The sequence below is a fragment of the Ovis aries genome, chromosome 3 (assembly GCF_016772045.2).
Source record: "Ovis aries strain OAR_USU_Benz2616 breed Rambouillet chromosome 3, ARS-UI_Ramb_v3.0, whole genome shotgun sequence".
Taxonomy (NCBI): Eukaryota; Metazoa; Chordata; class Mammalia; order Artiodactyla; family Bovidae; genus Ovis; species Ovis aries.
In genome coordinates, this window is record NC_056056.1 from 188152577 (window position 1) to 188296755 (window position 144179).

General features: G+C 39.6%; 1 protein-coding gene across 6 annotated transcripts; it reads right to left on the reverse strand.

Annotated features, from left to right (window-relative positions):
• Positions 1-3030: 3030 nt before the first annotated feature.
• On the reverse strand, positions 3031-84439 carry STK38L (serine/threonine kinase 38 like). 6 transcript variants are annotated; one of them, XM_060413294.1, is made up of 16 exons: positions 84404-84439; positions 78841-78916; positions 72159-72222; positions 29755-29899; positions 25512-25563; positions 20121-20243; positions 19804-19887; positions 15072-15195; positions 13361-13515; positions 12900-13002; positions 12652-12713; positions 10176-10293; positions 9620-9743; positions 8137-8232; positions 5954-6045; positions 3031-5849 (listed from the first exon to the last, which is right to left on the reverse strand). In XM_060413294.1, exons 2-16 carry the CDS (start codon positions 78895-78897, stop codon positions 5722-5724), a joined length of 1527 nt encoding a protein of 508 aa, XP_060269277.1. In that variant the 5' UTR covers positions 78898-78916; positions 84404-84439; the 3' UTR covers positions 3031-5721. The 6 variants fall into 6 exon arrangements, with proteins under 6 accessions (XP_060269277.1, XP_042103302.1, XP_042103301.1 ...); XM_042247368.2 differs by lacking the exons at positions 72159-72222; positions 84404-84439 and adding exons at positions 49041-49136; positions 76399-76509 and having other exon boundaries at positions 78841-78919; XM_042247367.2 differs by lacking the exons at positions 72159-72222; positions 84404-84439 and adding an exon at positions 49041-49136 and having other exon boundaries at positions 78841-78919.
• Between the last annotated feature and the right edge of the window lie 59740 nt (positions 84440-144179).

Consider the following 144179-nt stretch of genomic DNA (forward strand, 5'->3'; position numbering starts at 1 on the left):
ATACGGAGCTACTGCTTCTTTTTTCCTTAGAGATTATGTATTTGTATATGTAAGTGTCAAAAGCTGAAGTAATTTTTACTTTTGGAGGTTTTGGACAGTCTTATATCTATGGTACCCTAGACCCTCCTCAGTTCTCTACTATATAGAACCATACTAGAGGAGTTTTCAAGTTCTGTCCATGATTAACTTACCTAAGAGGACAGGAAAGGCAAAGGACAATCTCCCTTTCCTGTTATGTATTTCTCCATTTGGCAGAGACTTATAAGTCATCTCAGCATTTAAGGATTTGCTAAGGAATGCTTTAGAATGAACAGTAATAACTTTGTAATGGTTTTTAGTACAACCTCCTGAGAAATGTTTTGATTTCTACTAACCAAAGCCTATCTTCTCAAGTTAGACAAAGCAGTTGAGGCACTAGTGATGAGGCCAGTCATCAGGCCCACTGTTGCCTGGATCTTGAGAGGAAGTAAGTAGATGAGGATCCCTGTGACTGGTATAACAACTTTGTGGGAGATGGACCCGTGAGACGAAAGGCAGCTGGAAGCCTTGGCAGTAGCACTAAAAAGACCAAGCCCTGGTCACTGGACCAAACATCCACTGTTTGTATGATGTCCAGAGACCCACCCCTACTCCTGCTTCTCTGAAGGACAAGCAACCTAGGCTCCCAGTAGCTGAGCTATGGTCTGGCACAGTGGTCCTCAGTACTCCTATTTCACATGGGTCAGAAAAGGTGTTAATGGACCAGCCCTTCAGTTCATATGTAGGCAATGGCAGAATCAGTAACAAAACGCAAGTGCAGTGGCTTCAGTAAGAACCATTGGTATAAACCAGTGTGGCACCCTTCTGATTATCTTGGGGGTTAACTCCAATTTGGTTCTGGTGTCAGGTGGCCATGTGCTTTAGGGGAGCCTCACTCTGTACCAAGGATGTGAAGCCTGCTTAGTTTTAATCAATCAACAGACCAGGTACTATTGTAGGAATGGATGGATGGCATAATCAAGGCCAACAAAGTGGGGTTGGGGGGCAGGGTTCCTTGCTTAGAATGCTTCTGGAAAAGATTTTCCTCTTAAAAAGAGGATGAACAATCTTTTTAAAAACTTTTATGACAATTTGATGCTTAGAGTCCCTGTAGCCATCCAGCCCTCTGAGAAAACAAGGCTAAGGACATCCAACACTCGGTTGACGACAATGTAGAAAACTAGAAAGAATCTCTGTTCTTAAAGACATTTTTGAGAGGCTAAATTTACTCTGGAAGGTCCCTATCTTGTGTCTTAGTTTTACACAAGATACTCATTTTCCTTATTTTTGCATTTTTACTTGCATCTTATACTTGCAGTCAAAAGCACCCAAAATACCAACTTGTTCACTGGCTTCCCATGTGTTTTTCTGAGGTCTAGAAGCATATCAGATAATTTGTCAAGGAAGTGTGCTCTGTGATCTGGGGAGTGGAAGGAGCCCCAGACTTGGTTCAAGAGCAATCTATTACCTGAGTTTGGGTAATTCACACTCAGATTCATGTTCATCATCTGTCAAATATTAGTAATTATGCTTATTTCACAGAGTAGTAGTAAAAACCAAAATGAGTAAGCTAAGTGAAAGCCTTTTGTAAAGCAATGTAAGTTCTTTTAACAACATGCTTTTGAAAGATCAATGTAGAATATCAAAGTTTGCTCTGAATTCCAAATTTTGATAGTCAGTGCTTTCACCATTTTGTCTTAACAACAGCATTACTAAAATTATGTCAGTCAGGGAACAGTTGGAAGCACAGCTAGGATGAACAGGATTCTGACTGGCTCTCTCTGAGACTGGCAGAAACAGTCTCGTGATCAATGATCGGTGTCTCCAATGGGACAGATGAAGCAGTACCTGGGTACCCAGGGCACTTATATCCCTAGTTTCCATTGCTATTTTGAGGCATATTTTCATTTCTACCTGCTAATTGATTAGTGGAGTAGCTGCATATAAACCTATACAACTATCTTGAGTGTTTAAACATAAGACAATTGAAACTTAAAATATTTATCCAATATGTTGTTCTTGATGTGATCTCTAAGGGTAAAAGTTGGATCCATTTACAAAGCAGGTTCTTGAGATCTGGGTAACATCTATGTCAAAATTCAAAAATATAACCAAAAAACCTCACCAACAAAAATATTGTAAACATAATCTTTATTCTTTTCTTACCTTCAGTGAAAAGTGCATGATGCCACCAAAACATTTCTTTGAAACTCAGTAACTGAACACAGAACTCAGTAGCCTGGTGATTATTTTTCAGACAACTGCTGAATAATTTATATTGCTTTAAAAATAACTAACATCTATTTTTATTACTTCAATCTATTTTAAAGTAGCAATATTACTCTCATTTTTTCATAAAAATTTAAAATATCTCTAATAGTCCTAAGTGTATTGTATTTATATTTGTTCCAAGTGTTTGTTTCATTAAAATGTTCCAGAGATAAGTGCACTTCTACAGAGAAAACAAAATTTAAATAAAGACAAGGGGAAATATTCATGGTTGTAGCTAAATAGTTATTTTGAATGTTCTGACTCTTAGCAATTCAAAGAGAGAATAGAATGTGTTTTGTAGGCAGGGACCTCTCTATTGATTAAAATTTCAATCCATTTCTTTGTAGATCATTGATAGATGGATAGCTGTTTCTCCTACCAGTAGATACTGCTGGGTTGATTGTCTAAAGGTTTTCTACAATAAAACACCAACAATAAATGTACTTAAAAATATTGTAAGATTTACAGATCTACACAAAGATAACAGGTGTTTTAAAAACAGAAAAGTATATTATCACAGAAATAAATGAAACCCTATCTTAACCCTAAGCAACCAGTTTTGAATATTCCATACTTGTTATTTTCCATTCAACTAATAGCTTATTAAATCAGATATATATTCCATTCAGTAAAGGCTGATAAGAAATTTCCTATTCTCAGATAGCATTATGCTTCAATAAATTTAAACATTTAAAGCCATGTTAATATGAAAAGCATAAAAGAAAAAAAAACATAACTTGCTTTAATACAAAGGTTTTTTAATTAAAAAAGTCAAAGTCTACATTAAATCAGGAAATCAACAAATCTGAATTATACAAGCTTTCTATATACTTAGAAAAACCAAAAACACACAGTTTATAACAAAACTCTTTAATTCAAAATAGTCTAATTTAAAGAAAATGTCATTATGCTCTGTTGATTAGATAGGGTTTTGTCATTTAAATTAAATGGTTCACCTGAAATATGGGAAGTATATAATAGAGAAAATTCAAGCTCAAGGGTACTTTGCAAGTTATCTAATTTGCTTTATGAATCAAATTCTTAGCTTCCAAAGGGCAGACACAGTCTTTAATTGCTTTTAGATAGGCACTTAAGAAATGCTTTTGATGAGGAGGAAACCCCAAAGATTATGAATCACTCAACTCCAGGGAAAAATGAGTATCTTAACAAGGTAAACTTTTCATAACTGCCCTTCTGCTGCCAAGAAACCATAACTATCCCCAAGTTCTTCCTATTAATAAGAATGAAAGAAATGGAACCTAAAATGCTCTATTCCTATTCAGTTAAAAGGTAAACTTAGTAATTCAGCTGCTTTGTATCAATCTCTCTCTCTCCCTTGAATTAATGAAATTTTTCAATACTAGAATAGTTACCATAGTAGAACCAGAGTATGTTGCAATTCCCTTGTATCTTACCCATTCACACTAGCAAAACATCCTTTTTGAAAAAAACAGTGGGGAAGGGGGGAATGAGAAAAATCTCGTAAAACTAAATGTAAGTTAGAGAGCTTTTAAAATTAGAGGCAGTTGTAATTAGAAAAACCAGAGCTAAGCAAAAGGAGATAACCCCAAAATTTTAATAGTTCTCTCTCCTAAATACTTGGTCACATGTTCCAGATAAGAAAAATGGAGATGAACTATTAGGTGAACGCATAATAAGTATCAAATAAATACTAGGAGGGAAAGGGGAGGAAGGAAGGAAGGAAGGTGGGGGGAGGGAAAGGAAGGAAAGGGAAGAAAGGGAAGGGGAGAACAGGGCAGGAAGAAAAAAAGCACAGAATGGCCTTACTGAAACACCATGGAGCTCCCTAGCAAGCAGGAACATTTATAAAAGCTTTTGTAGTTCTGCAAAATGGTCCTATGCAATTCTTCCCCACTAGAAGAACATCTATACAAATAAATTATCGTTTTAGATTCTGATCACAGATCATTCGTAACAGTAATAACTGTTATCTAAAAAAGAAATTCCACTAGTTAACAGTTAAGACAAACATTAGGCCATTCTTTGATAAATTAATACTCCTCCACTATTACTGATGAAGCCAAAACCTCAGAGAGTCATTTTTAAAAGAAAATGTTGAGCTGGAAAAGACTATCACATTCTTGGGGGAATATCCAAAGAATTTGCTGCTGACATCACCTCCCCCATCCTCTAATCACAAGACCCCTGGCCTGCATTTATTTCCTTAATTTCATTTACAGTAACCACAGTGATGGAGCTAAACATGAACAGTAGTGCCCTTGAATGAGCTAGCCTCCATCAAAGATCTGAAGACAGCATTCCCGCAGGACAGTAAAATCCCCCATAGTTGTGAACATCCACTCTGTTCAGGATCTTTGGTACATTTGGAGTATAAGAAAATAATGGCACAATAATACAAGTACTATCAAAGGAAAATTTTTCATCAAAACAAATAAAAGTTAACCAGCCATGATATGTAACAACTTTCTAGAAAACCAAAGTAAATAGCTCTTTGTTCTCTACAAGTTCATTTACATGATCAGAAGTTTGACGTTTAAAAAAATAGTTTAATAAAAATACACTAGTAGTTCTACAAGCAGCCTTCAAGGTCATTTCTTCAATTCAACTCACTATAATCAAATTAAAATAATGCCATGTCCTCTTATTAAAAAAGAAGTCCTCTTGTCACAAGAAAAGCAACTTTACATTTTATATGATACAGTACATCTCCCTATGAGTATACAGAATACATGTATAAAGGTCATCAGTATTTCTGAATGCAAAGTAAATATATTAGTGGAGTGCTTGAGTGAAGCTGTTCAACTTCCTCCTTATTCAAAACTTGTTACTCCCTACTGTGGAGTTTGTGTAATAACATGATGGTAAACTTTATTTTTTAAATAACCCAGTGTATTTCCTTTTTAAAATGCCTTAAAACCATTCCAGAAATTGTCTTCATATATATTCTATAGATGTCCAAACCAATAGGGCAAGTGTTCTAATACCAGCTATGGAAGATGGCTTTTATTGATTATCTAGACCCATAAGGTGTGCAGTAAAACAGCCAATACTGCAGTGTTACCTACAGGTTAGCCTATGTTGCTTTAAATGATATGTGTTTCTCCTGAATTGATTAGAGGTGTTACAGTACAAAGCCACGGCACACACAGGCGGAATGGACCTTAATATGCGTGTAGGCAGTGCAGTTAGAAAGGGATGTACATTTCTTTTATTCCAGTACCTTCATATAATAAAGTTACCAAAAATAATATTAAAAAAAGAAAAAAGCCAGCTGGCACTGCCAACCAATTCCTGTAGTAGTCTTCGAAATCCTAATCCTGTAGAATTTCCTCTTGTAGTCAGAAGCACCACCGTCGTCAGGAGTATTACAGTGTATTGTTACCTACGCCAAGCAAGCCTGGTGATGCGGCTACCTGAGTTCTCTTGGTTGTGAGTCAACGTGATCTTCGTTCATAATTTCCCAGCCTTCATGTAGGTGGGGATAGAGCCACGCTGAGTCAACCCTTCAAACCTTTTATAGGTATAATTGAGAAAAACCCAGTCTTTGGATTTGTAGTCCGGTTCCGTGGTGTTTGGCACTGGAAAGATAGAAAAATTAACCAAGACCAAAGGAATTTCATTAATGAAATATGTTATCACTTTCATAGACTTTTAAATGTGGTTAACTGTGAGACTGTCTTACCTGGTTGTAAAATATCAGATTCAGGAAAGTCATCGAAATTTGATGTATCGTCAATGCTTTTGATTTCTATAGGGATTGCTGCTGGCCTTTCCCTGTAAAATAGTATTGAGTAACCATGGTTAAGTTTTCTTGAATTCAGTTTTCCAAAGCTTAATTCTACTTGCAAATTCTACATGCTGTTCTATAGATATTAGAAGAGCCAAGGAAATTTATTATGGATCTGAAATTTCTGAAGTTAAGTGGATTTCATAGCTGAGTAGAATTTTCTTATTAAAACATTATCATTTACTTGGAATTTTTATTTCTTTATACCAAGACTTTTTCATGCTGTTTCTTTTTTTAAAGAGGAAAAACAATAGTTAATGAAAGGGAAAGGAGAACAGAGAATTTTATTTAAAAAATTTAATCATTCTATAAAGTACCCTAAACATTGTTGGGATCAGAATCCAACCTAATTAATTTAGGAATAGAATTCTTCTAGTAGAAGATCTACCACTTCATAAGTCAAGTCATTTGGGAAAATAAGAGGCTCAAACGGTGAAGGGACTACATGTTTGTGATGAAATCTGAACCCAAAAACTTCTCAGTCATATAAATTTTAAGGGAACTGGGGGCATTAGGTTAAAAAAATAATAAGTCACGAAAATGTTTTTTTTATCATGCTAAAACTAGTTTAGGAAATTCATCAATTTTTATTGCTTCTATTTTTTCAGCAAGTACTTATTGATCTATTAGGTGATAAGTGTACAAAATTGTGTAAAAACACATTTATATTTCCCCCAGAATTATTCTAACCTATTTACACTTAATGTACTAACTTAATAAATTTATATTAGTTTAGTGTAAAAAAAATATAAACTCTGGTGCCCTAATGACCTTAGACATTGTGACTCTTCCTGCATATAAAACCAGGAGACTGGACTGGTAGTCTGTAAGCGTTCTTTCAGCTGTGACAAGGGGGAATCATGTGACAGTTCTGCTCAATGAGATGGCACATGGACAGTAAAATGCAGCGCAGCAGTTTACAGTCAGGACTCTGGAATCACACCGCCTGGGTTCAGTTCCAGCCAGATCACTTACTAGGTGAGGCACTAGTAAGGCAAATTACTTCTCTGTGACTTAGTTTTCTCATCTGTAAAATGGGGATAATAATAATACCAATTGTACAAGGCTTATTATGAGGATAAGATGAGCAGTGTACATAGGGGCTCCCGTGAGGGGACACTTAGTTGTCTTAAGTGGAAAGGGGGGCTGGCGAGCCTAGGCGAGGCAGGACTGAGGGCAGGGAGGCCAGAGAGGTGAAGAGCATTTTCATCAGAATGAAGAGCAAATGACAATGCCCTAGGGTGGGAGGAATGGGGCAGGAACCACACAAGATGCAGCTTCTTTCTACAGATGATGCAAGAATCATATCCCAAGATCCTGAAAAGCAGGGAAGGACCCTTAGAATCACTCTCTAAGTACAAACAGAAGAAGGAAGTGGCACAATCAGATTTTTTTCTGAACTGTTGCTGTGTGGGGGAGAGACCAGAACTGCTGAAGACAGTATGGCCACAAAACGAATAAAGGCCAATGCTCACAACAAACAACCCTAAGCCAGTTCTTAGAAGTTACCTGCATTATTTAACTTCTCTCACAATGCGGGAGACCTGGGTTCGATCCCTGGGTTGGGAAGATATCCTGGAGAAGGGAAAGGTTACCCACTCCAGTATTCTGGCCTGGAGAATTCCATAGACTGTATAGTACATGGGTTTGCAAAGAGTTGGACACGACTGAGTGACTTTCACTTTCACAGTGTTTATAAGAGGGACTGTATATTCTTCAAAACTAATAAAGGAGACACAGTATAGAATACGAGAGGACAAAAACAGTTATACAGTGTCAAATGTAATTACATCTTTGTTGTGCTAACAGCCTTCATCATGTAACTTTGCATATCAAAATCTCAACAGGGGCACAGTATGTGTTTGTTTCTTAAAGTGGATGTTACATAAAATGAGTCATTTATCTATAGCCACTACAGTCTCACTCATTTATATAATCCAGAAAATACTAACTTATCACATGACCACAATGTTACCTCTTGTATTTAATCTATCAGAATCAGAGATAAATTAATCACCAAATCTAGTAGAAAGTTTTCACTCACACGGCCTTATCCCACTCTAAGCCTGTAAACATACCTGATGTGCCCCCAGTCGACACCTTCAAAAAAAGGATGACTTTTTATTTCTTCTACTCCACTATTCCCAATTCTATTTTCAGAATCAATACAAAACCTAGAAAATGGAAACAGAGAAATTATAATATGCAGACTACATCTCAAGTACTCTGCGTTATTTCAAACACTTCATCTTTTTTTCTGTTTACTGAAGTTAACTCTATTGTGAGAAATGTGAGGAAAAATAGAAATCATCTGTAACTTCACTATTCAGATATAACTATTGTAAACAGTTTGAGGCCACATTCTTCCAGTCTTTTACTATAATTTCAAAAATATGGTGTTGATAAGGAGTTTCCATTATTATTTTTTTTCACTTAATATACTGAGAACATTTCCCAAAGTCATTTAAGTATTTTTCTATACATTTTTTTCCTAAAGTTTACACATGGAAACACTACAATTTATTTAGCTAGTCCACCATTGCCAGACATTTAGATGATTTTTAATTTTTCATTACTAAAAACACTATCTAGATAACATAATATACCCTAAATCTTTATACACATCTGATTATCTGCATATGCAAAATTCCTAGAAGTAGAATTGCTGGGTCAAAGGTCAAAGACAGTTTGAACATTTTTTTTTAATAGGATGCTACCAACTGGCTGTTCCCACAGACTGTCCCAATTCATATTCCTTCTAGGAATCCACAATAGAACCGAAACACTTCATCTTAGTTGAGAAAAAGAATGGAATCTTTTGCTTAGAAAAGGTTTCATACATAGACTTCTTTTTTAATTGGGGGCTAATTACTTTACAGTATTGTGGTGGCTTTTGCCATACATTCACATGAATTAGCCACGGGTGTACATGTGTTCCCTATCCTGAACCCCCCTCCCACCTCCCTCTACATCCCATCCCTCAGGGTCATCCCAGTGCACCAGCCCTGAGCACCCTGTCTCATGCATCGAACCTGGACTGGTGATCTGTTTCACATATGATAATATACGTGTTTCAATGCTATTCTCTCAAATCATCCCACCCTCACCTTCTCCCACTGAGTCCAAAAGTCTGTTCTTTACATCTGTGTTCTTTTATCTGTGTCTCGCATATAGGGTCATCATTACTATCTTTCTAAATTTCATATATATGCATTAATATACTGTTGGTGTTTTTCTTACACAGATTTTGTGATATGAACTGCTACTGAGAACTTATTTTCCCTTTCTCTTTAGGGGATAAAGTCATTGTAATCCAACAGGAATGACCTCTGAAATAAGACTTCTTCCCTCTTCTTAACTCTTTTTTTTTTCCCCTGAATATTACCTTTTAAGAATCTGCATTAAAAAAAACCAAAATGCCTTTTCTTTACCGAGTCCTTTGACTGTATAGATCAGTGATAGTCTTTTTCCTCCCACAAAACTGAAATAGGCAATTTAATCTTTTAGGTCCCTGTGAGGCCTTAAGATACCATAACCTCTTTAAGAGATTTACCTACTAACCTAAGAATTAAGTCCTTGGCTTTCTCAGATATAGGCACCTCTGGAGGAAATACCAGAGTTTCTTTCCAGTTCATCACTTTCCTGTATGTTTCTTGAGGTGTTTCAGAGCAGAAAGGTGGATATCCTAAGTATCACAGGAAATAAGGTTTCATTAGCCTTTACGGTCAAATTTGCTGCACCTACTACCTACATGTCACAAAAAAACAAAATAGCACTGAGCACTCTACTTAACAATAAAAAAACACCACCATTCATCCATTTACAATAAAATGACTTATAAAGTCAACAAAATAAAGGATTTAAAGCATTGCCCCTCTTTCACCTAAAAGGTCACGCAGATACAATTTAGATACCTGGGAATTCTGGTTAAATGCCTCCTTCCGGACACAGGATCCCTAGAGAGCTCACTGATATTTATCATTGTGTATTTAACATTGGGGGATGTCAGAAATCAGCTTAAAGAGTTCAGATATTTTAGCCCATAATATCTACAGTATGTTCAATCAGTGGTGCTCTGATTTACATGGAATGTACATAAATGAATAATAAAACATACCTATTAGCATTTCATACATAATTACTCCCAAAGACCACCAGTCACACAATTTGTTGTAACCAGTCTGCATGAATACTTCTGGAGCAATGTAATCTGGTGTCCCAACTGTTGAATATGCCTGCAAAGGAACAGCTTGTCAAACCAGTGTCCTCAATATATATATATATATTTTTTTTTTTTGAAAGATCTGAGTATGGCTCACTACTAGAAAAACTAAACTATACAGAAGCTAATTTTGAATCTAGTATGTGTTTTGCATGTTTATCATGTATAAGGCTTAGTGAAAGGCATGGAGTCAGATAACATGTTAAGACATGATTTCTGTTCTTAAAGAGCTCAACTAAGTTATTTATGTATTCAGTCCTAAATCCATTCCAAAAAAGAATAAAAAGGGTGTGTTCAGTCGGCCTGGCTTCTCCACTCTATACTTGCTCTCAGGCAAGTTATTCAGCCTTTTTGAGCTTCAACTTCTGCTTACATAAAACTGGACTAATAATTCCTGCCCTCACAGAGTAGGTATGAGGATGAAACAAGCAAAGGAATGTGTCTGTAAACCACAGCGTCCCATCTAAAGATCAGTTATTTTCGTTATAAACTCATTTCCAGGGTACTGCTTATCTATTAGAAAGCAATGCAGTTTTTCATTCTTAATTCATATAAAATCTTACAAAAAACTTTCTTTAAGGCAGCAATTTTCTATTACAGGTAGTACTCTAGGGGCCATTTGAAAATGTGTAGCAGCAGATTTTGACATTTCTATATCTGGGGAAGGACATGATTGGCATTTAGTGGCAGGGGATATAGTCTCTAAAGGAATTTCCTGCCCCAAACACCAAGGTCCAGTCTGTTTCATCACTGGAAAATACTGATGTGAGTCATGATGATAGTCACAAGAATAGTAAAACCTGCACATGAGTAATGATTGTGAATACTCTGTAATTAGGGGGTACAAAATCTCCACCATAGTTTTAGGCGGTATTCATATTTCCCTTTAAAAGCAGGAAATACTGCAATTTTTTCCTCAATCATAAAATCTGATCTAAAAGTAACACACTTAAAAGCAGAAATAATATTCTGTCATTAATGCATAGCTCAAAACATTTAAAAAATATTTTTGAAAACTTTAAAACACCAAAGTGAAAGTGTTTTACAGGCAGAAACAGTTTACTTGGACTAATGAGAGAATGAGCTCAATGATGCAAAGGTCATTTTATCTGCTTTGAGAGGGTACCAGACTCTTGCCTTTCAGTCTGTTTACCTTCCTGAAGGACTGCTGAGTGAGTTTCCCTTCATCACTTGGCAGAATTTAACAAATATTTATAGATATCTGTCGATATGTACCAGGCATTGTATAAGAAGTTAGGAAATTAAAGTCAAAAGGCACATTCATAACCTTGACAATGTTCACAGGATAAAAGGAAAGAGGAAAAGGGACAAATGATTCTAATATTTGCCAAGTAATGGAAGAGAAAGCTTGTAGGGTTAAAAACCGACAGTGCTGTTGGGCATTAAAGGAGTCATTACGTTTATTTGCGGTAAAGTCTGCTTTTCAACTCTATTTTATTGCAACACTGTTAACACGACAACAAACTTTATGTTTACTTTGTCTATAAAGTTCTTAGAAACACAATAACCTTACTTATGCTGACTGATATTTGTTGTATCAGGACAGGTAGGGAAAATGGAAACATGAATATCACTCAGCATTTACCTCAATTTACACTCATCTCTCAGGCGGTGCTAGAAATAAAGAAACCCGCCTGCCAATGCAAGTAGACAGAAAAGACACAGGTTCGACCCCTGGGTTGGGAAGATCCCCTGGAGGAGGGTATGGCAACCCACTCCAGTACTGGAGAGTCCCATGGACAGAGCAGCCTGGCAGGCTACATACAGTCTACATGGTCGCACAGAGCCAGACAAGACTGAAGTGACTTAGCACGCTCACACAACTCATCTCGGTGAGTTTCATAGAAAGTGCTAGTTCTGGTAAACAGACAAATACATAATCAGAGATATGCTTGATAAAATACTCTGAAGTGAAATCATAAAATATAAAAGTGGCATTTTCCGTTATAGTAATGGAAATGTTACAGAAAAATTAAGAAAACTATACGATCTCAGAGGGCTTTCCTGGTGGCTCAGAGGTTAAAGCGTCTGCCTGGAATGCGGGAGACCCGGGTTCGATCCCTGGGTTGGGAAGATCCCCTGGAGAAGGAAATGGCAACCCACTCCAGTACTCTTGCCTGAAAAATCCCATGGAGGGAGGAGCCTGGTGGGCTACAGTCCATGGGGTCGCAAAGAGTCGGACACGACTGAGCGACTTAACTTACTTACTTACTATACGATCTCAGAACAAGCTCTATCACTGCTAGGAAGTAAGAACTAATTATTGTGAAGCTCTAAATAATAAAACAAATACCAAATGAGATTTTAGAGCCAGGGCCCAAAATTCTTTCTTCCAAATGTGGCTACTTACCAGTTGTCTCCTATTCTTCTTCCACGTTTCTGCTTTCCTCTTTGAGTTCATGTTCTGGAATGCTAATTTCAATGAGACAGAATTGTAATTATGAGGGAGAAACTCTTACCAAAAAACAAATTCACATACATGCATTGAAAACACACCAGTTTAAGGGTTGAGGAGAAGGAGAGAAGCTTCAGTTCTCAACAGTCCTGGATTAAACCAGCTGGACTACTTTAACTCGAAAAAAAAAAAATCCAACTTACAGAAGTCACTTGGTGGATTGTGGGTAAGATTTCTATAGAATTCAGTCCTATGAGCCTTCTTTAATCCCGTGCACAAACCAAAATCAGATAATTTTACATGACCCTAAGGAAAAAAAGGAAAAACCTCATAAAATCATTAGAGACAAAAGGCTTACTTAAAACTCTTCTTCTAAATGCAATCATAAAAATTCTTAGCTTAGAACTCCTACAGGTGAAATGCAAAATTATCAATATTTGATGTTGATTATTTTAAGAAGGAGAAAATGGAAGATGATAAAAAGACAGCCAATTTTCCCTTGATGTCATTTCACTTCAAGGGCTCTCTCCTACTGTACCAGTTTATGAAATAATGTAGGTTAGCAGTCATATAAATTGCAGTTACCCATTTCCAATCACAAAATCACCTCTGTTACAGCATAAAACAATCAGTGACCTAGTAATTCACCAGTTTATTCACATGCCTTGGCATCTAACAAAAGGTTGTCTGGTTTAATATCCCGATGGATGAAACCCAACTGGTGGATCGCATCTATTGCCAGAACAGTCTCTGAAATGTAGAACTGTGTTTCTTCTTCTGTCAAAGTATCCTTCTTCATTAGCAATGTCATCATGTCACCTAAGTAAAGGAGAGTAAGTACCCTGTATTAGTAACATCTCAAAAGGGGGAATGTTTTGTAAAAGATGTCTTTGTAATATACAACATAAGCCTCATTTCTGCATTTTATGATCCACCCAGAGTACTTCTAACCATCTCTAGGGCCAAATAAAAAAAAGTCTCATTAAGGAGAAGTTTCATGACATGTAATGGTTTTAAGGTAGAAAATATGTGAAATCAAATCACAGCAGAACTGATCATGATATAGTATCTACCATTCAACATCCAGAAATAAGTTGCTGAGGAAAAGATATCAAACCGGGAAAATGAATGCATGTAAGCAGATCTGGAAATGGGATATATCCTTTCAAAGTCGAGTTTCAAAAGCACTCAGCACTCTTTGGGCCAACAAAGATAGGTCATTATTCCACCAAGAGGGTCACTTCTAGACATTCTTGTTCCCAGGAAATTTTGCTCTTTTACAAGGGACAAAGAAGAAACACTGGTAAATTTACAACTCAAAATTGACAACTGTTAATATTTTTCATGGTGCTTCAAGTCTTTAAAAAAAAAATACCATGCAAATTCTTCATCTTCTGTTTCCATTCCATTCCCCTTCCCCTTTTTGTTGAGTTGCCATTATCATGGATTTGCTTTGGTGTGTATTCTTCCAGCTTATTTTTGAAATGTTTTCAGATGCATATATATTAATCTATGAATTTAGAGTCTTTTTATGGTTTTTAAAATTATATGTGATATCAACTGTACATATAATTCCACAGCTTGCTTAATCTCTCTTAATTTCTGAGATCTTACTGTTGAAACAAATACAGCTCCTGACTTTTAACTACTGTAAAATATTTAATGACATAATTATGCCATGTTTTACTTATCCATTCTTCTACTGATGGACAGTTACCTTGCATCTAGGGTTTCACTCTTATGACACTGCTGCTATGAGGCCTCTTGTGCACACGTGGGGAAGAATCCCTGACTGTAGCACACATGCCTTTTTAACTTTCCTGGCATCTCTGAACTGCTCTCCCCAAGAGTCAGAGATTCCTCTGCACAGATGAGAGGCCAGGTTTCCCCCATGGCCTCATCAGACTATTAATGTTTCTACCAATCAGATGGTTGAGTGTGAAATGGAATCTCATTCTTGTTTTAACTTGCATTTCCCTGAATATGAGTAAAGCTGAACATTTTCTTACTTTTTGTAGACCAACTAGAGTTCTATTCCTTACACTGCCTATCATTTGCCCACTGGGTTGTCTGTCTTCTTCTTTGATGACTTGTTCTGAACTCTAGACTTGCAAAGATCTAAAAAATTATATATAGTAAACAGAATAATAATATTTAAAATGTGCCAACTTTATCATTTCTTCAAAACAATCTGATTTGCGGTTCAAATTAGTATTATCGTGGGAGGAATGATTAGAAAATTATGACTGTGTAAAACCTCAGAGCCAGAGGTATAAAATATCCCTAGCTTACTTATTTATATAATCAATAAAATCATAGTTAGATATAAAGATGTGCTTGTGTTGGCCTGTCATTGCTATTACGTTTGCTTTTACCTCCAGGGAGAAATTCCATGATTAGATAAAGGTTCCTCTTGTCTTGAAAACTGTAAAACATCTTCACCACCCAGGCACCATCTGCTTCTACCAAAATATCTCTTTCTGCTCGGATATGGGCCACCTGGATGAACGTATTTTGAAAAAATAATTGTAACACGTTACACATTTTTCAAGCTTACTTCTTAACAATTACCATATTCTCATTAAATATGAAGAAGTTCAGGAAACAGTTTATTTTAGCTGATATCTTTAGGTCTGAAGAGGTGGGGTCACAAAGGGAAGCTGAGAGTTTTCAGATAGAAAAATGATTAGTCTAAGGATTTTCTAACCAGAACCTTCACCTAACCAAGGATCTTGGCTTCGTCAAATAAATTTAGGGTCCTGGTCTGACTTTTATTAAAAGTTAAATAGTTAGCAATGCCCTATGATTGGTATAACAAAGTCAGGGTGCTCAACAAACTATTTTTAATTGTTACCAGTCCAACAAAGGGCCTAACTTGGCCTTTAACTACTAGGTTGTTTTAAGAAGTTGAAACATTTATAATAATTTTATATTATTTTATTATAATAAACCTTTGTAATATCCAAAAACATGATCTACAGCAAATTCTTATATAACTTTTTGGGATTTTGCTACTGACTTTTGTCAGACACATAATTACTACAGTCACTATTAAATGAATATTTTGGAGACTGAAAAACTTTATGAACTGAGTGATTTATGGGGTTGGTACAGTTAATTTTCAGATGTTTTCCCACTGATACATCTACACATTCTTTCTTCAAATTTGATTAACAACAGAATATTTGATTTTATGCTTTTGCTACTTTCATTGTGCGCCATTATGGACTCTGGCCTAAAGCACATGAGGATACAGATTTTGTAAACCTTTTCTTGATAACAAAATATGATCTGCTTAAAATAACTGAGATTACTGTATCACGGTCTGACACAGTAAATGCTCTAAGATCAAAATCAACGCACAAGAATAAACATTAAAAACCTGTTTTCTGGCATCAAAAAGCTTAAAATTTCTTTTAAACCTGTTTCATAAAGTGAAAAATTATACTGAAATTCCTACCTACCACCTTTTACAAAAAGCATTTTGAGATGGTAAAGGGAAAACAAACTCTGGTGCTGCCTCTGGTGTTGTCAAGATAACGACATCATTAACTTGGCTTGATTAATCATTTTTAAGTACCTTAAAGCCAGATTACAGGCACGTTTTCAAAATGGACCTAGGTTTCTATAGTAGAGGAAGTGTCATGCACAGCAATCTGGAACCACAACAGTGGGGAGATATGTTAGTCACTTCAGTCGTGTCCAACTCTTTGCAACCCCAAGGATGGTAGCCTGCCAGGCTCTTCTGTTCATGGAATTCTCCAGGCAAGAATACTGGAGTGGGCTGGCATTTCCTTCTCCAGGGGAGGGATCTTCCCAAGCCAGGGACTGAACCTGGGTTTCACACATTGCGGGCTGATGCTTTACTCTCTGAGCCACCAGGGAAGTGGGGAGATAAGTTGCTATTTAATCTTGCAGAGTCATTAGCATTCAAGTAAATGTGATAAAAACTTAAAATAATAATATATTAGAATTAAGTGGGAAAAACATTTTCTAAAATGAAATTCAATGATGACAAAAGCAGATTAATTTATATAGGGGAAAAAAACAACCCCAAAGTGCAAAACAGACTTGATGTTGGACTACAGTGAAGATTCTTCTGCAAAAATTCTAGACCAGGGCTGCCCAACAGAAATAAATGCAAACCATGCGTGTCACTTTAAGTTTTCTAGTAGCCACACAAAAGATAAAAAGAAATGGGTGGAATTATTTTTAACAATACAGTTTTTGTAACCCCTATATATCCAAATGTTATCATTTCAGCATGTTATCAACAGAAAAATTATTGAACTACTTATTTATACTCTTTTTTTGAGGGAGGGGGGACACCAAGCCTTCAAAAATTTGGTAGGGCATTTTCCTTTGCACAGCATATCTCGGTTCAGACTAACTACACTCAAGTGCCAGCAGCCACACGTGGCCAGTTACGTAAAGACTATGGGCTGGAACTCACTTCTGCCTTTAGTCTCTCCTCTAAAACTCAATCCAGGACTAATCCCATATGGCTTAGTTAGAAGTTTCCCGTTTATCTCCTAATCTCGGAGGCTCTACATCTTGACCCAGATGTTAATTCCCATCATTATCTGTAATTCTCGAACACATCTCAATATCTGACCTCCCTTGCCTTCTAACCTTTTCCTTGTAGATCAGCCTGTGTTCAACAAAACCCCTGCCACCGCATCTCTGGACGTTCCTGTCACTTTCTCATCCTAAAAGCAGGCTGTCTGCAGAGAGTCCTGTCTTCCTGGAGAGTGAGTGGTCAGGAATGACCTGCTTTCCCCATCTTTTCTACACTAGAAAATGACACCATCAAGCATCCCATTCCCAGGTACAACTCTAGAAATTATCCTTGATTCTTCCCTCTTTTCTCACGATCCTTGCCCCTCCTCTCCCTCCCAATATAGAGTACGGCTCAGAAAATCCTGCTGGCTCTTCCATGAGATCATACACTTCATCTGCGACTTTTCTTCCACTTTACTGTTGTAACCCTGTCCTATTGTACAGGGCTTTCCAGGTGCTGCTAGGGGTAAAGAACCTGCCTGCCAGTGCAGTAGTCATAAGAGACTCAGGTTCCGTCCCTGGATTGGGAAGATCACTTGGAGGGAATGCAACCCACTCCCATATTCTTGCCTGGAGAATCCCATGGACAGAGGAACCTGGTGGGCCACAGTCGATAGGGTTACAGAGTCAGACACAACTGAAGCAACTGAGCGTGCACGCACTGTTGTGTAAGTCACAGTCACATCCTGGCTGCCACTGCTACACAGTCTCCCAAGTGTTCTCCCTGCGCCAACTCTTGTTTGTCCTGCCTGCAAGCCATCTTTGTCAAGCATCCAACAGACACATCAATTCTCATTTAAGCAAAACAGTGTCTTCCCACTTCATCTGGAGTGGGACCCACACACCATTTCTCGACCATCAAAGCTCTGTGTGATCTGCTCCCTGCCTCCCTCTCCCACTTCATCTCCCACCACTCCTCCCCTCCTTGAATTCTAGCCGCAGTGGCTTCTTTCCATCTCTAAACAGACCAAGATTCTTTTTGTTGCAGAGCCTCTGGATCTTCGTTCTACCTGATTATAGGTCTCACTCTTTCTCATCAATATTCTCTTTGCAGAGAACCTTCCCTCATCTAATTCTTTCTCCTAAAGCCAGGTCATCTGCATCACTTTATCCTTTTGTAAAATTTGTCTTGATAGTACTCGGCAGACCTGACTATTTCAAACAGCTGTCTGCTCATTTCCCCTACAACTGTCAGTGAATAAGATTTAGGTTTCGCCTGTTAATCACTGTATTCCCAGAACCTAGAATAGTATCTGACACATCGTAGGCACCTAATAAATACTTGTTGAATGAATGGAACAGAAATAAAGTGAAATAATGCAGTGAAAATTCAATTGGGCCGTATTTAAATGAAAAATCAGGATCATACTGTTATGATAACAAAGTTAGTTTAGGTGGGACTAACAGTGCAGTTCAGCTTTAGGTCCAGGGAGGCACCATCTCCCTCTGCATCCTCACACTGTTGAGTCTTTCACTAGCACATATACTCACTCAGGGTTCTAACAATGTCTACTCAGGTGGATGCATAAATTAATGGAACAACAACAATCGATGTCTTCAGATTCTTGGTCACCCCAAAATTCCACCAAGTCACAGGAAAGAGGGAGAGAGCTCAGGAGTACAATTGGAGGGGTTACAGATTTTGAGTGTTAGAGTGTTAGTCGTTCAGTCGTCTCTGACTCTGTAAACCATGGATTGTAGCCCGCCAGGCTCCTCTGTCCATGGAATTCTCCAGGCATGAATACAGGACTGGGTAGCCATTCCCTTCTCCAGGGGATCTTCCTAACTCAGGGATCAAACCTGGGTCTCCTGCACTGCAGGCACATCTTTTACCATCCAAGCCACAAGAGGGGCCCTTTACAGATTTTGAAATATGTGTAATAAAATCAGCAAATTCTTAGGAGACTGGTTTGCTTATTTGATAGATAACAGGGACTGAGGGTGCTGAGAACTGTCCTTTACTTTTACTGAAGTCAGAGAAGAAGGTATTTTGCTGTGAAATGAAGGTTCGTGTCCTCTCTGAAAATTCCTATGGTGATGCACTTAACCCCACTATGACTGGATTTGGAGACGGGGTCCTCTAAGGAGGTAGGTTTAGTGACGTCATAAGCAGGAGGGGTTAGTGTTCTTATAAGAAGAGACTCCAGGGAGTCACTCTCTGCCCTCTGCACACACCAAGGAAAGGCTATGTAGGCACTTGGTGAGAAGGCTGCTGTGTGCAAGCCAGGAACAGAGGTCTCACCAGAAATGAAACCCTGCCTTGCTCCTGGACTTTCAGCCTCCAGAGCTATGAGAAAAGAAATTTCTGTTGTTTAAGTCACCCAGTCTGTGGTATTTTGTCATGACAGCTTGAACACACAAGCTAGATTATGAATTTGGAAGAAATTTTCACCAGAGAGAAACAATGAAACAGGCTACCAAAAAATCTATAATCAATCAAGTAGTAAGATGGGTAGCTTTCTCTTTCTTAAAATCCCAGTTTTAACACTTACTCTAACACCTCGCCAGTGGATGTTCCTTTGGTTACATGTGCTAAAGAACTCTTACCTGCTCTTTTTCAAGCATATCAGCTTTTCTCAATATCTTCATTGCATAGATATGGCCTGTATCTTTCTTCTGGACCAGCCGCACCTTGAATGTAAAAATTATAGCACAAATTTCTGTCACTGCTATTTATTTAGGGGTGAAAGGTAGGCTCCTTTAAAGAAAGCAGTGCTGTAGTTTGCTGTTGCTGGTTATTTTAGAAATTCTATTAAAATTACACTACTTTAATACACATTTTAACCCATTACACTACTTACATATGAAGCTAATATCTTAAGATACATATTTTCAATAACAGCGACTTTAAAAAAGAAGCACACCTCTCCGAACGCTCCTCTTCCTATAACTTTCAGAGACTCAAAGTCATCCAGGCCAAGTCTGGTCCGCTTGAGCCGTAAGAACTCTGTCTCCTTGCGAGCATGCTGTGATCGGCGTAACTTTTTCTATTAAAAAAGAACATTTTAGGAAGACGATTTTTAAAATCAGATTGTTTCAAAGGAAGCCTATAGTGTTAAAAGAAGTGACATATTAAAATGAAGGTAACATATCTTAAATATTATATACTCGTGCTACAATTTATTTACCAAAGTTGAACATTCATTGAGCATGTAAAAAATAAAATAATTTTTTAAATCATTTAAAAATTTTTAACAATTGATAAATCTTTATTCTTGAGACAGACTCTGTTAAATATTTCATCTTAACAAGTCCACATATTCTTTCATCTATATATTAACTTAATTCAAAAACAAAAATTAAACTTTAGGAAATGCTAATAGCATTCTTTATTTTTCTTTTGGCCGCATCGTGCAGCATGCGGGATCTTAATTCCACAAACCAGGAATCAAACCCGTGCCCCCTGCATTGGAGAGCAGATTCTTAACTGGTGGACCACAGGGCAAGTCCCATAATTTCTGATATTCATTTTTTACTGTTAACAAATCTACTAGGGAATTGTGTCAACTCCCTAATTTCCAAGGCTGCTCTCTCACAGCAGCTGAGACTTCAGACACTGAAATAACACAGCAGCAGTATTTCCATACAGACTTATTTATGGTAGAATTTATTCTTGGGCAGATTTTTTACATAAAGTGCTTGAGACTTGGCATATAACTTCTTAAAAATATGAAACTGCAACAACAACAAAATAATTACACAAAGAATCCTTTAAAATATCCAAGTCAAGAATTTCACAATTCATTATACAAAGATTACAAAAAATACTATTAAAGAAAAATTATGAACTACCTGAAGCTTACACCAGGAATGGGCATTTATTTAATTGTTCTAAACCTTGCTTTTCCTTCCCCTCATGAAACAAAATTCTGCTTTTTGACATAGAATTATGTCAAATTAGCTCAACCTAGTAGAGGTCACATAAGACTCTTGAGAGTCCCTTGGACAGCAAGGAGATCAAACTAATCAATCCTAAAGGACATCAACCCTGAATGTTCATTGGAAGGACAAATGCTGAAGCTGAAGCTCCAATACTTTGGCCACTTGATATGAAGAGCTGACTCACTGGTAAAGACCCTGATGCTGGGAAAGATTAACGGGAGGAGGAAAAGGGGACGGCACAGGATGAGATGGCTGGATGGCATCACCGACTCGGACATGAACCTGAGCAAACTCCAGGAGATGGTGAAGGACAGGGAAGACCTGGCGTGCTGTAGTCCATGGGGTTGCAAAGAGTTGGACACAACTTAGCAACAGAACAACAACATAGTAGAGGTCACACAGAATGGGTAACAAACAAAATCAGTGAAAAAATCAAGCTCCAGTTCATCTTCAACTGAACCCTATCAAACATGCAGAGAAAGAAACAAGTCAAAATGACTGAAACAGTTCAGAAGCACTGTTCCTAAATGTAGTTCAAGATATAACCACTGAATAAACCCTTCCTACCCCTGTGTGCAACTGTTTCCAAATTGGTAAAGTGAATTATTAATTAGAAATATGCAAGGATGCATCATCAACACAATGGAATTTTGATACTTCTAACAAAGTCTACAAAGATGAAATCAGGAAATTATGTCTTCAATCTAAACACCTTTAAAACAGCTAAATGAAGTCACACCAGTGGTGAAAATAGTGAAGACTTTCTTTGTTTAAAAATGCCTTTTGAATCAATAATGTTGAAAAATGAATTATTAGTAAAACAAAAGGATAGCTCAGAAGTAACTTGTTATAAATTCTGACTCTAATTTAAAAAGGCCACACGGTGGCACTATAACACCATTTTTCAAAGACGCAAAAGCCCCTTTTAAAAATTACATGCATGATTAAATATAAGAATTCTGAAAGGCAGGCTGGATTTCTGGTTTTATGGGTTTAACAATGTACAATTGGATGAAGATTCAGAAATTTGTCTAAGCTGAATGGAAAAGACCACATCACAATTTCATAAATTATGCTCAAAGTCGACAGACAAGAGAGGCAGTCAAAGAACGTAATGCTTATCACTATTTGACAGGTTGTGTAGTGTAGTAAGTAAACAACATTTATGTAGTCAGGAGACGGCTTTTAAATGGTGAAAGGCAGATCATAATGTATGGACTGTACAATCCTATGAAGAAGGGAAATCACCTATGACACTGTCATAGTACTTGAAAAACAAAAAACCTATCAAATATCAAATATCAAAGTCCACGTTGTAGTCCAAAGAGAGTTGAAACAAGTTCACATTTCTTAAAAAACTGATGAAAAAAGCATGCTGATATATCTGCTCACAACCTGTGTAAATCAAGTCATCTTGGAAAGCAAGTAACGTTGTAATCATATTTTTGGTATTCATATTCTTTCCTCTCGAAGACAACAGAAATCTACGGGCAGGCTTAACATTTCAAGGCTCTCTTGCAGCTTGAACTTGTGCAGTTTGGTTTTCCCTTACAGTAAAGAGTATTCCATGTTAGACAGGATTTAAAAGGAGATGAAACTAGAAATACACCATTTTCTTTTTTTTTCTCCATTCCTCTTCAAATGGGCGTTCCTCAAACGCTCATTTTGCAGGGTGCTCAATTTTTGTAGAAGACAGTGTACACAGAAGTTTTAAGCTATGGAATACTTCAGGTAACAACTTCATCTCTTATAAATGCTTCTCATGGCCACATTATATACGGTTTAGTTTTCACAACTAACTTTTATAAACTATTTCACAAGTTAGTTTCTATTACAGAATGCATTAAGGATGAATTTATTTTTATAAAACAATTTTACTTTGAAAAGATCCACCCCACATAAAGATAGTTTCAGCACACTACATTCTTTCAGAGATCATGTCTATTTGTGACCGACTAGGGCTTAGAAAGGGGCCCAAGAAGGAGCATTTGTGGAATTCTAATATCTTCACTGAAAATTTTGGATGTTTTATACATGGTTATTTTAGGCCACTGAGAACTTTTAGGGGTAAAATCATCTCACATTTTCTGTGAGTTATTTAAAGAGAATTAAAGAGAACAGTTCTAGACGTACTTAGCACCTCCTGGTGTGGATGAGAGGCTATACTCAATGCTTACATGCATCTAATTTGGCCCCTAAGTTGTTTTTAAATCATTCTAATAACTTGCCAATATTTTAAAAAGGCAAATGATTTCATAGAAGTCCAGATTTCCAGCTTCTCTTGAAAAGTAGAACTTGGTTTCACTGGGCCAACAGGATCGCCCTGAAACCAGGCCACCTCCATCCACCCCAGTGCCAGTCATGGGAAACTGGTATAATCAGGCTGGTGGTCTTGTTTTCTTTCAGCAAAGTGAAAAGTGGTATTTATTAAAAGATAAACTGTGAGGCGAAAATCTTTAGAACAAGGCAAAAAAAAAAAAAAAATCTATTTCTTCGTGGAAATTAAAAAAAGGTGAATTAAATATGCAAAATATATTAGATCAAAAGACTAAATGTCCCCAGGAGACCAATGTGACCAGCTTCTCTTGTTATGCTTGGCCTTTGGACATCTGCTTTCATATAGTTCATTTTTAAAGTGCAATATTCTGCACATATTCATTACTTTGAATGCACCTCTTAACAATCATGTAAATTCTACCTATTTCTTTAAGACTCAAATCAACTGTTGATTCTTCCGTGAAACGTTTTCTGATCCCCTGAACTAGGAAAAAAACCCTCCATATTTTCAAAGTTTGCCACATTCTATCATGTATACCTATTCGTACACGTACACACAGGTACTCTCTCCTTCTAATCTATAAACTCTTTAGGGAGAGATCCACTGTCCATCTGTTCATTTATTTACCAAATATTTATCCCAGCCCTCTGCCAGCCCGGATCATGTAATGCTGAATAGACGTCACGGAGTTTCTACCCTGGGAAGATGGTTTTAAGGCTGCCTCAGGGACAAGAATAGTGTACTATCCCAGTGGACGTGTTGCCTAGAAAGAGACAGAAACATCTTGAAGAATAGTGGAACTCAGGCAGGCAGAAGGAAGAGTCCCAAGCAGCAGAGGTGCACAGAAGAAAGCCTACAGGCAGGAGTAAGGAAACGAACATAATTCAACCCCATCGGGCAGCCTGGTGATGGGGTGACAGGAGATAAGGTGAGAGAAAGGGAAGCAAAAGCCAAATTATAAAGGGACTTGTATATCCACTCACACTGAAGAGTTGGCCTTATCCTGAGAGAACATGGGAGCCAGTGAAGGGTATTAAACAGGAGTGACTTGGTCAGATCTGGTTTTTGACAGGTAACCCTGGCTGCAGTGTATAGGAAAACTGGGGTTGGGAACACGGCTGAGAACGCAAGACAGACTAGCTGGGGGCAGTGAGTCTTCAGGTGAAACACATGGTCATTTACACGACTGGGTTCCTGGCATCAGACTAGTGAACCAGGAGGTTTTAAGAAACATGCAGGAAAATTTTAAAGAAGATTTGGCAATTAACTGATTCTTCTTGGAGCCCTCTTTTCTTATTCCTCAGACCTAGAATACTGTAGATACTATTCTCTGAATATATGTTATTAGAATTAAAAAAAAAAAAAAGCTTCCCCCTTTCAAAGATTTCCATCATAGCAACACAGTAAGAAGACCACATTCAAATATTAAACCCACACTATCTAAATTATAAGATCATGTGTGCATTCTAAGTCACTTCAGTCATGTCCAGCTCTTTGTGACCCCATAGACTGTAACCCATCAGGTTCCTCTGTCCATGGGCTTCTCCAGGCAAGAATACTGGAGTGGGTTGCCATTCCCTTCTCCAGGGGATCTTCCTGATCCAGGTATCGAGCCCGTGTTCTCTTATGTCTCCTGCACTGGCAGGAGGAATCTTTATCACTAGCGCTAATACTTGAAAAAGCCACTGGGGTAGCTTTTGTACAGTTATTATAGTTTTCCCCTTTTTATTGAGAGATAATTGACATATAATATTGTGTAAGTTTAAGGTATACAATGTGGTAATTTTTTTCCCCCCACCTTTTGGCCATGCCATGTGATCCACAGGATCTTAGTTCCTCAAAGAGGGATCAAACCCAGATACCCAAGCAGTGGAAGCATGGGGTCCTAATCACCAGGGAATTTCCACAATGTGATGACTTGATACAAGTGAATATATATTGTGAAATGTGGACCACAATAAAGTCAGTTAACACATCCATCATGTCACATAACTAAATGCTTTTTTTTTTTTTTTTGTAGTGAGAACATTTACGATTTAGCGACTTTCAGGTATATAACAGAGGTGTTAGTCACAGTAATTACAGCTTACATTACCTCTTCATCTGCTAATCCTTCTTCTTCCATAGCCACTTCTAATTTCTTCTGCCTTTTTAGAAGAAAAAATAATTTAAATTTAAATGTGTTCCTAAGTATTTCCATTTAAGAAATGTACATTTATTTTTTCAAGTTTATACTTCAGATTGCTATGCTAAAAAACAAATCTTTCAAGTTGAATCAAAATAATCACTAAAAAGAGTGATTATGTGTGTGTATATATATACACACATATAAATATTTCTTTTTCAAAATATAAGCCCAGTCCAGATTTAGCTGTCTTATACTAGCCAAATGAGTAATTTACTTCTAAAGCTGCCTAAATGAATTGTTAGCAAAGGTGACTCATGTTCTAACGCGGAAAACTCTGTTGTCTAATGTTCAAACCTCCAAAATCATTAACATTTATCAGTGCTTATACTAGATGTATAAAAAGGTAACTATAGTGACTAAAAGTAAAAATTTTTAAGGTGGATATCTCTAGGCTTCCCTGTGCTTGAACTTTGGTTTTAACACTTATTAGCTAAAGCTTGTCTACATCCTTTACTTAACCTCTAAACTTGATTTTCCTAATTAATCAAGGAAAGATGTTCAGTGCAATTAAGTATATTTGATTCTACTATAATTCTTGGGAAATTGGAAAGTGATATATGTACATTAAAATAATAACCCATTAACTACTAGAATATTTGCATTGCTAGGTATAGCCAAGTTCAGTTCTTCAATATTTTTAAATGTACCCTTGAAGTTACTTAAGCTACAGAGGGAGTGGGGGGTGGGGTGAGGGGATGTGTGGTATTGATCAGTACAGATCAAATAACTGGTAACCAGACAGAAAGCTGGAGTATCCACTTTGCAACTCATTTCCAAGTGACTATTAGTATTTCATTTCTATTGTATTGCTTTTTTTTTCCGCCTAATGATAAACCTTGGAGAGCTTTTCCTAATTAGTTTCGCAGCATACTAGAAAAAGACTAACTTTCAAAGATTTATCCATAAGGGTTGAGGATTGAAACCATGATGTTTATGACAATATACCCCAAGGGAAGCTCTTTCCTAAACCACTGTTAAGATCCTTTTTATTTCTTATGGAAAATTCATAACAAAACTATCTGAAGCCTGTTCATAAGTCACCTGTTCATAAGAATATTCTCCACTTACTTCCTCAATTCTAGTAATAAGCACCTACCTTGGTGCTAATCACACTGATTTTTATCTTTTGTTTACACATGATTGCCCAAGGCCAACCCTTTGAATGGACTAAGTTCCTGATACTGGACTCTGTGTCTGCCATCATGCCCCTCTAGACACCAGAGCTGCTTGGTGAATGATCTGAGTTTTCTTCTCTGCAAGAAGAATCCAGAGAGTCAGAGGACCATTATCACAGGAGGGACTATCAATATACAAACAACTTTATTCTTCTGTCAAATCTCTATACTCGCCTTCTAAAGCCAACAACTCAGTAACTTATCCTTCCTTCTGGGAAGAGATGCAAAAACTTTCATCTGTTTCCATACCTAAATGAGAAGACCCACAGGTTTCTCTTGTCCCTTCTTAAAACACAGTTTCCTTCTGAAATGATCTTAAGCTTTGTACTGATTGGTACTTTATTTGGCTTATGCATTTATCCACTTAATTAAGCCTAAAAAATCCATCGCATGTTCCTTAAAGTACAAGCTTTTAGAAAACATAAGCTATTTAATTTGACTTCCATGGCACTTACCATGTTTTTTAAAAAACTAATTTTTATATCTATTTTCTTTTGTTTAAAACTTCCCTGGTGGCTCAGATGGTAAAGCGTCTGCCTACAAAGTGGAGGACCCGGGTTCAGTCCCTAGGTCAGGAAGATCTGGAGAAGGAACTGGCAACCCACTCCAGTATTCTTGTTTGGAAAATCCCATGGACGGAGGAGCCTGTGGGCTACAGTCCATGGGGTCACAAAGAGTCAGACACGACTGAGCGACTTCACTTTCTTTCACTTTCTTCTTTTGTTTGGGAACAGAAGGCAAAACTGAGTTACTTTAAGGTTTCAGCAATAAAAGACAATAATGAACCTTTAAAATTCTCGTGAATTTTAAGCCAGCATTGACTTCTTTCTCTCACATACCTTATCTGGGTAGCTGCCATGTTTTTCCCATCTTTCTTACCGAAAAAGATGGTAACTTAAGCGACCAGTGAAAAAATATAGGACTTTCCTTCCTTGGTTCTCTTTTACTTCATTCAGTCTCCCTTGATGATCTGATCACTTTCAGACTTTCATTATATTTACAATTACAGTAATTTCTTGTATGTTTTATTTCTAACTTATGGTGTGGTTTCTACTTGTACTTACTTTTAGGTATTTCAGTTTTTCTTTTTCCCTTGCTTTCTTCTGAACTTATTTTTCCCCTAGCTCTTTTTTTCCTTCTATTAATTTGAAAGTTACAAACTAATTTTATTCTTTTAGTGGCCACCCTAGAAATTATAATAAGCATTCTTAATTTGTCAAAGCTTGAAATTAATCAATCTTTACTCCTCTCTATGTTGTATCCCTATCCTTAGGACACACTGATCTCTAAGAACAATTTAATTCCACTTCCCTCCACTTCCACTTCTACTGTAGAAAAATACTTTAGTTCTATTCTTTAAAATATCTAAGATAGTATCATTATTGTTGAAGTTTTCTTATACAGTCCATTTTGGCTGAGATTTATCTACATATTTACATTTAGATCCTCTGAGTGTGCTCACCTGCCTTCTACCTAAGTTGAATCTTTTGGAATTTCTGCTGATGGTGAACTCAGTTTAACTCACCTCTGTTCCATTCCCTTTCCTCTTTTCCTCTAGGAATTTTGATCAAAGACACATTTACTCTCCTCACTAGTCTCGACCTTTCTTAGCTCTCTTTTATACTTCCTTCCTCTAAGCTGACTTCTGAATAGTCACTTGAGTTTCACTTTCCAGTTCTGTGCTCTCCCCAGCCATGTCTAATCTGTAGTTGCTGCTGCTGCTAAGTCACTTCAGTCGTGTCCGACCCTGTGCGACCCCATAGATGGCAGCCCACCAGGTTCCCCCATCCCTGGGATTCTCCAGGCAAGAACACTGGAGTGGGTTGCCATTTCCTTCTCCAATGCATGAAAGTGAAAAGTGAAAGTGAAGTCTCTCAGTTGTAGACCCACCCAAAATTACATCCAAAACCAGATTCTTCCCCTGGAGTTCTATTTCACTAAGTTACACCACTCTCTGCCCAGGTGTGAAATTCCAGAGCCAGCATTGACTTCTTTCTCTCATATTCCTTACCTGGGTAGCTGCCATGTTTCTCCCATCTTTATCACTGCGTTCTTCCTTACTATTGCTGTCATAACCCTAAGGCTAGCCTACTTTCCACTGGCTGGGACTACATCCTTTCCTGTTTCCAATTTCTCCTCCCATAATCCATTCTGTACAACACAACTAAAGTGGTCTTCCAGAGAAGCACCTGTGATCATTTAGATCTTCAGTTCAAAATTTTTCAAGGCTCTTTACTACCATGAGACTAGCTTTGATCTGAAGTGTCCAAGGCTCGCAGGAAATGGTAAAAATCTAGCTGGAGCTAACTTGGACAATGCCTGACCTGGTAAGGTGCTTTCGTCTGTCTCCAGTATCCTCCCTCCAGCTGTTAGCCTCTCCCTTCTCCCTTTCATGCATAATGAACAGTACTCTTCCTTAGGAGCTCTGTTCAAATGCCACCAGCCTTGATGAAGCCTTCCCAGCTGCCTTTGTCAAAAACAACCTCTCCTTCCCTCACCCTTCTCAAGGGGCACACTTTTCACCCTTTCATATAATATTCATGTGCATTATCTTCCTTACTGTAAGTTTTCTGAAGGTAAAATAACGTCATTAAAAAAAAAAATTCTCTCATTCCCCCTGATATACACACAACACTACAAATGTTTCTGGATTAAAAGCAGTCATTCATTAATTAGCTCTCTAAAAGAAAGTTTTTTAAAAAAGAAAATATAAAGATATACCATAATCTCACGTTCAGAAACATTTTGTTTAAAACATCAATTAACAAGAGATATAAATATATTGGTGCCAGGACAAGACACTATTCTGTGAAGGTAAAACAAATAACCAAGTACAATGTCATTATGGGAAACTTAACAGCAGCATTCAAGGATCCACAATATTTATATTATTAACGGACAACATGTTTCCATCCCACTTGCAACATAATAGCTTATTTAACTACACAGAAACTTTTGACCAGCCTTTACTATACCTGGTTTCTCTCTCTTCATGCTGTAAAATCAGGTTGCTGTAAAAATTCTCCAATGTGAGCTTGGCGACAGTCACTCTTTCCCGGGTGTGGTTGCTCATAGGAAAGGTGGTTGTAGACCCTGCCGTCATTGCCATAGTAACAGAAACTAGAAAGACACAGAGACACAAATTATTTCATAGGAAAAGAAAACTTTCTATCTCTTTTAACAAACTCTAGAAATGGCCTGATTTCTACTAGGCAACAACACTGTACCCTAACAGTTAAGACACTGGAGTCTTTCACATTATAAGTAAAATAATATAATAAAGAAATACAGTATTTAGTAAATATAGCAAAGAAAGATAAAGATACACCATTCCCAAAGCAACAGAAATGAAGTCTGTGCTGGCAGATGTAAACCACACTAAAGAAGCACCAGTAGCAGTCCACACACACCATGAACACATTCACATACATGCTCATCCGTCACTCAAAACAAGAAAGGGTCCATCAATTCTGTGGTTGTCTCACTGATTATTAAACAAAATTCACAAGATTTTGCTAATACTTATGACCCAATAAGCACACATCTCCAAAAGAGTTAACAAAGTTTAGTTAAACAGAGAGAAGTAGTTTCTGCCATATAAATTGTATGAATCAAGTAGTGTTATATCAAATATGCACACGAACATCTGTCAGAGCAATTCTTATGGGTATTATGTTTTAGGGAAAAACTACTTTTAGAAGCAAACCCCTTTGGCCACGTTGCACAGCATGTGGGATCTTAATCCCCTGACTTGTGCCCCCTGCACTGGAAGTGCAGGCTTAACCAAGGATGCCCCAGAAAGAAGCCCCTCTGAATGGAGTCCATGGATGCCCTATTTCATCCCGAATCCTAAGTCATTCCAAATAGTGTTAGGACAGTCTAGTACACTACTCTAGACTGGTAGGTCCATTTCATTTTCAGATGAAACTCAAATGCCTGTAGGAACCAGGCAGGAAACAAAAACATATGAATCAAGTCAGGTGACAACAGGGAAGGTCTGTGGTCTTTCCTGGACAATGTTTGCTTACTTTAAAGTCATTCAGGTGCCAACTTTTAAAAACCATTGAGCCAGCCAAGCAAAGTACTGGTTTAAAGAAGATGATGTGACGACTTCCCCGGAGTTCCAGTGGTTAAGACTCAATGCTTCCACTGCAAGGGGCACAGATTTGGTCCCTGATTGGGGAACTAAGATCCCACATGCTGTGTGGCGTGGCCAAAAACCAAACAACAACAACAACAAACCAAGAAGAAGAAGATAAGGTAGACAATTAGACAAGATAAGGAATGTTAAGACTGAACTCTGGTGGCTGCTATAGGTGGGCACTGACCCTAGAGACTTGCTCACCATAGTCCACATCTAGACCCCACAGCCCCCCAAAAAAAACCCAAAACAAAAAACCTAGAATGGCTCCATACATTAAAGAAGCTTTTGCTAATCTAGATGGGAGATCATTATAGACCATACGAGAGAAGATCCAGATTGCCAGGGTAACTATCCAATGTTGCATTAATAGCTAAAAGTATTCTCCCAAATCTGACACCTACCCCCAACACCAACCTCTCGTTAACTAACTACATCAAGACACAGAGCCCTAGATATAGACCTGAACTGAACTGCACTCCAAGGATCTCATTCTTCACGTGAAACAAGCCATACATGGGTTGAAAGTAAACAATTATGGCAAACTCCCAGTTCCGCTGTTGTCTTAGTGAGCTTATACCTCAATCTACTGCTTGAACCTCATTATGTCTGAAATTGCACTTATTATTCTAACATCATAAACTTGTTTCTCTGCTGGCTGCTCTAAATCTTTTTATAACAAGAAGCTGATCACATTACTTGTTTAAAATTGTTCATGGCATGTACAGCAAGTCAAATGAGCTCAGCAAGATAAATAAGGACAACTCATACACAGACTGCTGATATCTATCAGAAACTTTATGAGAGTTTATTCATAAATTCCCCCTTTTTCCCTGAGGCTTTAAGACCATGGCACTCCCAAGCATTTCTTCCTCACAACAGCCCAGTAAAGAAAGGAACTGAAACTTGGAAAAGTCAGCTGGTGAGCTTCGGAGTCCCACCCCACCTATCTCCAATCTGCCTTTCTGGGCTTATCTGCTGCCCTTCCGCACCACTCACTTGGCCTTTTCATGCCTCCAAGCCCCGGCATGACCTATTCCTGAACCAGTTCTGTCCTACGCTCTATCTGCAGGGCTCCTGCTGATCCGTCACAGCCCAGTGTGACAGAAGCCTTATTGTGGTGACTTCTCTAAGGTTCCCTGCCAGGAGAGACATCAATGTACCAGAAGACACCAAATGGCATTATTTCAAGTGTGCTCTCTGCCGCGTGTAACAAATCCCCCAGGTACAGGCACTGATCACGTCATCTGCCTATCCCACTAAACTCGGAGCACTTCTGGGCAAGAACTTGCCCTGATTCGTTCTTGAGCGTTCACCTTGATAGCACTGTATTGGACTCAGAGTAGGTATTACTCAATGAAATGAGTCCACTTATCAAATGGGGGATGGGGTGAAAGGAGAGTTGAAAAAATTAGCAAAACTTGCCTATAAAGGGTGGCAACTGTGGAAAAAGAAACTTACTGAACCTTGGAGTCAGATATTTAGAGATCTAATCCAGGTTCTGCTGCTAAACAGTCACATGAAAGTGAAAGTGAAGTTGCTCAGTTGTGTCCAACTCTTTGAGACCCCGTGGACTGCAGCCCATCAGGCTCCTCTGTCCATGGGATTCTCCAGGCAAGGATACTGGAGTGGGGTGCCATTTCCTTCTCCAGGGGATCTTCCCGAGCCAGGGATTGAACCCAGGTCTCCTGCATTGCAGGCAGATGCTTTACCATCTGAGCCACCAGGGTCCTATTCAAATCACCACAATGCTCTGAACTCAGGTCACTTTCCCCTCAGATCCAGGAATTACAGTACTTGCTCGGCTAGCTCACAGACCTAGTTTAAGGCCATCTGAGATAAGACAACATAGAAATTATACAAATGTAAGATATTATTTTAGGCACTTAGTTTACTTTAAATGTGCTTTAATAATAGTGAGCATTATTTTTGAAACAATAATAAAATGAGCTCAAGAATTATCCTGGCCAAATGATTTCTGAGCACTAGGCTTGGAATGGTTTCCCAGGTGCCTCAGTGATAAATAATCCACTTTCCATGGAGGACAAGTAGATTCGATCCCTGGGTAGGAGAGATCCTCTGGAGGAGGAAATGGCAACCCACTCCAGTATTCCTGCCTGGAAAATTCTATGGACAGACCAGTCTGGCAGGCTGCAGTCCACAGGGTTGAAGAGTCGGACACGACTGAACACGATGACGAAGCCTGGAATGCTACCTAAGGCAATGCTGCCCCGTTATCTTTGGAGATCTCAGAAAACTGGGTTCATGGTCTATGTTTCAGGATCAGATGCAGAAAGGTCAAAGAAAGGAAAAGAGGAGATGGGATAGTACAGAGCAAACATCCCCAGTCATGTTTGCTAATTGGCACTTGGGGACTGGTAAGGAAGAGGGGAGCTGGGAGGTTGGCTGGAAGTGGAAGAAGTCAAATAAATTTAGGAAGTCTAGATTATACAGTTTTTTACTGTATGACTTACCATTACACTGTATCGTTAATGGAATAATATGTATCCTAAATCCTCAAAAAGGCGATAGGTTGACATTTGCGGCAGTATTCGAGGAAACCCCCTTTAGGCATATAAATTTTAAGTTTATAGACAGTTATTTTCAAACACTGGTTTAAAAAAGTGCCTGTTACTTTTTTTAATATTTGCTGGGGGGCAGGGGGAGGGGGACTTAGAAACTTCAACAAAAAAAAATATCTAGAAATTTTAAAAGTGCTTTCTGATTTGTCCAGAATACCTGTAGCTGACAAGAGAATTTTCAAATTGGTTTGCCTGTTGGCAGGAGGAAAAAAGGTCAAGACTCAACTATAGTTATCCAGGGTTTATACTTTCCTTTCAAAGAGTGAATGGTGAAAAAAACTAAAAAATAAAACCTTTTATAATGACCCTTGAAAAAGCACAAAGAAACAACACCTCAGTAATGCTCCCAGGTGGCTCGGAGGTAAAAAGTCTGCTTGTCAGTGCAGGAGATACGGCAGATGTGGGTTTGATCCCTGGGTTGGGAAGATTTCCTGGAGGAGGAAATGGCAACCCACTACAGTGTTCTTGCCTGGGATATCTCATGGACAGAAGAGGCTGGTGGAGCTACAGTCCATGGGGTCACAAAGAGGTGGACACGACTTAGTGACTAAACAACACAAATGCTTCTAGAATTCAGAAAGAAGGATATATGATGAACTCAGGGTGTGGCAGCTGACAGGCTGCCAAAGGGCCTCGCAAAACAGGCTGCTCTGCTCTGTCTGCCAAGGAGCAGGGTCTGGCCTTTAGCTGCCAGTGTTCCAGGGCAATCAGATTATGGAAGCTACTTAATCCTCACAAAGTTCAAAAGAGACTGATAAACAAGACATAATGGCAGTTTACGGATTTACACAGTAAGAAACTGAGAACAAGAAACAGATAACTTGCATGTTTTGGCAAACGCACTCTGTTTCTGTAGGCAAGTTAGATGTAAAGACTTAAGAAGGCTGGTGAGCACGGCATCAAAACAGAGAATTGTTTATTCAATTCGACTGTTTAATGGCACAAGGAGAAAGTGGAATCTTCAAAAAAAAAAAAAAGGTTGACCACTACCTTGCCCAGGACACCTCTGCCCATTCAAAGCGGCAGGAGGAGATGGCCAATATTAACCCCTATTGCTGACAGGGCTTTCCCAGATGATGCAAAATTAGGGGGCTAGGAGTGAGCAGAAATATTACTGAGCAAAATTTGGGGGGGAAATTTCTGTGAAACATAAAGAAGTTGGGGTACTAAAAACAACTCCAAACCACAGAAAGTGTTTGCATTAGCAGTGCAGAAAAAATGTGAGCTAGTTTGAGATAAAGATTTATGAACCTGAAGTCTTTATGAAAGAGGGGGTAAACAAAAAGAAGAGAAGGATTCTTCCATAGAAAGATGAAATGAACTTATAACTCCAAAATCCAGAAGGGATATAAAGCGATGAAAAGAGACTTCCAAACACTATATAATTTAACCATGATCACCATGGTTTTTCCATTCAAATTATACATACATGCAAGTGTATGCCTTGTTTAAAAACCTAATCAGAGGAAAACCTATGTCTGTTCCTCTCTGTAACAAAATTACAGCACCTGGCAAAGTGCTGAGCACACAGTCTGCATTCTATAAATGATGGTGAGTAACCAAACTCAAAATTAATGGATTTTAAATTATATATGTCTCATATCTAACAATTTCCTTTGGATTAAAAACTACAGTAGCATTTGGTGTTATATTAACCTTCAGAGAGACAAATACTACTTGAGAGAGTCAACTACAGAAAAACCCCAAACTCTCTCCCTTAGTCTGGATTAAATAATCTCTTTTAGAGATCGGCTTAAAAGACAAAATAAAACAAAAATTATTACACTCTAACCAGAAACAAATAGTGAGTGAATAAGTGAAGTCGCTCAGTCTGTCCATGGGATTTTCCAGGCAATAGTACTGGAGTGGATTGCCATTTCCTTCTCCAGGAGATCTTCCCGACCCAGGGATCGAACCCGGGTCTCCTGCATTGTAGACAGACGCTTTACCATCTGAGCCACCAGGGAAGTCCGAAACAAATAGACTTTATAATACTAAAATTAAGCAAAACTAAGAACAGAAGGGACCAAATTATTACAAAGAATGATCTGGATAACTGGCACTTGTTATACTGCAAATATATTCCTCTAATGGGTTTCACACTGCTCTTTGTCTTTTATTTACTAAAGCCCTTTCTTCAGCCAGAGAAAGAACAGGATGTAATTTGCAAGTCTAGAATTCCTGCACTGATAAAAACAACAGTAGGTGTCCTTGAATTTCCTGTTCATATGTTTTGTCCAGACTCTCCTATTCATTAATGGAGAAGCTACCAATGGCAGTTCAGCATTCTTTCGTTTATCAAGCCTGAGGAAAGGAGATAACAAATCTGGCACTGGGGCCATCTATAAATAGATGTAGTGTCTCCAAGCATTTACCATCACACTTCTAGAATAGAAAAACAGAGCTGCTTTACCTGACCAGTACGATTTAACCAATGACTTCACCTTAACTTTCCCCAACTACATTTCAGAGGACAGAGCATCATTAATGCCTTAGAGAATAAACATTTTCCTAGATTCATCATTAGCTGCAACCTAGAAGCCCAACAGGTCCTCAGGCTGGACACTGCCCTCTGGGTCCCCAACAGAGCAGCCACAGCTTCTTTCCTCTCTGAGGTACCATCTGAAGAACAAGATATTCACTGTCAGGTGAGAGTTCAAGTGCCAATACTAACTTTTATAGTCATATTATTCCCAACCAACATTTTCTGCAGATACACACAATGTGCCAGCACTGCCAAAGCACTGAGAATACGAAGACTGATAAAACACAGTCCCTGCTCTTATGGAGTTCATAGTCCTAGGGTGACACAAGGAAAACTCAAGGAAAAGTATAGACTGAGGTTTAAGAGAGGAGGAGATGCCTCAACTGACTCTCGTTGGTGATGATCAAAGAGTCCACAAGTCAGATGGCCAGGGCAGAAGGGGAAGAGGCTGAAAGGGCTTGAAATCAACTGACACACTCAAGTGTAGAGAATGGCTTGGGTACATTTGGTGAAACAGCCAAAGATGAAGGTGCAAAGTCAGTCAGGAATCATAAAATACTTTTCTGGCCATGTTAAAAAATAATCCTGAGTATAAACGGGAGTTGCCTAAGGCCTTTAATTAAGTGAAAAGCAATAAAGAACAGTGCTTGAGCACTTACCCAAGTACCAAGAACTCTTCCAAAAATGTTAAATGTTTTAATGTTTGTGATCCTGCTAACCTCCCCTACAATTCTATCTGATTGGGACTTCAGATAGATTATGCTAGCATAGGGAGGATGTAAGAAGGCTGAGTAGACTAGACTGGAGGAGTGTAAATCAGCCTGGAGGACTCAATAAAATGTCAGGGGTGGCAAAACTGAGGGCCTACAAACATATTTTGTGTAACTTGTACTATGGTTCAGAAATCAGAAGACTTCACATAAAAATCCAGATTTCTGGCTCCTCTCGAAAAAATCCAATCTGTCAAGTTCGAGCCCACAGTCCTGCCTGCAAATGGACGGCAAGGACAGAAGCAGTGGGTCCCTGAAAACCCCACTTCCTGCCAGAGTTCACCAACTTCCTTCCTCAGGCCCAGCCTCCTTCACAACTTGTACTACCTACCTGCCTGCTTCCAGTAAGCATCTGAGATTACAATCCTTGGTTTAGGGCAGAATAATAAGGGCCCAATTTAATACAGTAGCAGAAGAGATTAAAAGAAGGGCTCAGATACTCAGCTGAAAATAATGAAATCTGTCATTCAATTTCCGATTTGGATGACTGGGTAAATCTTGATATCATTAATAAGAACAGGAAGTACATAAGAAATGCTAACTTGGTGGGGAAAGAAAATAAGCTCAAGGCTGATCCTGAGTTATTCCACCAGACACAGGATCCACGGCTGTAAAATGGATAGACACCAGGCCCGCCTTATAGAATCGATGTGAGGCTCCAATGATGGCAAAGCCCAGTGATGAAGGCCCACATTGCTAGGTCTGAATTTCGGCCCAGACACTTACTAGGTACATCACTTCAGGCAAATTACTTAAACTTTCTGTGCTTCAGTTTACTGTTGACTAAAATAAAGATTATGGTGGCCAACTTATATAGTACATGCTTATCATGTCAATGTAGGACTTACAAGAATCACAAAAGTTAATATTTGTAAAGGACTTAGAACAGTGCCTACTAAAGAGAAACGTCATGTAAGTGTTTGACACCTCCATAATAAATGAGAAAATCTTTTAAACACATGTGGCTCATATTAAATACCCAAAACAAAAATGATCAATTTTCTTCCCTTCTTTACCCAGTCCTCCTGCTCATTCCTCCTGTTTTGAGTAACTGTCCTGGTAAGTTAATTTGTAAATTTATTCTCTAGTGGATATTCTCTGTGTCTTCTAGTCTTAAAACCTACTTGATTTGAAAGTTTAGAGTGCTTTTAGTGGTGAGAGAAAGGTATCAAAAAGTACTTATCAGTTTTCTAAACAGAAAGACTTGAAGGAAAAAAAAAGACAATTTTTGGTAGAAGTCTCGCTAGATGTTAGTGAAGATCTGGGAATGTGGCTATGACAGGAGGAAGGGTCCCAGAGAACTTCTCATTCCTCTCACAAGATGGAGTCATTCCCATGAGGCAAGAGACATTCAGTCTACCTGAAATCAGTTACTCTCAGTGTCAAGAGCTTTTGCTTTTAATTAGTTAATGTGATGCTCTCCATCTGTGGAGAGAGAACTGGCTCTGTATACTAGTCCAGCAGATCGAATTTATACACAGTTGTCCTTGCTTTCTGTGTGTCAGAAGCCTGGTGGTAATGGCGCAGCGGTGCTAAAGTCAACATTATCATTTTTATTTTTAAAACTGTTTATAAAAAGGCACCTTCTCCTGGTGACCAAAATACAGTTCAAAGGTTGAGCTCCCCAAAGCTTATTTGGCTATAGTAATACTGTTAACAGCAGACTACTTATGAATGTTAATCCAAACTCCCTCTGTACATAGTCTTTTTTTTTCTTCTTTTAACTTGAAATGAGAAGGGAAAGTGTTGTTTGAAACAAATGTAATCCAAGAAGCTGAATTAAATAAACTAAGTTAAATTTGCCAAAGTAGTGGTAATTGTGTCTAAAACCTGGCCTGTTTACAGTTCTTATGGTTTAGGTAATGTAGTAACCCATTTTTCTCTAAAGTATTCAGAAAGAAGTCAACCACTCTTAAATATAGTTACATAATTCAATTATTCTATTGCTATAGCTCTGTCTGGTAATCCATCAGATCTTGCCTGCAAAGGATAGATGCTTACCTGAATCTACCAAGGTACAGTTAACTTAAAAAAATAAACTTCCTCATCTGAAATGCCAGACAACTCCAAATACTGATAATTTAGCACCACAATGGAGAAGAAAACAAGCTTAGAGAGTAGAGGTTGCCCTAAATTTTTTTTTAAATCAAGTTCTATTAATTGGTATAAGAACATTCTCTAAGCCTGTTTGTTTTGTAAACAGACTGTTTTGTAAAAAAAAAAAAAAAGTTCATTTATATCATTTTTTAAAAAAGATCCCACATATAAGCAATTTCATATGGTATTTGTCTTTCTCTGGCGGACTTCACTTACAGACTTCACGTTTCAAGATGAATAAGTACTAGGGATATAATGCACAGCATGGAGACTAAGTTAACAATATTGTACTGCTATTTGAAAGTTGAAAGTATCTGAAAGTACTGTATATTTGAAAGCTGCTAAGGGTAGACTTTGGGAGAAGGCGATGGCACCCCACTCCAGTACTCTTGCCTGGAAAATCCCATGGACGGAGGAGCCTGGTGGGCTGCAGTCCATGGGGTCGCTAAGAGTCGGGCACGACTGAGTGACTTCACTTTCACTTTTCACTTTCCTGCATTGGAGAAGGAAATGGCAACCCACTCCAGTGTTCTTGCCTGGAGAATCCCAGGGACGGGGGAGCCTGGTGGGCTGCCGTCTATGGGGTCACAGAGAGTCGGACATGACTGAAGCAATTTAGCAGCGAGATTAGACTTTAAAAGTTCTCACTAGACCCACAAAAAATTTTAACTATATGAAGTGATGGATGTTAACTATTATGATAATCACTTCAGAATGTGATACATATATCAAATCATTACACTACACATCTTAAAGTTACACAAGAGAAGTTCTTGGATAGTGAGAGAGAGAGTGAGGCATGACAGTGATCTGGAGATTTGGGGCTCCCAGATTTAAGCTGTGGCCCTGAATTGAGACATGGAGGAGTAACATGAACGAAGACAATGAATGCATTCAAAGAACTAGCCCTCCTTTGGCCTTGTCAGTCATGCTTCTGTATACTTCTAATATCCAGCAACATGAATTTTCTACGTTTTTTGCTTCTGTTATAAAGAGTATGGGTCAGTGAAAAGAAGACAAATTATTTTCTAAATAAAGAGTTTAACTTAAGGTTTAAAATTTACTCCTTAAGGGGTTAATTTTAAAGATAGACATTTAGAAACGGAAAAATAATCCTGTTTACAAAAGTAGCAAAGAGGAGGAGGAGAACAACATTCATAAAATACCTAGAATAACCTTGATCCAAAAAAAAAGTGTTGGCTTTTTGATGAGGAAATCTCATCACAGATTGTGGAAAGAAGGGAAGAATTAGTCAATTAATGTGTTGGGACAATTGGCTATCTATTTGTGGAAAAAAAACAAGTCAGATGTTCATTTCATTCCAAAGGGCAAACTAAATTTCAAATGGTACAAAAGGGTGAACATAAAGCTAAAGAGAAAAAAAGGAAAGGAAGGAAAAAGAAAGGGAAGGGAAAGAAAAACATGAGGAGGAACAGGAAATAAAAGGAAAAGGAAAAATTAAACTTCAAAAAAATTACAAGAAAATTAGATGACTACCTGATCATTTAAAGGAAAAGGACTGTCATAACAGGAAATCATCACAAGGAAAATAGTCCTAGGTACAATTACAGAAAAAATTTGAATATCCATATATGTATCAAACAAGATTAAAAGATAGTACTTTTAAGGAAAACTGCAAAATAGCAGTATATATTAAACTTTTATGTTAAAAATACCTTATGCCTATGTCAAAATAAATTAACTTCTTAAAATATATACAAAGTTCATAACACAAGTTTTATAACATTAAAGGTATAAAGAGACAATAAAGGCCCTAATAATAGATAGTACTGACTGACAAATACATAAGTAAAAGTAGCTAACAAACATGAAAAACATTCAATGTTAGCAATAAATCAAAGACATGGAAACTTTAAAACTTTAAAATAATGCAATATATTCCCTGCGTAAAAGTAGCCACAACCTGGGGGAAAATTTTCTTGTTTGGGCCCAGTCTATCATCAGATACCTTTCTACACATCATCTGTATCCACGTGGATGTTTTTATAGCTATATTGAGATAGAATGGATATGTAAGATTGTGTAACTTAACGTTCATGCATGTTGTCACAAATTTCCTTTTTTTTCCCCTGGGTGAATAACATTCTAGTAGGCTGTGTGTGTGTGTACACCACTTTCTTCATCATTTATCAGTGGACAGTTGGACTGCTTCCATGTCTTGGCTACTGTAACGTGAGGGTGCAGCAATCTCTTTGATAGTAACTGCATTTCCTTTCTATACTGCTGGACCATATGGTAGTTGTATTCTTAATTTTTTGAGGAACCTCTATATGTTTTCCATAGTAGCTGTACCAATTTACATTCCCACTAATAGTTTACAAGAGTTCCCATTTGTTCACAATCTCAGTAACACTTGTTCTCTCTTGCCTTTTTGATAATACCCTCTCCAACCAGTATAGAGTAATATCTCATTGCTGTTTTGATTTGCATTTCCCTAACGACTTGTAATGTTGAGCACCTTTTCATACACCTCTTAGCCATTTGAATATCTTCTCTTAAAAAATGTTTATTCAAATCCTTTGTCCATTTTTAAACTGGACTGTGAATTTGAGTTGTACAAGTTCCTTGTGTATTTTGGATATTAACCCCCTGGTCCTTGGCTTTTCTTTGTTGGGAGATTTTTGATCACTGATTCAGTCTCCTTGCTCATTATTGTTGGGCACAGATTTTCTATTTCTTCAGGATTCATTCTTGATAGGTTGTATATTTATAGGAATTTATTTCTTCTAGCTTGTCTAACTTCAGACGTGTAATTGTTCACAGCAGTCTCTTATGATCCTTTGTATTTCTGTGGATGAGAGGCAGTACCTCCCCTTTCATTTATAATTTTATTTCAGCTCTCTCTTTTTTTCTTGATTAGTTTAGCTAACGGTTTCTCTATTTTGTTTTTTCAAAGAATTAATTTTTAATTTTATCAATCTTTTCTATTGTTTTCCTATTCTCTAATTTATTCATTTCTATTCTGATCTTTATTATCTGCTTCCTTCTCTAACTTTGTGTTAGCTTGTTCTTTTTCTAGCTTCATGAGGTGGAAAGTTCCGTTGTTAATTTGAGAGCTTCCCTTGTTCTTAATCTATGTTTTACATTTATCACTATCAACTTCCCTCTTAGATCCTTTTGCTGTATCCTGCAAGTTTTGGCATGCGTGTTTTCATTTTTTATTGTTTCATGTTTTTGAAATATCTTTATTTCTTTGACCCACTAGTTGTTCATGACTGTGTTATTTAAATTCACATATTTGCAAGAGTTCCAGCTTTTGTCCTGTTATTTCCAGTTTCACACTGTTGTGGTCAGAAAAGATACTTGATAATTCTTACCTTCTTGAATTTGTTGAGACTTGTCTTTGGCCTAACACATGATCTCTCCCAGAAAATGTTCTGTGTGCACTTAAGAAGAATGTGCAGTCTGCTGCAACTGGATGGAATGTTAGATCTGTTTGGTTTAATTCAAATGTGCTGTTTCCTTATTGATTCTGTCTGATTGATCTATCCATTATTGAGAGGGGTATTAAAGTCCTCACTATTACTGTATGGATGTTCACTTCCCCTTTTCCTTGTTAGTATTTGCTTTATATATTTCAATGCTCTGATGTTGGGGATATAATTAGTTACAATTGTTCTTCCTGATGAAATGACCCCTTTATCATTATATAATAACCTTCTGGTCTCTTCTGATATTTTAAGCTTAGTCTATTTTGTCTGTTATAACTATAGCTCCCCTGCTTTCTTTTGGTTACTATATGCTTGAAATAAGTTTTTTCATCCCTTCACTCTTAGTCTGTGAATGTCCTTAAAGCTAAAATGTCTCCTATTCATCATATTATTGGATCTTGTTTTTTAATCCATTCAGCAATAAATCTTTTGATTGAAGAATTTAATCCAATTATGCTAAAAGTAATTACTGATGGGTAAAGACTTACCACTGCCATTGTACTGTTTTCTGTTCTGTAGATCCTTTGTTCTTTCCTTCCCCTCTTGCTATCTTGTTTTGCGAACAATGACTTTTTACAGCAGTGTGCTTCCACTCCTTTACCAGTCTTTTCTGTACCTACTACAGAAAGTTTTCCCTTTGTGATTACCATAAGGCTCACATAAAATATTCTATTTTAAACTGATGACAACTTAAGTTCAATAGCACATAGAGACTTTAGACATTTAATCCTCTGCCCCTCACGTTTCAGATTACTGGTGTTACAATTTACGTATTTTTAATATTGTGTATCCAATTTTCATACATTTGTCTTTTAACTTTTAAACTAGAGTTATGAATTATATACTACTACTACAATTTCAAAGAACCAGACTTTTGACTATACATTTACCATCACCAGTAAGCTTTATAAACATATTCATATGTTTTTATGATGTTGGTTAGTATCTTTTAAATTCTGTTTGAATTGTAAGTTAGATCAAGGGGTGATAAAATCCCTCAGCTTTTGTTTTTCAGGATATCTTATTCTCTCCTTGATTTGTGAGAAACAGCATTACTAGGTATACTATTCTTGGTTGACAGATTTTTCTTTCAGTATTTTGAATATCATCCTCTCACTCTCCTGAACTGTGAAGTTTCTATTAAGAAATCAATTTACAGTCTTGTAAGGCCTCCCTTGTATGTAACAAGTCACTTTTCTCCACTGCTTTCATAATTTTCTCCTTTTCTTTGACTTTTGATAATGTAGTTATGTCTCTCAGTAGAACCCTTTTGATTTCAGTCTATTTGGGATCCTTCAATCTGAATGTCCTTTTCTTTCCCTAAGCAATTACTGCTTTCCTTTCTCCTTCTGGGATTCCAAGTATTTGTATGTCTTAATAGTGTTCTATAAGTCTTTACTCTTTTTCCTTCTTTCTGCAGCTTTGACTAAATAAGTTCAATGACCTATATTCTAATTCACTCACTCACTTTTTTTTTTTCTTTTGTGGGGGCCAAGGGGTGGTACTTGGTCAAGTCTGTTGTTGAATCTTTCAATAGAATTCTCCAGTTCAGTCATTGTATTTTTCAGTTTTAAGATTTCTGTCTGGGTTGCTTGTTTGATTGTTGATAGTATCTATTTCTTTGCTGAAATTTCCACTTTGTTCTTGCATTGTTTTCCTAGTATCATCTAGCTGCCTCTGTGTTCTTATAGGTCACTGAACTTCTTTAAGATAATTATTAGAAATTCTCTGTTAGATGGTTCACAGAGCTCCACTACTTCAGGATCAGTTACAGGAGGTTTATTAGCTTCTTTTGATGGTGTCAAGTTTACCTGACTCTTCCTATTCCTTGACTCCTTGTATTGGTATCTGCATATTAAGGCAAATGGTCTCTTCCTTCAGTATTTATGATTTCACTAGTCAGCTCAGCTTGGAATATTGGACAGGCCTGCTGGTAGTGTCTGTTAGCAGGCAGGGCTTGCTATGGGGTTCTCTTGTTAGATAAGGCTACTGCCCATATTCTGAGGTATGGGGGTGGGTGCTGTTTGCTGGGTTCTGTGGTTGGGTGCAACTGCTGGCTGAACTCCACATTCTAGCAGAGTGCTAGGAGGGCCTCCTAATCAGGTGGGGCTGCTAGCTGTATCCATGGTCAGGTGAGGCCACTAGCTGGAGTCTGCACTCACTTCTAGTGGGGTGAGGTGGCAGGTTATGTTCCCTGGCAACATGGTGCTTGGGTTGGACTCATGAATGGGCAGGGCTATGGCTTGGGCTCTGCAATTGTTTCTGGTTGGGCGGGTCTTAGGTTGTTAGGAACCAGATGGTGTTCCTGGCTCATGTCAGGAACATCATCCTAACCAGATGGTATTCCTGGCTTGACTCCCTGTTGAGGTGGAGCCCTAGGCTGGGCTTTGCACTTAGGCAGGCCATTGACTGTGCTCAATTGTTGGACAAGGTCACTGGCAGGATCACTGGTTGCAAGAACTATATTCTGCAGTTGGATGAGTTAGAGGCTGTGCTTTTCAGATGATCAGAGTCACTATCCAGGTTCCCTTAACGGGTGGGATTGCAGGTTATGCTCTGCAATTGGGCAGGATCGATAGCTGGGCTCCATGCGTGGGCAAGGCCACAAGCTGTGTTTAACAATTAGACAGGGCCCTCGGCTGGGCTCTACTGCAGACTAGAGCAGTAGGGTGAATCCACAGATGGGCAGCACCATAGTCTGGGTTCCAAGGCTGCCTAGAGTCACTGTTTAGGCTCCTCAAACAGTTTGCTGGCTTGGCTCCCTGACTAAGCAGGGCTGTAGGATAGGCTCTGTGGCTATACAGGGTCTCTGACCAGAACCTGGTCAAATAGGACCAGAGGCTACACTCAGCAGTTAGGCAGCACTGTGAGTGTGCTTCTTTGCCTGGGTAGGACTGTAGAATGGGCTCCATGGTCAGCCTGCTCATTGGCTAAAGACCCAAATCAGGCAAGCTACAAGCTTCCATGCCAGACAGGACTACCGAACTTGCCTCTGCAAATGGACAGAACCACTGGCTGCAGTCTCTGCTCAGGTACCACTGTAAGCAGGAATGTGGTCCCCCAAGATCTGAGCACTGGTTGCTGTGAAACCATCCCCTTCTCTGTCTCTAGTGTCTCCTAGTGGTTGACTTCTACAGATTTCCCCAGTGATCCCTGTGAGGTGAGACCCGAGTGGGCTTCCCAGGAAGTGTCCCACAACACTGGAGGAGCTGGATGTTTAACTTGGGCTCTTTTTCCCACTGGAAAAAACAGACTCAGGGAGACCCTCTTGGTATGGCACTGTGCTGGCCTAGGTTCCTTCTCAGTCTCTGCAGATCCAAGGGATATGTCAGCTTGACCCCAGGGTTCTGGGATATTTTACAATGGTGTCTAGCCCATAGATAATTGATCCTGTTAGGGGGGCAGGACTGAAATTAGTAATGACCTATGTCACCATCTTGATGACTACATTCCCTCTGCTTATGTTCCCTGATAGGGATTAATTCTTTCTGGTAGGGAATGTAGAAATTTATATCAAGAATCTTAAAGGGTTTGTTTCGGGGTTTTTTTTGTTTTTGTTTTTGTTTTTTTAATCAAAAAATTTTAAATTTGACATAAATAATTTCACCTTCAGGAATTTATGCTAAGAAAACAATCAAAACTGCAGCAAAGATTCAAAAACATTTTTTAAAATCAGAGCATTATTTAAAATAGCAAATAAAGTAAATGTTTAAAAGTAAATGGAATGACTGATGGAATGATGATAGCATGAAATATCAGACGTAAAACTGAAGAAAAATTTCCCCCCAAAACCTAACAATGTGAAAAATAAGATTAAGTAAATGGGATATGATGCTTTATATTCAGGTAAAATATGAACTCAACTATATGGTGGGAGGAAGAGGGTAAATTAGAGTGAAATATGATGTGAAATATGGATGATTTCAATTTTTTTCATTTTTTCAAATTTTCTAATTTTCCCATAAGAGGAAAACAATCCATCTTATGATAAGAAAAAAGTATTTAAGAGTATGTGAGGGGAAGGTAGGAACAGTAAAAGGAAATCAACTTGTATTTTTCAGCCCCCAGAGGTAGTTTTCCTGGTACCACTGTATGTGAATTTTTTCCCTAAGTACCAAATTCTTTTTTTGCCTCTTCATATTGTTCATGGGGTTCCTGTGGCAAGAATACTGGAATGGGTTGTCATTTCCTCTCCAGCAGGTCAAGAAACAACAGTTAGATCTGGACATGGAACAACAGAGTGGTTCAAAATTGGGAAAGGAGTATGTCAAGGCTGTATATTGCTACCCAACCTATTTAACTTCTATGTAGAGTACATCATGTGAAATGCCAGGCTGGATGAAGCATAAGTTAGACTCAAGATTGCCGGAAGAAATAACAACAACCTTAGATATGCAGATGACACCACTGGATGTGTGTTAGTCACTCAGTTGTGTCCAACTCTTTGGAACCCCATGGACTGTAGCCTACCGGGCTTCTCTGCCCACAGAATTCTCCAGGCATATTTGGAGTGGGTTGCCATTTCCTACTCCAGGGGATCTTCCCATCCCAGGGATTGAACTGGAGTCTCCTGCATTGTGGGCAGATTCTTTATCATCTGAGCCACTGTGGAAGATGCTGATACCACTTAATAGCAGAAAATGAAGAGAAACTAAGGAGCCTCTTGATGAGGTCGTGAAAGAGGAGAGTGAAAACTGGTTTGAAATTCAACATTCAAAAAACTAAGATCATGGTGCCCAGTCCCATCACTTAAAGGGCAAATAGAAGGTGAAAAAGAGGAAGCAGTGAAAGACTATTTTCTTGGGCTCCAAAATCACTGCAGATGGTGACTACAGCCATGAAATTTAAAGACATTTGCTCCCTGGAAGGAAAGCTGACAATTCTAGACAGCATATTCAAAAGCAGAGGCATCACTTTACTGACAAAGGTCAGCAAAGCTACGTTTTTTTCAGTAGTCATGTGCAGATGTGAGAGATGGACCATAATGAAGGCTGAGCACCAAAAAATTGATGCTTTTGAATTGTGCTGGAGGAGATTCTTGAGAGTCCCTTGGAATGCAAGGAGATCCAACCAGTTAATCCTAAAAAAATCAACCCCAAATATTCATTGGAAAGACTGATGCTGAAGCTGAAGCTCCAATACTTTAGCCACCTGATACAAAGAGCCAACTCACTGGAAAAGACTCTGAGGTAGGAAAGACTGAGGGCAGGAAGAGAAGGGGATGACAGAGGATGAGATGATTGAATGGCGTCACTGACTCAATGGACTTTGAGTTTGAGCAAACTCTGGAAGACAGTGAAGGCAGAGGAGCCTGGCATGCTGCAGTCTGTATGGTTGCAAAGAGCTGGACACGAGTAAACAACAATAGTAACAACCAGATTCTTAGTTTGGGTTTAGCAGAGGATTGCAAAGAACAGCAAAGACTCTGAGGTCACAGAATAAAACTAAAGGCAAACCAGAAGACTCATGGGAATTCCACAGTTTTTCAGTCATACTTCACACATCTTTGTAGGGAAATATTTTGGGGGTGGGGACTTATACTTGTGCATATTTACAAGGGCTAAAACTGCCCCTCACTTCTCAAATAGCTTTTCCACCTGTGATTGAAAAGGCCTGTACCAAAATCAAAAGCAAGGCAGCACAAATCTCAGCTCAATTAACTTCAAGCCTCATTTCACGTAAGGAAGCTAGCTACTCCTCCAAAAGCGTAAGAGAAGAAATGAGCACTCTAGCTTTAAAGAAGAGCCTCACTCCTGTTTACTCCTTCTTTGCCTGCTTTAAAGGAGATAATAATGCCTGATTCATAACACCAGTACAACCAAAACTGTTTTGTGCTACAAGGTGAAGGTTTGGTGTGACAGAGAACAACCAATGAGTGGGCAAGGCAGGAAAATGATGAGTGGTGAGAGGTGGTGTGACATGCTGGTAAAGGAAAGAGGAGGAGCTCTGGAAGTAGTCTAAGCATACAAATCCCTCAGCAGCCCAGTTATAAAAAGCCTGGTCATCTCTGCACTCTCTTGCCTTTCACTTTCCTGAAAGTAAGCTGCTAAGAGAGAAGAAAAAACAGATCAACATTCCCACACACAATAAAACCTGAAAACAGGAGAGTTTTAAGTGAGGCTGTAAAATATAAATTTCCTAAATAATGACTTTAATTAAAAATATAAATGATTTTACTTTTCCCATTCATTCAGAATATTTAAAGCTTCTGTATCACTAAAAAGCTTCAGGGGAGACTTATGTAGATTCCTCCATTGTATCAGTTTCTTTTATATGTTTTAATTTTAAAATTACTGTGTTGCTTTTTCTTTGTTCTTCTTAAATGAAAAGCACTCACTCAAAGATTAATTTAACAACATAAGGGCCAGAGCAGAAGTCATTTTTGAGGGCAAAGATTAGACTAAAATTAAAACATGGTATCACCAAGCTTATGATTTTAAGATTTAAGTAGCTTTGAGCTACTGTTAGTTATTTTGGGCAATTTAAACTCTTCCAAGATACTTTTTCACCATTACAAGGGACCAGTGGAAACTGCTCCCACCTAGAAACAGACATACCATGTGACACATCAGACTCAGATATTCTGCTGAACAGAGATTACCTCACTTCTGCAATCATGAGAAAAAACAGGAGGTACCCACCTCGTTAAGACACCATAGAACAGAAAACTTTAAGACAGAAAAAAATGTTTTTGGTACTAGTAACCTTTATAATTTAATACCTGAAAAACTTACTATCTATCAAACAGGGCCAGACCACCGTGCTGAGCTGTGATCTTCAGGACACAATTCTGGTTTATTTGGAAAACAAATACAGGAGGAAGACTGTGTCTAAAACAGAATAAAAGCGAATAACACAGTTTCTGTCACTGGGGATATCCTGTAATTCAAGTTAGTACACTGGCAAACCCTTCCATAAATCAGCCTATGAGTTCATTTCTGTTCAGCACTTTTCTTGATGCCATTAAAGGTCTCAGGTCACAATTTTAGTTCACCACTCAGGCAAGACTGTCAGAATCATAGAACTTGAAGACAGAAACTCCGTTATCTAGTTCATCTCCCGCATTTTGCAGACATGAGGCCCACAGTCACATCTGGGGGAGACGTATGGACTAGGTTATCAACTTTCAGGGGAGCTCCCAGTCCATCTGGAGAGTCCACAGTGTGGTGGCTGCTCTATGCAGCCTCTATGTAGCTCTGTGTAACCCCCCAGTGGAGCTGCCCTTCAGAATACTGAACGCCAGGGCAGCCCCGGACCACAATGGCCCCTACCAGCTCTGTCCCTGGAGTCCATGTCTGACACTAAGTCACTGCTTTCTATCCTAGGATTACGGATCTGTGGATCAAATAACTGCCTGCTTTTCAGATGACCAAAGAATGACATTTTAACCCCAAACTTTCTGGAAACCAAAGTATTGTGACTAACGGCTTCTTGAAGGCTATTAGTACCTCATTACAGAAGTTAGTCAACCACTAAGCAATACAGGGCTTCCCAGGTGGTGTGAGTCACAAAGAACCCACTGGCCAATGCGAGAGACATAAAGAGACGAGGGTTTGATCCCCAGGCTGGGAAGATTCCCTGGGGAGGGGCATGGCAACCCACTCCAGTATTCTTTCCTGGAGGATCCCCCCATGGACAGAGGAGCCTGATGGGTTACAGCCTATGGAGTCTCAGTCTGGACACACACACACAAGCGATATAGATTTAGTTTGGGGCTCTACCTCTATCTGTAATTATTCCCTTATAAAATTATGCTCCAAAGTGAGTTTCTCAAAACCATATATACTGTAATGGGGTCTTGTATGCTCCTTGTCCAAGATAATTTAGCATGATGGCAAACCTAAGTGCACAAATATTCAGGTCTCTGGAATTTGCATAGGTATCCTATAACAGATGAAATGACGTTTCTAAAATATAAAAATGAACTTTTTTTAAAGATAGAAATATCTTGTTTTCTATTTATGAAAGAAATATCTGTCATGTGAAAAATGTGAAAATATCCCAAAGTATATAGTGTCAATCAAAAGTGACCTCATCACTCTAAAATCCAGTTTTCACTGTAGGGTAACAGACTGAAGTCAGACTGCCTGCCTTAAATTCTGGTTCTGCTGCTGAAGAACTGGAAGACCTCTCAGGGTGTTGGTATCCTTATCTATAAACAGAGACCATGAAAGCATGTGAGAATTATAACGTGTTGATTAAGTACTTTACAAAGTATAGGAATTATTCCAAGTACTTAAAACATGTTAACCAATTTTAATAAAGTAGTTGATTGATATAAGTTAAAGCACTTAGAATACTGCCTGAGATCTAGTCAAGGGCTCATTAAATGCTAACTGTTGTTATGGCCTTCCAAAACTTTAATGCCCATATAAACACACACACACAAACACACACACAGTTCCAACAAAATGCATTTATATAAAGTGTTCTGTAACTTGCTTTTTCCCTAACTTGCAGACATCCTTCAGTGTTAATTCCAACCGATCCACTTTATCCTTTTTAAGCAACAAATAGTAATAATATTTACTAACATATAACACATTATACTAACATGTAATGAATTGTTTTGTACTAGACACCGTGCTTTGTGTATCATCTCACTTAATCCTCTGCTGCTGCTTAGTCGCTCAGTCCTGTCAGACTCTTTGGGACTGCATGGACTGTAGCCCACCAGGCTCCTCTGTCCGTGGGATTTCCCAGGCAAGAATACTAGAGTGGGTTGTCCTTTCCTTCTCTAGGGGATCTTCCCAACTTAGGGATCAAACCTGCATCTCCTGCTTGGCAGATGGATTCTTTACCACTGAGCCACCTGTGAAGCCCCTACTTAATCCTCACAAGACCCCTAAAATGAATGTGCCTTTATTAGAGAAGAGGACGGTGAGACGTCGCTGGATTAAGTAACGTGCCCAAGAACATGGTGGAACCAGGATTTGAACTTGGTTCCTCTGTGACTGAGGGTCCAAGCACACTTCATTCTCTATAGTGCCATACTTTTTAACCAGTGTCCACTAAACCAATGTTCAAATGGTCTCTATTGATGGATGAGGAGGGGATTTTTCACAATGCTACAATGAATATATTAGATCATAGATTGTGCATGCTTTCTCCTATTTCCTTATTATGTTCTTCCAGACATGCAACTGCTGTCAAATCATGCACATTTGAAATTCTGATACATACAGCAAGGTTGCTTTCCAGAAATATAAAACCAATGGATCAACCACAGTTACATGAGAGAGCCAAAACTAGTCACTGTCCATCTTTTTAATCTTGGCCAGCCCAATAGGACATCTTAGTTTTGCTTATGCATTTCTTTGACTACAGTGAGCTCCCAGGTAGCTCAGTGGTAAAGAATCTGCCGACAATTCAGGAGACGCAAGTTCAATCTCTGGATTGGAAAGATCCCCTGGAGAAGGAACTGGCAACCTACTCCAGTATTCTTGCCTGGAAAATCCCATGGACAGAGGAGCCTAGCTGTCTACAGTCCATGGGGTCACAGAGTCAGACATGACTGAGTTACACACATACAATGAGTTAACCAATTTTCATGTATTTTAAATAATTATTTCTTCTTTTGTAAGCTGCCTGATTTACATTCTTTGCCCAGCTTAAATCATATCATAATGCCCATATTGAAACAATTTCCATTTACACAATTTAAGAAAATTTAGTCCATGCAGGAACTGCAGTTATTACAACAGCAGCAAGGCACTTTCCTATAAATCAACAGTATCAAATCAAAAGTGTCACAAAGCTCAAAAGCTGAAAATATATACAGAAATATAACTTTCCAAACTAAGTAAAACTTTCTGTGATTCAGATGTGACATTAAGACCCTGTTGTGTAGACCCTATTTATTTGGACCAGCATATATAAATTTTTAATAATGCCAAATTATTCTTCAGCAGAAACTTCCCAACTTAGATAACAATTCTCTAGAAGGCAACTAATCATGTCCTTCTCATTATCATGATCATCACTGTCAGCATCACAGCCAACCTGATATGCCAGATAGTACTGTGTGCCTCCTCTCAGGTAACCTCACAACAACCAGGGACAGGAGATACTATTTCTGCATTTTCCTGAGAAACTGAGGCTCAGAGAGATGAAGCCATTTGCCAGAGGCCTCTTAACTAGCAAGTAGCAGGGTTGGGGTTTCAACCCTGTCTGACTCCAGAGCTATTATTCTATTGTTCCAACATCATGTCTACCTTTTATGACCAGACTCAAGTGATTAAACGAAGCTAAAACCAAAAATAAATCTGTAACTTCCAAAAGGCAACTCCAGAGAAGGGCTGGCCTTTTCTTACATGATCACCTTACTTACTCTTGACAAATCTTAAGTTGCTGTATAATCCCTAGTTTTAAAGAAACTTCAAAGAATTGACTCTCTCATCCTTCTGTCAGGAACAAGGCTGTGCTAACTTTCCTCCACTGTGCTAACCTGACCTCTGGTCCACACAGCTATAGAAGCTGTTTAAAAAGTTTCATAATCTTGCTGGGAATTTTTGGTGTCCTCATTTACTTGTCTAAATAGGGAAAAAGTATCAGAATGTTTTGCTATATGAGCAGGAGGATTAACCAACATTGAGAGGCTTCCAGAATCCTGGCAACGATACCATCATGTGGGTGGAAGTCCGTCCAGGTTTAACCTGTGTCTAGATGGGGTCACAGCAGCCCTGAAATAACCTGAGAATAGAAAGGTCTCCTGGTGGTGACAAAGGAGCCCTTCTTATCTGCTTGGCAGTCTCATAATCAGAGGATTCTTACATCCAACCTAAATCTTTCCCACTGAAATTCAAGCCTATTTCCTTTTCTCATATTTGCCATAAAAAGAAAGAAATTCGCTGTAGCAATTAACTCGCTCAAATTCTCACAGCAAATTTTTAAAAAATAGCTGGAACCAGTACTGATTTTCTTTGATTCTCTTCATTGCATAATCAAAAGTTTTCAGTCCTTTTTTGCTAAGGGAAGAATTGCTTCTCGCAAGAAAACTGTGAAACTGGTTTGAAAATAAAGTTGCTTTATTTATAACTCTTCATGACTGGTATTTAACTGAGACAAAAGCCCTTCAGCAGTGCTTTTAAAGGTCTTTATCAACAAAAATAAAACCATAGGTAACTTTCTCAAACCATTCTGTGTCAGGTACAGTACTAAACATTTAACATTTTTTCATCTTCACAACAATTTTATGAAGTAGATGCTTCTCACATTTGCAACTAAGGAAACTGAGGCTTAGTTAAGTCTCCATCCCAAAGCCACAGAGCTAGTAAATGGAACTGATTCTGCCTTATAACTGAGCCTAAGCTTATAACCCACTCTACTACACTGTCTCCCATCTGACCTTTATTTTTAACTGGGTAAATAAGCCTCTGTTTATAGAGCACTTTGTTTCTAAGAGCTCCAAGTTCTTTATAATAAATTTTATGCTCCTCATCTCTTTCCAACACAAAATTTGTGCAAATACGACAACCACAAGGTTTCACGGAACTAAAGAGAATCAACTTAAAAATGCAGCAAACACCTTAAAAATCTAAGGAAAATAAATTATGTGCACCAAGATTTAGAGTCTGAGTTTGAGCAACTACAGAACTTCTGCACGAGACAACCATCTGGTAACAATCCGTTTTGAAACTCTACTCTGTTCCATCAATCTACTTATTTATTTATTCTCATAACTAAACCAAGCTATTTTCAGAGCTTGTAAAATATATTTTGACATCTTGTTGGAAAGACTCTCCTCTTTCTTTTGTTTTCCTCTCAAATTTTTATACACTCTTTTATCTGAATTTTAAATTCTGTTCTTAAAGTTCAATTAAAAACACTGTTGGGATTTTGACTAGGTATCAGTTTTTTGAAAAGGGGGAGGAAAGGGCATGGTGGTTTAAGCACATCCAGCCTCAGCCACTGGTGGCTCAGCTGGTAAAGAATCCACCTGCAATGTAGGAGACCTAGGTTCGATCCCTGGTGTTGGGAAGATCCCCTGGAGACGGGAACGGATGCCCACTCCAGTATTCTGGCCTGGAAAATTCCATGGACTGTATAGTCCATGGGGTCACAAAGAGTCGGACATGACTGAGTGACTTTCACTTTCAACCTCAGCCTCAGGATTAAAATTACCAATTTGATTTTGGTTCCTTTGCCAAGGTATTTCTATCACCTGGGAAACAAATATCCAAACTGAAGGTTAAGGTTTTTAAAATTCTTTTAAATATATATATACATATATTTGACTGTACTGGGTTTTAATTGCAGCATGTGGGATCTAGTTCCTCGACCAGGGATTGAACCCGGACTCCCTGAACTGGGAGTTCTGAGTTTTAGTCACTGGACCACTAGAGAAGTCCCTAAAGATCCCCTTTTAAAAGTGGCATCCAAACTTAAGAGTGTCTCTAATTGATTACAGGGGAAAAATCAATATTCAGTAAACCTACCAGGTGGTGGCTGAAAGGCTGGCTTTCAGGAAGACCAAAGGCAGAGAGATAGAAGACACCAGCTAACAGTTCCACTGGTTTAGGTAACTGATCATTACTTGGCCAATTATGATCAAATAATTGGCATCATAAGCACCCCTTATACACCTGACACTCTGCTAGTAAGAAGAGACCTAAATAGTAAGAGAGGTGACCTGAGCACTTAAAATCTGGTGATCTGTTGAAAAAAGCAATACAAAACCACAAAAACCATCAGTGCATGTGACAAATATGCCCAGGTGAGCCTATGTGATGTAAGCAGGGCTTCAAACAGGGGAAGATCAGTGTGGGCTGCAGCACCCAATAAAAACTAGTAAGTTGGCTAAACTCAGCTCCAGCTTACCTGAATGCGGTAATCAAAATTTAATGACAGCTTTTTAGGAGCCCAGGTTAAGAAAAACAGTGATGAGCTCACCTTGGTTTATAAATCACGACTCAGCCAAACTCCCAGCATCCTGATAAAAGGGCAGAGAGCCCATAAGCACGCCATCTCTCACTGTTCCCGAAGCAGCTACTCCAGATGACACATAGAAACTGTGGTGGGCACAGGATTAACCCAGTGGGAAATCCCCAAACACTCTGCAGCGTGAGGGCTATTCAATACCAGAACCTGATCCTACTCCCCTACACTCAACCTGAAAAGTCCCTGTTCCAGAGGACTCACATCCACAGAAACTCCACCCAGTTTCCTCACATCATGGAAAGTCACTAGTTTACTCAGAAGACCTAGTACGAGGGCTCCTTGACTTGTGGAAAGAGGTAGTTCTTTCCAAAAGCACTGAGTCAAAAATTTTTACCAGCACTAGATTTGTTCAAAGTAAAAAGAAAGGAATAAAAGAATATTTTTTTTAGTGAATAAACAGGATGAGCACTGTATCTCCTCCCAAGGAACAAGAAAACAATGCTAAACATAGCTGGGAAAACTGGTTGGGGGCAATGGGGGTGGAACGCTTAAAAAAATTTTAATCTTATGCAAACTCTACAGATATTAATTTTAAAATATCATTAGATAATGCAAAGCAAGACATCTCAGTGAATTTTTTAACCAACCTGATATGTCAACAAGCATTACTTATGGTATTTTCTTTGAAAGTGCATAGAAAACTTACTTGTGAGTTAGTTTTAAGACCTGTGCATGGATGCTAAGTCATTTCAGTTGTGTCCGACTCTTTGCAACTCTATGGACTGTAGCCTGCCAGGCTCCTTTGTCCATTGGATCCTCCAGGCAAGAATACTGGAGTGGGTAGCCATTCCCTTCTCCAAGGGATCTTCCCAACTCTTACATCTCCTACAACGGCAGCCACCTAGCCATCACCTAGCCATTACCTAGCCATTACCACTAGCGCCACCTAGGAGGCCCTGGGAAGTTTTAAGGCAGCTTCACTAAAATGAGGAAGTTAAGACCATTTATTCATCTAAGTTCCTTCTCAATTTCATGACAGTTTATACTTTTTAAACATAAGTTTTAGTACTTTAAGCATATGAAGAGTATTCATACAAAAGCCTCAGAACTCCATTTCTAATGAGATACACTGTAAATCATAAAACATTGCCTCATACCCTGTAGCTTTTAAGTGAAACTTGGATAATTCAGTGGGTTGTATATTTTTAGAAGTGATATAAACACTCTGTATAGTTCCCTACATACTTCAGGAGTTGTGAAGATCTAGTGGGAGAGATAACATTGCTTTCTAAAGGGCAAAACACTATTCACTGTGCGGTTATACATACACTAGACAATAAAACTTCTACATCCGGGATGAGTATGTCTGGGGAGAGAAGGAAGGGAAGGATCACAAAGGCATTTCAGACTCTATCTGTAATGTTTTGTTATCTCAATAAAAACTCAGGCAAACAGAGCAGAAAGTTAAGATTTGTGCATCAGGTACATGAATGTTCTTTCCATTTTTCTCTCTAACTTTGTAATAATCCATAATTAAAAGGAAGCTTCTAATATAATCTTGAGAAAATAAAAATAACAAAGATTCCAAGAACTTTTAAAGGTTTCCTGTGGATAAACTTTTTTAAAGCTATTTAACCTTATACATAGAGTATCTTCCTTTCTCTAACAACTATTTTCCTTACTAATATGGTCACCGATTCTTTTCTCCCTTACACCTCCATCTAACTGAATCTAAATAAAACAGCACAACTTTCTCCAGGGCATACAGAAAAACGAAGCTCAGGGATATGGGCTCAGCGGACTTGATGGTCTTGGAACAGCTGGGAGGGGGATGAAGACTACCCCCCCAGTGGGAGAGGCTGCCAGTTTTCTGGAGCCAAGCCTTCAGTAAGGCGTCATTATTTTATCTGAAGTATAATGACTTCCCAGAATAGCAAAAGATCTATATTCAAAAGATTAAAAACATATCCCATATATACTGAAATATTCCCAGATGAAATACTGTAACATTATCAAGAATTGTCTGTAAAATAATACAAAAAGAATGAGTATGGTTACAGATGAAATAAGACGCCATGATTTGGTAAAATCTGGTGATGGTACATGGGAATATATTATACTCTCCTCTGTATTTCTGTATATATTAAAATTTTCTCATAATTAAGCTTTCAAAAAATATACCCAAACTAAGTTGTTTACTTATTATCACATTAGGGCTTCCCATATGGTTCAATCATAAAGAATCCACTTGCCAATGCAGAAGAAATGGGCTCAATCCCCAGGTCAGGAAGATCCCCTGGAGAAGGAAATGGCAAACCACTCTACTATTCTTGCCTGGGAAATCCCGTGGACAGAGGAACCTGGTGGGCTACAGTCCATGAGGTCACAAAAGAGTCGGACAGGATTTAGCCACTGAAATAACAATTATCACATTAAAAGCCTTTCCCATTTTCATCTGCTAGGCCTGTCCATGCCAGGGTTAATCCTCATGCCATCACTCCTCAGCGTGCGCCATGGCCTTAGTTACTCAGTCTCTTTGGTTCTGAGTTCATCTGTCTGAAAAAGTGAAAGGACTGGATGAGATGGTTCTTAACTTCCCTATTGGCTATACCATGATTACTGGATTTATAAACTGACTTAGTTATTGAATAATACAGTTAAGAACTGCACGTTATTAGTAATACACTATGGTCACATAGGAGCATCCTTAATCCCTAATTTATTTATTTATTTGACAAACATTTAGGGTATGTGCACTATGTGCCTGGCAGTATTATATGTGGGTAGAATACAAAATTAAACAATGCAAAATCTTTGCCTTCAAGATCCAGTCTCACAGTGGACTGGATGACAACATTACAATGTATGATGACATCGCAGTGATGGAGGTGAAAATACTAGAAGGCTGGGGCTTCCTTGGTGGCCCAGTGGTTAAGTATCCACCTTGCAATGCAAGGGACACAGGTTCAATTCCTGGTCTGGGAAGAAGATCCCGCATGCCTCAGAGCAATTAAGCCCATGTACCACAACTACTGAGCCTGTGTGCCACAACTAACGAAGCCCAGTACCTAGAGCTGAGCTCTGCAACAAAGAGAAGCCAGTGCAATGAGAAGCCCAAGCACCATAACTAGAGGTAGTCCCTACTCGTCGCAACTAGAGAGAGCCTATGTGCAGCAATGGAGACCCAGCACAGCCAAAAATAAATAGTCTTTAAAAAAAAAATACTATAAGGCCTTCACGATGTGAGAAAGCATGGAATTATAAATAAATTCATATGCAAAGGGAGAGGGAAAGTAAGGTGCAGTAGATGAGATTGGAAAGAAAGCAGGGACCAGATTGAGAAGAACCCTGTAAGCCACACCAAGGAATTTGGAGAGTTTCTTGAAAAGCGATAAGAAAAGCATTTTAAAGATTTCTAAACCAGAAATGTTGTGGTCCAATTTACATTTTAGATGATCTGCTGGAACAGGAGTACAGATTTGGTGGTAGCTGGTGGTGTTTATAGAACAGAGGAGGGTAAAAAGGATGGAAATTAAATCTAGTATTTAAGAGAAAACTAAAATGATCCAGTCCATGGGGTCACAGTCAGACATCACTGCATGACTGAACTGAACTGAAAATGGTCGAGCAGGAGATGCATGAGGCCTTGAATTGAGGTAGATGGAGATTCCTGAGATTCTGCTCTAGTGGCACCCTGAGGTTCAGAACAGGGAACAGAAAGCATACTCAGTTACATGAGAAAGTAGTTGTTGATGTACAGTAAAGGCAATCGGTTCCTTCTCCAAAATATAAATGAAGCAAAGATCTTAGAAATGCAGGTTTTAGGTACTCTGCTATAAGTCTGCTTCTTTCTTCCAAGATAATACAGAAATTATAGCATGAGACATTATCTATTCACCATTATTGAGGGGCCAGGTTCAAGCACAGTGCCACACATGTTGTTGTCATTGTTTAATTGCTAAGTCATTCTGACTCTTTTGTGACCCATGGACTATAGCTGCCAGGCTCCTCTGTCCACGGGATTTCCCAGGCAAGAATACTGGAGTGGGTTGCCATTTCCTTCTCCAGGGGATCTTTCTGACCCAGGAATTGAACCCATGTCTCCTGTACTAGCAGGTGGATTCTTTACCACTGAGCCACCAGGGAAGCCCCACATACAGCAGGTGCTTAACAAATGTGGGTTATGTGTTGGATATGATGAGTTTTCATAAGCTAATGAAACAGTGCCATGTGGTACAGGTGATTAACTCCCTGCTCACTGGCCATATTAGCAATGTCTTGATCAAGAGCACCAGTAAGGAGAGATGAAAATTATTGTCCTGGTAATTTTATGCCCCTCTGAGACCCTCCCCATAACCCCTTATCCCCTTCAGATTTTTAGACCATATCAGCAATAATCCCCACACAAGGGAATGAGTGGATAGTTCAGTTATTATTTGAGTCAGACTACACCCAACATGTAGACTATTACAGAAGATACTTTTTTCCTTATAAATTACATTGTATCTTTTATCTGAGCTCCCAAGGGGGCACTTCTGAGAGTAGAATTAGGAGCGTTCAGTCAGTCCTAGGTGCTGCAAACCACATGGAATTCTGTTTCAATTTTTATAAAACAAAAGCAATATTTTTCCCTCAGAAACCATTATCTTTATTTGAATAAAGATGATAAAAAATAAAGCACAGGAAGGGAGGTCATCTAAACAACATCTTGCTATTAATGACTATTGTCTGAAATTAGAAAATTCTGCCCATCTGTTAAGTATTTACTTTCTTATACTTTTTAAGATTTTCTCAGCAGTAAGCCTATGCTACTAAACATCAAAACTTCAAAATCTGATCATCCAATTCCAAACTCACAACTTTATAAAATGTTAATATCACTTCAGACATTACTGACAATAACAACAATATATAATTAATAGTAACGAACTGAGCATCAATCATGAGTCAGGTAACAAGCTTAACACTTTATATACAATGTCTCATTTGATTTTGATCCTCACATTAACCCTAAGGAGTAGTACATAAAGTTACTACCACTTTGCAGTAGGGAAAAATGGGGTTCAGAGACCTGTACCTTATCTGATATGATATATCCAAAACAAGCCTGCTAGACTAACTAGCCCAGAACTCTTCACCACTCTGCAGTACTCTCTCCCAAACCCATTTAAGGATTAAAAAAAAAAAAAAAAAACCTGGAGGCTCACAAAGTTGACAAGACTTGTTGAAGGGCACATATTTAGAAATGCAGCCAGCATTAGGCTCATGGTTCAGGGCCTCTACCACTCTACCTCTTAATACTGGATCTGTTCCATGAAACAAATCATAATCACCCCACAGGAATCAACAAAGTATAAAACCCCCACCCTGTTTAAAAAAAAAAATCAAACAAAACAGGCTTTGTCAACATAGCATAAAGGTCATGACGTTCTTTAAAAACAATTTAAAAAAAGGCTAGTAGGGTTTCTTTTTGACACATCAACGGCATTTTAAACTCAAATCATAAAAGGAGCTAATTTAGAAAATAATGCTTCTCAGATGTCTAATTGTGCCTTTATTTTTGCTTTCCCAATATTTATTTACATGTTTCTTTTACAGTTCATATTTAATTGTCAAAGTTTTCAGTACTTCTCAGGGACTTGGGAAAAGGTTAATGAGCAACTTTCTGTTCCCAACCCACAAAGAAAACAATGTATACAATTAATCCTCATAGATTCTATTGCCAAGTAGCAAGCAAGTGCAATATCTCTCTGATGTATGGGGTGGGGGTGGGGGGACAGAACGGGTGAAAGAGGGCAGAGAGAAACATTAAAAAAAAAAACCCACACTTCAGGGGCTCATTTCTTCCAAGTGACTTATACCTCATAGTTGACAAGATGATCCCACCCTTGAATACAAGGAAGTTGCACCCAGTCTCACAAAGCACAGATTCAATCACCCCAAACAGAAGTCTGGACTTCCCTCCAAGACAAATATGGAATTCAATCTGTGTGATGCTTTGAATGCAGCTAATTAACTTGCAATCCTTCATTATGACCAAATAAGGGAGGGAAAAGAGCTACCTTCCTGGTCCTTCCTTGAGGGGGAAGCAAAAGGAAAAGGCATAATATTTAAATCCCACAGCAAAGTTTGAAAACTTTTCCACTAAGATACACACCCTAGCTGAGTCATCATCATAACACCCTACAGTGGCTCACCTCAGGACTAATTACCTTTGTTATAGATGGTCATTCCAACTCTGCTAATTCACTCAAAATAGAATGGATAAGAAGCTACAATTTGTTTCACTCTTTTCACTTATTTAACTCTATAATTTTTAGAGCAAATGTACTGGCCTTAATTTATGTAAGTACTTAATCTATAGCTGAATGAATCAAGAAGCCACAGCTGAGTGAAAATTATATCTGAAAATAGCCACTAACCAAAGCAGTAAGGGACCCTGATGCTGGGAAAGATTGAAGGCAGGAGAAGGGGACAACAGGGGACAGGATGGTTGGATGGCATCACCGATTCAATAGACATGAGTTTGAGCAAATTCCAAGAGTTGGTGAAGGACGGGGAAGCCTGGCATGCTGCAATCCCTGGGGTTGCAAAGAGTCGGATATGACTGAGGGACGGAGCAACAACAAAGCAGCAATAGCAACAAAGAAGACCACTTCATGAGCCAAGGAGAATGTTTCAGATTCCAAATAAAGATTATGGGGGGCGAAATTTCCCTAACCTAGTGAGTGGACACTTTTCAAATATGTTTCCCTATTTTCCCGAATAGTTGTATAAGATTCCCCTACTAAATCTTTTAGGAGGACTCCAACCAAGCTCTAAACAGTGAGAGCTCTCTGTGGTATTTCTTAAGCCCTTCCCCCATTTTTCCCTTTCCAAATAGTTGACAATGGCATATGGGGGGGTGGGGGTGGCGCGGTGAATTAAAGGCTATGGAGCTCTTGAAATCTTTCACAGGCCACAGTCCACTCACAAAGATCCAAAGTGTTTTGATGTGAGCCTGACACACCAGACAACTCCAGTTCCAAGCTCTCCTCCTATTTTGATTCCATCCATCATGCTGAAAATGTGCTTTCCATTCTTTCACCACTACATTAAAAAACAATACAGAGTTTTAGGTAAATTCTTTTAAAACTAAATGAGGTAACACTTCAGACACCAAGTCAGTAACTACCTTAGGAATCTACTTCTGAGACTGGAACTAGACTCACTGAGTTTGAATCTGATCCTACTCTTGCTGGCTTTGGGACCTTAGAGAAGTTAATTCACCTGTCTGAGTCTTTAGTTTTCTCACTGATTAAAGAAATTTTTGTCAGTTACTACATGTGATGCCTTTAGGATAGTACCCGACACTTAAGTGGTCAATCTGGAGAAACTGTTATTATCATTATCATTGCTGTCCATCATCACTGTTGTTAACTTGATATTCTGTTAACATACCCCTTTTACCATCCTTCTAGTATGTGGAAGAATCTAACAGGAGATAATCAGATTTCTGAACTACTGTTAAGCTGAAGAAAATAATTCACTAACAGCCTGGTCGGCAAGTTACGTATTTCAAAGAACTTAAATCTGTGATTTAACATCATAAGGACTCAACCACTCAACTATAATAATGGTTTAGGATTCATTTAAATCTCTTATGGGCAACTGTTACAGATTTCATGCAGGCCCTAAGTTATGAGTGTTTAATTTTGAAATAATGAAGCCAAAGATATTTTGTCTTCAAAATCATTACAATACATCTGGAGAGATAGCTGCATCTTTAACTAGGCTACAACATAGAGAATTAAACTACAGTAATTTGAACAGGAAACAAAATAGGTTAATTTTTCCTGGGGATAGGAAAAAAGAGCAGCAGCAACAAAAACGATACTCAAGATTGAAAAGTTATAGGTTATGAAATGTAACATTTGCCCCATGAATTTGCCATGGTGATCTTATATAAAACTTAATTTATACATATTAAAATACTAGGTTAAAAAACATATAGCATCACAGAATGAAAAGCTACAAACTAGCATAAGACATTTGAAACATAAAAATGAAGAACTAAATACAATGGTAATATAATAGTAATAGTTATTCTTATGCAGTTCTTACTAAGTATCAGGCACTATTCTAAACTATATACACGTATCTTAAATACATAAAGAATTACTATGAATCAATAAGAAAAACACAAACAACAAAATTTTTAAAAGAGCAAAAATCCCAAATAGGAATTTCATAGAAAACAAAAATGGCCCATACACATAAAAGATGCTCAACTACAATTCTAATCAAGGAAATGAATATTAAAGGCCTGATGAGGTATCAGTTCACACACTAGATTCACAAACACTAAAAAGGCTGTCAGCATCTAGTTCTACTGAGGAAGCAGAACAATGAGAATTCTTATCCACTGCTGGTAAAGGTCTAAACTGGTGTAACTGCTGTGGAGAGCAGTTGGATATTACTAAGCAAAAATGAATAGCCAATGACTAAGCAATCCTACTCCTAGGTATAAATGGAAAAGATACCCCTGCACAAGGGCAATACCTAACAACATTCAGTGGACACTGTTACTACAGATTAAAAAAAAGTATGAAACAAATAGAAGATTCTATTACATGGTCTAATATATTCTATTATATTCTATAGACCATATATTCTATTATACGGTCTAATATAAGATCATCAATAGAAGTGGAATAAAAAAAAATTCTGGTACATTCATCTAACTGAAAACTACACCACAGTGAAAATGAACAAGGTACCACCACCTGGGTGAATCTCAGAAACATAAACTGGAAAAAAAGGAAATGAGTAAAAGAAGATTATGCACTGTATGTTTCCATTTATATAAAGTTCAAAAAAACAAGCAAACCTAAAAAATAATACTGACTCAATGGGATCTATTCCGAGGTGATGAAACTGTAAGTAAAAGCCAGGAAGTGCTAGCTGTTCAGTCACTAAATCGTGTCTGACTCCTCTGTTTACCATAAAATTAAAGACAGCTCGGAGGAGGAAGGGCATTCGGGAAGCTTCTGAAATACTGGTAAAGTTTTAGTTTTTAAACTCCCTGGAAGATACTTTGTAATCAGTTTCATTATTTTTCCTTATTTTGTACAGATATATTTTATATTCTAACATGTAACACACTTCAAAATCTTAAAGAAACAAATTAACATGTATTCCTTTTAGATGAGTCCTAGGCAAGTCTACATAATGAATCCATCATTGAAACAACGTATACATGGCAGACTAGAAAAGTAACAATTTTAAAATAAAGAAAACTTTAAAATCTGCAGCAGAAACAAAAAGCCTAAACTTTAAAATGGAACCAAACTGAATTCACAATCAGAAAAACAACACAGTAATAACTCAAAGCATCAGTTATTCAAGTGTGTTCTATAAACCATTTTTTCCTTAGATGTCTAAGGGAAAATGGGTACCAGGAGTGAAATAAATTTGAGGATTAATGGGTTAAACAGATAAATCTCCTAAGAAAGAAATAGAATTTCCTTAACTTGACTCTAGAATCTTTTAACATGGTGAATTACATAGTGATCTTTCAGGATTCATATTTCCTATAACGCAAACTGGGAAACATTTTATGACACAGAGGTCATACCAGAGAGCATATCCCCAAGCCAGGTGAGAGCAGACAATACTCTGGTGAAAGGTATTCAGATACCTAAGTCTTCAGTGGCTGATCTGTCCAACCCAAACCATGGGCAGCTGGGATCAAAACCCATAACCAAATACAACCCTTCAATAACTAAGGGAACAGTCATTTCAAGTGTTACATGAACATGGTGACAGCTTTATGTGATTCCCTTGGGGGTAAAACAACATAAGCATAAGGTGCAACAGAAAAGATCTGGATGGAATATAAAAAGTAAATCTATTTCTACAGCTTTTAGCAGGTCTTATTTGGTTTAGGTAGAGTTCAATGGAAGCCTCCAGTAGAAAAATATGTTTCAAATCATACCTCTTAGTTAAAAGGTTTTTACACTAGCCTTCCCCTAATACAATTAGAAAGTTTCTAGTTTTCTACTAAAGTTTTCCCTAAGTAAAACAAATTTGTGAACTGGGTCAGCCAGTTCTTCAAAATGTGGTTTTATTACCATAGGAAAATAAGGTGATAATGCTCTTCAAAAGAAAACACATCCAGAGCAGGGGGCACAATCTCTGTCGGGGAACTAAGATCCCACATGCTGTGCTGTGTACCCCCTCAAAAATGATGAAGATTGACAAATATAACAGTGACAGAAGGAAGAACACCTGTCGTGTGGACATCCGTGGCCAGTCATTTCATTACAACCAGATTCCTACTGACGGCCAAATCACAGTAAGAAGACTCCAAAGTACACACGGAATCAGAATTAAGGAAGTAAGAGGAATTGAGAATTTAATGGTCTTCTTTCATCCTGGCAATAACTGTTTTTTCTTTAATTAAGCAATTCCTATGTCTAGGCATTCTTCCAAGTCCTAGGGATACGGAGGTCTTTGCTTTCAGAGAGCTCATATTTAAGTAACAGCTGAAGAATATATATTTCATCAAAGTTTACTATAATATTGTTAACAGAGTAAAAAATTTCAAAGCAATCTAAGTGTTCAACAATAAAGCTGTTTATTAAATAATTATAACTCTAAATGATGGGGAAAATATACTTTTTAAAGAATAGTGCTTTTAAGCAGTAATTCAAGACATGGAAAAATGATTATGGTGCAACATTAAATGAAAAAAGGCTGTGAAAGTGTAAGTAGTGTATGATCACACATACATATGTGTATCACATGTATACTTACATATATGTATACATTTCCTACCCTTCTAGATGCATAAGAGAAAGCCAGAAAGTCACCAGTAATTATCTATTTTTCCTCTGCTATCTTTTCAAAGGTAACTGAAAACTTGATACCTTTTCAAACTTTCTAATTTCCTGAAATATCACTACATGTCTTTTATCACCAAGGCAGGGATTACTTTCAAAGTGATTTCAATCGACATAAATACCAGAATCTCTTCAGATTTATCTTTAAGAAGCCATCCATGAATGCCAGTTCTTGGCTCTGTCTCTGAACTTTCAGGGAGAGAAGTCACCCTTCCTTATGCCTGTAAGCCATACTCCACAAGGACGAGTAACACACCTTCTTATTTCTTCATTCCTACTTCCTGCTTCTTCCTTTCAACTTAAACATCTTACAAAAAAGTTACATTTAATTACCTTGGAAGTAAATGTATAACTCTTCCCCCACAGCCAGTCTGCTAACAACCCCATTTCTAGCCATGGCACTAACCTTTCTCCCAATCAGAATCTTGGAAAGCAGCCTTCATTCACCTCTCCCTTTCCCATTTCAGGTTCATTAATAAAATCTGCTGAAATCTCTCCCCATCGCATCTTACTCCTCACCCATACTTCTGCCACTGGGTAGTCCAGGCCCTGACCGCACATGACGGTGCGTGTGTGCATGCTGGTCGCTCCGACCCCATAGACTGTAGCCCACCAGGCTCCTCTGTCCAAGGGATTCTCCGGGCAAGAATACTAGAGTGCGTTGCCGTGCCCTCCTCCAGGGGATCTTCCCGATCCAGAGATCAAACCCGTGTCTCTTCCATCTCCTGCACTGGCAAGTGGGTCCTCTGCCACTAGCGCCACCTGGGAAGCCCTACGTGACGGTACCAGCGTTCAAGCGGGTCTTCCTGAGGCCATCTCACCCTTCTCTAAATCACGGCTCTATATACAGAATTTAGATGATGTCACTTGGAGGCTCAAAAACTTCGACGCTGTCTCCTTTTTTCCATTCCAATCTTAACTTCTTTGCCTGGCTTTTATTAAACCCCATAATTTGGCTTCACCCTAACTACTTAACTCTATTTTCCATTATTTGCCGGTCTCACCCCTCATCAACTAAGAGACATGCCATAATCAATCTTACCACCAAGCTCTGGAAAATCTAAACATAAAAAAGGCCCTTCCTTTCGTCTGTACTTTTATTTTGAAAGCCTAATGGATTTCCCCTCTTCTACAAAGCTTTTCTTGATTTCTCCAACCTCATTTATGTCTCACTTTTCTGAACCTGTCTCAAGTGTGTATGTGTGTGTGCGCAAGAGCTTCATCTATTCATTCACTGATGGACACTAAGGTCATTTCCATATCTTGGCTAGTGTAAATAATGCTGCTATGAACATGGAGGCACAGATATCTTTCCCGGTTAGTGTTTTTGTTTCCTCTGAACATATTGTCAGAAGTTACTATGTAATTTTGACTTACTGATCAAGTGAACCTTAAGCTTAAAGTGGAAAAAGAGACAGAAAAAGTTCAGATATTACTGCAACAATGAAAGCACCTGGTCAGGCTCTCCTTAAAAAATGACAATAGTAAGAATGGTCTAGCAAGTTATTTATTGCAGAAGAAGAAATGGGAAAGGTGTGAGCAACAATGCAGCCTTAGATCCCTGCAAACTTATGTCTGGAATATGGGATTAAATAAAGAAAGAAAATTGGCATTATAAAAATAAGCTAAAAATAAGTTATAATACCACTAAAGCATCAGTGAGACTTGAAGGGATGGGACTTAGAAACATAAAGAACTGCTGGTCTGGATTATGTGAGAGGTTGAAGCTGACACAGAAAGAAACCAAGCTGTAATGGGGACTTCAACATTTGGGATATTTGCTAGAGCTCTCCTACAGCTAAAACTCAAGGAACCTGATAATGCCTTGCTTAATCTCCATCTCTCACATAGGGAAAGAAACATTCTGGATAAAATACAACTACTGGGAAGAAATCAGCTGACTGAAGAGCAATGGTTAACTGGAAAACCTGAGAGAGACTCTCAAGTTGGCTACAATTGCTGGGGACAGGAATGTGGGACGTGCTTAGGGAACAGAAATTACAAAAACTTCAGAGGAAAGAAAAGGAAACCCTGTTGAGACTCTAAAAGGGAAGATGCATCATATGTTTTTAGGAAGTTCTCAAGAACAGAATTCTAGCTAAACAATACTTGATTAATTAATCCCCCAAGTATTTACTGAGCATCTACTATGGGCAAGGTAATGGGACTTCCCCAGTAGCAAAGTGATAAAGAATCTGCCTGCAATGCAGAAGCTGCAGGAGATGAGAGTTCAATCCCTGGGTCAGGAAGATCGCCTGGAGGGGAGCATGGCAACCCACTCCAGTTTTCCTGTCTGGAGAATCCCATGGACAGAGGAGCCTCATGGGCTACAGTTTATAGGGTCGTAGAGTCAGACACAACCAACCATGTAGGCACAAGGAAAATACAAAGGAAGTAGAAAACATGATTACTGCCCTGGAGATAGTGAACATTTCAAACTTGGTTGAAAGAAAATTTGGGCTTCCCTAGTGGCTCAGACAGAGAAGGCCATGGCAACCCACTCCAGTACTCTTGCCTGGAGAATCCAGTGGGATCCTGGTGGGCTGCCCTCTATGGGGTCGCACAGAGTCGGACACGACTGAAGCGACTTAGCAGCAGCAGCAGTGGCTCAGACAGTAAAGAACCTGCCTGCAACACGGGAGACCTGGGTTCAGCATCTGGGTTGGGACGATCCTCTGGAGGAGGGCATGGCAACCTACTTCAGTATTCTTGCCTGGAGAATTCCTGCGGACAGAGGAGTGTGGCAGGCTATGGTCCAGGGGGTTGCAAAGAGTCAGACATGATTGAAAGTAAATTATAAACTGAAAATGAATTTAAAAGAATAACTAGGAAGATGTTTCATATCCACACAGGACTTGATAAAATAACAGGTTTAAACTTCTGGGTTTTAGAGTAAATAATTCTTAAAGCTACATCACTAGAATAATCTAGGAAAGAAGGCTGAGACAAAGTGAGAGAACTAAAAAAAGAAGAAAAGTGAGAAAGACATGTGGAAAGAGACAGAATCAAACAGCATGCCCCAGTTCATTCTAGTCACATAGAAAAAAGTACAACTTAAATGATTTGGCATGAAAAAAAAAAATGGAATTCTGGTTATAATGTGCAACACAGAAGAGGAGAAGAGTCTGAAAGGACTAGCTGCACACAGAGCTCTCCAACGAGCTGAGGTTTTAAAAGACACAGATAAAAGACAACACATAACATGGACGCCTGGAAAAGCAGCTCAGGGTGACATCAGGAAGAAAAAGGCCCACATTGAGCTGAGCTTAAGAAAACCATCAAGGGCTACCAAACGGGCTTTTGAATTTATGTCCAGGAAAGAAAATTTGCAAAAGGCCTGGGTACACTGGTTAAAGTGAATAGTGTAGTTAACACATGACAGGGAAAAGAGAATGACCTCTACTTTTATGTTGCTTTTTGAAATTTTTACACTTGAATACCACCGTACAGTTTACATGTTTCTATTTTACAGCTCCTTGAGAAGTAGGGCCAGCCCCTACTTTAAAAACTCTCTGTCCAGTGTGCATACCCCACTTGAACTCGGCCTCCTTCCTCGGTCTCCTCCTCAGGATGAGGGCCAGAAGTGGAGTCTGTGGGGTGAGGAAACCAAAGCCCAAGATGGCAGGGGCCACAAAAGAGCTGCCCCCAGTGCCTTGCAGGTCTTCTGACTCAGCCAGCTGATAAGGTCACACACCAGGAATTTGCCTCTGAACTGTGCTGAGGACAAGTACTCTTTGATGGATTATGGAGACCTGAGAGCTCTGCTGAAAGACAGAATACAGGCCTCCCAATCCTCCAAAATGAGGAAAGAGCATGAACATTACAAAATACTAACATGAACTTTAAAAAAGAGCATGGATATGACGAAACACTAATATCAGTAATAACGTTATGCTTATCACCCAGCTTGAAGAATATCTGAAAAAAGATCATAAAGCAGATGGTTTCTGAACAAAGATGGGTGGTCACTAAAAATCCACATGGATTCAGGAGGAACAAGTCTTGCCCAGTAACTCTACTTCTTTTCTTGACAAACAATCTATGTGACTCTTTGAAAGGTATTTAACAAGCTTCACTCTCCAAGTCTTTCTAGAGGGGTAAGGGAGAGAGATGATGAAACATGGGTTGAAATGTGTTTATAAAGCAACAAAACTCAGAATGCTCATAGGCAAGTTCTATACAAAACTTATGGGGCTTCAACAGTTATACTAACAATGAACCAGATAAAGCTTTTAATGACACTCTTACCAAAACGTGAGGATGAATAACCAAGAGCAGGACAGCAGAGTCAGAATCCAAATTAATTTTTACAGAAGGTAAAGTGAAGAGGAACTAAAAAGCCTCTTGATGAAAGTGAAAGAGGAGAGTGAAAATGTTGGCTTAAAGTTCAACATTCAGAAAACGAAGATCATGGCATCTGGTCCCATCATGTCATGGGAAATAGATGGGGAAACAGTGGAAATAGTGTCAGACTTTATTTTCTTGGGCTCCAAAATCACTGCAGATGGTGACTGCAGCCATGAAATTAAAAGATGCTTACTCCTTGGAAGAAAAGTTATGATCAACCTAGATAGCATATTCAAAAGCAAAGATGTTACTTTGCCAACTAAGGTCCATCTAGTCAAGGCTATGGTTTTTCCAGTGGTCATGTATGGATGTGAGAGTTGGACTGTGAAGAAGGCTGAGTGCCGAAGAATTTATGCGTTTGAACTGTAGTGTTGGAGAAGACTCTTGAGAGTCCCTTGGACTGCAAGGAGATCCAACCAGTCTATTCTGAAGGAGATTAGCCCTGGGATTTCTTTGGAAGAAATGATGCTAAAGCTGAAGCTCCAGTACTTTGGCCAGCTCATGCGAAGAGTTGACTCATTGGAAAAGACTCTGATGCTGGGAGGGATTGGGGGCAGGAGGAGAAGGGGACGACAGAGGATGAGATGGTTGGATGGCATCACTGACTCGATGGACGTGAGTCTGAGTGAACTCTAGGAGTTGGTGATGGACAGGGAGGCCTGGCGTACTGCGATTCATGGGGTCGCAAAGAGTCAGACATGACTGAGCAACTGAACTGAACTTTAACAAATGAAATTTAATAGAAAGAACGTAAAAATGATATTTGGATTCAAAAACAAATGCTAAGTATAAATTGTGATAAACTATTATATACATAAGGAACAACTAAAGATTTTGCTGAATAAAGCTTGACACAAATTAAAAGTATGGAAAAGCTGTCCTCAAAATTTACATGATCTCAATCTTAGGCTGAGTTAATAGACATAGATTAGAAACAAGCAAGATGAATGCCATACACTAGGCTGTATCATCAGAGAAGGCAATGGCACCCCACTCCAGTACTCTTGCCTGGACAATCCCATGGACGGAGGAGTCTGGTAGCCTGCAGTCCATGGGGTTGCTGAGCGTCGGACACAACTGAGTGACTTCACTTTCACTTTTCACTTTCATGCATTGGAGAAGGAAACGGCAACCCACTCCAGTGTTCTTGCCTGGAGAGTCCCAGGGACTGGGGAGCCTGGTGGGCTGCCATCTGTGGGGTCGCACGGAGTCAGACACAACTGATGCGACTTAGCAGCAGCAGCAGCAGCAGCAGGCTGTATCACTGGGTTCTGACCTGGAGAAGTTTTCAATAGTTGGCAATGTGCTATAGTAAGTACAAAAGGACAAAGTAAAATGTCCTCACAATTTGAAAATTAAGTCACCCTCTGGGAGTAACAACAGCATGAACCAAAAGAATCAGAAATGACTAGCAACATAAGTAATTCCAAGAAAAGGTATAATTGAAAATATCTGAGAACACTCAAACCCAATCAAAAGTGAGCAGGGTGTACTTTCTGGGAGGCTGGATTATAACAGAATGTGAATTAAGAAAGCTGAAACATTGTCAATTGTGTTTCTGTCTGGCTAAAGGAAAGGCTATATTAACAGAAGGCGCTCAGTCACTCAGTCATGTCCAACTCTTTGCGGCCCCATGGACTGTAGCCCATCAGGCTCCTCTGCCCATGCAATTTTCCAGGCAAGAATTCTGGAGTAGGGAGCAATTTCCTACTTCAGGGGATCTTCCTGACCCAGGGCTCAAACCTGCATGCCTTGTGTCTCCTGTACTGACGGGTGGATTCCTTACCACTAGCACCACCTGGTGAGCCTGTTAAGAGAAGAATGTTACATTAATCTGTTGGGGGTAGGGACAGGAGCTTAACAAGCAAGATTTTGCCTGTATTCCCCAACACTGTCTGAGACAGAGATGGCTAACTATGTCCAGAGCACTGCTGGTAGGTGTATCCTTATTAAAAAGAGGCTCCATCAACTCTCCTGGCTCAGTGACACTCCTCATTAAGATGACCTATCTTGATTAGAATTAACCACTTCCCATGTAGACTGTCCTACTGGGGTGACAGTGCACTGACCAAATTATGACATTTCCGTTCTACTCACAGTGATATTAATAAATTCATTAGTTGACGTCTTGTTTCTCTGTTAGTCTCCTGGTCACTTGCTAAATATAAGTAGATTCCATAATCCCAAACATTTCTGGACACACACATACACACAAATTCACATTTATGGAACTGGAAAAGCAAAGTCTATACATTAAGTTGTGTCATTCTATACCCAGATACCACAAACCTGTGAAGTCCTGTTTCTCTGTATGAAAACTGTATTTTATCTTTATTTAAGAGAGGAAACTAACAAAATATAACCCATGTGGAAGAGAGTAGTCAGGAAAGTAAAAAGTCTGAAATCCCTGATATTTGAACAAATTAAATGAACATGCTTATCTTGAGACAGAGATGACTGAGATAGCTGTCCTCAGTCGTCACTCTTGCTGTTGTTTAGTGGTTAAGTCGTTTCTGACTCTTTGCGATCCCATGGACTGTAGCCTGCCAGGCTCCTGTCCACGGGATTTCCCAGGAAAGCATACTGGAGTGGGTTGCCATTTCCTTCATCATTCTTTCAGTGATATAAAATTATCTCTAACTCTGTGATGAGAAACAGCTGAAATCTGAGTAACGAAGAGTTTTTCAATTTATACTGTCCCGTGCCTGGCACAGGCATGGTTCAGTAAGTCTGGACACATGGGAAATGTTCACAATGTTAGCTATGATTGTGTTGTATTACAAGATATTGTGGGAATGCAAAGGAGGGGTACCTGACTCTGAACAAGAGATGAGAGATCAAGGAAGGCATCCTCAAAAGTAGAGATACCTAAGCAGGGTATGAAAGAAAGCACAGGAGTTAACCAGAGGAGTGTGGGAGAAGGAATTCCAGAAAGAAGCATGTAAGATGCAAGGTCAGAGAAAGCTGCAGAGGTGAGTAGAGGGGGTAATGAAAGAGAAGGCTAGAAAAGCAAAAGGGCACCACTTCTTGAAGGGACTCAGGTCACAGGCCATGGTAAGGAATCTGGTGGAGATGATGGAGAATCATTGGAAACTGTAACTCATGGGAGTTACATAATCAGATTTATGTTTGAGGAGAACCCTTTTGGCAACCACACATAAAATGGATTGGAAGAGCACAAGGCTGGTAGCAGAAAAAGATGGTTATTTCAATAATTTGGAGTCCACATGAAGATACTGACATTGTAGAAAGAGCCAAGATGGGGACTTCCCTGGTGGTCTAGGGGCTCAGACTCCATGTTTCCAGTTTCAGGGGCCCAAGTTTGGTCCCTGAAAGGGAACTAGATTCCACATGCTGCAACTAAGAGTTTATGTGAGTGATAAACAAGAGGAGAGTCAAGGATGATTTCCAGCTTTACGGCTGGGACAACCAAAGAGAATAATACCGTGCACTGGAGGAGGTAAGAAGCCTGAGACAGATTCCGGGAGAGGAGAAGATAACATTGAGTCTTGCGGAAAAACACCCAGGTGGTGATGTCTACAAAAGAGATAAACCATGGAGTCTCAAGCTCAGAAAAGGGGTCTGGTTTGAAAGTCATCATCACAGAGTAGTCACTGAAGGAAGCATCAGAGCCTATGAGATCATCCAGTCCCCAGAGTGTGAGAAATAAGCAGAGGGTTGGGGACAGAAGGCTGGAAAACACCAACCACTCAAGACAATGAAAGTCAGTGATTTCATGATCTGTTAAGTTTCTTTTCTTTGCAAGGAACTGAAATATTTAGGCAAAGATTAAACACCCACTTACCAAGGATTAGGGGGAATTCACAGCACAGAAATGGACTATCTGACCTCTATAGGATCTTTCAACTCTGAAAATGAGTCAAATACTTTAATTCAATCTAGTATTTCTTACAATCTGAGGAAACTTTTAATTACCACTACAGAAAAACTAAAATCATACTTTTTTTCCCATACTTATTTTAATTCTTTGGTCACGTTTGTCCAGGATGAAAAAACACTTTGCGGAACTAAAGTTTCTTGTTTGATAACATCTCCATAAAGGGAAGGAGTCCCTGACTGACCAAGACAGGCGAACACAGGCTCTTACCTGATTTCCTGTTCTACGTTCCCCTCTATGGGTCCTGTCATACGGTTGGTATCAGGATGTAGTTTTACCCAAACACATGTGCCTACTTATTCCTCCTTTCCCTTTCTGTCACCCTGTGCCTGACTGGGGCTAGACTTAACCTATGGTTTTAGGTCTTAAAGGTTTTCCCGAAACGTAGCTATAATTTCCACTGATATTTAAAGTGTATTGGCTTTTGTTTCCCTTTCCACTCAATTCTAAAAACACAGAGACACAGGTATATAAACACATTGTAAAAAAATTAAATCCAGAAATGTCTGATTAAAACAAACGGTCATTTTTGGCACAACAATATACCCAGGGTATTTTTAGAGAGGACTAAAATTTCACCTTAAAAGATAACACTGGTTCTACCCAGAGACACTTGGAACAGGTGTCAGAGGTATTTGACCTCTTTCAACCATATGCACCTTTCTCCTTCCCCCAGTCAGCACCTGTCCTGGCCCCCTGCAAGCCTTCTCTTTCTCCTCGTGCCCTTGTCTTTCGCTTTCTTCCTGGCAGTACCCATAAACTTTTATTACCACTAATGGCAGTAAAGCTAACACAGCTGCCACCCCCTCAACCCCCCACCTAGAAATACAATGGGTATAAATCTAACTGGAGCCTACAATGAACTTTTTGGTAGTCCTTAGAAAAGAATTTAACTATATTCTATGTCAGTGACCCAATCCACAGGACAGGAAAACAAATGGCTCCAGCAAAGAAACTTTTGTGGAAAGAAACCACAAGTGCTTTTTTTTAGCTCTAGCAGTCTAATGGGGAGGCTCAGAACCATGACTTCAGATGCAGGTTTCTAAATGAGCAAAACAGAGAGAAACAGGACAAACTAGAGGTAGTGGCTGACACCATTTGAAGTTTAGAATCCTACTAAGTAATTACAACACAGTAAGCATTAGAGTAGAGAAGATGGGGAAAAAAAAAAAAAATCAAGGCTAGATCCAGAATAAAAGGACTTCAGCACTAGATATTACAATTCTGGGAAAGTTCTAGGGGCACCATAAAACTTTATGGGAAAGGTAAATAATTATGTTCCTCTCAAGTCAGGTGCTCTTGAAGCTGTGTTCTGATGCTGCACTCTCATACAACAAGCTTACCTGCTCCAGGCATTCATCAAAGGAAAGGGTTTTAGGATTTTTCTCCTCTCTGGCTAATGGTATCATTACCTTTTCTGTTTAATTTCACAAAATGAAAGCAAGAGACAATGTATCCCTGGCAGACGATTTGGGAAACACAGCAGAGGTGCTTCCATGAGGCTGTAAGAGGCAACAGAAACATTTCCTTACAAAAGTTCAGAGTGCTGAAGCTAAAGAAACTAAATATGGAAAAACATAGCAAATAAAAAGTTATTTTACCAGGACAAGTTCATTTATCTTACCTAGCCTCTTGTCCCAACACAAAGTAATCCCCACACAGTCTCTCACATTCTATGCTATTATGTCTTCCTCCTGCCTGTTGGCCAGAAAAACTCCTACTCACCCTTCAGGTCTAAGCTCCAACACCACCACCTCTCTGGAAACCTTTGATTCTCCCAAACAGGTGCCCCTTTTCCTTTCTTCCTGAGTGCTCCTTCATTACAGCAGCTATATGCTATTGCAATTATCTCTAAACTTTGAGGTAGCTCAGCAGTTGCCTGCCTGCTTTCTGAGGGCACAACTCGTCTTTCCATCACTTGCATCTCCTGGAACAGGACACAGATCTCACATGTAATCACAGAGGCAAAGAACTCCCTATGTCTCAACATGAAGGGCCAACACTCACCCATCCAAGTCTCTCCTTTCCAATCCCACCAGGTTTCTTTCTTTCTTTTTTTTTTAATATAAATTTATTTATTCTCACCAGGTTTAGAATTTCACTATCAATCCTTTTGGAGAAGGAAACAGCAACTCACTCCAGTATTCTTGCCTGGAAAATGCCATGGACAGAGGAGCCCAGTGGGTGGGCTACAATCTGTGGGGTCATAAACGAGTCAGACACAACTGAGCATGAGTGCAATCTCTTAGATTATTTAAACCAGCCTCTTCCTCGGTCTTTCCATTTCCAGTCCATCTTCCCTTGAATCCGTCCCATATACACTACTGTGTCTATAATCTTACTAAAGGAGAACTTTAATTAAATGTACCAGGTTGAATAGTTGATGATGCAGAGAATGAAAAGCTGAAAAACACCTGTTCTCTAAGCTGAATGGGCTAAAATCCAAAAGGGCAGAGAAAGAAGTAAATAATTAACACAAAACTCATCAGGTGTTATAGAGATATTTCAAACTCATGCTAATCCCTCCCCTGGCATGTCTTTCACTCATAAATGGACAATTTCTATTTCACTTTATACAGGAAGCCATCCTAATCTCTTCTGCCAGATGCATTCTTTTCTCCCTGTTTCCCAGTACCCTGTTACTTGCTTATCACTTTCTGCTTGATTTACACTTATTTGTACTCATACATTAGGTCTCTTACTGGATTGAACCTTCCTAAATAGAAGGGCAATCCCTTTCACTTGTCTCTATTTTGCCATGGTACCTAATAAAAGTGTCCAGAATATAGTTGATAAATGTTGAACTGTGATGATTAAGCTCATGAAAATATTATGAGTCTGTGATTCCTTGAGGATTTGCCAATATTAAGAATATCAGTGGGTCAAATAATACACACAATTCAAGACTGAAATTTTTTTACTCTTGCCACCAAAATAGAAAGTCTATTCTGTTTGGCAAAGTAACAGTAGACATAAGGAGAACATCCTCAACCAGATTTGAAAGATGTGTCCAAATGCAATGGATCACTACTGTAAAAACACAACAAAAGGCAACTCCCCAGTCTCTAAAGTCAGCCCCTGCTTACACATACAGACTCATCATGAAGGGCAAACATGTTATGGCGTTTCTGTAATGGGGGCAAGTCAATGGATAAGTGTTCAGCTAAGTAAAAATGTCCACAGCTGGGCAAACCCTAAATTTAATAAAGCAAGATACAGGTACAAGATAGTATTTCAAAAATGGATCATTCAATAAACTCTCTGATCACTCAAATTCCATAGGTGAATACTTGCAGCTTGTCCATCCTTTAAAGCTTATAATCGGTTTCCTAAAACAAAGCTACTGGAAGACTCCTCACCAAGCCCTCCTTCTTTAATTTCACTTTTGAAACAATATCTATCCTCCCTCCACCCATTCCTTCATCATAATTAATCTAGTTAAATCCAACAGCTGTGTGCAGGATGAGGCAGATAGAAACTTAACTATCACTCACCTGAACTGTAAGAACTGAGGACTTAAAACAGTCTATGACTCAAAATGCAAAACTAAAATTCCAATTTCTCAATTTTGACCAAAAAAGTCCAAAACTGTAAGACCCTTTAGGAAAATGCTGTGCTACAATGATATACATCTGCTCCCAACTGGCGTGAAATCAGAACATTTGATCACATCATTTATTTCAGCATTACAATTGCTGAGGCCCAAAACCATCTCATCAACTAACTTTGCAGAAGCCTTAGCAAACGACCTTTGGCAGCTTTTAATCTAAAGACACAAATTTAAGTTTGCTTTGAGGATTAACCAAGAAAATGTCTAAAAATGCTTTATAAGACTCTAAAGCACAATACAAACTAAGGTGTTACTAGTATTCTTCTTATAGTTAGCTCTTGCCAAGAGCAGGTCCCCCTTGATAGGAAATCTGAGCAGAGCTGAAGTTATTTCTGTACACTTTTCCCAAAGGAATTTATGTTCTATATCAAAAATGTAAATAACTCCTAAAAAAAGAAGGGAGGAGAGGAAAGGAAACAAAATTCAAGTGAGACTAGAAGGAGGGGGTAAATTAAACAGCACAGGAGAAGTTTTTTGTAATAAAATAAAGCAATATAAGAGAAAGCAATCCTGGATCTCAGAGGTCAGTTTCCAGCCCTGCCACTGAACTATCTACTCAGCTACTCCTGTGGCCCTGGTCCCTTCACCCTAGGCTCCAGTTTCCTTGTCTGTAACTAGAGATAACAGCTCAGACAGTTGCTGTGGGATTAAATGAGATAATATTTATATAAAGTACTCAGTACTATATCTGGTACATAGTAAGTATTAAGCAAATAAATGATTACTGTTGTTGGTAAAATTATTACTAGACCTGTACCCTGATTGGTGACATTCAGGAAGAAAAAGGAGCCAAGAACATGTCAGCAGGGAAGATGAAATACAGAGGGCTAAGTCTATATTCCACTGCTGGGCAACAACATTTGGGAAACATGGATTATCACAAAGCATTTTTCGTATTAAATACACAAATTACTTACTGTGCTTCCAGGACTGCTGAAGAATCTAGAGAAGTGTAGCCAAAATCTCCAAGTCATAAAAGCTGAAGAGCAATGACTGTATAGAAGGAGAACAGGACAAAAAAAGTGCTTAGTGATGTGCAACTTTCAATTTTCCAAATATTCATAGATAGAATGAAAGTGAGACTCCATAGCAAAGCTACCACAACTCTGCTGACCCAAAATAGATGGTATCAGCATCATGTAGAATCATTTCAGTTTCTGCCATCTTGTTTTTTATTCTGGAGAAGTGGCTGTATCTGTGATTGATTTTGAGATGGGGTGGGTGTGTGTGTGCGTGTGTGCGTATGCACATGCGCATGCGCTCAGTAGCTCAGTCATGTCCAACTCTATGCAACCCCATGGACTGCAGCCCATCAGCCTTCTCTGTCTATAGGATTTTTCCAGGGAGGAATACTGAAGTGGGTTGCCATTTCCTCCTCCAGGGAATCTTCCTGACCCAGGGGTCGAACTCGCATCTCTTGCATCTCCTGCATTGGCAAGTAGACTCTTTACCAGTAGGGTCACCTGGGAAATCATTATTAATGCCATCATATTTGATAACTGCAAAAACAGTAAAAGTGTCCTAAAATTAGGAAGAAGAGGAATCGAATCTCCTCCTGAAGCAGATGAAGAGATAGCAAATAACTGTAAAAGGTGAAAAACAATGGACACTGCCTTTGCATATGAGCTCAGCATCTTAAACACTCTAACATGTGAAAAGTCTGCACCCATGGATGCTAAGACCCATGTCACCAATCAGAGATTTGATGTGAAAGTAAGTGAAAGTGTTAGCCACTCAGCTGCATCTGTTTGTGACCCCATGGACTGTAACCCACCAGACTCCTCTTCTGTCCATGGAATTCTCCAGGCAAGAATACTGGAATGGGTAGCCATTCCTTTCTCCAAGGGATCTTCCCAACTCAGGAATCAAACCCAGGTCTCCTGCATTGCAGGCAGATTCTTTACCACTGAGCAATATGGGAAGCCCTATGGAACCAATAAGAATCAGCAAAAGACCAGGAAAACAGGAAACGTTCCATATGGGTGGCCAGAGAATCAACACCCACTTGGGTTGTCAACCTGTCTAGGGTTAATCCAGGGGAAGGCAAAGAGCTTGTTTAAGAATTTAAAAGCTGAACACAGTACAAATACTACTGTCATAAGCCACAGACAAACTGCCAAAGTTCGAGGCCTTTCTGAATTTACACAACATGAACATGAACGGTCAACTCACTATCTGACCTGTAACTACTAAGGAGGTGAAGGTATGTCTGGTTTCCCTTTGAGTCTGCCCAACTCACACTCCTCCTTACTGAGAATAACCTTTCAAAATAAAACCTGTACTTAAAGGAATGTGTAATTTTTCTTTTTTAATAACAAAGCAGAGGACTTAAAAGCATCTCCCTAAAATTATGGGCTGAAGATCCCCCAAATTTTGTCAATCAGGCGGTGATAAATGGAAATAATATGCCATCACTACTAATTCAGGCTGTGTGGAAAAACATTTTTTTAAAATCTGTTTTGCAATTTGTGTCTTACTGTAATAATATAGATACACTGGGCTCTAAATCCTGGATTTTGTTCTGCCACTTTTTCCCATTAGGTTGTAAGCTTGTCAAGGTTTCCTACAATCTACCACACTCACAGAAGGAGAGGATACTTATATTCATTCATAAAAACTGTGCCACTAGAGCACTACTTAATACTACAAGTACAGCTGATAAGAGCTCTGACAAAGGTCTGCATCTTGCTGGGAGGAAAGGACAGCTAAGTATCCATATGGTTAGTATGGTCTAACGATAATTTTTTTTCCCTTATCTTTAAATCCAATTTAAAGTTACTTCAATACCTAACCAACAAATGCAAACCACTCCTGAAACTTCATAAATAAAATCAGTTGGACCATTCATTCAACAAAGATGCATTTACCAAGTAGGCTGGTACTGGGCCCAGTGCAATTCTAGAGTACCTTTTATTTCACAACCCCAAAGAGCTTTCAAAGTTGCCCTAACATAAAAGTATCAGCGACTGAACTTCTCTCATTTTATACATGTACAACAATATTCAAAACACTGATTCATGTTCAACACTATTCAAATTCACTGATTATAAATTTAACTGTTGTGAAAATAAAAAATAAAAAGGGCTGCTGAGACTGACGTTCAAAAATTAACTAAATTCCAACTTCCCAATTCAATCCAAAAAATACCCAGTGCCAAGTGGTTTTAAAAAATTACAAGCCAAAATATACAATGATTCAAACATTCCACAAGGCAAAGGAATTAACATAGTTACAACTTCTCTCTTGTAAACCCTTGCAGGTATTGCTACTAGGTAATGAATCAAACTTATCAAAACCCCACTCAAGGATTACACTTAATATGCACCAAGAGCAATTTCTAAAACTGGAGTCAGTATCTAACATGCCAAAAATAACGTATTTGCCTGGGTTTTCACCATTTTGGAGCTCTTTCTAGAAAACAGATTCCTAAATTTAGGTGTCAGAAGAACGCATTTTCCCAAACCAACATCATCAAAAGTGGGAGAAAAATCAAGGAGACTGGTTAAGCACAGGGATACAAGTCAGAATTCTTGGGTGGGAACCCCTGCTTTACCATTTTCTAGATACCTCAATTACTCTGTCTGCAAAATGGGAATAAAAACACCCACTCCACAGTTACTGGAAGGATTAAACCGAGGTAGATTAGCATGGTAACAGCTTAGGAGCAAGCAGCATTATATAAAGTGTTTGCTTATGATGATTATCATATGACTAGATCATCTCAATCATCTACACAAATGCCTTTCCCTGATGAAAGCCTTCTTTAATTGGTCTAGTAAAATTTAACCCCTTCCTCCTTGGCTTCCCCACAAAATGGATTGTGTATTACAGTTATTTGGGAATATCTTCTTCCCATCAGGCTGAAGAAAAAGCCCACAGTTCATCTGAGTGCACAGGGCAGCAAATACTACTCACTGTTGCCCTTCAGTTTCCTCTCTCTAAAGGTTCTGAATAATAATACTGTGTCAATCAATTATAAAACATTTACCTGGAGAAAGGAGCTTTATGTAATTAGCACACATCAGTACCGGACATACCTAGGTCAACACTCTCTTAAAGACTTAAACAAAAATTTGGGAGGTGGGGAAGAAGGATTCACTTAATATCTTTTAACTACTGACCAAGGTTATCTTTTTAAATTAATTCTTAAAATTTCTTATGCTTTAAAAGCTCTCTCATTATTTCATTCAAAAAGTCTATGGTGTTTTTAATATTAAAATACAGTAGCATAATTTCCACATATGTCAAGTCAACCTAATCATAACTTACCCATCTGCTAATTTTAACATAATCTTGGGGTTGCTAGATGACAATATGCTTGCCTGATTCATCCTCCATTGTTTATGTAAAATAAAATCATTTTCACATTACATTGAGATGCAAAACTTTCTGGCTTTGATTTGTGCCCTTTTCCATCCCTCAAAAAAGTGCACACACATGCAAAAGAGCCTCCAACTGATCCCAGATCAGTGGGAAAACACTATCTAAAGTGTTATCCAACTTTGCTAACATGATGCTGCAGCCCTAACTTTGAGAGGACAGAACTTTCCTGAGAACAAATGGCTGAACTGAGGCTGCTGCTTTATTATCCCTTTCTACAAACTACGATTCTTCCTTTGTTTTCATAGCGTGTTACCTTTAGAAATTAATTTTTTAAGCATAAAAACTGTTGAGGACACCTTATTTGCACAAATATTTCTGGTCTCCACTCTATGATTTATTTAAAATGAAACTCAAAAAGGCTAAAGAAGAATTGCACTCATTTAATGTGGTTTTTCTAAGTCTAATTTTTTTTTCATTCCCAGGGGCAGGGGCTTCCAAAGGATTACAAAGACAACACCCAATTTGTTTCTCACTCTAAACATATCCCAAGTAAACGGGGAATGTTATTAGCCATCTTAACAAGGAGAACACCATAAACGCTAAGCCAGATTAAACAAACAGAAAAAAAATTTTTTTTTATCCATTGTACTTCCTCTGAGATCAGAATCTTTTACAGAAAGGTACTTTGACGATTCTATGCAATGAACAAATGTCATCATAATTTAACATCCTATTTTGAAGGAATTTCTCTCCCCTCACATAGTCACAAGAATGGTCAGTTCACATACAATACCTCTCAGCTACTGGATAGACAGTATAATAAACTTAATTGTTTTATATATCCTGAGGCATACAAAGAAAAACCAAACACAAAGAGGCTTCCAGTACCTTACATACATTTATGACCTAGACAAAGAACTTTCAAAAACCTGCCTTCAGTAAGCAACACTGGGCTTAAACAACAATAAACCCTGCCTTAAAGTAAGGAGACCTGGCAAGTATTAAGGCCTAACCCCGTCCCCCACTCACAGCCCCTGAAAGACCAAGTCTCACTCCCAGCTTACAGCTAGGAGGCATAACTGAAACACTTAAAGCTGTTTCCTCAGATTTTAGTAGTATTAAAGCTAATACTCAGGTCACCTTTTCCAAGCAATTGGCTTCTATCAAAACTTATCGCAAGTTGCGTGAAATAGACAGGAGCGTTGGCTCTGCATTTTATCAAGTGAGGAACACCAGCATCATACTTTCTGGACCAGCCACTACTCCCTGCACCACCAGCTCTCCCCGTCCCCCTCCCCATTTCTTTTTAAGTCTTTCCTCCAAATCCACAATTCGAAAAGCGGTCTCATAAAACAAAAGTAGTATCAGTAAGCGGGAGGCCACCGATTTTGAAAATAAAGTTAGTTCTTTTGCTCTCTACCTGGCAACTTTTAAGGGTGAAATGTTTCCTTCCTCCATCGGACACAACCTTCCCTATTTTTACCCATACCAAACAACCACTCGTTCGTCCCCTCGTAGTAAAGGTGAAAAAAAGGGAGTGGGAGAAAATGATGGTGAAAAGAAGGGTCTAGGATTCCACCGGTAGGGTCCGATTTTGAGAGACCGGCTTTAAACACTCCTTGGCTTCTGAGAGCAGCACGGCTTTTACTGTGTCTATTTGAGAAATGTTTAGGAATCTGACGCATCAGTTTTTAGGAATGGTACACAAACAGCCCCCACAATCTAAGAGCCATGCCCAGAATCCTTCCCCTCGCTGGCATCGGCTGGAGGGCACGGGACAGGAGAGCAGGGGATACAGGGGAAGGTCCTCACGACATTTGTTATTGTTTATGAAGCCCAAGCAGGGACAGAGAGCCCGGGGCTCCGGGACCGCGGAGGGGAGAGGCCAAAGGAGCCTGGAAGGACAAAGACTCCTCCCCGGGCCACCGGCCACCTCTCCGGACACCCGGGGCCACTATCACCCCAAGGAACAAGAGGGCCAAGGCCGTCACCGGAGCTTCACCGGAGATATTTCCAGCCTCGAAATCAGCCCGGCTTTCCCTGGACACCCTAAGACACATAAGATCTTCTCCTGATCCGGCTCTCAGAGTTGGGGCCGGAGAGGCAAGCCGTACCCCTAGCCTCCTCCGCGAAGAAGCGCCGCATCAGCGCACTCACCTGCCTCCGGTCGCGCCCGCGGCCGGCTCAGCCTCCGCACGGACCGCAGCCGGCCCGGCGACCGTCTGCTCCCTCTGCCCGCTCCGCCCTCGCCCCGCCCCCGGGAGGTGGGACCCGCCGCCGCGGCGCCGGAATCTCGGGGCGGCCTCCCTGAACTCTCGCGAGCCCTTCCTCCTCCGCTTCTAGGAGGCTCGGCCGGTCCCCGACGTCATACGCACCACAGCCGGAAGTAGCCTTCTGTCGTCAACGCAGGCACCCCGGCAGACACACGCCCCACCCACCTGCGCCCGGTAAATTCCTGACTGGCCCTGAAAGAGTTGTTCCAAGAGTGACCGCCTTCCTTCCTCATCAGCCTCACCTCATCTCCCTCTTCTTTGCTGAAAGCTAGTTCAGGCCACTCTTGAGGGACCCAGGGTGTTGCCACATTAGTCACGTGTCCTACAGGTCGCCAGAGTTTTTCTTGATGCTTCACAGTGCAAAGTGAGTGTTAAAGATAATAGGGAGCTTAGAGATCATTTCTATTATTTTTCTGGAACCTTTTGCAGAGTAGGAAGATGTGGTCAACAAAAATGGATTGGCTGGTCGTGTTGCCTAACTAGTTAGTAACTCAGTGTTCCTTGACTCTTTTCCTTTCCCATCATGACTCGATTGTAGAGACTTGAGAGGAATTCACATTTGGAAAAGCTACAAAAAACCAACCAACCAAACAAACAAACCAGAACTGCAGCATTCATGAAAAATTTGCTTGCATCATCTTGGAAAATCTAAAATAACTGATGGTACTGGGCTGCTGCTTGTTTATGATCAGAGAACTATGAGGAAAATCACCTGTACTATGACTCAGAAAGGATGGCTTTGGGAAGGTGATGCATTTGAGTTTTTATTTAGCAAATCAAATAAGAAAATTGTCCCCAGTTATCGTTAACAAATTACCTTCTATCTGAATATTGGAGATTTTATAAAATAAGATTTACTTTAGACTGTTAAGACAATATACAAAGCTAGCGCTGTGCTTGCAGAAAATGTAATTCAGAGATGACAACCATTATCTTTAGTTTTGCCCGGAGCAGGTGACACATAGGAAAGACTTAGGAAAGAATCTTAACATCACTTCTCTCTCTTTTTTACACTCTCTTCTCTCTCATACATAGCTTGATTGTTGGAAAAAGCACTATGTGATCTGGTGTGTTCTTGGAGAAATCAGTTCCTTCTATATCATGGTGATTTTGAGGCTCAAATGACAGTTGCCATATGCAAGCATTAGAAGTTTAATTGTGATCAAACATGCTTGACAGAGGGCTATACACCTCTCTCCCTCCACCACACACGTATTAATTCAGGTGAGTAGGACTGAGAACATATTCAAAAGCAGAGACATTACTTTGCCGACTAAGGTCCATCTAGTCAAGGCTATGGTTTTTCCTGTGGTCATGTATGGATGTGAAAGTTGGACTGTGAAGAAGGCTGAGCGCTGAAGAATTAATGCTTTTGAACTGTGGTGTTGGAGAAAACTCTTGAGAGTCCCTTGGACTGCAAGGAGATCCAACCAGTCCATTCTGAAGGAGATCAGCCCTGGGATTTCTTTGGAAGGAATAATGCTAAAGCTGAAGCTCCAGTACTTTGGCCACCTCATGCGAAGAATTGACTCATTGGAAAAGACTCTGATGTTGGGAGGGATTGGGGCAGGAAGAAAAGGGGACGACAGAGGATGAGATGGCTGGATGGCATCACTGACTCAATGGACGTGAGTTTGAGTGAACTCCGGGAGTTGGTGATGGACAGGGAGGCCTGGCTGCAATTCAGAGGGTCACAAAGAGTCAGACATGACTGAGCAACTGAACTGAACTGAGGACTGAGAACAGTTTATGGGGTATTCTCTAGCAAACTTATGTTTTCAAATGTGCCATGCTATTTTCATGGCACTAAGAGATATGAACTAGTCTAGGGTATCAGACTAAGATAACATGAGGCAGGCTAGTTCCTAAACTGACGGCATTCCTAACAAATTCCCCTAGGTGTTGAAGGTACCTGACCTGAATCAAATTAGAGCCAAGTGCCCTTTTGGAAGTTTGGTGAAATCTATGGACTCTTTCAGAATAGTGTTTTTAAATGCATAAATAAGCTACCTAGGATATAAAGGAAATTGATTACTTTAATGTAAAGTTATTAAAATACTAAAACTGAGTTTTCTATATAGTTCTGATGTAGGCAGCTTCTAAGATGACTCTTAATAATCCTCACCCTCTGGTATTCCTATCTTGCACAACCCCCTTAAGTGTGGACTGGACCTAGTGACTTGGTTTTGCAAAGGAGAATACAGCAAAAATGATGAGCTGTCACCTCCACGACTGGGTTACAAAGAACTCTGGCTTCCATCTTGTTCATCCTCTCTTGTTCCATTTCTTACTCACTCTGATGAAAACAGCTGTCATGCTTTGCCCTGTCTTGTGAAAAGGAACTCAGTAAACCCAGAGCAAAGTCTCCAGTCAACAGACACTTAGGAATTGGGGCACCCAGTCCAGCCTGTGAGGGACTGAATCCTGCCCACAACCACATAGAAGCAGACTCTATCCCAGTGGAACTTCAAGATGACTGCAGCCTGGTAAAGGACTCTTAGCCAACATACACAGCAAAGTCTTGCAAGATTCCTACCCCACAGACACTGTGAAATAATATGTATTCATTTTTTAAGCCATTAATTTGGGCCAGGGGTAATTTATTACACAGCCATAGATAAAAATAGTTGTATATTTGCTTTATTAATGCATCAAATAACAAGATCAATACCTACAGTAATTTTGTGGTAGTGATATACATAAACAATGTTTTGAGATATTTGTACCAACTTAATGAGGTAGAAAATGTACATGATTTCTATTGGGAACAAAGTCAAAGATTTCTAGTATTACTATGATTTGCTGAGTATATTCATAATGGAAGAAATGATCATTTTCAATTAAGGATTAGTGGAAAAATACATTGATGCATATGTATTATTAATGCCTATGTTTATATGTATATGTATATAAGATTTGTATATTTATTTTTCATTAAGGTTCACAGACCCAGACTGAGAACTGTTGGCCTAAATAACATATTTTGGCAGGACTTTCCAAAACTCTTCTTATCAACTCTCATTATCAATCATAATTCAAGTTCAAGTAATACAGGTAACAGATACACACCATGGTCCTTGCTAACTTTAGTAACCTATAGTTGAATATGAATTTTTATTCCCTATCTTTCACTTATTCCTTCTTCTTTAAATTACACCAAATGTGGATAGACAAACTAAAATTGTAGCCCACAGAGAAAAATCATAGTGAAAACCTTTTTGGCACCCAGAATTCATCTGATCTTTGTTTTCAGCGTGTGAAATTTAGTATTTTACTCTCCTAGACCTACCATGTAGTAAATAACCAAAGAATGCCAAATGACAGTAGTAAACAGAAACAGAAGGAAGCTATTAGTAAAACCCTTCCACATAGAAAACATAGAAAGAGAAAAGTTGTTTTCCTGTATACGCAGCTTTGCATCTGTGGGATATGGTCAAAGTAGTATTTAAACGTATTGCTTTAAATGCATTGAACAGAAAACGCAAAAATGTACAAACAAGTGAACCAAACTTTCAACTCAGGAAACCTGAGTTGAAAAAGAAAACAAAATAAATTCAACAAAAGTAGAAAAATGTTAAGATTACAGCAGAATCCCTTCCAGATGTCCTGGCCCTTATATGTACCAAGTATTATAGATCAAATACATAATTGTTCCCATATATAACTCCATTTTTTCAAATAGATGTAATTTATTAAGATTAACAAATTCAAATGCAATTCTAAAATATAAAGGCAGAAATTAATGTAACACAAAACAAAACAAAAATGTTTGAAGTTGACCAATAAGGTAATTCTTTAAAAAGTCAAAGAAATAAGGAAATAGGGAAAATCTTTGGCAAAACTAATCCAGTGGGAGAAGAGGAAAACAGAGGATGAGATAGCTGAATAGCATCACCAACTCAATGGACATGAGTTTAAGCAAGCTCCTGGAGTTGGTATTAAACAGGAAAGCCTGGCATGCTGCAGCCCATGGGGCTGCAAAGAGCTGGATACAACTGAGTGAACTGAACTGAATCCAAGGGAGACACAGCTAGAAAGGATGATAATAGAGATATAACTGCTGATATGGAGCATTTTTTAGCATTTAAAATGATGATGAAAAAGAGAGGATTTTCCTGGTGGTCCAGTGGCTAAGAGTCCGCCTGCCAATGCAGAGGTTTGACTCCTGGTCTGGGAAGATTCCACATGCTGCAGGGCATCTAAGCTCTACAACTACTGAAGCCCTCAAGCCTATAGCTTGTACTCCGCTACCAGAGAAACCACCATGATGAGAAGCCTACAGACAATGAGAGAGTAGCCCTTGCTCGTTGCAACTAGAGAAAGCCCACTTGCAATTTCAAGGACCTAGTGCAGCCAAAAAGCCCACTCACAGCTTCAAGGACCCAGTGCAGCCAAAAGACAAATAAATAATACATTAAAAAAAAAAAAAGAGAGAGAGTGAGAGGCTATCAAGACAAGCTGGCTGAACACTTCCTTCTGTATGAGTATGAGCAATGTTAATTTCTGATTAGATTTATGGATAGACAAAAAAAAGTAGTTCATATTTATTGAGGTTTTTTTCTGTGTGCCAAGCATTATGCCCTCTGATTGTATTGTAATCTTTATGATAAGTTGGTGAGTTAGGTATTATCACCAATTTATAGATGATGAAACTGAGGCTCAAAGAGCTCTAATAACTTACCTAAGGTCACCCAGGAGCAAGTAGCAAAGCCAGCAACCCAGATTCCTAATAGTGGATCAAAGAAGCACTACTAAGCAAAAGTAAAAGCATGGAATTTGGAGACAGAGAAACTAGTTTGAAGTACTTACCTGTTTACAACATGTTCAATGACTATTAACTGTGAGTACTGCATGCATGCTAAGTCGCTTCAGTCATATCTGACTCTGTGTGGCACTATGGACTCTAGCCCAACAGGGTTCTGAGTCCATAGGATTCTCCAGGCAAGAATACTGGAATGGATTGCCTTGCCCTTCTCCAGGGGTCTTCTTGACCCAAGGAACAAATTTGTGACAATTAGGTCTCCTGCATTGGCAGGCAGATTTTTTACCACTAGTTCCACCTGGGAAGCCCACTAGTATAATGATAATCCCCATCCTTTAAGTGGAATTAAGACCACAACTGCCTACATGCAGATATACGGACAGAAATACGTCTCAGCATTATGTATTCATAATTGTGAAAAATTGGAACTAATCTAAATATCTAAAGATAGGGAGTAGTGTAGTAAATTGTGGTGGATCTGTACAATGTAATAGCATATATTTGTTTAAAATTGTATGTAGATAAATGGTTAATGACATAGAAAGATGTTCAGAATATATTGTTAGGTTTGGGAGTTCTAAAGCATGTTACCAACAGTCTAACAGCTTTTACATAAAAATTATTTGAAAAACAATGTATGTATATATTCATAATATGGGCTTCCCATGTGGTGCTAGTGATAAAGAACCCACCTGCTAATGCAGGAGACATATGACATGCGGGTTTGATCCCTGGGTCGGGAAGATCCTCTGGAGTAGAAAATGGTAACCCGCTCCAGTATTCTGGCTGGGAAAATTCCATGGACAGAGGAGCCTGTCGGATTACAGTCTGTGAGGCTGCAAAGAGTTGGACACAACTGAGTGAGCACATACACATAAACACATACATTCATAATATACACATTCCATATATATATATATATATATAAATTTTTAAAGACAAAGAAAAACAGTAAAATAAAAGCTTTAAGTGTTGTGATTATGAAAAAATATTATGATATATAATGTTATGCCAATTAATTTTTTTTTTTAAGGAGAGAGAGAATAGGTGCTTCTCAGTCTGCTTGGAAGAGTATCCTGACAGGAAGACATTAATTTTTCTGTTTTGGAAAAGATAGAAAGTAGATAGGATTTACCAAAAAAAAAGTGAATGGACCTTTCCAGTTGACATGAAGAGCGCTTGACCCCTGGCTTCTTTTCTCATAGCCAAGGTTTTCAAAGGGGCTCTTGCCCAGACAATCGAAATGCAATTCAGGTTTGTTTGTTTGAAAATAAAGTCTCTTTTCTACAAGCTTCAGGGGACTTTCATTGAACCATTTAGTCAAACACATGACAATCCATTCAGAACTCTCACCAGACTGCCTTCTGAAAAATACTTTATAAACCTGGAAACAATGATTTCTAATTGATTTATACTTTAATTTTTAGCTGGCTTGACTAAATTGCAAACTATTTATCACCTAGGGTTTAAAGCATTCCAAGTTTAGGCGATTTCTCTCCCAAAGTTAAATGCACCTATGTAAATAAAAAAAAAAAAAAAAACAAAGAAAAGCATAAAGGGAAGGTAAAAATATACTACATCTAACTGAAATGGTAAAGAATCTACCTGCCAATGCAGGAGATGGTGGATGCATAGATTCGATCCCTGGGTCTGAAAGATCCCCTGGATTATAAAATGGCAACCTGCTCCAGTATTCTTACCTGAAAAATTCCGTGGACAGAAGAGCCTGGCAGGCTACAGTCCATGGGATCATGAGGAGTCGGACATGACTGAACACTCACATAATGCAACCCATCTCTTTGCATTTTAGTTATTACTCCTCTAACAGAAAAATCAGACTGGATTTGTATTCCAAAAACCAGGTTCTCTTACTACTGTATGACCTTGCACAGATCAAAAATGTCCTTTTTCCTCATTTGTAAGATGGGAGAATAGCAACAGGGTATTTGCAGCAAAATATTTTTTGATAAAATTACTTTGTGAACCATAAAACACCATTGCCATAATGGAAAAAATACTGAAGATAGATCTCAGTTTAGTAATAGCTACCTTTTAGGATTAACTGAAATTAAATGAGATAATATAAACATCTATTATAGAACTCAGAACATATTCACTCTCAGTTCAAGGTAGCTGTCTTTATTATCCTTGCTAATACTAATAATTAACAAAAATGCATGTTTCAGAATGAAACCCTCTTACTTTTGTCAACTTCAAATCAAATGAATTCTCTGCATCTACAAAAGACTTTTGGTGATATTTACATCCATGAAGAGAGAGGAAGTCCTTGTCAGACCTTTCTTGCTTTGATTTGTGTCTCCTGTCTATTAACTTTTACAGATTTCTGATACTAATAGAGATACAGTGGATTTTCCATCTGTGAAATAGGGAACAGTGCATACATAAGATGAGACAAAGTGATGCTGTGATAACAATCAGAGAATTTTAGTGGCTTAAAATGGTGAAGATTTATTTATTACTAGTGTTTCATGCCCAATTCAGGCCAGCAATAAGGCTTTCTCATCAGGATTACTCAGGGTTCCAAACCAATGCAGCAGCTATCATCTTGAACATTGCTAATTTTTATGCCAGAAAGAAAAGAAAAGATGGAAGGGTCTCAGGTCTGCTTACAACCCATTGATTGACCAGAAGTAGTTGGATGGCCCCAATGCAAATAAAAGAAAGCCAAGAGGTACAATCTCCTCATATTCTAGGAAGGAGACATCTCTGACACTCCACCTTTCTAGTGCGGTGAGCATGGGTTCTATACCTGGGTGGGGAAATAAGATCCTGCATGTCACATCAGTTCAGTCACTCAGTCATGTCCAACTCTTTGCAACCCCATGGACTGCAGCATGCCAGGCTTCTCTGCCCATCACCAACTCCCAGACGTTACTCAAACTCATGTCCATTGAGTTGGTGATGCCATCCAACCATCTCATCCTCTGTCATCCCCTTCTCCTGCCTTCAGTCGTTCTCAGCATCAGGATCTTTTCCAATGAGTCAGTTCTTTGCATCAGGTGGCCAAAGTATTGGAGTTTCAGCTTCAACATTAGTCCTTCCAATGAATATTCAGGACTGATTTCCTTTGGGATTGGCTGCTTTGATCTTGCAGTCCAAGGGACTCTCAAGAGTCTTCTCCAGTACCACAGCTCAAAAGCATCAATTCTTTGTCACTCAGCTTTCTTTATAGTCTAACTCTCATATCCATACTTGATTACTGGAAAAACCATAGCTTTGATTAGATGGACCTTTGTTGGCAAAGTAATGTCTCTGCCTTTTAATATGCTGTCTGCTGCTTCTGCTGCTGCTAAGTTGCTTCAGTCATGTCTGACTGTGGGACCCCATAGACGGCAGCCCACCAGGCTTCCCCGTCCCTGGGATTCTCAGGCAAGAACACTGGAGTGGGTTGCCATTTCCTTCTCCAATGCATGAAAGTGAAAAGTGAAAGTGAAGGCGCTCAGTCGTGTCCTACTCTTCACAACCCCCTCGACTGTAGCCCACCAGGCTCCTCCATGCATGGGATTTTCCAGGCAAGAGTACTGGAGTGGGGTGCCATGATCATATCTTTTCTTCCAAGGAGCAAGTGTGTTTTAATATCATGGCTGCAGTCACCATCTGCAGTGATTTTGGAGCCCCCCAAAATACAGTCTGTCACTATTTCATTGTCTCCCCATCTATTTGCCATGAAGTAATGGAACCTGATGCCATGATCTTAGTTTTCTGAATGTTGAGATTTAAGCCAAATTTTTCACTCTCCTCTTTCACTTTCATCAAGAGGCTCTTTAATTCTTCACTTTCTGCCATAAGGCTGGTGTCATCCCTTATGTCACATAGTGTGCCCCAAAAAATGTTCTAAAAAAAAGAAGATATCCCAGGAAGGAGAAAAAAACAAGAATGTTTGTCAGCAGTATTAACATTAATGACCTACATACTGTATATGTGAAAAACACTGTTCAAATACTAGGTGTTGCTTGAGTCCCTTTCTCCATGTCTTAAAGAAACACTGATAGTTAAGCTCTTTACAAAAGAAAAATGCAAGATACTATATAATATTTTGTAATAATATATATTTGATGCAATTTTAATTTTTAAAACATCAAATTAGAACAGAAAAAATAACTTCTCCTTGGTCTCTTCGGTCTCTTGTGACATTCATTCACATTAGACATCTACTCACATTGTATAACACCCTATTTTTTTTAAATTTTATTTTTAAAACTAAAAAGTAGAGTTTTTTTCCTTCAATCTCATTGCCTTTCCCATTCTTTTTTTTTTTTTTTTTTAAGAAACTGATACCTCTTTTAATGAAAGAAAACATCTTAGCAAATACAAAAAGGCATGGTACCAAAGGAGATGAATCAACAAACCAAAAAATGTGTAATACTAAAAATGAAAGACTTTAAATAACAGTCCTTAAGTATAACCCACAAAATTAAATAAAATCAGTTACTTGAGCAGTTTTTCCATGAATCTACACCCATTTTGCTGCTAAGTCGCTTCAGTTGTGTCTGACTCTGTGCATTTTATTTTTTTTTTGTTTGTTTTTTTTTTTTAGTTTTTATTTTTAAATTTTAAAATCTTTAATTCTTACATGCATTCCCAAACATGAACCCCCTCCCACCTCCCCTCCCCATAACATCTTTCTGGGTCATCCCCATGCACCAGCCCCAAGCATGCTGCATCCTGCGTCAGACATAGACTGGCGATTCAATTCACATGATAGTATACATGTTAGAATGTCATTCTCCCAAATCATCCCACCCTCTCCCTCTCCCTCTGAGTCCAAAAGTCCGTTATACACATCTGTGTCTCTTTCCCTGTCTTGCATACAGGGTCGTCATTGCCATCTTCCTAAATTCCATATATATGTGTTAGTATACTGTATTGGTGTTTTTCTTTCTGGCTTACTTCACTCTGTATAATCGGCTCCAGTTTCATCCATCTCATCAGAACTGATTCAAATGAATTCTTTTTAACAGCTGAGTAATACTCCATTGTGTATATGTACCACAGCTTTCTTATCCATTCATCTGCTGATGGACATCTAGGTTGTTTCCATGTCCTGGCTATTATAAACAGTGCTGCGATGAACATTGGGGTACATGTGTCTCTTTCAATTCTGGTTTCTCGGTGTATGCCCAGAAGTGGGATTGCTGGGTCATAAGGTAGTTCTATTTGCAATTTTTAAGGAATCTCCACACTGTTTTCCATAGTGGCTGTACTAGTTTGCATTCCCACCAACAGTGTAGGAGGGTTCCTTTTCTCCACACCCTCTCCAGCATTTATTGCTTGCAGATTTTTGGATCGCAGCCATTCTGACTGGTGTGAAGTGGTACCTCATTGTGGTTTTGATTTGCATTTCTCTAATAATGAGTGATGTTGAGCATCTTTTCATGTGTTTGTTAGCCATCCGTATGTCTTCTTTGGAGAAATGTCTATTTAGTTCTTTGGCCCATTTTTGATTGGGTCGTTTATTTTCTGGAGTTGAGCTGCAAAAGTTGCTTGTATATTTTTGAGATTAGTTGTTTGTCAGTTGCTTCATTTGCTATTATTTTCTCCCATTCAAGGCTGTCTTTTCACCTTGCTTATATTTTCCTTTGTTGTGCAGAAGCTTTTAATTTTAATTAGATCCCATTTGTTTATTTTTGCTTTTATTTCCAGAATTCTGGGAGGTGGATCATAGAGGATCCTGCTGTGATTTATGTCTGAGAGTGTTTTGCCTATGTTCTCCTCTAGGAGTTTTATAGTTTCTGATCTTACATTTAGATCTTTAATCCATTTTGAGTTTATTTTTGTGTGCGGTGTTAGAAAGTGATCTAGTTTCATTCTTTTACAAGTGGTTGACCAGTTTTCCCAGCACCACTTGTTAAAGAGATTGTCTTTACTCCATTGTATATTCTTGCCTCCTTTGTCAAAGATAAGGTGTCCATATGTGTGTGGATTTATCTCTGGGCTTTCTATTTTGTTCCATTGATCTATATGTCTGTCTTTGTGCCAGTACCATACTGTCTTGATGACTGTGGCTTTGTAGTAGAGCCTGAAGTCAGGCAAGTTGATTCCTCCAGTTCCTGCCTTTCCCATTCTTAATTTTAGGACTGAATCCTAAAATTTTTATTTTCTCAAGTAAGAGAAAGAATATCCCTCCAAAGACTGTTTTTCATGACAATAGTGGAATTCAACTTATTAAAAAAATCATGCTTAATGTAGGCAGTCTAATGAAAATTAAAATAATTTGAATACATTCTGGGAAGTTAATGTAGTCACTTGGTTGTAGAGTGTCTATCCATGTTCTGTGAATCTAGTACTTAAAATTATTATACCTTTATAAAGCAATCACTTTCCAGTTTTAAAAAGAATTTTAATGGTATCAGTCTGGTTTTTAAATAAATATTTATTTATTTTAAATATTATTATTTTAAAAATATTATTTAAATATTTATTTTAAATAAATAGATAACCTTTTTGGTTTTTGGATCTGCCCCAAAGTTCCTATACTTTATTTGGTTCTTCCTTTATAATTTATTAGCCCATTAAATATAGCGTATCTTTTTTTAAAAGTTGATTTTTTTATAAGTGATTATGACTGCTTCAAAATCTATTCGAATTGTAAAGAGGAACTCTTTGGAGATAATATCAGATCTCAGAAAAATCTGTAAACTAAGAAGGTTTAGAGGAGATTTTTTTTAACACCTCCCATCTGTTGGTCTTTCCTTCTCTTGTGATGCATGCATGCTCAATTGCTCAGTTGTGTCTGACTCTTTACAGTCCCCGTGGACTGTAACCCTCCAGGATCCTCTGTCCATGGGATCCTCTAGGCAAAAGTACTAGAGTGGGTTGCCATGCCCTCCTCCAGGGGATCTTCACGACCCAGGGATCAACCCCACATCAACTGCATTAGCAGGCAGATTCTTTACCACTGAGCCACCTCGGAAGCCCAAACCTCAGTTTACTCATCCATAATATGGAAAATTTAGGAAGTTCACATTATCAGAGGATAATTGTTACCAGGAGAAAAAAAGTAAATATCAGAGGGAGGGACAGTATTGTATAGTAACCATGGAAGAAAATTTATGTTATATGTATTTTACCAAAATAAAAAATAATTGGAAAAAAATTCAGGTTACAGTTGTAGCCATGAAATACTTAGACTGAACAGAGACTGAATCACATTAGGGATTTTTTTTAACATTTTATTTTTCTGACATTGTGTGATATTATGGATTGACATCCTCAATTTACATTTAACATCACAATCATATTGAGGGTTCCTCTTAAAAAAATAAGTTTTCTGAGATCTTTTGATGTTCATATTTTTCTATTTTAAACCATTGTTTTCAATAGTTTCCACTTTGTGAAAACAGTTAAAACACTTGAACTTCCTCCTCAGTTACCTCTTCCCATTAGACAGTGTCAACTGTAGGGCAAATTCTTAGAAATGGGTCAAAGAGAATGCACATTTTATATTTCCCACACTGATTGCAAAAACTATCATCCCGAGGTTGCACTAATTTCCACTGTTACCAGCACACAGTACAAGAAAATTTCCATTTCCCCTTATGCTGTTCACACCAGGACTTGTCCAGATTTTTAGTTCTGCCACAGAAAGAGAGACTCACAGACGTAGAAAACAAACTTATAGTGATTACCAAAGGGGATACAGGAGGAAAGGAGAAATAAATTAAGAGTTTGGGGTTAACATATACATACTGTTATATATAAAATAAATGACAGGAGTTTCCCTGGTGGCCCAGTGGTTAAGAATTCACCTGTCTGGGAAAAAAGACACAGATGTGTATAACGGACTTTTGGACTCAGAGGGAGAGGGAGAGGGTGGGATGATTTGGGAGAATGGGAATTCTAACATGTATACTATCATGTAAGAATTGAATCGCCAGTCCATGTCTGACGTAGGGTGCAGCATGCTTGGGGCTGGTGCATGGGGATGACCCAGAGAGATGTTGTGGGGAGGGAGGTGGGATGGGGGGTCATGTTTGGGAATGCATGTAAGAATTAAAGATTTTAAAATTAAAAAAAAAAAAGAATTCACCTGTCTGAAAGAAATCAAAGAGGACACTAATAAATGGAGAAATATACTGTGTTCATGGATCAGAAGAATCAAAATAGTGAAAATGAGTATACTACCAAAGCAATCTACAGATTCTATGCAATCCATATCAAGCTACCAATGGTATCTTTTACAGAGCTAGAACAAATAATTTCACAATTTGTATGGAAATACAAAAAACCTGGAATAGCCAAAGCAATCTTGAGAAAGAAGAATGGAACTGGAGGAATCAATCTGCCTGACTTCAGGATCTACTACAAAGCCACAGCCAACAAGACAGTATGGTACTGGCACAAAGACAGAAATATAGATCAATGGAACAAAATAGAAAGCCCAGAGATAAATCCACGCACCTATGGACACCTTCTCTTTGACAAAGGAGGCAAGAATATACAATGGAGAAAAGACAATCTCTTTAACAAGTGGTGCTGGGAAAACTGGTCAACCACCTGTAAAAGAATGAAACTAGAACACTTTCTAACACCATACACACACAAACAAAAAAAACTCAAAATGGATTAAAGATCTAAAAGTAAGACCAGAAACTATGAAACTCCTAGAGGAGAACATAGGCAAAACACTCTCAGACATAAATTACAGCAGAATCCTCTATGACCCACCTCCCAGAATATTGGAAATAAAAGCAAAAATAAACAAATGGGACCTAATTAAAATTAAAAGCTTCTGCACAACAAAGGAAACTATAAGAAAAGTGAAAAGACAGCCTTCAAAATGGGATAAAATAATAGCAAATGAAGCAGCTGACAAAGAATTAATCTCAAAAATATACAAGCAACTCCTGGAGCCCAAATCCAGAAAAATAAATGACCCAATCCAAAAATGGGCCAAAGAACTAAACAGACATTTCTCCAAAGAAGACATACAGATGGCTAACAAACACATGAAAAGATGCTCAACATCACTCATTATCAGAGAAATGCAAATCAAAACCACAATGAGGTACCATTTCATGCCAGTCAGAATGGCTACTATCCAAAAGTCTACAAGCAATAAATGCTGGAGAGGGTGTGGAGAAAAGGGAACCTTCTTACACTGTTGGTGGGAATGCAAACTAGTAGAGCCACTATGGAGAACAGTGTGGAGATTCCTTAAAAAACTGGAAATAGAACTGCCATATGACCCAGCAATCCCACTGCTGGGCATACACACTGAAGAAACCAGAATTGAAAGAGACACGTGTACCCCAATGTTCATCACAGCACTGTTTACAATAGCCAGGGCATGGAAGCCACCTAGATGTCCATCAGCAGATGAATGGATAAGAAAGCCGTGGTACATATACACAATGGAGTATTACTCAGCCATTAAAAAGAATACATTTGAATCAATTCTAATGAGGTGGGTGAAACTGGAGCCTATTATACAGAGTGAAGTAAGCCAGAAAGAAAAACACCAATACAGTATACTAATGCATATATATGGAATTTAGAAAGATGGTAATGATAACCCTATATGCGAGACAGCAAAAGAGACACAGATGTATAGAACAGTCTTTTGGACTCTGAGGGAGAAGGCGAGGGTGGGATGATTTGGGAGAATGGCATTGAAACATGTATAATATCATATGTGAAACGAGTCGCCAGTCCCAGGCACGATGCATTATACAGGATGCTCAGGGTGGGTGTACTGGGATGACCCAGAAGGATGGTATGCGGAGGGAGGTGGGAGGGCGGTTCAGGATGGGGAACACATGTGCACCCATGGTGGATTCATGTTGATGTATGGCAAAACCAATACAAGACTGTAAAGTAATTAGCCTCCAATTAAAATAAATAAATTTATATTTAAAAAAAAGAATTCACCTTTCAAGCAGGGGACACAGGTTCAGTCCCTAGTGGGAGATGATCCCACATACCCAGGGGCGACTAAGCTTGTGCACCATACATACTGAACCCTGGAGCCACAATTACTGAAGTCCATGCACCCTAGAGCTTGTGCTCTGCAATGAAGAGAAACCACGGCAATGAGAAACCCAAGCACCAAAACTAGAGAGTAGCCTGTGCTCACCACAACTAAAGAAAGACTGTGCACATCAATGAAGACCTAGTACAGCCAAAAATAAATAAATAAATAAAATAAGCAACAAGGACACACTGTATATATAGCACAAGGAACTACATTCAATATCTTATAATAACCTATCATGGAAAAGAATCTGAAAAAATATATATATATACATAGCTGAATCACTTTGCTGTATGCCTGAAACTAATGCAACATTGTAAATGAACCGTACTTCAGGTTTAAAAATGGTTTTAAAAAAAAGAAAGCAAGAGAGAGTAAGACTTTGGTATGGTATTAGAAATAAAGCCCAGTGTTAAGTGGAAGGTTTGTGTGGAGACTCATTTTGTAATAGGTCCATTTGTTAGTAGTTATTTTCATGTTTTGAGACTCGTTTGAACAATCTCATAAGAATAGGGAATGAATACTTGGATAAGGAGGATTCCCCACATCCCACCCCTTCCCCCTCCACCCCACTCCATCTGATGCAATCTCCTCATAGACACTCAGTCTGAGTGCCTCTTCTTCCTGTGGAGCTAAGGTTGGGAACAAGACATTGTAAGGAAGAAAGTCACAAAACCTGTGGCTTGTTTGATCATAGAGGATTCAAGTATAGTCTGGGGTCATGTTGTTTGCTCCTGGGTTGATGATTTCTCTTTGCCTAATAGTTTTATAAATCTGAAAGCAAGGGATTGTAGGAAAGAAGTTATTGGACCTGTCTCTCACTCTGCTACACTCTCTAACACCCCTGTGAGTCAGGTTGATTTCAGAGGGTTGGATTCGTGAATTTATGCTGATTTGGGTTCCAGGAGGACATAACCCAAAGAGGACTTTCAAAAACATGATCTTTTTTTTCTGATTAGGCCACACAGGGCCTTGCAGATAAGGTTAAGGAGATTTATCTACCCTTAATAGCAACTGGAAGTTATTACAGGGTTTTAGGCAGATGAATGATGTGTCAAATTTACATTTAAAAATACTCTGTTTCTCTCATATGGAGAATTGGTCTTATAAGTATTAAGTTGAATATTGTAAGTTGCCATGGTAAGCAGGAATAAATGTCTGGTCTACTTGTGAGTGTGTCCAACCAGGGCTGAATAGTACAAATATGATCAGATATGATAAATTAAATAAATGAACATCAGATGTATCACCTTAGTCATCAAGTACATTTCTGATTTAGTTTCTCATTTAGATTTTCTTATGGATTGGGGGTATGCCAGTTAGCCAGAAGAAAAATTTGGTTTGCTAGGCAATTACTTTTCTCATTATAAATTGCTACTTGTTCTTTTCAGAACTGTATTACTATTGCTCTGTATTAGCTTCTCTGAGTTTGATCACCTCTGACAAAGTTAAATTTCTAGCTTGCAAAGCTGAGGACCAAGCTCTAAGGACAAAGCCTCTTGTTGACATCTTAGTGGTGGTTCTCTGAGTAACATTATTTTAAGAGAATTAATACACAGACCATTTTAATAATTTTGAAGTGTTTTAAATGAGCCTGTTTTAATTTTTGAAGTGATTATTAAAAGACTCACTCACCTATTTAAAATGGCCTAATTGTGGGTCAGGTTTCCTAGGGAAAAGACTCTAAAACTCTCAGGTTAGTATGCAGGAGACTTTTTGAAGAGTGATCTCTGGCACAATTCAGGTAAGCGAGAGAAGGTAGCAAGATTAGGCAGAGGAAGAAGTGGAACTCAGATGCAGATGCAACAGAAGCCTCAGTCTGTCCCCCAGGGAACTCTGGAGTTGAGATGACTTTTCCAAGTTGTCCAATTGAGACAAGGGGACAGGATTTTGCACCCCAATCTCAACCAGCTGTTGAATGTGGGAGAGGCAGCCACTTGGCTCAGGGAATAGCTGAAGAAGGATGCATCTGTGGGCGCCAGTGTTTCAGGCAGATATGGAGTTGGATGGTGCCCCACAGCATCCACTACCAGCCCACTGAAGTGGTTCCAGGCTTCATCCTTGGTCCTAGGCTTGTTTATTGCATGTACCAATAAAGTCAGTCAGTCAGTTCAGTCACTCGGTCATGTCCGACTCTTTGTGACCCCATGGACTGCAGCACACCAGGCTTCCCTGTCCATCACCAACTCCCAGAGCTTACTTAAACTCATGTGCATTGAGTCGGTGATGCCATCCAACCACCTCATCCTCTGTTGCCCCCTTCTCCCGGCTTCAATCTTTCCCAGCATCAGGGTCGTTTCCAATGAGTCAGTTCTTCACATCACGTGGCCAAAGTATTGGAGTTTCAGCTTCAGTATCAGTCCTTCCAATGAATATTCAGGACTGATTTCCTTTAGGATTGACTGGTTTGATCTCCTTGCACTCCAAGGGACTCTCAAGAGTCCACAGGTCAAAAGCATCAATTCTTCAGCACTCAGCTTTCTTTATAGTCCAACTCTCACATCCATAACATGACCACAGGAAAAACCATAGCTTTGACTAGATGGACCTTTGTTGATAAAGTAATGTCTCTGATTTTTAATATGCTGTCTAGATGGGTCATATCTTTTCTTCCAAGGAGCAAGCATCCTTTAATTTCATGGCTGCAGTCACCATCTGTAGTGATTTCGGAGACCCAAGAATGAAGTCTGTCACTATTTCCATTGTTTCCCCAACTATTTGCCATGAAGTGATGGAACTAGATGCCACGATCTTAGTTTTCTGAATGTTGAGCTTTAAGCCAACTTTTTCACTCTCCTCTTTCACTTTCACCAAGAGGCTCTTTAGTTCTTCTTCCCTTTCTGCCAATCCGGTGGTGTCATCTGCATATCTGAGGTTATTGATATTTCTCCTGGCAATCTTGATTCCAGCTTGTGCTTCTTCCAGCCCAGCGTTTCTCATGATGTACTCTGCATTTAAGTTAAAGAAGCAGGGTGACAATATACAGCCTTGACGTACTCCTTTTCCTATTTGGAGCCAGTCTGTTGTTCCATGTCCAGGTCTAACTGTTGCTTCTTGACCTGATACAGATTTCTCAGGAGGCAGGTAAGGTGGTCTGATATTTCCATCTCTTTAAGAATTTTTCACAATTTGTTGTGATCCACACAGTCAAAGGCTTTGGCACAGTCAATAAAACAGAAGTAGATGTTTTTCTGGAACTCTCTTGCTGTTTTGATGATTCAACAGATGTTGGCAATTTGATCTCTGGTTCCTCTACCTGTTCTAAAACCAGCTTGAACATCTGGAAGGTCATGGTTCACATACTGTTGAAGCCAGGCTTGGAGAATTTTGAGCATTACTTTAGTAGTGTGTGAGATGAGTGCAATTGTATGGTACTTTGAACATTCTTTGGCATTTCCTTTCTTTGGGATTGGAATGAAAACGGACCTTTTCCAGTCCTGTGGCCACTGCTGAGTTTTCCAAATTTGCTGGCATATTGAGTTGCAGCACTTTCACAGCATCATCTGTTAGGATTTGAAATAGCTCAACTGGAATTCCATCACTTCCACTAGCTTGCTCATAGTGATGCTTCCTAAGGCCCACTTGACTTCGCATTCCAGGATGTCTGGCTCTAGGTGAATGATCACACCATCATGGTTATCTAGGTCATGAAGATCTTTTCTGTATAGTTCTGTGTATTCTTGCCACCTCTTCTTAATACCTTCCGCTTCTGTTAGGTCCAAACCATTTCTGACCTTTATTGAGCCCATCTTTGCACTAAATTTTCCCTTGGCATCTCTAATTTTCTTGAAGAGATCTCTAGTCTTTCGCATTCTATTGTTTTCCTCTATTTCTTTGCATTGATCACTGAGGAAGGCTTTCTTATTTCTCCTTGCTATTCTTTGAAACACTGCATTCAGATGGGCATATCTTTCCTTTTCTCCTTTGCCTTTCACTTCTCTTCTTTTCTCAGCTCTTTGTAAGGCCTCCTCAGACAACCATTTGCCTTTTTGCATTTCTTTTTCTTGGGGATAGTCTTGATCACTCTTCTGTACAATGTCATGAACCTGCGTCCATAGTTCTTCAGGCACTCTGTCTATCAGTTCTAATCCCTTGAATCTATTTGTCACTTCTATTTTGAATCTATTTGTCACTGACCTGCCAACACAGGAGACATAAGAGACCTGGGTTCTGTCTCTGGTTCATGAAGATCCCCTGGAGATCTTCATGGCTACCCACTCCAGCATTTTTGCCTGGAGAATCCCATGGACAGAGGAGCCTGGCTGGCTATAGTTCATGGGGTCAGAAAGAGTTGGATATGACTCATGATATACTGAGGTCACATTACTCTTATCTTACCCTTTGCTGGTGGTGCTTTAGTCGTTCAGTCGTGTCCGACACTTTCCCTTGTAGCTTACCCTGCTTTCCCTTAAATTCATCATGAAGAACATCAAACCAACAGAAGTCAGAGATACTATGCAAAATAACTGGCCTATACTCTTCAAAATATAAACTTCATGAAAAAAAAAGGTGGACTGAGAAATTGTTTCAGATTTTAAAAACTAGAGAGACAACACAGCTAAATGCAACATTTAATCCCCAATTAGATCCTTGACCAGAATTTTATTATTATTTGCTATAAAGGATATTTTGGTGACAGTTGATGAAAATATGATTAAGATCTATAATTTAGATAAAGTTAATGTGAATTTTCTGATTTTGATGATCATTCTATGGTTATGTAAGAGAATATCCTGTTCCTAAGAAATACACACAGGAATATTTAAGTATAAAATGGTGAAACATTCCATTTGAACAATGCCATTTATTTTCATCTCAAATATTTCCAGTTTTGCCCTGGGAAAAACTACTGTATCTGTCAATGGAGAACCTGACGTTTTTAATGCATGCTAAGTCGCTTGGGTCGTGCCCAACATTGAGCGACCCTTTGGACTGTAACCCGCCAGGCTCCTCTGTCCACGGATTCTCCAGGCAAGAATACTGGAGTGGGTTGCCATGCCCTTTCTGGGGGAACTTCCTGACATTTTCAGTAACTAAAACTTATTACAAATCACAGAAATATATTTACCTAGAATGCATATAAGAAGAAAAAACCCTGCTTCCTAAAAGGGCTCTTTTTTATAGTTGGGTTTTTTTTTTTTTTCTTTTTTTGACAAGAGCCAGGTGGCTTGTGCAACTACCTCCTTGCTGAGTATGTCTTTTGTTCCTGAGGTCCAAAGGCCCCATTTCATTTGCCTTCCCTCTTTGATATTTTTAAAAGGACAATTTGTTGCAAACTAGTTCCATATTATGTAAATATTGTTAGTGGAACCTCCACAGGAATTTCAGTATCTAAATAATGGTAAAGTAGTCCCTTGAAGTTCAAACAGTAAGGTGTTTTGAGTCCTGCTGAGCCCTTCTAAATACAATAAGAATAATATTGTTACAAACTTTACAGTTATTTAGTGCTTTCATCAAAAGATCCTAAAGCAATTTACATGTATTAATTAAGCAATTGAACACTCCTGTGAGCATGCTGCATATTATTCTCCTCACTTCAAAGTGATTCAACTAAAGAAAAATTAAATGGTGATAAATAGATCATGGAATTCTCCAGGCAGGAATACTGGGGTGGGTAGCCATTCCCTTCTCCAGGGGATCTTATGGACCCAGGGATCAAACCCATGTCTCTTACATCTCTTGTATTGGCAGGCAGGATCTTTACCACTAGTACCACCTGGGAAACCCCAATAAATAGATAGGTGTATATTCATGTCTGATTCTTTGCAACCCCATGGACTGGAGCCTGCCAGGCTCCTCTGTCCATGGAATTCTCCAGACAAGAATACTGGAGTGGGTAGCTATTCCCCTCTTCAAGGATCTTCATGACCCAGGGATCAAACCCAGATCTCCTGCATTGCAGGCAAATTCTTTACTGTGCGAGCCATCAGGGAAGCTCCATATACATACTGGATTGGCAAAAAAAGTCCTTAGGGTTTTTAATGTCAGGTAATATGGAAAAACTCAAACAAACTTTGGCCAACCCAATATATATGCTTATAGTAGTAGTAGTGTTTGTTGCTCAGTCGTGTCTGACTCTTTGCAACCCATGGACTGTAGCTCACCAGGCTCCTTGGTCCATGGAATTCTCCAGGCAAGAATAATAGAGTGGGTTGTCATTTCCTCCTCCAGGGACATATGCATATAAATGTATATATTTAAGTACTTTGATACGATATAAAATTAATGGAAAACAATTGTTTACCATGTAAAACTAATTCCTTTTTATTTACTTATTTTTATACCTCTAATGTCTATCTATCTATCTATGTGATAACTAACTCTTCCCAGTTTGCCAGGCATTTCCTTGGTTCCAGCACTGAAAATCTTATGTCCTAGGAACAGCCTCAGTATTGGGCAAAGCAGAACCATTGGTTACTCTAAGTAGAACCTTTGCTTTTTTTTCAAGGTAAATGAATGAAAATTGACTTTAAAAGTCAAGGATCCAACTAGTTAATAAAGTGTGGGCTGGCCTTGTGGTCCTGTGAATTTAAATTTTCACTCTGTTCTGTTAAAGAAGTGAAAATTGGGTCAACTTACATGGGCTTTTACATTCTCCACCAAACATTTTAAATTCAAATTTTTTTGAGGAACTGGCTATATAAATAAATAGTGATACAAAACAGAATTGCAGTTTGCTTCTAGCCTCTTGTGAGTCCAATCTTAAATTTCATAGCACTGAGAAATGGAAGTTATTAAAGTTTTAAGGGGCTTGAAGCTTCATAATAAGAAGGTATACTAGGAAAAATATAAAGTAAAAATGCACCAACAGAACCCTCAGAGATAAGAAACAACAGAGTTTGACAAAACAGAAGCAATAAGTATGTTAATTTTTAAGGAAGAGTTATGTGAATTACTTACAGGTAATCTGATTGCTATACACAATAGCAACCAGGGACTTCCCTGGTGGCACAATGGGTAGGAATCAGCCTGCCAATGCAGGGGACACAGGTTTGATCCCTGATCCGAGGAGATTCCACATGCCTTGGAGCAGCTAAGGCCATGTGCCACAACTACTGAGCACATACTCTGGAGCCTATGAGCTTCAGCTACTGAGCCTCTGTGCTGCAGCTGCTGAAGCTCATACACTAGAGGCTGTGCTCCAAAGTAGGAGAGACTGCTGCAATGAGAAGACTGCACATTGAGACTAGAGGGTAGCCCCTGCTCACCACAACTAGAGAAAACCCGCATGCAGCAACCAAACACTCAGCACAGCCAAAGATAAATAAATAAATGAAATTTCTAAAAAAGAAATATGTTAATGAATGGCTTCCTACAGTAACATTGGATCTTGACCCTAGCATCATCATCATCAATATTATCATCATCATCATTATCCCACTGTTTGTTGTTCAGTCGCTCACTCATGTCAGACACTTTGTAACCCCATGGACTGCAGCATGCCAGGCTTCCCTGTCCTTCATCATCTTCCAGAGTTTGCTCAAACTCATGTTCATCGAGTCAATGATGCCAGCCAACCATCTCATCCTCTGTCGTCCCCTTCTCCTGCCTTCAATCTTTCTCAGCATCAGGGTCTTTTCCAGTGAGTCAGCTCCTTGCATCAGGTGGCCAAGTTATTAGAGCTTCAGCTTCAGCTCAGTCTTTCCAATGAATATTCAGATTGCTTTCCTTTAGGATTGACTTCTTTAATCTCCTTGCTGTCCAAGGGATTCTTCTCTAACACCACAGGTTGAAAGCATCAGTTCTTCAGTGCTCAGCTTTCTTTATGGTCCAACTTTCACATCCATACATGACTATTGGAAAAACCACAGCTTTGACTATACAGACCTTTGTCAGCAAAGTAATGTCTGCTTTTTAATATGCTGTCTAGGTTTGTCATACGTTTTCTTCCAAGGAGCTAGTGTCTTTTAATTTCATGGCTGCAGCCACCATCGTCAGTGATTTTGGAGCCCAAGAAAATAAAATCCATCACTGTTTACATTGTTTCCCCATCTATTTGGCATGAAGTGATAGGACTGGATGCCATGATCTTAGTTTTTTGAATGTTGAGTTTCAAGCCAGCTTTTTTACTCTGTTCTTTCACCTTCATCAAGAGGCTCTTTAGTTCCTCTTCACTTTCTGCCATAAGGATGGTGTCATCTGCATATCTGAGATTATTGATATTTCTCCTGGCAATCTTGATTCCAACTTGTGCTTCATCCAGCCTGGCATTTCGCATGATGTACTGTGCATTTAAGTTACATAAGCAAGGTGACAATACACAGCCTTGATATACTCCTTTCCCAATTTTGAACTAGTCCGTTGTTCAATCTCACTATAAATTAGTACTATATAGACTTTGACATTGTTCATATTTTATACATAAAGACAAGATTAAAAAGTGACTAAAATGAATGAAACCATTATTGTGTATTGCCACAAGTATGGCTATTGTGTATAGCAATCAGATTACCTTTAAGTAATTCACATAACTCTTCCTTAAAAATGAAAACTAAACAAAACAAAAAGGAAGCATACCCAGAAGAAATCACTCCCTGCTTTACACTTTGTATCTTGTGCACATTTTACCATAGCACTTGCAATATTCCAAAGACGTACAGTGATTGTTGATATATAATAAATATTCAGTAAATATTCTTTGAGGAAAAGACTTGGAGAAAGAAAAGCATCCAAGCAAGGGTAGAATAGTCTACTGAAAACTAGTTGTTCTAAACACACAAAAGCTCCCTAGATAATGGGTAAGACATTTGTTTTTAATTGAGAGGAAGGGTATGAAGACAAGGGGATGTGAGATTATGCCTTCCGTCATTAAGAAGATTGAACTTAGATTAGGGAGCTATGATTAAAAGTTTAAAAATGCCTTGTGTTCAGTATGTATGTATGTGTGTGTGCTCAGTCGTGTCCTACTCTTTGCAACCCGATGGACTGTAGCCCACTGGGTTCCTCTGTCCATGGGATTTCCCAGGTAAGAATACTGGAGTGGGTTGCCATTTCCTTCTTGAGGGGATCTTCCCGACCCAAGGATCAACCCTTGTATCCTGCATTGGCAGGCAGATTCTTTACCACTGTGCTCCCTGGGAAGTCCCTTGTGTTCGGTACAGTAGTACAAAACTCCAAGTAAGTAAAAGTCAAATGAATGATAAGGACAGTATACTCAGAAAGACTGCAAGATCATTGTGACCTAGATTAGAGTAGGTGAGGTCTTCACTTAGATTTACCTTCTCCAGGAACCCTGGCCTGATGACCTAAGACTGGGTTGGATATTTCTCTCAAGGTCTTGCTCTCATAGTATGGAGGTTTTGAAGTTGCCTTTTCTTCTCTGTTTCTGCCACTAGGCAAAATGTCTTTGAAGGTAGAAACTCTATTTCATTCACCATCACATCTCCAATAGCTTTTATTATGCTTGGCAAATAAAAGGCCAAAAAGAAATGGTTTTTGAAAGACTGAGTACATGAGTGAATAAAAAAATCTTTTGACTGAATATTAAAGCTTTTGGAAAAAGTATAGCATTTGACATACAGAAAAAAGGAAAACACTGTGGGCAAAGGTGGAGAAACAGAAATGATGTGTTGACAAAACAGTGACTGGACTAGAAGTTCCAGGAAGGAGAATTTAGAATACAAAACTTGAAAAGTAGGTTGGGTTTGAACATCAGAGTAAGAATTTTTATAATTTTACTTATTCATGGCTGTGCTAGGTCTTCATCGCTGCACGAGCTTTTCTCTAGTTACAGTGAGCTGGGGTTACTCTCTAGCTGCAATATGTGGGCTTCTCATTGCAGAGGCTTCTCTTCTTGGAGAGCACTCGCTATAACTGCTCAGGCTTCAGTAGTTGCAGCTCATGGGCTCCAGAGCGCAAGCAGGCTCAATAGTTGTGGCACATGGGCTTAGTTGCTCCATGCTATGTGGGATTTTCCTGAGATCAGGAATCGAACCTGCGTCTCCTACATTGGCAAGTGGATTCTTTACCACTTAGCCACCAGGGAAGACCCCAGAGTAAGGATTTATCACTTGATGTTCTAAGCAACAGGAAGGCAATAAAGTTTTAAGTTGGGAGATGATAAAATCAGTGAAATTCTTCAGGAAGCTCAGTGGCAAGGGATGGGATGGTTTAGTTGAATGAAGGGAGGGAAGATACAGAGGTCAATTAAAAGACAAATCCCAGTCAGATGCACAGCTCAATTTTCTGTTGTCTCATTCTTACATATGAAGAGATAACCAAGCATTTGATGAAAGCTACAGCATTAAAGAAAAAGATAAAGACAAATAAATAGAAAAAGTGACCTGGCAAAAACAGCTAATGCAGGGAGTAGGATAGAACTTTTAAAACAAAAATGCAAATAAAGTCAAATTGAAGTGTCATATTCCTAAAACATGAATGAGATGCCACAGAGAAGAAAAAGTCAGAGAACAAACCTCATTCTTGGGAAGCGAAAATACAACTGCCAAAAACATTTAAAAACTTGGAAGATAAAACAGGGAGATTTGGCAATATGGAATAAAAAATACATAAAGGTAAAAAGCAAGAGAGAAAGTTAAGAAATAAGAGATCATTCCAAGAAGCCCCAACTGACTAAAAAGCACTTTGGAAAGAAAGAACAACACAATAGAAAAGCTAAATAGAGAAACACTGTCTTCACATTGCAAAAGCCTATTGATTGCAGAACAGGATGAATAGGAAAAATAAAGAGAAAGTAAAAACTCAGATACATCACTGGGGGTGTGTAAAGATAAAATCCTAAGAGCTTCTAGAAAGAAATTTCACACACACACACACACACACACACACACACACACACACACACACGATCTTTGTTATCAGAGCCATGAAAGGTAAGCATGCCTCAGACTTCTCATCAGCAGTAGCGCTGTCAAAATTCTAAGAGAAAATGAGTTTCCACCTAGAATTCTATGTCCAGCCTAACTACCAATTATGCGGAAGGCCAAATAGAAGACTTTTCAAATATGTAAGAATTTGGAAATTTTACTCCCAATGCATCTTTTCCTAGGAAGTATTTGAGTACAGCAAAGTTGAAATAGAGATCCGTAAGGCTAATCTAAGAGAATGACGAAGGGAAGTACCATCATGGCATTTATTTAGCAGAAACTAAATAAAGAGAAACTCCTTCAGTTATCCAGTAAACACTTATTGTGCTAGGCACTCTTCTAGGTGCTAGGAATTCATTGTTGCTTCACAAAGTCATCGTAATGCTTCCATTCTGACATGGGAGACAAAAGAAGTGAACAAATACGTATATAAGCTGACTGTTGGAAGTGATCGATGCTATGATAAATTATAAAGCAGGGAAAGGAGAGGTATGCTGGTTCAGTCATGGTGGAAAAGGAAAGCTTCTCTTGTGGGGTGGCACTTGAGGGGAGTCTTGAAAGAAATGAGGAACTGGGTCTAGGAAAAGCTGGGGAAGACTTTTCAGGAAGAAGAAACAGGAAGTGCAAGAATCCAGAGGCAGAAATGAGCTTTGTGTCTTTGAAGAGTGGGAAGAAGGCAACAGTAAGTAGCTAGAATTGTGGGCATGATGCAAGATGTGGAAGGGGATGATGGGAGAGAGATAAGCAGGGGCCAGTTCACAAGAGCCTTCTCTGTCTTGTTAACTGTGCCCATAAGTCATTGAAGGGTTTTAAATGGAGGAATACAGGAAAAGGAGAATTCCATGTGCTTAATGGTGTGATTGAAATAATGGAAAACATAAAGGATTAAGACAGAGAATGAAAGGGGGGAAAAAAGGAAGGTAATTTGAAACTATAGGGGGAAACAGTGATAGAAAGAAAGAAGTAGAATTATCACACATTATGTGCCTCTCCATGAAAGATATTTAACTCAATACAAAAATAGAAATAATTTTCATTGACTTTCAATTTTTAGGATGGATTGGGGAAAGCATGTAACAGGGGAAGCAGAATAGCACAGTAGTTATGAGCGTGCTATTCTAAAAGCAGGCTGCCTGAATTTGAATCCCAGCTTTGCCATTTATTAGCTGTATGACCTTTGGAAAATTATTGAACCTCTGTTCTTCAGTTTCCTTACCTAGAAAACGGGGATTATAAAAGTACCTACCTCATATGGCTGTAAGGAGAAAATGAGTTGATACTGTAATGTAGATAGAATATTTGCGTATAGTTGCCATTACATTAGTGTTTTGTGGGATTTTCTAGGTGGTCCAGTGGCTAAGACTCCATGCTCCCAATGCAGGAGGCCCGGTCAGGAAACTAGATTGCACATGCTGCAACTAAGACCATGTATACCCAAATAAATAAATGTTTTCTTAAATTATAACTGTGGTATGATTAGAGGGTAGTAGGAAAGTGTTCCACCTGAATTTCCCTCCTACATGTATGAAATTCCAATATCAGAAATTTTGTCCAAGGCTCTACAATTTTTTAGAGGCCTCTGTGAAATAAAAATTCTCTTGAGAGGAATAGCATCTTAAACTCTCATTTGCTGCAAACGTGTTTGAATTAATCAAACCCTTTCCAACCTCAGTCCTTGTCTGAGCACAAAGGCAGCATGGTGGGCGGCCGAGATGGGGAGAAGGGTCTGTTTGCCAGGAGAGTAAACAGCTTCAGAAAGGAAGGTGGGAGGATCATTCAAAAGGCCACTGATGTGGACAACTCCAAGACAAACAACCTCCCCATGTGGCCAAGAGCCGGACTTCAACCAATGGAGTCCTGGCTCCTGTCTCTCCACCGCCAGTCCTGGCTGTGTAACATTGACATGTTTGAACCAAGATAGACTCCAGCATGAGCTCCAGGTTTGGCACAGGCTTCCGGTTATTTATTAATGACTGGAAAACCATGTTATTTCTGAGTCTGCCATGGAGTCAAAACCAGAGACCACTTTCTTCACATTTATTTTTGTCCAATGCTGACTGGCCCCTGTAGTGGATTTGATCCCAAAGGGTAGTCCCTGAACCAGCTCAGCCTCGAGGGTTTGGGAGGGGCTGTTTATTCAGGCAGGAAATGGTTCCCAGAAATTCCACCCGCCTTTGGGAGTGGCTGCCTTGGGAGGCCTTTCCGTCCCCTCAGACTGGGGCCTCTGGCTGGCCAAACTCCCCTACTATTTCCACAAAAACAGTGTCTGCATTTGAGTGGAAAGAAAATGTGGACAAGTTAGGACTTGCCCCTTTTCAAGATGAGAATTTCGGATCCATAAGCAATCTGCTTTGGGAGTTGATGAAATCTGAAATATGGCCATTTACAGGTAACTTTTTTAGGTTTTCAGATTTCATTTGGAGCGAATTGTGATACAGGAGGAAACTGTGCCGGCTTAAACCATTGCCATCTGTATCTGCATTTAAAGTTTAGAAATCATAAAATTTTAAAGCTGGAAGAGACTTAACATCACCTAGTCCCCCTCCCTTCTTTATGTGTATGACAAAGCTAAAATATCAAGTAACTGAGAGTGACTGACATTAAACTCAGGTGTGTTGACTTCCAGGCTAGGACTTCGATTCATCAGACACTATCTGCAACCCAGAGGGGATTGTAAATATACTCTATGAGTTTTGGTAAAAACACTATATTTTCTTTGTCGGATACCATTATCTACCAAAACGTAAAAATAAATTCAAATGTTGTAAAATTTTTAATAGTTCTTAAATCGCTTAAAAATTTTAAAGACTACAAAAATTTGACACTACCTACAACTCACAGATGCCTGTAACCTGTGGCATGTCCTCTGAGAAACTCTACAAATTAGCTCACTTTAGGAGATGGTAAAGTCCTCTGAGGGGGAAGTAATTAATGGGGGAAAAAAATTAGATATCTCTTTTGCAGTCCCTCTCCTACCCAGTTGGCCCAGCTTAGATGTCTAGGTATTTGTGAAGGAAAAAGAAGCTAAGAAGCTGAGGGTTGGTAACAGCCAGGCAGGTCTAGCCCAGCATGTCCCCTATACTGTGAGCCCAAGGGTTCTGGATTGAAAGCACGAGGGAGCCAGAGACAGAAAGCAAGGATGGGAGAGAACAAGAAAATTTGGAAGCAGACACATAGGACTGTGCTCAGCTCTCAGACTTCTTGCTGTCTTTCTATGGCTTAGGCTGTAAAAGTGTATCGACCCTGAAATATGGAAACACTAATATGCAATCAGATTGATAAAATGAGCAAATGTAGAAAAACAAAGTGAGTGCTTAAGAGGGTGGAGGTAGGGATGGAGTAGGGAATACAGAATGCCAGGGAAGAAAGCAAACTTTCCTTGGGAAGGCAGTGTCAGTGAAAAATAGCCTCTGCTACTCAACACTTTATCCCTCTCTCACTGACTCATTGCTTAGACTCTTTAAAAAAGGAACCTTATTTTTCAGAGCACTTTTAAGTTCACAGCAAAACTGAGAGGAGGTACAAAGAGTTCCTCTCCTGAGCACAATCCCTCACCCCCCATCACTTTCAAGATCCAGCACCAGAGGGGTACATTTGTTACAATCGATGAACTTACATTGACAGGTCATTATCACCCAAGTCTATAATTTATACTAGAGTTCACTCCCAGTGTTTTAAATTCTTTGGGTTTTAAAAAGCGATGAATGTAATCCACCATTACAGTATCATACAAAATAGTTTCACTGCCCTAAAATTCATCTGTACTCTATTCATCTGTCCCTCCCCTGGAACACACTGATCTTTTCATATGTTCACACGTTATATTGTAGAAATCATACAGTTTGTAGCCTTCTCAAATTGCCTTCTTAGTAGTAGACATTTGAGATTTCTCCACATCTTTTTTGGCTTAATAGATCATTTTCTTTTAGTGATAGAAAACATTTCATTGGATATACCACAGTTTATTTATCCATTCACTTACTAAAGAATATCTTGATTTCTTCCTCTCCTAATGATGTATGATATTGAGCGCTCTTTTATATGCTTACTTGCTATCTATACATCTTCTTTGTTGAGGTGTTTATTTAAGTCTTTGACCAATTTTTTATTCATATTATTTTTTAATGTTGAGTTCTCCGTATATTTTGTACAAGACCTTTCTCAGATATGTCTTTTGCAAATATTTTCTCGCATCTTGTGTCTTCTCGTTCTCTTGATAGTGTCTTTCACAGTGCAGAGGTTTTTAATTTTAGTAAAGTTTCTAGTTTTTAATTTAATTTAAAATTTAATTTTTAGTTTTTTAGTTTTTTTTTAAATTTAACTTTTGTTTTTAATTTTAGCTCAGTCGTGTCCAACTCTTTGTGACCCTATGGATAGCAACCTGCCAGGCTCCTCAATCCATGGGATTCTCCAGGCAAGAATACTGGAGTGGGTTGCTATTTCCTTCTCCAGGGGATCTTCCCAACCCAGGGATCAAAACTGTATCTCCTGTGTCTCCTACACTGCAGGATGATTCTTTACTGCTGAGCCATCAGGGAAACCCCTGATTGAAGTATAGCTTATCAATTGTTTCTTTCATGGATAATGCCTTTGGCGTTGTATTTAAAGTCATGCCCACACCCAAGGTTATCTTGATTTCCTCTGACGTTATCTTCTAGGAGTTTTACAGTTTTGTATTTTACAATTATCTATGAGCTACTTTATAAGTTAATTTTTGTGAAGGAAGTAAGGTCTGTGTCGGGATTCATTTTTTACATCTGAATGTTCAGTTGTTCCAGTACCATCCCTTGAGGAAACTATCTTTCTTCCATTGTATTATCTTTGTTTCTTTGTCAAAGTTACTTGCTTTTATTTTTTTATTGAGATTGCCTTGAATTAAATTGAGAAGAACTGACATCATGACCAGATTTGGTCCTCCTATCTGTGAATGTGGAATATCTCTTCATTTATTTATTTTGATTTTATTACACCAGAGTTTTGTAGTCTTCCTCAGATAGATATTGTATATGTTTTGTTCAATGTATACCCAAGTATTTCTTTAGGGAAATATTAATGGAAATAGTACCGTATTTCAATTTTTACTTGTTCATTGCTGGTATAAGAAATTGACTGACTTTTGTATATTAACCTTATATCCCAACCAACTTGCTATAATAGCTTATTAGTTCCAGAAGGTTTTTTGTCTGTTCTTTCAGTTTTTGTACACGGACAGCTCATGCTCTTTTAAGTTTTGTTATACCTGGGTTTTGTTTCAGTTACTTCAAAGCAGTGAAGCAGCAGAGTCGGGGGAAGGGGTTTGTGAGCAGAGACAGTTTTCCCTCTGATTCCCCAGACTGAACTGAACAGAGTTGCAAGATCGGGTTTGTGTTTAGGTCAAAGTGCTTGGAAGGATAGTGAAGGAATGAGATAGTGAGTGAATGAGGTAATTACTTCAGCAGGTTTTCAGATCTTTTGTCTGATTTTTGGCTATTGCTCCTCCTAAGTTCTTTCTTGGCCTAACCAGCCATGGGTGGCTGGAGATGCCGCCTTGTTCTTAGGACCTTGTACAATGCTTCTAAAATTTCTAACATGAAGCTGTCTTGTCCTCAAGTTTGCTCTTTTGCAACCCTGCCTACCCAGCTGGTCTCCAGAGAGACATCTCCTTAATGGAGCAATCTCAGAACTTAAAAAAAAAAGAGATAACTTTGCTGCTTTATCCCATTCCCCTCTCCCAACCTCCTGGAAGTCATGGGCCAAGTCAGGTGGCCTCTACAAGCAAATATTTACAGACGTTTGTTCAACATTGATTTGGTCCAGATATGGGTAAATTTTTTCGATCAACAAAAAAATGCATTTAGAAACATATTTGCTGCTAATTCACTTCCACTAGCTGAAGAACAGGAAATGTTCTAAAAAATGTTTAACAGTCACTTCCCATTTTTCTGAAGCGCTCTTCTCTCGTGTGTTTTGTTTTGTTTGTAATTTTATGAACTAGAAAACTTTTTGAGAGACATGAAAGGGTGAGTAAAACAAACCACTCACTCTCAAATAGCCCTAGGTCATACATTAACTGATACAGGAATTTCAGCTAACCACTAGTGCACATGTTCACCTCAAAAATATCCAAATTAGATTGGCTGCTGCTACTAAAGAGTGCTGTTTTCGTTTCCTTTTGAGGGGAGTGTCCACCTCAGTAAGACTGTAACCAAGTTTCATTTCCTTAGCTATATAAGGAGTTGATAGAAAAACCAGAGTTAGAGTACACTACTTTTCAGTTAATTCCAGTGAAATATTGAAGTTGATTTGTTTTTGCCAATGTTATTTTAACATTCTTTGACTATCACCCCTCCCCCGCCTACCTCCTTTCACAGCTGCCCACTGGCCTGCCTTTTTAATCCGGCTCTGAAACTTTGTGACCTAGTCCAGTCACATAATTTCTTTCTAAAATACTCTTCCTTGATTCACTGACTTGAAGCTGACAATTTACTCCCGAATAATATAACTCCTTTCTCAGAACTGCCTCCCTTAAGATTTCTCCTCATCTTTGCTTCTGAGGATGGAAAGAAAGTAAACATGTTAAGAGTTTCACTGTGTAATTGGCTAAGAAATACATGGACCTGACAGCAAGGACTTTTCCTCAGTCTGATGTAATATAACCTTGCTTGATCTGTATTTATCACAGTACCCACTTTTAGTGTGAATTAGTGTGATGGTTTGACTAGGATACTCTCCTTTGGTCAGGAGGTAATGGAGGCATGAAAAGAAGAGACACAATTGATTCATATAGTAGTTCTACCTAGACTGCTTTACAGTGATATCAACTGTACTTCAATTCAGAATCCCATATTTTACAAGTATATTTGGCAATACTGTTCTGGGAGATAACTTGGAAATATGCATCGATCTATTAGAATACCTACATTAACCAAAAGCCTTGGTTGCCTAAGGACAAAAAGTGAAATGTGCAAGTATTAGTTGCTCAGTCATGTCTGACTCTTTGTGATCGCATGGACTGTAGCCCTCCAGGCTCCTCCACCCAAGGAATTCTCCAGGCAAGAATATTGGAGTCGATAGCCTTCCCTTCTCCAGGGGATCTTCCCAATTCAGGGGCTGAACCTAGGTCTCCCGCATTGCAGACAGATTCTTTACCATCTGAGCCACCAGGGAAACAAACCAGCTCCAATAGTTTTAAGCAAAAAGGAGAAGTTATTAGGTCAAGTAACTGAAAAAGGCTATGGTTTTTCCAGTAGTCATGTATGGATGTGAGAGTTGGACTGTGAAGAAAGCTGAGCGCTAAAGAACTGATGCTTTTGAACTGTGGTGTTGGAGAAGACTCTTGAGCATCCCTTGCACTGCAAGGAGATCAGTCCATTCTGAAGGAGATCAGCCCTGGGTGTTCTTTGGAAGGACTGATGCTAAAGCTGAAACTCCAGTACTTTGGCCACCTCATGTAAAGAGTTGACTCATTGGAAAAAACTTTGATGCTGGGAGGGATTGGGGGCAGGAGGAGAAGGGGACGACCGAGGATGAGATGGCTGGATGGCATCACTGACTCGATGAACGTGAGTTTGAGTGAACTCCAGGAGTTGGTGATGGACAGGGAGGCCTGGCACGCTGCAATTCATGGGGTTGCAAAGAGTTGGACACAACCGAGCAACTGAACTGAACTGAACTGAAAAAGTCTAGAGGAGCACCTTGCTTCTGGAACCAGGAAGTTGAATGTTGTCATCAGGAATCTTCCTTCTCTCTCCACCTTTCAGCTGTGCTTTCTTCTATGTTGGCATCATTGTTGCAAAGATGTCTTTTGTCAGTTCCAATCTTAAATAGTATGTGGTACCCATAATATCAGAAGAAAAGAGATGTTTTTATCCAAATATCATTAGCAGATGTAGAAAAATTCTCCCTTATTGACCCAGCTTAGATCATATACCACTCCTGGACTAGTCACTTTATCTGGAGTGGTAGGAAACAGGATACTGATTAATCCCAGCCATGTGACAAAACATTCTACCAGGTGATTGAGAAGCAATTCCTGAAAGGCAGTGCATGTCTGGTGTATGAGGTCAGTTCTATCATGAAAAAGGGACAGAATTCTAGGCGGGCAGAAATAAGAGATATCTATATCCAAGGTTCTTAATCGTCTATGTATTTACTTTTAGGAAATAATCAGGAATGTGAGAGAGTTTCAAGGTTATTCATGACAGGATTATTTAAAATAATGCAAAACTAGAAAGAATTGAAATATTCAATAATGAGGGATTAGTTGAATAAATTATGGTACGATGTATTCAAAGGAACACTACACAGCCTTTGAAAAATGTGCTGTCGAAGAAAATGATATGAAAAAAGTGTTCATGGCATGTTAAGCATGACAATTGTGTGCAGTGTCCCAATGTATACACATTTCTACGTATGTGCACATATTATCTAAAAAAAATATCGCATAAATGTTTTGAAAGATTGAAGGAATAGATGATGTTGATTACCTCTTGGTGAAATTAGGAGTAATTTTAAGCATTCTGATATTTTCTTTATTTTCTACAATAAATATGTATTCTTTTAAATTAAAAACATTACTGAAAAACTTTTAATTCTTCACTACCAATTAAAAACTGATCATGCTATTTCTCTCTGGGAAAGAAGGAGCTGAAATAGAGATCCTAATTACTGGTAAATAGCAAACTCTACGGCAAGGAAACTAATTAGGAGAATAAATTATTCACCAGTTTTCTAAGATTAGCTAAGACCCAAATGTATTCTCCATTATGTCACATTTCCATATTTTGATGCTTTATTTGTATGCATACCACTGAGTCTTTCAGAATTAATCAACTGACCAGATCCATACTCAAAGCACCAGGCCAGATATCTACACAAAGAGACACTCACGGTTCCTTTCTAAATTTTACTCTTGAATGTATTTGGAGAAAGTGAAATGTATTTCCTGCGGTTAGAGACCAAGACTTTTTCTTGATCGTATTAAAAACATTCTGATTGGAGGAAATGACTTTGGCAAAACAGACAGCAATAAGCATCCTAAGTGAACAAACCTTAGCTCCTGAATTGCTTATTCACTTGTTTCAGTTTTTCCTGGGGAACTCCCTTTTTGAATGAGACTTGGGATCATCCTGAGAGCTTCTGAGTTATCTGACCCAGGAGAGAGGATCAAATAATTGGTCCCTCCCCAGTTTACAAATAGCATATCAATGAGCCAAATCTTTACAAGCCCACAGGGAAAACTTTAATTATGCCAGTGACTTTTTAAAAAGCGCAAAATTAGGAGGAAGGATGAAAGCAACACTCACAGTCGCTGATTTCTGCCATTACTCGTGTACATCATTTCACCTGGAAACTAGCCCCATTTCTTTTTGAATTACCAAACCAGTGGCAGAAGCCCCCTTGTGGCTCAGATGGTAAAGAGTCTGCCTGCAATGCAGGAGACCCAGGTTCGATCCCTGAGTTGGGAAGATCCCCTGGAGAAGGAAATGGCAACCCACTCCAGTAATCTTGCCTGGAAAACCCCATGGATGGAGGATGTATAGTCCATGGGGTTGCAAAGAGTTGGACATGACTGATTAACTTCACTTTCACTTTCAAACCAGTGGCAGCTTGATGTCATGCGAAGATGGCTTATAGGGTGCTCACTAACGCAGATGATGTTTCTGCTTCTTGTCACCCTTGCACCATAAGACACAACTACTCGTAGAAGTTTTTTCAACAAAGAGTCCCCTTTATCTGGCAAAATTGTTCTTGTCACTGGAGAAGGAAACTTAACAAAGTTTATGCAATAAAACAAGGCCTATCCAGGGGTCCCCAAACTCTGGCATCTAATGCTTGATGATCTGAGGTGGAGCTGACATAAAAATAATAGAAATAAAGTATACAATAAATGTAATGAGCTTGAATCATCCCCAACCATCCTCCTACCCAACCTCCGGCCCGTGGAAAAATTGTCTCCCATGAAACTGATTCCTGGTGCCCAAGAAGCTGGGCAATATCCTTTCTTCTTCCTTATTAACAAAACTCCAAATTTCTTTGGGAGGACAACATGTTCAGCTAAAAACCTCCATTTCCCAGGCTGTCACACGTGGGGATGTACCACTCAAATCCCCTTGTTTCCAGAAAGGATTTGCTACCCATGTCAAAGTTGCGAGTTACCTCCTTTCAAGCTGAGATCCTGCTCTCCTCAGGGCTCTCCTCAGCCCCCAGCCAACGTCTACACGATGAGAATACAGAGCCTAGCCATTTCCACCCAACACCGGATTCCCCTAGTGGGCAACTCTTGGCTGTCCCTGAGCTGGCAGACACTGTCAGATTTTCATCAGGGCATGCTGACTCCCCCTGCCTAACTGGGCTTCCTGCTGCTTTCACAGGTGTTATTCCCCATTAAACCATTCTCACTCCTCACTGTCTCAGCACCTACTCCCTGAAGAACAAAACTGGCCACACCCAGCTTCCTTTGTGGTTTTGGGCAGCCACGTGACACAGTTCTGATCAGTGAGATCTAAGTGGAAGTTGATAGGTGGGAGTCTAGAAAACCACTGTAATCAGAAGCAGTTTCAACTGGCACACACCTTTTGCTCTTTGCTGTTGTCTTCTTTTTAGCCTGGGACACAGATGTGTTTTAAACTGTGGAGCAGCCATCTTGTGACGCGGTAACAAGCACTAGGTCTAAAACCCCATACTAAAAATGGCAGAGGAGAAACCCGAAAAGAGCCGGGGTCCTAGAAGGCAGTGTGAAGGGATCATACCAGTCTTGCGTACCTCTAGGTTTCTTATTTTGTGTAACAAATAACTTCCTTGCTTGTTTAAGACTTGGTATACAGGCTTTACAGTGGACTGCAAATCTATGACTTGCACATCTATGTTGCCCTGGGAAATGAAGGGTTTTAGCTAGACATGTTGCCCTCCCAAAGAAATTTGGAGTTCTACTAATAACAAAAAGGCCATCATGCAGGCCATTGTTGATCAGCTATACTTTGTTAAGTTTCCTTCACAAGTGACAAGAACTGTTTTGCCAGATTCCAAGGACATAGGAAAATGCTCTTGATATTAAGCATGTTAAGCAATACCAGTAGGTTACAGAGCATGCGCAGAGCATGGTCCTCATCATCTGGTATGAGTATACATACATGCACACATGTAGATATCTGTTATATACAATCTGTTATATACACATTTTAGCATGTACACATGCAGATATCTATTATCGGCACATTTTACACACATAGACATTTCATCTATATAAAGCTAAAATATGTGCTTAAGAAGAGGAGCGGCATAGTGATATCCAGCCAAATGAGCTGAGTCAGACTCGTTCAGTGAGGGGACTGGGAATGACATCACTTTACCTTCCCCTTCTCCTTTAATTGCTTAACTCATGAGGAACTAAACCATCAGCATGTGAAATATTTTGTGTGCAGACAGAAAGCAAATGTTTATCAGTTGTATAATACCCATATTGATTTACCCAGGAAAATGTAAAGCCAAACACTGCATGTAATTTAAGCCAAGCATCTCTTTTCCTAGTAGAGTATGAGAATTCCAAATGTCTACCTTTTCATCATTTGGGAATTCTTAGTGACAAGAAAAGACACCCAATCTTTAAATTTTTGAATGAGGAAAATCAGGCAGCCACCCATGCATGGGGGAGTGGAAAGGATTTTGAATTAGAAATTGGAAAATCTGAATTGCAGGCCCAAGTACTGAATCACTTCATCTGCAAAGATGGTAATATGGCCTACCTTAACCTTTTTCACAGGGTGCTGTGAAAATCAAATGAGATGATTGTTGTTGTTCAGGTACTCATTCATGTCCGACTCTTTGCAACCCCATAGACTGCAGCATGCCAGGCTTCCCTGTCCTTCACCATCTCCTAGAGTTTGCTCAAACTCATGTCCATTGGGTTGGTGATGCCATCCAACTATCTCACCCTCTGTTGTCCTAAATCAATAATAATAACTAAGGCTCTCTGTATGCCAGGCACTGCTTACATACTTTTATATATTTTAACTCATTCAATCCTTGCACCAGCCCAATGATACTATGTGATGTGACTATGGGACCCAGAATGCCCAGGGGGCCATTCACCCAATTTATGGGTGGACACAAGTGTGTATTTATTATGAAACAAATGGGCTTCAGCATAAGGATGAATTTTATAATATGACATTCCTGATCTTTAATGCAAAATGACAAACCTAGACAGTGTATTGGGGCTTCACAGGTGGCGCTAAAGGTAAAGAATCCACCTTCCAATGCAGGAGACATAAGAGACCTGGGTTCAATCCCTGCATTGGGAAGATTCCCCGGAGGAGGAAATGGCAACCCATTTCAGTATTCTTGCCTGAAGAATCTCATGAACAGAGGAGCCTGGTGGGCTACAGTCCATCTGGTTGCAAAGAGTCAGACACGACTGAAGCGACATAGCACACATGCAGACAGTGTATTATAAATCAGTGACGTGACTTTGCTGACAAAGGTCCATATGGTGAAAGCTATGGTTTTTCCAGTAGTCATGTACAGATGAAAGAAGTGAACCATAAAAAAGGTTAAGTGCTGAAGAATTAACGCTTTTAAATTGTGATGCTGGAGAAGGCTCTATAGAGTCCCTTGGATAGCAAGGAGATCAAACCAGTCAATCCTAGAGGGAATCAACCCTGACTATTCATTGGAATGACTGATGCTGAAGCTTCGATACATTGGTCACCTGATGCAAAAAGCCAGCTCATTGGAAAAGACCCTGATGTTGGGAAAGATTGAAGGCAGAAGGAGAAGAGGGCAGCAGAGGATGAGATGGTTCGATACCATCACTGACTCAATGGGCATGAATTTCCACAAACTCTGGGAGATAGTGGAGGACAGAGGAGCCTGATGTGCTGTAGTTCATGGGGTCACAAAGAGCTGGACACGACTGAACAACAACACATGCTTCACTGGTATTTCACATTTCAGAAAATGTTTAATTATGATTGAATTGAACATTGAGACACTTGTAGATTTTCGTGCTTCTAATTATTTCTAAGAAAAGGAGACACAGGTAAGGAAAACTGCTGAGGATGGAGGGATTTCTTTCACCTTTTCCTCACTTCTTTGCCTTCTCTCAGAAAAGAGGGAAACTCACACGCTTCTTTCCTCTCTCACTTCACTCCTTTTTTTGTCTCTCCTCATAGGAGAGACTGAGATGCTTGGTCAGAGTTGGGAACACTTGTTGGACCAGTTTAACTGGTGGCTAGACCTGTTTTCAAGGCTAAACTGGTGTGCCTGGGGTTTTCAAGGTCAGAGCTCATGACTGTCCTGTCATTTCATTCACTTCTGAGCCCAGATCTGGCCTTACTTCCTGTCAGAGTGACAAGCACATGTGGGCAGGGAGCCTACCTTTTAAAAAGGAACTTGTGATCTTTGCTGTTTGCCCATTTGGCTAAGCAACACAAGGGCTGTTCTGAAGGCCCCATCTGTGTTCATCCCAGCCACGTGCCTCAATATGCAGGTACCAAGTCTACTAACTAACCTGTGTGCAAAGGAGGAAACTCCAGCACAGCCTCAGCCAGACTCAATATTCAGTCTCTAACTCTGCAGTGTATCACACCCTTGCCTTTGGGGGAAGGGACTATTGAGAGTCCCTTGGCCAGCAAAGAGATCATAACAGTCAATTGTAAAGGAAATCACTCCTGAATATTCATTGGAAGGACTGATGCTGAAGCTTTAGCTTTAACCCTTTGGCCACCTGATGTGAAAAACTGACTCATTGGAAAAGACCTTGATGCTGGGAGAGATTGAAGGCAGGAGGAGAAGGGGATGACAGAGGATGAGATGGTTGGATAGCATCACCAGCTTGATGGACATGACTTTGAGCAAGCTTCAGGAGTTGGTGATGGACAGGGAAGACTGTTGTGCTGCAGTCCATAGGGGTCACAAAGAATTGGACGTGACTGAACAGCTGAACATGACTGAACGGCTGAACATCCGGTCCCATCACTCCATGGGAAACAGATGGGGAAACAGTGGAAACAGTGTCAGACTTTATTTTTTTGGGCTCCAAAATCACTGCACATGGTGATTGCAGCCATGAAGCTAAAAGACGCTTACTCTTTGGAAGAAAAGTTATGACCAATCTAGATAGCATATTCAAAAGCAGAGACATTACTTTGCCGACTAAGGTCCATCTAGTCAAGGCTATGGTTTTTCCTGTGGTCATGTGTGGATGTGAGAGTTGGACTATGAAGAAGGCTGAGCGCTGAAGAATTGATGCTTTTGAACTGTGGTGGAGAAGACTCTTGAGAGTCCCTTGGACTGCAAGGAGATCCAACCAGTCCATTCTGAAGGAGATCAGCCCTGGGATTTCTTTGGAAGGAATGATGCTCAAGCTGAAGCTCCAGTACTTTGGCCACCTCATGCGAAGAGTTGACTCATTGGAAAAGACTCTGATGCTGGGAGGGATTGTGGGCAGGAGGAGAAGGGGACGACAGAGGATGAGATGGCTGGATGGCATCGCTGACTCGATGGACGTGAGTCTGAGTGAACTCCGGGAGTTGGTGATGGACAGAGAGGCCTGGCGTGCTGCGATTCATGGGGTCGCAAAGAGTCGGACACAACTGAGCGACTGAACTGAACTGAACTGAACAGCTAAACAGAACTGAACTGATGTAAGCTAAGATGTAAAAGACATTGAGAATACTGGCTGGCATATCATAAACCCTAGTTATTTTATGATATACCAGGCAGTGTTCACTGACTTGTGCAGCTGAGACCAACTCATCTGTTCTCTCCCCAGAGGCCAGGCCTGGTCTCAGGCAAGGACATCAGAAGTCAGCATGTCTGTCATGGTAGTTCTGAGTAAAAATTGATCTCACTTTATGATCATATCCCTCAAGGAGGAAGTCTTTGCCTTCAGCCCCATTTTCCACAAGAATTAAATTTCCTTGCTCTGAATTCCAGCTCTTTTGACCAGGTCTTTTGTGCTTGTCTCTAGACCTCTCTGATGCCAGTCATTTATCCATATGGGTCTTTGCTAATTATCTCTGCTGTTCCCTCCTTCCACACTGCTTGGATAGAGATGATTTCTTAGACAATGGTTCTGACCTTTTACTAATAGAACATGACCATAAAATGTTTGGGCTAGTATTGAGTTCAATTGCATAAAATAGAAAACTAAAATAAAGAGTGTACATCAGTAAGAAATTTGTTTTTTCTCATGTAAAATAAATCCAGGCTCTAGAGTTGCTCTGTGACATCATGTGTTTACCAGTCTCCTTTCTCATTCTGTAATACTGTCCATGGGCTTCTCCTGGTGGCTCAGTGGTAAAGAGTCCTTCTGCAGTGCAGGAGATACAGGTTCAATCCATACGTCGGGAAGATCCCCTGGAGAAGGAAATAACAACCCACTCCAGTATTCTTGCCTGGAGAATTCCAGGGACAAAGGAGCTTGCCAGGCTACAATCCATGGGGTGTCAAAAGAGCTGGACACGATTTAGCAACTAAACACACGCATACACGCACAATCCTGTCCATAGTGGTCAGTTTCACCCTCATGCGGCTTACTGACTACCCGACAGTAGCTGCACACGAGAGTTCCAGGCAGGGAGAAGGAGGAAGAGAAAAGGAGAAGTGTGTGCCTGCTAGGTAAGTCAGTTCCCATTTAAGAATTTCTGTAGATGCTTCACCCAAGGGCTTCTGACATCTCACTGACCACCCCGAACTGCAAGGGAGGTTGGTAAATATGCTTCTCAAGATTGCCAGATAAAATAGTTCCCGAGACATTCTTATATTAAGAAATTATTCATTACTTAACTGAAATACAAAATTAACTGGCAGTCTTATGTTTTTAATTTGTTAGGCTTGCAAACATAATATTTTTATTTGACAGGACACACTGTCATACCCAACAAGATCGAATTGGAAATAGAGCAGTCAACTAGCAGTCCCTGCCTTGTTGAGCCTTCTGTTTACTTCTGTAGCTTCATGCTTCCTATTTTAATCCAGATTTCCACTCCCTGCAGGCAATGCTAAGTCACTTCAGTCTTGTCCGACTCTGTGTGACCCTATGGACCATAGCCCACCAGGCTCCTCTGTCCATGGGACTTTCCAGGCAAGAATACTAGAGTGGGTTGGCATGCCCTTCTCCAGCTTCCTCTCCCTATCCCTAGAGTTATTAACCAATTTTAGTTTTACTAGGGTTCCTCATCTACTACAATTCTAAGATCAATGTAATAATATCTAATATCAATATAATAATCAAATTTTATTTGAAGTTTTCCTTGAGAGGTGAATAGAGGGAGAGACATCTAGCTCAACTGGATGTCAAGGATAACCAAATGCTAATATAATTTGTCATATTAATTTAATAGCCTAAATATTTAGGTCCATGTCCCTAAATAAAATGTCTTCTGTCTCACAGCTTTTATAGTACCTAACTCTGGTTTTTAATCATTAATTTGAAGGTAACAAGTATAGGAACAAAAAATGGTGATGTAATTATGTTAAAAGGAAGGCAGAAGGAAAATTGAGAAAGTGTGGAGAAGTGAGCTGTTTCATCATTCATTGTAACAGATTGTCAGCACACCATGTTTCACACTGATAAATTATAAATAGTTAAATATATATGTATTTTTAAAGGTTCCTTTGGGTTTTTCTGGAGTAAAGCAGGAAGTTATTGTCTCTTTTTGCTGTACTTCTCCTTTTAATCTTTTTTTTATTACTGGAGTATAATTGGTTTATAATGTTGTATTAGTTCCTGCTGTGCAATGACGTGAAGCAGCTATATGTATATATATGCGCCCTCTCTCTTGGCTCTCCCTCCCACCTCCCCCTCATCTCACTCCTCTAGGTCATCACAGCGCACTGAGCTGAGCTCCCTGTGCATAAAGTAGCTTCTTGCTACCTACCTATTTCACACATGGTAGTGTATTTAAGTGCTACTCGCTCAGTTTGTCCTCCCCTCCCCCACCCCACGTCCAAATGTCCATTCTCTTCATCTGTGTCTCTTCCTGCCCTGTAAGTTGGCTCATCTGTACTATTTTTCTAGATTTCATATGTATATGTGTTAATATACAATATGTTTTTCCTTTTCTTATTTACTTCACTCCATATGACAGACTCTAGGTACATCCGTTGCCTTACCATATAAATCATAATTATTCCACTTTTAAAAATTCTGTGATTGAATGATTTCACTGAAAAGTAAAATGTAGAGGTGAGCTCTATGTATGGAATGTTATCTTCCTAGAATAAACAACATGGTGTAGCAAGAGAACTGTTAGAATTAATCAGCAATAGAAGGCAATGGCACCCTACTCCAGTACTCTTGCCTGGAGAATCGCATGGGCGGAGGAGCCTGGTAGGCTGTAGTCCATGCGGTCGCTGAGGGTCGGACACGACTGAGCGACTTCACTTTCACTTTTCACTTTCATGCATTGGAGAAGGAAATGGCAACCCACTCCAGTGTTCTTGCCTGGAGAATCCCAGGGACGGGGGAGCCTGGTGGGCTGCCGTCTATGGGGTCGCACAGAGTCGGACACGACTGAAGTGACTTAGCGGCAGCAGCAGTGACCAACAGGGTGGGCCCTGGTAAATGAACCAGGTGGAAGGTGTGCTTGGTGTCCATCAACCACCACATTTTTCTTTTTACAGACTTCCTTCTTTTCTGTTCACCTGAAACCTAACATTTCCATCCTTCAAAACCCTCTCATCTGCAAGGGTCAGAAATTCACCGACTTCATTTTAAATGACCAAGAAGCTTAAAAAATTCCTTTCTTCATGGGTTGTTGTTAATGTCCAGTCACTAAGTCATATCTGACTCTTTGTGACCCCTTGGAGCACAGCACACCAGGCTTCCCTGTCCTTCACTATCTCTCAGAGTTTGCTCAAACTCATGTCCATCAAGTCGGTGATGCCATCCAACCATCTCATCCTCTGTTGTCCCCTTCTACTGCCTTCAATCTTTCCCAGCATCAGGGTCTTTTCCAGTGATTTGGCTCTTCACATCAGGTGGCCAAAGTATTGGAGCTTCAGCTTTAGCATCAGTCCTTCCAACGAATATTCAAGGTTGATTTCCTTTAGGATTGACTGATTTGATCTTGCTATCCAAGGGACTCTCAAGAGTCTTCTCCAGCACCACAATTAGTTCTTCATAGGTATTTTGATTAAAAAAATAGGAAGTTTTAAGGTAAAAGAACAAAACTGGCCAGAACTCTGTGTCTCAGCTGTTAGAGAAAAGCTCTCTGGGATAGCAGTTTTCCCTAAGACTCCTGATGTCAGGAGGAGGAAGTGGTGAGACAAGGTTTGCCTGTTGGTAAGGCCGTCACGCTAGGAATCTTTCATTTGCTCTAGAACTTTGAGTGATATGATTATTCTATGGAATTAGATCATTTCTCCAACTTATGTTTACAGTTAAAAAAAAACAAAAACAGTCTTGGGCAGAGTAGATAAACCTCTAATTCAGAGCCCTATTTAAAATCAAGCCACTATAACACAAATGTAGGTTTAATAAGGGCTGCTTTGAAATAGATCACTTTGTAATAACTATAAGGTATATTATCCCCACTACTTCTAATAGAATTGCTTTAACTTAAACATGTTACTACAGTATAGGCAGGATGTAATGTGATTTGGGGGTTTCCATGGTGGCTCAGACTGTAAAAGAATCTGCCTGCAAAGCAGACCTGGGTTCAATCCCTGGATCAGGAAGATCCCCTGGAGAAGGGAATGGCAACCCACTCCAGTATTCTTGCCTGGAATGGCTACCCACTCCAGTATTCTTGCTTGGAGAATTCCATGGACAGAGGAGCCTGGCGGACTACAGTCCATGGGGTCACAAAGAGTCAGACAGGACTGAGTGACGAATATTTAAACTTTCAATGTGATTTTTAAACTTCTTTATATTGGTAGAATGGAAAGAATATTTTATTCCTTTTTAGTTATGCAGATTTAAAAATAAAAGCAACTTTCCATTGTTTTTGCTCATTCTAAAATAATGCACATTCATTGTAAAAATTAAACAATGCAAAAGTATACATAATATACTGTGGCAGATTGTATTTTCCAAAGGATGCTTCACCAGTCGTAGTGCATCCAACACACATTTCTTATAATGAGATGCTGACACTTTTCCATCAAGAACAAAGTCTAGAACTCATAGAAGCAGAGAACAGATTGGAGGGTTTTGCCAGGGGCGGAAGTTAGGGGTGGGGGAAACGGTAAATGTGGTCAAAAGACACAAACTTCTGGTTTGTAAGATGAATAAGTTCTTGGGCTATAATGTACAGAATGAGGACTACAGTTCATAATGCTGTGTTGTATATTTTAAAATTGCTAAGAGAGATTTTAGAAGCTCTTGCCACACACAGAAAACAATTGTAGCTATGTGTTAACTTATTCCATTGCAGTAATCATCTTGCAATATATACACATATAAAATCACATCACATACCTTTAAACTAATACAATGCTATCTGTCAGTTATATCTCATTAGCTGGCGACAAAGAGAATAGGGTCAGATTCCTCACCTTGGACCTGATCAGTGCCTGTGTGCTCAGTTGGGTCCAACTCTGCGACCCTGTGGACTATAGCTCACCAAGCTCCTCTGTCCATGGAATTCTCCAGACAAGAATTCTGGAGTGGGTTGCCATTTCCTCCTCCAGGGATCTTCCCAACCCAGGAATCGAACCCATGTCTCCTGCATCTCCTTTGCTGCAGGCAGGTTCTTTACAGCTGAGCCACTGGGGAAGCCCCCTGGACCTGGCCAGACCTTTGTAACTGCCTTCGACTAGTAGAAAGGTGGAAGCAACTTCCAAGGCTAGGTCATCAAAGGCAGTGTGGCTTCTGTCTGCTTCTTGCTCTTTCAGCCCGTATCTTTGGAGGCCTGAAAAGTCATGTAAGAAGTCCAAAAAGGTAGCTGGACTACCACTCTGGAGAAACCACATGGAAAAACCACAAGGGGATAGATGGGTGAATGAACAAGCCTTTGGGTTGACCCCACCCCCTGATCATAATCTGAGTATAATAGAACCACCCTACTGAGCAACTTCAAAAATCCAGATCCACATAGACAATGGGAGTTGATAAATAAATACTGTTGCTTCAAGCCACACGTTTTAGGGTGAATTGTGAGGCAGTGCTAGATAAACAGAACAGCTTCATTTCTCATCCAAGATGTAACTGCAATTATTAGTTGAGTTATATCCATAAAGACATTTTGTTAGATTTTTAACAAACTTAAAAAAATACTAATAAGCTCATAGTATGTATATTATTACATAACCTTTCTCTCCACTTAAAAATATATCAGTGTGGAAGGGTTCCCTTTTCTCCACATCCTTGCCAAGATTTGTCATTTGTAGACTTTTTGATTATAGTCATTCTGATAGGTGTGAGGTAATAGCTCATTGCGGTTTTGATTTGCATTTCTCTGATGATTAGCAATGTACATATGTATATATATCAGTTGTATTTGACTTTTTGCAACTCCATGGATTGTAGCCTGCTAGGCTTCTCTGTCCGTGGAATTCTCCAAGCAAGAATACTGGAATGGGTTGCCATTCCCTTTTCCAGGGGATCTTCCCGACACAGGAGTGGAATCTGGGTCTCCTGTATTGCAGGCAGATTCTTTACCATCTGAGCCACATTTATCTCTCTATATGTATTATTATATAACCTTTTTATCCACTTACTATATCTTTGTCCATCAGCATTTGGATCAACATCATCCTTTTTTTCTAGCCAAGCCAAGCAGCATGTGGGATCTTAGTTCCCCAACCAGGGAAAGAACCCATTTCCCCTGCCTTAGGAGCTTGGGGGCTTAACCACTGGATCACCAGGGAAGTCCCATGTCATCCTTTAATATCCACATAATACTCCACTGTGGCTTCCCTGGTGGCTCAGACGGTAAAGCGTCTGCCTGCAGTGCAGGAGACCCGGGTTCGATTCCTGGATCAGGAAGATCCCCTGGAGAAGGAAATGGCAATCCACTCCAGCACTCTTGCCTGGAAAATCCCATGGATGGAAGAGCCTGATAGGCTACAGTCCATGGGGTCGCAAAGAGTTGGACACGACTGAGTGACTTCACTTTCACTTTCACTCCACTGTATGGATGTCCCATAATTTATTTCCCAATCCCTTAGTGACATATATATGTATATAGTTCCAGTATTTTTAAAATAAATATTTATGTATTTCATAATAAAACTATAATCATATTATCATACTATTTGGTAAACTGTTTTTACATTCAACACATTGTAGTTCTCATAATATTCATTTTAATGCTGGAATAATATATTTCATTTGAATGTAGCAAATTTATTTAAATGAGTCTCTTGCTGGACATTTATATTGTTCTTGATTTTTAAAATGCTAAGTTAAACATCATCACATGTGAATTTGTATGTGTTTGTCCCATTATTTATCCTAAATGTTTAAAAATAGAAAAGCTAAACCAAAAGGTGTGAACATTTTAAAACTTTATACAAACTGCAAAATCCATATGAAAAACATTGTTCTAATTCATTCTCCCAACAATGGGAAATGAGAAGGTATATTTCTCCATAATCTGTTAACTCTGATAATTTAAGAATAATTTACCGAGTTGTAAGTTGGTTTATAATATTCTATCAGTTTCAGGTGATTCACAACACAGTGATCCAACATTTTAACAGATTACACTCCATTTAAAGTTATTATAAAATATGGTCTCTGTTCCCTGTACTGTATGATGTATCTTTGTAGCTTATTTATTTCCTACATAGTAGTTTGTACCTCTTAACCTCCATCTCTATCTTGTGCCCCCGCTTCCTTTTCCCCCTGAGAAGCACTAGTTTGTCCCCTTTATCTGTGAGTCTTTCTGTTTTGTTATATTCATTTGTTTTAGTTTTAGATTCCATGTATCAGTGAAATTATACCGTACTTTTCTTTCTCTGACTTCCCTGGTGGCTCAGATGGTAAAGTATCTGCCTACAATGGGGGAGACCTGGATACAATCCCTGTGTCGGGAAGATCTCCTGGAGAAGGAAGTGGCACCCCACTCCAGTATTCTTGCCTGGAAAATCCCATGGATAGAGGAGCCTGGTAAGCTACAGTCCATGGGGTTGCAAAGAGTCGGACGGGACTGAGCGATTTCACGTTCACTTTTCTTTCTCTGACTTATTTCACTGAACATAATATTAATATCCTCCAGGTCCATTCAGGTTGTTACATACAACAAAATTTCCTTTTTTTAAAATCTCTGAGTGGTATTCCATTGTATGCATACCACATCTTCTTTATCCATTCATCTGTTGATCGACACTGAGCTTGCTTCCATATCTCGGCCATTGTAAATAATGCTCTATGAACCCTGAGGTCCGTGAATGTTTTCAAATTAGTGTTTTTGTTTTCTTTAGATATATACCCAGGTGTGAAATTGCCAGATATTTGGTAGTTTCATTTTTAGTTTTTTGAGGAACACCTATACTGTTTTCCACAATGGCTGCCACCAATACTCACATTTCCACAGCAGTATATGAGTGTTTCCTTTTCTCCACATTCTTGCCAATATTTGTTATGTTTATACTTTTTGAGGACTGTCATTCCTGGCAGGTGTGAGATGATATCTCATCATGGTTTTGATTTGCATTTCTCTGATGATTAGCAGTGTTGAGCCTCTTTTCATGTGCCTGTTGACCATCTGTATGTCTTCTTTGGGAAAATATCTATTCAGGATTCTGCGCATTTTTAAATTGGGTGTGTTTTTGTTTTTATATGAGTTGTTTATATATTTTGGATATTAATCCATTATTGATCATATCATTTGCAAATGTTTTCTCCCATTCAATAGGTTGTCTTTCATTTTGTCAGTGGTTTCCTTTGCTGTACAAAAGCTTTTAAGTTTGGTTAGGTCCTACTTCTCACTCTGTTTATCCATTCATCTCACAAGTTGTTTGACCATCTTTAGGATCATGACCCTGAACTCATTCTCCTGTAGATTGCCAGTCTCCACTTCAATTAGTTCTTCCAGGGTTTTCTCGTTCTTTCATTTAGAACATGTTCTTCCTGTTGCTTCATTTTGCCTAATTTGCTGTTTCTCCGTATGTGGTAGGTTGGTTATGTTTCCTGACCTTTAAAAGATGCCTTTTGCGGGAGATACTATATTCATCCCAACAGCACACTCCCCTCTGGTCACCAGGACTGTACCTTCTAGGAGTGTCTCTTATGTGGGTTGCAGGGGTTCTTCTCTTGGGGCAGATTGGCTATGTGGGTGGTCTGGTAGGCGTGTCTGGCCCTCTGATTGGTTGCCAGGCCCTGCCTTGTGCCGAGGCTGCTGGCTATTGATTGGCAAGGCCAGGTCACAAGGTGGCTGGCTCCAGGAACCCTGGGAGCTCCCAGGGCTAGTGCTCACTTGTGGGCAGAGTCAGGTTCTGGGCTGGGTGATTGTAGGGTCAGGTTTCTGAATGTAGTGTCAGTCAGCCAGCCTGCTGGTGAGTGGAGCTGGATCCTGGGGACCAAGGTCTCTCAGAGCTGGTATTGGCCTGTAGGTGGATATGACTAAACTGGGGGTAGTGGCAGGGGTGGGGATGAGTTGAGAAGACAGTGGCAGGGGGGTGTTGTGGCATTAGTGCAGGCTGACTGGTGGGCAGAGATAGGGCCCAGGGGCTCTGGTGGCAGGTCCCTGGATGTCCTGAAGCTGATGTTGGCCAGTAATGGGTGGGATTGGATCCCCAGGTTGCTGGCAGAAGGTCCCCGAGTGTCTCAGAGGGGGTGTTGACCTGCTGATGGGCAGGCTGCAGGGCTGAGGTGGTCCTGAGACTGGTGTCTGCCCATTGATGGGTGGGGTCATGGCCCAGGGCCTCCCAAATCTGGTGCCTGCCAATTGGTGGGAGTAATCAGGTCCTGGGTTAGAGACCCACTGGCAGAGAGAGCTGAGTCTTGGAGGGGGAGTATCAAGCTGCTGGTGGGTGATGCCAAAGCCCTGGGTGTTCTGGGACCATTGCTGGGTCACTGGTGGGTGCAGCTGGGTCCTAGGATCTCTGGATGCAGGGCCCTGGGGGTCTTGGAACTGGTGTTGGCCTACTAGTGGGTGCGGTCAGTTCCCGACACAGCTGGCTGCAGGGCTATGGTGGCCCTGGGCTGGAGCCTGGACGTTCATGGGTAGAGCTGGTCCCCGGGTCTCTGGCTGTAGGGTACAGGGCTCCCAGAGCTGGTGTTGACTCAGATCATTTTAAAAGGTTTTAATCTTTGCTGGTCTCAGTGGTTAAATTATTTCACTTTTGTTTTAATTTATATGTGTTCAATTATTTTACATTATAAGATACAGCTGACCTTAGTTTGGATGTGTACTATCTTTGGAGAAGATTACTGGAGTTAAAAACTTCAGCACCACAGAGAATCCTCTCTAGAGAATTCAGAGCTCTCCTGCCTCCTGGGCCATCCTACGGACTATGGCCTTGCACAGTGATGATTGGATTGTTCATGTCGTATCCTTTTGCTTTAGCATTTTGGGGATTTCAAGAATATTATTTTTTAATGCCTTTTAAATATCACGCATCTTCTAAAAAGAGCCAAGCCTGATTATAAAACACTCAATGTATTATATTAATACATTTATAATATATATATTATACTTTTTAAAAATATTTTAATTTGGCCTTAAAATTTTGCATTTTCATATCTCTAGAAAATTGACCTCTCGCCAGTTTGAATGTTTGTGTCACTGGAGAGGTTATTTTCAAATTTTTCCTCTTTAACATTTCTATTAGGTCTGTTTATTCTTGTTATCACTCTATCTAAAGCTTACACTGGATTTGAACATGTCATCAATTTGGAAATTGGTCTTTTTTGGTTTGCAGGGAGTTGTTTTTTGTTTTGGTCTCTAAGCATTGAAAAATCCTAGAAAATGTTACTGTTCCAGATTTATAATATATGTAAGATCATAACTGTTATCTGTATGATTTACAGTTTAAAATGCCTTCATGTATATAAAATCTCATTGTAACGTTGAGATACTAACAACTCTGGGAGTGGGAATTATCATCCATGTTGTTCAGAAAGGAATGGACATCTGTGAGGGGCAATGATTTATTTGTCCAATAAACTACAGAACTGCAAAAAAAAAAAAAAAAAAAAGAATCCAGCTGCCAATTCAACAGACATGGGTTCGATCCCTGGTCTGGGAAGATCCCACTTACCATGGGGCAGCTAAGCCCATGCACAATAACTCCCGAGCCTGCACACCCTGAAGTCCATGCTCCACAACTAAAGAAGCCGTTGCAATGAGAAGCCCACACACAGCAACTAGAGAAAACCCTCGCACAGCAATGAAGACCCAGAGCAGCCAAAAACAGATAAATACATACATTAATTTTTTTTAATAAAATGACATTATTAGGTAGTTGTGACAGAAATCTTACAGCCTGCAAAGATGAAAATACTTATTATCTGGCCCTTTACTAAAAAAAGCTTGTTAATCCTTGTCTATTTTTAGTAAGAAAAGAGATGTGCCCTTTGGACGTAATCCATTAAACCTCTCACCTCATAAAATCTGCAAGCATTAGAATTGTGAAAAGGAATATTCATCATAAAATAGAATCTCAGTTCAGGAAGTGTCAGGTGTCAGCTAAGGACCTTGTAGGAAATTCATGTACAACTTAAATGTCTAGGAAGTGTCTAGTTATCATTGAAAAATAATGACCTGACATTTGAGATTTGTAGATAATTTTATCTGAACTTGAATAATGGGAGTCTGCCATTTGTGTCCAGCTCAGCTGGAATTAGTCTTTCCTCCCTTAGTGCTCCAGATATTTCATTCTCTCTGTTACAACATCTATTTCAATTGGCCTTGCATTAATTTATTTTCATGAGTATACTTCCAGACTAGGGTTAAATACACCTTGTGTTAAGGAACTCTTTTGTTCAACCCTGGAGTCTCCATGAAGTTTTCTCAAAGCAAATATTGATAAATGGTGGTTGAATGAATATCACTAATGCAAATGTGAAAAATAGGTTTATGATACACTGATCTTTTGAAACCATGGGCAAATGCTCAGCAGAGATTCTTCATACTATGCTGCACACATACTCATTTTCAATCCAGTTTATTCTGCTTATGTCTGTTTCACTTGTTCATATATGTGTACAGAAAGGAAGTCATCTCAAGAATGCCTCCTAACAATAGCACTCTGTTGTTAAAAAAATTAAAAAAGACCAAGACAAAACAATTCTCTTGAAAAAGTAAATGCCTTGTCTGGGGTTAAGCAATTTTCTCAGGAAACTGACATTACTGTTAACCAGAACACCCTTCTGGACTTCATTTCCTTAACTCTTCACTGTTAAGCTTCATCACATAATGAATCTTACTTAGCAGTCCAAGTGACAGTTGATCCAGTAGGCCTCCAGTTTTCATCTATGTGAAGTCATAGTTGTAGTCCAGACCCAGTGGAGTCTAAATGAAGCAACCTTAAGGTACTTTATTTGCCTTTGGATAAGTAAAGCTCTTGGTTGCAAGATAATAGAAACACAGCTTGAATTTGCCTGAGAGAGGGAGTGGTGTGCTGCGTGCTAAGTCACTTCAGTTGTGTCTGACTCTTTGTGATCCCATGGACTGACCGTAGCCTGCCAGGCTCCTCTGTCCATGGGATTCTTTAGACAAGAATACTGGAGTGGTTACCATTTCCTTCTCCAAAGAAGGGGGGTAGGGAGGTGAGGACAGCTGTCTCACAAAATCCAAGAAGGAGGTAAATAACCTAATGAGGGGGAAATTGGGATGCAGCAAACCCTCTGGAACCATGGGAACCAGGGACTGGAAAGCTGCCAGAATTCTCTCCTTTGCCATTTGGAATCTCCGCTTCCCTCCACATGCCACCTTCAGTCTCAGTGTAAATCAATCTTCTCTATCAAGAGGAAACCTAACCTTACACAGCTCCTTTCTCTCTCTCTTTCAAATCTTACAGCTTTATTCCTAAAGAGGCACAGTATCTCAATTTTAATTAGAAAAATCCCAGGGAAAACCTCTGAGCCCAGGTTGGATCAAAGCTAACAGGAGATGTGTCGTACAAAAATGACGCTCTTATCCTAGATGAGGGGGCAAAGAGGGAGACAGGATGGAGATGAGACTGCACCTTTCCTAGGAGAAGGGGGCTAGAAAGGTATTGGGTTAACAACTCTGTCCATGTTCTTTGCTATGTTTGAGGGCATGGATTGTCCTATTTACAAACAAATCTCTAAGATTCTGGAAAGACAAAAATGGCTAAGAAAGAGCCACCCACTGGATACTCAGAGAAGAGACTTCCAGCATAGTGACTTCAGTGAAAGGCAAGGAGAGGTGACATGTTTATTTGAAGCACAATTCCCTGATAACTCGGTTGGTAAAGAATCTGCCTGCAGTGCAGGAGACCCCCGTTCGAGCCCTGGGTCGGGAAGATCCCCTGGAGAAGGAATTGGCTACCCACTGTAGTATTCTTGGGCTTCCCTTGTGGCTCAGCTGGTAAAGAATCTGCCTGCAATTGGGGAGACCTGGGTTCGATCCCTGGGTTGGCAAAATGCCCTGGAGAAGGGAAAGGCTACCCACTCCAGTATTCTGGCCTGAAGAATTCAAGGGACTGTATAGTCTATGGGGTCACAAAGAGTCAGATACGATTGAACGACTTTCACATTCAGTGACAGTGAAAGGCTGTCATCAAAGGACATCAAGAAAAATGGACAAGAAAGGACTTCCCTGGTGGTCTAGTGCTAAGACTCCACTGTAGGGGATGCAGATTCGATCCCTGGTTGGGGAACGAAGATCCCGCATGCCCCGTGACATGGCCAAACGAAAAGAGAGAGAAACTGACAAGAAGCACCTAACATATGTAGCACCTGACATGGAGCCTACTGGGAAGGTCTGGTCTGTGTTCCTCATACGAAAGACTATAACTCCGCAGTGCCTTATGTTTTCTGCAAGCACTGCCCAGGACTGCCACCAACCCATGAGTGCTTTTGTGCAAATTAGAAAGGCATGCCTTCCTTGAGCTGACCCAACACCTGGCCACCTCCTTAGCATCCTGCCAGGATTCTTGTGTCGAGTGTTGGATTTCAGCCTCCTTATACCCCTCAGCCTGGATCCCACCAGCCCATGGTCCCACCTGCACAAGCATCTCTGACAGTCCAGGCCACCCAGAAGGAAGTGAGGCAGGCAGGCTATCCCTTCTTCAAAAGCAAGAATTCCAGCATCAGTAAAAGTAAGGCTCAGTGGTAGCTTTGGCTTGGTGATGGAAGACAGTAGAAGGAATGGCAACAATGGCTAAATTGGAAGGCCTCTAGGAATGGACAGCCTACCCCCAGGTACCAGAGCCATAGGGACATCTCTGGTAGTGGAGAGGCCAGCCACAAACTCCACGGACTGAGTGACAGCGGAAGCAATATCAGCTTCTGAGGCTGTTGGGCTGATTCAAGGAGGAGCAGTGATGACGGTCTGTGCACACTTGTCTCTCCCACTTACAACCAGGGATTTTTTTTAAAAACAGGAATTAATCAATTAGCTAATGAAGAATTTATGTAGCAAAATGCCTTGATAGAGATGAAACATTTTTATCTCCTTCAAAAACCATATGATATCACTTCTATGTGGAGTCTAAAATATAACACAAGTGAACTTATCTACAAAACAAAAACAGACTCACAGCCATGAAGAACAGACTGGTGGTTGCTAAGAGGAAGGGGGTGGGGAGAGATGGATTGAGAGTTTGGGGTTAGCAGATGCAACCTAGTATACATAAGATGGATAAACTACAGGGTCTTACTGCCTAGAACAGGGAACTATATTCAATATCCTGTGATAAACCTAATGGAAAAGAACATGAAAAAGAATATATATATATATGTATGTGTGTGTGTGTGTGTGTATCTGAACATATGAATCACTTTGATGTAGACCCAAAACTAACACAACATTGTAAATCAACTATACTTCGATAAAATGAATTTTAAAACTTTTTTGTCTCCTTTGATTTTACCTTTGAAACATCAAAAATAACTCCCCTTTGAAGGGCATGGTTGTGTAAGGATTTACGGAAGCTATACTTAGAAAAGGTAATGCAGGATTTAGGAATGCCATTTTTATAAGGTTGTATTCAAAGTTGTAGGGTAGTTTGTCTTCAAAGAGAAGCCACACTCTCATCCTTCTCAAAGAGTGAGGAGTCAGTCCATTTAAGGTGCAAAAGAAAGGCACTGGCCCCCAGAAGCAGAAACAGGAGAAGGGAAAATGATCAAGGTTAAGGTCTGGGGGTGAGGGACACCAGAATTTGGGTGTGCTGCCTTCTGATAGCAGCTGGAGATCAGCTTCCACCCTGGAGGTCCTGAGCACCACGAGCCTGGGCGATCAGGGTACAGTTCTGCCACAAATGGACATCAGGCCAGTGCCTGGAGCAATGGCAATAATAGCAGAGCCATCATCCCGGCAATGCAGTCCAGGGAATCAGTACCCAGGCAGCCTGCCACTACGCTGTCAGAGTCCCGTTTATTTTTGTCCTTCGAAGGAGCCGCCCATGAATGTTCCAGTCACAGCATGAGTCAGAGTCTTGTTCCCCAAGAGCTGCTGCAATGCTGCCTCCATTCCACCCTCTCCCCCACTTCCTGGATTCCATCTGAGAGCCACTCACCAGGGCTGTGTATGAATTAGATGCGGGCTGGCTCTCCAACTCTGACGCTTGCACAGAGCCACAAGGGGTGGGGAAGTGGGAAAGAACTGGACACTCTTTACATGCGTCTGTGACAAAAAGTAGCATTCAAACCACTGAAGGAAAGAACGGATCATTTAAAAGTTTTGGGTAAATTGACTAGCAATTAGGGGGAAAATATTAGCTCATTACTTCACTCTATCTAACTAAATACGGACTTCTATTTTATACTCGAGGATAGTTGATTAACAATGTTGTGTTGGTTTCAGGTGTACAACAACGTGATTCAGTTACACTTTTACATGTATCTGTTCTTTTTCCTGGAGAAGGAAATGGCAACCCACTCCAGTATTCTTGCCTGGAAAATCCTATGGGCAGAGGAGCCTGACAGGTACAGTCCAGGGGGTAGCAAAGAGTTGGACACGACTGAGCGACTTCACTTTCCAGTTAGGTGTTACAGAATATTGAACAGAGTCCCCTGTGTTATATAGTAGGTCCTTGCTGGTTATCCATTTTAAATATAGCAGTGTGTACATGTCAATCCCAAACTTCCTAACTATTCCTTAATGTAAACATTTTAGACGTAAAAACTATTTAAAAATAGGAAGAACGATGACAAGTAAACAATGTTAAGTACAAACAGTTGGAAACTTCGGTGTGGCAAAATTTTAAAATCACATATAAGTTTCAAACATAAGTGACAAACTGAGGAAAATAAAAATGCGAGGCAAAGGGTTACTACTCATAATATTAACAGAGCTCATACAATGCATGAAAAATTAAAACTTCAATAGAAAAAATGGGCAAAAGTCACAAACAGATAAGTAAAACACATTGGTCAAAAATATATGAAAAAATGTCCAACTTTGCTAATACTCAGAGGCAAATTGAAACAATAACAAGATAATTTTCACCTGTCAGATTAGCAAAGATTTTTGATTGCCTAAACTCACACACTGACAAGGTTGGAAGACATGTATACTTCATGCTTTTTCTATTGGAGTATAAAATGGCACAACTTTCCCTGAGGGAAATCTGATAAGAAGTATCAAAACATTAGATATACATTCTCTTTGGTGCAGTAATTCTGCATGTAGGACTTTAATCCAAAGAGATTATTACACATCTTTGAAAAGATGTATTCAGACTTTATCAGTTTGAAAAATAAGAAATAACTTTAATGTTTCTTAGTAGGGGCTTCCCTGGTGGCTCAGACAGTAAAGAATCCGCCTGCAGAGCAAGAGACCTTCCTTGGGTTGGGAAGATGACCCCCTGGAGGAGGGCATGGCAATCCACTCCAGTATTCTTGCCTGGAGAATCCCATGGACAGAGGAGCCTGGCAGGCTACAGTCCATGGGGTCACAAAGAGTGGGACACGACTGAGCGACCGAGCACAGCACAGCACAGTAGGGGCTAGCTGAGTAATTGTGGTATATGCATTTATGGACTGCTTTCCAGCCCTTGAAAAGAATGATGTGGACTTCCCCCGGTGGGCCAATGGTTTAGAATCTACCTGCCAATGCCGGGGACATGGGGTTGATCCTTGGTCCAGGAAGATCCCACATGCCTCAGGGCAACTAAGCCTGGGCATCACAACTAGAGAGTAGCCTCCATTTGCTGCAACTAGAGACTGCTCAAGCACACTAATGAAGACCCAGGGCAGCCAAAAAAAATAAATAAATAAATAAATAAATAAGAATGATGTATATCTATATCAACACAGAAAGATGACTTCAATGATTGAATCTTTAAGGACCATGCCATTCAGTCATATCAACTATTATCCTATCAGCAGAGTTTTTGATAAATTACCCCTTATTAAATTGGCACTTGGTTCATAGCTTTGCAAATGACTACCACCCAAGGAGACTTAAATATCTGCATGAACAACCCATACCCTTTCCAGTCTCAGGAATTCTTCAATTTCTCATTTACAATAAAATACAATAGATGTTACTGTGTCATCACCTGGTTTGTTGGCCACAGTCTGCACAAATTGCCTCATCTCTAAAATTACTTAATCAGGCTACTTCTCTCTGACCACATCCTCTTATCCTCTCAACTAGCCTGCTCAAGTTTCATGATACATTTGTTTTTATTTTGCTTCAGATCTTCTAGTCCACCCCTCTATTCATCGAAGACTTAATGATCAACAATTTCAAGCATTCTCTTGCCAATATTTTAAATTCCTTCTCCTCATCATTCACTCTGCACCTGCTGCAAAATCGCCTACCCTCTGTGATTAAATTATCTGTCCTTGTTGTTTTTTTTTTTCATACCCTGGCTACCAAGCAACCCTAGAGTATCACCTCCTGAAAGACAGGTACCACTATTCACTATTGTTCACTAATTTCAACTGGGCCCTTGCTTGAGTTCTGTTCCCACAAAGGTAGAGCCTGAATCGCAGATCTGGATGCAGATGGTTTAAGATATTCCTAAGTAGAGGAATGAAAAAGGGAGAGAGAAGAGGAGAGAAAGAGGGAGAGAGGGGTAGGAATAAGGAGAGAGAAGCAGGGGGGGAGGAGGGGGACCACTGTAGGGCATGTTAAGAGCAGATTACTACTGTGGCAACTGAAGCTCAATTCTACCTGCACCTCAGAGAGACCAGATAGAGCCATCCTTTCTTCTCTGCCATTGGTGGAGGTCTGCTCTCAGGGGCATTAACTCCCTCTCATTCCAGGCTACCTGTGCACAGGTCACACAAGCTCCTAGCCAGTGGATGCTCCCAGGCAGTTGTGTTTGCAATAGAAAACCATCAGCATGTTTGCAGAACTGTGAGTGCCAAGGGATGTCAGTGGGCCACCCCTGCAGCCTCAGTGTGGCCTAGCATCTTACCCTGTTACCCTAGCCACCTTCAAATCCCTCCTTACAACCATTTCAAAATTCCTTATCACTTCAAACCTCTGCAATTGATTTTGCCTCCTAATTCACAGAGAAACATGGACATCCTCAAAAAGGAATTCATCGAATTTCTGCCAACAATTCTACCATTGTGTCTACATCCACACCCATCATTTCTCTCTCTTCCTCTTCAGTAAAAGAGGAATCCCTCACCCATCAGAGGCCAACACCTGCCTCTCTTTGACTCTCCTTTCCACCTTCTATGGTGACTCTCCTCAACTGATTGCCTTTTCTCTCTCTTGAATCTTCGACCTCTCGCTTGCCTCTTCTCTTTAACCTTAAACCTTCCCTAGAATTCACTTCCCCATTCCACCTATGGTCCTGTCTCTCCTCCTCTTCACATGAGATCTATTGAAAGAGCATCTTGCCCTCCAGTTTCTCTCCTCCTGTTCCTTTCTTTCTGTTCCATACTAAGGGCACTATCAGGGTCACAAATAGCCTCCTTGTGGCAAAAGTCAGAGGATTCCGGTCCTTGTCTCTCTTGCCATTTCAGCAGCATTTGACTCTGCAGATTAGTTTCTCCCTGGGCTTCTAAGACATCTAATTCATTGGGTTTTGCTCCTTTCTCCCCTGTCACATTCCTTCAGTGTCTTTACCCATCTTCTAAAAGATGCTATTCTCAGCTCTCCAGCACTCTACCAGTGCTCTCATCCACTGCCACACCTCCAATCACCATGCTAAGGGGGATGACTCGTAGATCTACAGAAAACACCAGACTTCTCTGCTGAACTCCAGACCTAAATTTGCATTTACTTAACGCACACACTTGGAGAAGGCAATGGCACCCCACTGCAGTACTCTTGCCTGGAAAATCCTATGGATGGAGGAGCCTGGTAGGCTGCAGTCCATTGGGTCGCTGAGGGTCAGACACGTCTGAGCGACTTCACTTTCACTTTTCGCTTTCATGCCTTGGAGAAGGAAATGGCAACCCACTCCAGTGTTATTGCCTGGAGAATCCCAGGGATGGGGGAGCCTGGTGGGCTGCCGTCTATGGGGTTGCACAGAGTCGGACACGACTGAAGTGACTTAGCAGCAGCAGCAGCAGCAGCAGCAGCAACGCACACACTCAAATCCGTCACTTTGGCCAACTTATTAAACTTCCCTTAACCTACATTCTTGGGTGTAAAATGAACATGAGATACCTATCTCTTGTGACCTTCAAAAATTTTTTAAATTTTGAAGTAACTATAGATTCATAGGAAGTTGCAAAGACAATATGGGGATGTCCCGGGTGCCCTTCCCCCAGTTTCCCTCAATGGTTACATTTTAATGTAACCATTTTATGTTAACCATTTTAATGTAATGGTTAACAATTCAGTTCAGTTGCTCTGTCGTGTCCGACTCTTTGCAACCCCATGCATCGCAGCACGCCAGGCCTCCCTGTCCATCACCAAATACCGGAGTTCACTCAAACTCATGTCCATCGAGTCCGTGATGCCATCCAGCCATCTCATCCTCTGTCGTCCCCTTCTCCTCCTGCCCCCAATCCCTGTCAGCATCAGAGTCTTTTCCAATGAGTCAACTCTTCACATGAGGTGGCCAAAGTACTGGAGTTTCAGCTTTAGCATCATTCCTTCCA

What these genes read in the sequence shown, in the direction of transcription:
- STK38L (XM_060413294.1), bottom strand. Translation starts at nt 78,897, where the DNA reads ATGACTTGGAGATTTTGGCTACACTTCTCTAGATTCTTCAGCAGTCCT. An exon ending in TCAGCAGTCCTGGAAGCACA is followed by an intron (nt 72,223 to 78,840) that starts GTAAGTAATTTG and finishes TTCTCTTAACAG; the next exon opens with GCTCACCAGGTGGTGCTAGT. An exon ending in AGGAGACACAAGGCATGCAG is followed by an intron (nt 29,900 to 72,158) that starts GTTTGAGCCCTG and finishes GTGTCTTTCTAG; the next exon opens with TTTCTGTTACTATGGCAATG.